The sequence below is a fragment of the Schistocerca gregaria genome, chromosome 1, assembly GCF_023897955.1.
Source record: "Schistocerca gregaria isolate iqSchGreg1 chromosome 1, iqSchGreg1.2, whole genome shotgun sequence".
In the NCBI taxonomy this organism is placed as follows: Eukaryota; Metazoa; Arthropoda; class Insecta; order Orthoptera; family Acrididae; genus Schistocerca; species Schistocerca gregaria.
The window spans coordinates 647370228-647514406 of NC_064920.1; the positions used below are offsets into that span (position 1 = coordinate 647370228).

The following is a 144179-nucleotide window of genomic DNA, read 5'->3' on the forward strand; positions in this document are numbered from 1 at the left end:
CAGTAGGTTGTTGCAGCTACAGTTAATGAAATGGGTTTATTTCTGCAGGTATTATATGAAAATATGTTACACCAAAGTTGTACAAACATTGTACTCGTCATTCTATCCAGACTACCAGTAGGCTCAGAGAATCAATCTATTATCGATGAGATAGAAATAGTTTCAGTTTTTTCAGTCAAATGCTATATCTATAAACGAAAATGAATCACTAGCACTAACCACTATGAACAAGTGTGAAAAATATTATTACCTGGAAAATGTTGCACACACTTTGGAAATCAATAAGTTTCCAAAGATCAGACAGATCAATCATTGTATTTTGAAGGGATATTGTATTGGTAGAATAGTTGAGAGGATATAAGCTGTAGAACATGCATATCTAAATACGTTGCAGATCATCTAATTACAAGTATTCACAAAAGACAAAGGTATTTTAGGAAACAGAAATGTCTGAAGCAGGTGAAAAAACTAGATATTGTAAAAATATGATTAGGTTAGCGAGAGCAAATATAGCAGTTTTGTGATTTTCCAACAGGTAAGAGAGACGAATTTGTGAATTTGGTTAAAATGTATCAGATAATATCCAACAGAATGTGAGATTTGATTATAATAGATGTTTATGGAACTTTCGCCAAATACAAAGAGTTTTATCTTTTGTATCTCTAGTCTTGAATTGCTGGTCTATGTGTGTGCAGGTGTAACTGTTGGGAGCACCTAGTTCACAGAGTGCAGTTAAGTGCTTAGAGAAAAATAATTTTTGAAGCATCAGGTTCTGATCACGAACCAGTAATGAGAATAAATTTATTGGGAAAATTCTAAAGCAATTCGTAATGGAGTAAAATGTTAAATAGATAAGAACTTCTAGCTACTTTCTTTAAGGAAACTTCACAAAGAAAGAGCAATGGAAGGATTAGTTTGGCTAGGTAGTACTTCAATGCAAATCATCATAATGTATGGGTATAAAATCCACATGAATCTGAAACCGTGTTAAATGAACTTCTAGATGTAGGCCCAGGATTGGTATCATTGCAAATTTTGGGGAGAAAGTAATGAGAAGACAGCTACTGTTTCTATTATTCTGGCCTTTGTACTGTGAGAGAAAAGTATGAAACCTTTCCATTTTATTAGAACAGTACGGTTGCTAAACAGAAATCGTAAAAAAACATAATGAACTCCTTCAGATATCATAATTTAATGTGGGAGGCTTGTTGATGATATGATCCCACATGTGTAGTTTCAAACTACTTAAAAGGTCGGAATGGTCTGTTACAGAAGTAATGAACCATGGAAAATCATTGAGAAACCACTACCTAAAGGTGTAGTCCTGAAAAACACTCACACAGGAAAGGTAAAAGGTTTGTTTGGTGTCGAACATATACCTAAATGCCGATTAATTGATATCAGAAACAGGAAAGTGCGTGTAAAACGGTATCACGCAATATATGTCAGCAAAAGAAGAAGAGAATTTAACACAGTACCAGATGTTCAATGTTAGGAAGGAAAATATAAACTCCCAATGTTAACAGCTGATATTGTTGTAGAATATTACACCTTCATAAGAGTAAAGATCATCTTTTGAAAGTTTGGAAGCAGTTTATTGACTTTACTGTTAAGAAGAGAGGATTTTTATAATTTATTAATATGCTACCCACTGTTGTAAAAAATTTCAGTCTTAATCCCTAGTCACAAGCAACTGAACAAACAGTCAGAAAATAAATAGAAAATGAATGTAGTATTGTGAAACTGTGCACCTCCTTTCATGTAAAAGTGACCATTTTAGATCATAGTTTATCCAATTTATCATACAATAGGAGTAACACATTAACACTTAAGAATAAAATAAATAGAATGACATATTGCTATTAACAGGAAAACAGTTAAGTGGCTGTAACAGATAGTCTAAGGAAAACAGTTACGTGGCTGTAACAGATAGTCTAATGTATTGTGTTAAATCCTGTTTTTTTCTTAAAGCGGAGTATATGTTATCTAAATTTAGCGTAAATTAACTCTATTTCTGAGTTTTCTAATAACTGTAATAAATGTCAAAAAGTTTTTAGAAATTAGTGACTTTTACCAGAGGTTTTCTGTTGTCTTAATAGAAATTTCGTTTTGTATATTTGCTCCAATTATTATAAGGAATTAGTAATATTTTAGCTAAACAGCAGGCTTAGCTCAAAGTTATTTGTTCACTTCCTATAGCACATTACACCAACCAAAATGCAGTTCCATTGTGAATGCTTTTCTCGCATACAGTATGAGCTGGTCGACTTTCGTAAGCAGCTGGAAATCGCTATGGCTGGTGTCAAATGATTGACATTTTCTGTGAATCGATGTACTGGAAGAGCTCCAGAAAGTGGTCTACCTATGTTACTGTACCAAAGGTACCTCAAGTACCGTCCTCTTCTGGGAATCCTGTCTTCTCTGCAGAAGGTAAGATCTGTCGTTACTCGTCCAATTGACTGTGAGTGGCGTTTAAGTAGTAGATGTCAGCTTCCTTTACAGTGTAGACGGGGACCAAGGAGGATTCAGGGTGTTATACTGATTCCCCTAAACAACACGTTCGAGGTGTTATCTTTCACTGAAACTGAAACTGAGCCACTGTGTCTCACTTTACCTGTTTATGGCAAACCTGTTTTATCTCGTGTCAATAGGAGGCAAACGAATAAGGGTAGGGCGTCTGTTAATCGGGGTCTGTTAATCGACTGCATTTCAAACTAATTTTGAATGGTGGTAGCCCTTAGGGAGTTGACAGCAAAGGACAGGACAGGATACCTGGTGCACTTAGTGTGTATGCCTGAGAGACTCATCCAAAATGTTGAACAGGCTATTCCAGCAGCCGTTGAGGGATTTGCAGCATTGTCCCCAGAACTACTTGTGCCCCTTATTTCCGAATCGATTGTAAAAACTGAACCAGAGAATTCGAAAGTTTTGCGACAAGCTAGGCAGCGACTTTCCAGACTTGCTCCATAGGGTTGAGGATTGTAGGATGCCCCTAAAAGGATCAGGTGTGCGCTACACATCAGAGGCTGCTACTCATGTAGCTAACTGTGTGTGGAGTGCATGCAAGGTTTTTTTTTAGATTAGGCAACTCTCCATACATTCCAGATAACGATAGCTGTAGGAAACCGAGAAGTATTAGAATTGACAGGGACTGCGATTGCTGTGTTCGGATGAGGGCTGACTTGGCATCCCTTCGCTCACAGCTGTAATCGGCGCTGACTTCGGTCGCGCAGCTTGAGGCTGTTGCCAATGGGCACCACTGTGGGGAGCCGGACTTGGGTATCACGGGGATGTCAACCTCGTCCCGTCTGTCCCCAGATCGGTCTGCCGCTGTGGTTGCCCCGGTTGCTGCCCGCAGTGGGGCTGAGCCCTCGCCTGTGGTTGATTGGGAGGTCGTTCCAAGGCGTGGCAGGCAGCGAAAGGCCTCCCCGGAGGCTGATCAGAAAGCCTCCCCGGTGCGTCTGACAAACCGGTTTCAGGCACTGTCTCTGGCTGAGCCAGATGCAGCTGCCTGCCCTGTTTCGGAGGATCATTCTCAGCCTTCAAGGTCCGGGCAATAGCAGAGGGGGGGTTTACTGGTAGTTGGGAGCTCCAATGTTAGGCGCGTAACGGGGCCCCTTAGGGATACGGCGGCTAAGGAGGGGAAGAAATCCAGTGTGCACTCCGTGTGCATTCCGGGAGGAGTCATTCCTGATGTGGAAAGGGTCCTTCCGGATGCCATGAAGAGCACAGGGTGCAGCCAGCTGCAGGTGGTGGCACATGTCGGCACTAATGACGTGTGTCGCTTTGGATCTGAGGAAATTCTCTCTGGATTCCAGCGGCTATCTGATTTGGTGAAGGCTGCCGGTCTTGCTTACGAGATGAAGGCAGAGCTCACCATCTGCAGCATCGTTGACAGAACCGACTGCGGACCTTTGGTGCAGAGCCGGGTGGAGGGTCTGAATCAGAGGCTCAGACGGTTTTGCGACCGTATTGGCTGCAGATTCCTTGACTTGCGCCATAGGGTGGTGGGGTTTCGGGTTCCGCTGAATAGGTCAGGAGTTCACTACACTCAGCTGGCGGCTACACGGGTAGCGGAGGCTGTGTGGCGTGGACTGCGCGGTTTTTTAGGTTAGAAGGCCTCGGGAAAGTGCGGGATGGGCTGCAATGTCAAAGGGTGCTTGGCAATTACAGGACGTGCTTGGATCAAGGAACAGTCGGAATTATAGTTGTAAGTTGTTGTAGTTGCGCTGGAAAAGTCCCTGAGCTTCAAGCGCTATTAGAAAGCACAGAAGCTGATATCGTTATAGGTACAGAAAGGTGGCTAAAGCCTGAAATAAGTTTTGCAAAAATTTTTACGAAGTCTCAGACGGTGTTCAGGAAAGATAGATTAGGTAGAATTGGTGGTGGTGTGTTTGTGTCTGTCAGTAGTGGTTTATCTTGTAGTGAAGTCGAAGTAGATACTCCGTGCGAATTGGTGTGGGTGGAGGTTATACTTAACAGCCGAATGAAGTTAATAATTGGATCCTTCTACCGACCCCCAGACTCCGATGATACAGTTGCGGAACAGTTCCGAGAAAGTTTGAGTCTCGTAACAAATAAATACCCCACTCATACGGTTATAGTTGGTGGGGACTTCAACCTACCCACGGTATGTTGGCAAAAATACTTGTTCAAAAGCGGTGGTAGGCAGAAAACGTCTTCCGAGATTGTCCTAAACGCTTTCTCCGAAAATTATTTCGAGCAGTTAGTCCACGAACCCACGCTATTTGTAAATGGTTGCGAAAACACACTTGACCTCTTAGCCACAAACAATCCAAAGCTGATAGAGAGCATCATGACTGATACAGGGATTAGTGATCACAAGGTCATTGTAGCTAGGCTCAATACCATTTCTTCCAAATCCATCAGAAACAAACGCAAAATAATTTTATTTAAAAAAGCGGATAAAGTGCCACTAGAAGCCTTCCTAAAAGACAATTTCCATTTCTTCCGAACTGACTATGCGAATGTAGACGAGATGTGGCTCAAATTCAAAGATATAGTAGCAACAGCAATTGAGATATTCATACCTCATAAATTGGTAAGAGATGGAACGGATCCCCCGTGGTACACAAAAAAGGTCCGAACGCTGTTGCAGAGGCAACGGAAAAAGCATCCGAAGTTCAGAAGAACGCGAAATCCCGAAGATGGGCAAAAATTTACAGACGCGTGAAATTTGGCACGTACTTCGATGCGAGATGCCTTTAATAGGTTCCACAACGAAACATTGTCTCAAAATTTGGTAGAAAATCCGAAGAAATTCTGGTCGTATGTAAAGTGCACAAGCGGCAAGACGCAGTCAATACCTTCGCTGCGCAGTGCCGATGGTACTGTTATCGACGACTGTGCCGCTAAAGCGGAGTTATTGAACGCAGTTTTCCGAAATTCCTTCACCAGGGAAGACGAATGGAATATTCCAGAATTTGAAACACGAACATCTGCTAGCATGAGTTTCTTAGAAGTAGATACCTTAGGGGTTGCGAAGCAACTCAAATCGCTTGATACGGGCAAGTCTTCAGGTCCAGATTGTATACCGATTAGGTTCCTTTCAGATTACGCTGATACTATAGCTCCCTACTTAGCACTCATATACAACCGCTCGCTGTACACTATATCATTGACGTCGGTTTGCAGTAGGGTTTTGGAGCATATACTGTATTCAAACATTATGAATCACCTCGAAGGGAACGATCTATTGACACGTAATCAGCATGGCTTCAGAAAACATCGCTCTTGTGCAACGCAGTTAGCTCTTTATTCGTACGAAGTAATGGCCGCTATCGACAGGGGATCTCAAGTTGATTCCGCATTTCTAGATTTCCAGGAAGCTTTTGACACCGTTCCTCACAAGCGACTTCTAATCAAGCTGCGGAGCTATGGGGTATCGTCTCAGTTGTGCGACTGGATTCGTGATTTCCTGTCATGAAGGTCGCAGTTCGTAGTAATAGACGGCAAATCATCGAGTAAAACTGAAGTGATATCAGGTGTTCCCCAGGGAAGCGTCCTGGGACCTCTACTGTTCTTGATCTATATAAATGACCTGGGTGACAATCTGAGCAGTTCTCTTAGGTTGTTCGCAGATGATGCTGTAATTTACCGTCTAGTAAGGTCATCCGAAGACCAGTATCAGCTGCAAAGCGATTTAGAAAAGATTGCTGTATGGTGTGTCAGGTGGCAGTTGACGCTAAATAACGAAAAGTGTGAGATGATCCACATGAGTTCGAAAAGAAATCCGTTGGAATTCGATTACTCGATAAATAGTACAATTCTCAAGGCTGTCAATTCAACTAAGTACCTGGGTGTTAAAATTACGAACAACTTCAGTTGGAAGGACCACATAGATAATATTGTCGGGAAGGCGAGCCAAAGGTTGCGTTTCATTGGCAGGACACTTAGAAGATGCAACAAGTCCACTAAAGAGACAGCTTACACTACACTCGTTCGTCCTCTGTTAGAATATTGCTGCGCCGTGTGGGATCCTTACCAGGTGGGATTGACGGAGGACATCAAAAGGGTGCAAAAAAGGGCAGCTCGTTTTGTATTATCACGTTATAGGGGAGAGAGTGTGGCAGATATGATACACGAGTTGGGATGGAAGTCATTACAGCATAGACGTTTTTCGTCGCGGCGAGACCTTTTTACGAAATTTCAGTCACCAACTTTCTCTTCCGAATGCGAAAATATTTTGTTGAGCCCAACCTACATAGGTAGGAATGATCATCAAAATAAAATAAGAGAAATCAGAGCTCGAACAGAAAGGTTTCAAATGGTTCAAATGGCTCTGAGCACTATGGGACTTAACATCTGTGGTCATCAGTCCCCTAGAACTTAGAACTACTTAAACCTAACTAACCTAAGGACACCACACACATCCATACCCGAGGCAGGATTCGAACCTGCGACCGTAGCAGTCACGCGGTTCCGGACTGAGCGCCTTAACAGAAAGGTTTAGGTGTTCGTTTTTCCCGCTCGCTGTTCGGGAGTGGAATAGTAGAGAGATAGTATGATTGTGGTTCGATGAACCCTCTGCCAAGCACTTAAATGTGAATTGCAGAGTAGTCATGTAGATGTAGATGTAGATGTAAGATCGAACGATATACCTCTCACAGGTGAAGGTATTACAGTTCTAAAGTTTAACTACTGCCCAAGCACTCACAACAAACTTCGAGTGTTCGAAGCGCTCCTGAAAAGCAGCGAAGCTCGCACAATACTAGGTACAGAAAGTTAGTTGTAACCTGAACTCGATCGCAGTGAGATTTTTGGGAAAAATTTAAGTATGTATCAAAAGAACAGGGTAATGGGAAATGGAGGTGATGAAATTGTCGCAATAGATTAATAGATAAGAAACTCACATCAAATAGAAATTGAAGCTGCTTGTGAAACAGTCTGGGGAAGACTCAGTATCAAGGGTGGGCATAAAAGTGTAATTTGGTGCTTCTTTCGCCCACCAGACTTATTTCCAGACTTAACGGAAACTTTTAGAGGAAGCGTCAGTTTGCTTGTATGTAAATTACCCAATCATTCTGTAACCATTGGTGGAGACCTTAATCATCACACAGTCAACTGCGAAAAATAAATATTTCCTAGTCATATGTGTCATAAGATACCGTATAACATTACTAAGCGCGTTCTCTGAAATCTACCTGGAACAGATAGTTCTGAAATGCAGTCATGATGTATGTGCACATCGAAACCGGAATTAGTCATCGTGACGTGGCTGGTGACAAAAATAGCTGCCAAAGTACATAGGACAACTAAAATAATCGGAAAGATATATATGTCCAGTAAACAACATTAAAAAATCAGTAGTGTCATATCTGAATGAGGAATTTGGGACTCTTAACACAGGGAAGGAGCAAGTAGAGGAACAATGGCTCAAGTTCAAAAGAAAGGTTGACCATGTGCTGAATAGATATGTATCCAGTAGAACAGTTCATAATACCATATATATATATATATATATATATATATATATATATATATATATATATATATATGTTGTTGTTGTCTTCAGTCCTGAGACTGGTTTGATGCAGCTCTCCATGCTACTCTATCCTGTGCAAGCTGCTTCATCTCCCAGTACCTACTGCAACCTACATCCTTCTGAATCTGCTTAGTGTACTCATCTCTCGGTCTCCCTCTACGATTTTTACCCTCCACGCTGCCCTCCAATGCTAAATTTGTGATCCCTTGATGCCTCAAAACATGTCCTACCAACCGATCCCTTCTTCTAGTCAAGTTGTGCCACAAACTTCTCTTCTCCCCAATCCTATTCAATACCTCTTCATTAGTTACGTGATCTATCCACCTTATCTTCAGTATTCTTCTGTAGCACCACATTTCGAAAGCTTCTATTCTCTTCTTGTCCAAACTAGTTATCGTCCATGTTTCACTTCCATACATGGCTACACTCCAAACAAATACTTTCAGAAACGACTTCCTGATACATAAATCTATATTCGATGTTAACAAATTTCTCTTCTTCAGAAACGCTTTCCTTGCCATTGCCAGTCTACATTTTATATCCTCTCTACTTCGACCATCATCAGTTATTTTACTTCCAAAATAGCAAAACTCCTTTACTACTTTAAGTGTCTCATTTCCTAATCTAATTCCCTCAGCATCACCCGATTTAATTTGACTACATTCCATTATCCTCGTTTTGCTTTTGTTAATGTTCATCTTATATCCTCCTTTCAAGACACTGTCCATTCCGTTCAACTGCTCTTCCAAGTCCTTTGCCGTCTCTGACAGAATTACCATGTCATCGGCGAACCTCAAAGTTTTTACTTCGTCTCCATGAATTTTAATACCTACTCCAAATTTTTCTTTTGTTTCCTTTACTGCTTGCTCAATATACAGATTGAATAACATCGGGGAGAGGCTACAACCCTGTCTCACTCCTTTCCCAACCACTGCTTCCCTTTCATGCCCCTCGACTCTTATGACTGCCATCTGGTTTCTGTACAAATTATAAATAGCCTTTCGCTCCCTGTATTTTACCCCTGCCCCCTTTAGAATTTGAAAAAGAGTATTCCAGTCAACATTGTCAAAAGCTTTCTCTAAGTCTACAAATGCTAGAAATGTAGGTTTGCCTTTTCTTAATCTTTCTTCTAAGATAAGTCGTAAGGTCAGTATTGCCTCACGTGTTCCAACATTTCGACGGAATCCAAACTGATCCTCCCCGAGGTCTGCATCTACCAGTTTTTCCATTCGTCTGTAAAGAATTCGCGTTAGCATTTTGCAGCTGTGACTTATTAAACTGATAGTTCGGTAATTTTCACATCTGTCAGCACCTGCTTTCTTTGCGATTGGAACTATTATAGTCTTCTTGAAGTCTGAGGGTATTTCGCCTGTCTCATACATCTTGCTCACCAGCTGGTAGAGTTTTCTCAGGACTGGTTGTCCCAAGGCCGTCAGTAGTTCTAATGGAATGTTGTCTACTCCGGGGGCCTTGTTTCGACTCAGGTCTTTCAGTGCTCTGTCAAACTCTTCACGCAGTATCGTATCTCCCATTTCGTCTTCATCTACATCCTCTTCCATTTCCATAATATTGTCCTCAAGTACATCGCCCTTGTATAAACCTTCTATATACTCCTTCCACCTTTCTGCCTTCCCTTCTTTGCTTAGAACTGGGCTGCCATCTGAGCTCTTGATATTCATACACGTGGTTCTCTTCTCTCCAAAGGTCTCTTTAATTTTCCTGTAGGCAGTATCTATCTTACCCCTAGTGAGATAAGCTTCTACATCCTTACATTTGTCCTCTAGCCATCCGTGTTTAGCCATTTTGCACTTCCTGTCGATCTCATTTTTGAGACGTTTGTATTCCTTTTTGCCTGCTTCATTTACTGCATTTTTATATTTTCTCCTTTCATCAATTAAATTCAATATTTCTTCTGTTACCCAAGGATTTCTAGCAGCCCTCGTCTTTGTACCTACTTTATCCTCTGCTGCCTTCACTACTACATCCCTCAGAGCTACCCATTCTTCTTCTACTGTATTTCTTTCCCCTATTCCTGTCAATTGTTCCCTTATGCTCTCCCTGAAACTCTGTACAACCTCTGGTTCTTTCAGTTTATCCAGGTCCCATCTCCTTAATTTCCCACATTTTTGCAGTTTCTTCAGTTTTAATCTACAGGTCATAACCAATAGATTGTGGTCAGAGTCCACATCTGCCCCTGGAAATGTCTTACAACTTAAAACCTGGTTCCTAAATCTCTGTCTTACCATTATATAATCTATCTGATACCTTTTAGTATCTCCAGGGTTCTTCCACGTATACAACCTTCTTTCATGATTCTTAAACCAAGTGTTAGCTATGATTAAGTTGTGCTCTGTGCAAAATTCTACTAGGCGGCTTCCTCTTTCATTTCTTAGCCCCAATCCATATTCACCTACTATGTTTCCTTCTCTCCCTTTTCCTACACTCGAATTCCAGTCACCCATTACTATTAAATTTTCGTCTCCCTTCACTATCTGAATAATTTCTTTTATTTCATCGTACATTTCTTCAATTTCTTCATCATCTGCAGAGCTAGTTGGCATATAAACTTGTACTACTGTAGTAGGTGTGGGCTTCGTATCTATCTTGGCCACAATAATGCGTTCACTATGCTGTTTGTAGTAGCTTACCCGCATTCCTATTTTCCTATTCATTATTAAACCTACTCCTGCATTACCCCTATTTGATTTTGTGTTTATAACCCTGTAGTCACCTGACCAGAAGTCTTGTTCCTCCTGCCACCGAACTTCACTAATTCCCACTATATCTAACTTTAACCTATCCATTTCCCTTTTTAAATTTTCTAACCTACCTGCCCGATTAAGGGATCTGACATTCCACGCTCCGATCCGTCGAACGCCAGTTTTCTTTCTCCTGATAACGACATCCTCCTGAGTAGTCCCCGCCCGGAGATCCGAATGGGGGACTATTTTACCTCCGGAATATTTTACCAAAGAGGATGCCATCATCTTTCAATCATACAGTAAAGCTGCATGTCCTCGGGAAAAATTACGGCTGTAGTTTCCCCTTGCTTTCAGCCGTTCGCAGTACCAGCACAGCAAGGCCGTTTTGGTTAATGTTGCAAGGCCAGATCAGTCAATCATCCAGACTGTTGCCCTGCAACTACTGAAAAGGCTGCTGCCCCTTTTCAGGAACCACACGTTTGTCTGGCCTCTCAACAGATACCCCTCCGTTGTGGTTGCACCTACGGTACGGCCATCTGTATCACTGAGGCACGCAAGCCTCCCCACCAACGGCAAGGTCCATGGTTCATGGGGATATATATATATATATATATATATATATATATATATATATATATATATATATATATATATATAAAGTGTGTGACTCAATGCCAGTATTAGTAATTTGTCACCACATATTCATTCGGACAGTGTAGGTATTCAGTCTTTAGTTAACTTAACTAAAGTCTTATGTAAATGAAGCAAACCTACATCTGTCTCTGTGCTTAGTTTCTCAGTATACCTTTTACTTTTCGACCAGAAAACTAAAACCCCGTTTCTGGGGGTTCTCACTTGTTCTCCACTACTGAAGTCTTTCTCATTCGATTTTGACGAAGCTATTACATAAAAAAAATTATGATCTTTTGCAATTTATTATCTGATATGTCATCTTGATAGTGAAATGGCTCTCACATTGATGCTACTTATAGTTGCTTTAATATATGGGAACTGAGTAAGATGTGTACATATTCGAAAGGTATCTAGTGAAATACGTAGTTGCTGATTGGTTTTTATGTCGTTCATTTTAATTTACATATTTCTGCATACAAAATGCATCGAATTTTCTGTCCTCAGTAAATAATATTACATTTTGACATTTGGCTATGACGAGCTGTGAAGCACCATGCGACGCTATAGCCACGCACTTTTTGGACTTGTGGCTTGTGTTTACCTTTTAAATGTGGTTTATGAAGTCCGTCTCAGCTACAGTTTACTGTAACATTGGAGTAAGTGTTTTCTTTATTTTAAACTAGAGACAAGAAATCACAGATCCAGTGGGAGAGTTAGTTATCTACTATATCCATAAATTTTTATTGTCTACACTAACAGTTCCATTCGTGAAACATTCAGTAAATGTATTTGCTCACATATTGTCGCAATGGCGTGACTTCCAGCGAGCAATGAATATGATCTCGGATTTTGCTATTGATACAACTAAAAGATGTTGCGTTCTGGATGTCATCAACCCAATGACAAACATTTTGCGAAAGTTTTTAAGTCTGCCACAAACTTGAGAAGGAAAGAGCCAGAAAAAAGAAATAGAGATAGAACAGCTAATTATTTTAGAAATGGTACTAGTACGTTGTCTTGGCAGATCTGGAATACTTTTTGCGGTATATGTTTTTCGCTTATCCTGAAAAATTTACTTTTTGGGACGTAATGCGTTTTGAAAAGTAGCTCATCATATGTTCTTTGTTAGTCTAAAGTGACATGCTTAGAAGAAGGGAACAGTTTGCCTACGGTACTAAATAATATTCAGTGAATTATTAGTCACTGACAAATGATTTTGACATTATAATCAGAAGTGGTAAGGTTTTTTTTCAAGGTAATTGAAAATTATGATGGTTAATGTAGGTATTGCGTAGTAAGACAATATCTGATGATATGTGACTCCGATCGTGTAAGTAAACTGAAAGAATGGTTTGAAAACATACATATTTTTGCTGTTGAATGTACAAGATACAGAGCAATTTGTTACTTAGGAATATAGCAATTATTTAACATTTTATCAACTTCTAAATCTAGTCAACGTTTATGAGTCACAACTTGTAAAGAATTTTGGTTTCAGTTGTATATTGCGAGGCTCAGCAGTGTCTTGGAGACATTTCGTCTTTTGGAACCGTACCAATATGGGTCATGTTACATTCGTGATTTATGGTAAGATAAATTATTTCAGTTCCTGGTTTCAATGTAAACAGTTTTACTATATTACGTGTTATTTTCAAAGTACTAACCATATGTCGGCGTTATTTCTATTCATTACATATTCAGTGTGGAATGCTGCAACTTGCCAATGGATTTTCTTCTGCGGTATGCAGAACCTTGATAATTCACTGTAGGTCGCTGATATTGTTGCTGTATTTTCCATTATTGTACCTACCAATCCGTTAGATCAATCTGATTTTGGGTTGACAACCCTGTGTTAATCTGATTAGCAATCCTGTTCTCCCTGTTGCAGCACTTACCTGCCCAGTTAAATGACATGATTTTCCTCGATCCGGCCAGTAGAACTCCAGATTTAATTTTCCTTGTGACAATTTGCTCCTAAGTAGCTCCTGCCTACAGATCAGGCGTGAGGATTGCTTTACCTGCGGGATATTTTATTCAAGAGAACTTCATCATCATTATACGATCGCTAAACCTTTAAACGTGTGGACTACCTTCCCTCCGGGGTATTTAACTAAAGAGGATCACACCATCACTAAACCGTACAATGGCGTTGAATGTAGCATAACGGTTGTAGCTTCACCTGATTTGCAGTCATCTGATGTACCCCCAACAGCAATGCCGTATTGGCTGATGCAACAAGGCTTCCAATTTCCATCACAGTTAAATTTTTGACTCTCAGATTTACTTTCCGAAGTATAAGGACTTTCATCATGGCTATCTGTCTCATTCAGGTAGATATTTCAACAACGAGAAATATTACATTATTAACGAGAAAGTCACATTATTTTAAAATTATTACAAAATAAAATCACTAACGACTGTGGTAATGCAGCATACCATGTAAGAAATTAAATAAATAACTAAATATAGTAATAAATTAAATGGTGGTGTTGACGTCTTCGCATAAATGATAAATATCTGCTGTGTTAAATCAGTTAATTATTACAGCTTAAATATTCTTTTAAAAATGGGTTAAAAAGAGTCTCGTCTGCATAAAATATTTATTTGCAGTGCTACCCAGTTTCAGTCAGAACGTGACCGTCTTCATAACGTTTATACCGTAATGGTTGACGGTGGCTGTGAACGTAACAGGTAGGGTACTCCATGAATATTAACTGCGTGGAGCTATGCCACCATCGTAAAAAATGTCAGAAGATGGTCACATTCTGCCCGAGACTGGTTACTATTACAAATAAATAATTTGTAGCGATAAAGACTTCTTTTAATCCAATTTAAAGTGTTTTAGGTACACCATTGATTTTCTCCACGAGAAATGAACTTAAATACTAATACTAAGATTTGTGATCCGTGTAGAAGACCTCGCGTAGAAACTAACTGCCGGTTCTCTCTAAAAATATCTAAATGACAGTACCTCTGCTGAGAAGCGAGCTTTCTTAGTAGAAGCCGTACTCCGCCTCAGTACGAGTACATGGTACAACATAACATTACACAAGAATACAACATGAGTGGATACTTAACTAATGACCCAGGTTACTAAACTAAGATACGAATACGCTTAAGAAGTGAATAATATCTTTACCACTGCCTTATTACTTCTTTTAAAAATAACAAGTTCATCAACCTGTACCACTTGCCCTGGTAATATATTAGTACGTTCAGTACAATTATACTACTAACAGAGCTAGTCGACTAATGGTATATAATAGCAAGTCGTTTGTTCAATGGCAGACGAGAAAACGAAGAGCAGAGGGCCAAGAAAAAGAGTTAAAATCATCCAAAATATTTGATTGATGAAATTTTATCACAGTGTCTCTTTGTGAGCGTTCTCTGCTAATAACTACAGTGCTCGATGGAAGTATTAGCTGTATTTGATTATAACGCTACAGTAATTACACGTAATGTCAAAGCGATTATTTAGGAAAATTACAAATCTTTCATAAAACCCTCCTGTGGACATTAACATCTACATTGTTATACAGGAAGAAACTGGTTCACTTAAACCCTGCTCTGGAATTCAACATACGCTGTATTTTACACAGCACAGAACTTGCATAACTGATATGAACAGCGATTATACGAGTACTTATTGATTTGTATATAAGGTATCCTATGTGTGTTTCCTTCCACGGATTATTGGTCTACACTGCAAATGATGAGCTTTATTTAGTTTCCATACATCAATAAAGATAATCATAAACAAAGCGATAATTTGGGAAATGGTAAATAATACACAAGAAAACTGACTACTACGTCATTACCTAAGTACTACTGCACGAAACTACACCGTGTACACCGCCTTGCCCTGTAGGTACTAGAGAGAATACTACACGTTTCATAGGAGGATGGTAGCCTACATACTAACGATTTATCTAGAGCCGACATCTTTGTGGTCTAATATACCATATGTTCTGCTAAGCAAAGCTATTGGCGTTTTGACGACGTATGAAACTGGGACGAGGATGGCATAGTGGTTTGCAACATCACTAATTCCGTAGACCGTCACCACACACAGGATGTTGAGATAAAGACTGTGATATGCAGTCCTAAACGACTTTTACTGTTATACATTGCAAGACAAACAATCATACCTTCCCAACTACGTTCTGCTCTAACTGTTGATCTGCAAAGGTGGTACCGTAGCACATTCTGCACAGAAGTGATTGTGCTCGTAAACTGTATGTAGGTAGAGCAAGTGTCTGTTTCGGCCCAGGCGTTATAATAAATACATCATTCCCCTTGTATTGCTAAACCTCATATATTTGACAAAGTGAAATCTAACTGAATCTGAAATTAACCAAGGCTCAGACACATCCTTGAGATCCAGTGCCAATTTAATAAATGTACCCATAGGAATTACTAACACTTTAATTTATTGGCTCTAGCAGTGATTCTGAACGTTGGTAATTGAAATATTATTTTTCGTTTAAAGGAATTGGTTGAGATGATAAACTCAAGATGTAAGTAACACTATGGTTTATTATAAAAGACATATAAATAATAATGCAACAAAACGCAGTTACACGGACAAGAACTTGACGAAGATGTAAATTGCTATAAGAGTTCCAAGCCGACTTTCCGAGTTGGCGCAGTTACTTAAAGAGCTTCAGTTGCACAAAATCTCAGATCTAATTCTGTTAACTAGGTACAGGTGACGACGATCACTGCTTGTCGGGAACCAACACCCTGGAAGCCAAAATATCTCAGGAACTTCTGACGAATATGAGCCAGTGATAGCTATCTTGCAATTGAACTACAATACTCTCTCTTGCCCTAGTATGCGGGAGTTGTAAGCAATGCCTGCCATAATCTTCAGTGCACTTTGAGCACAGTGGAGACGTAGTGACTCCAAGAGTTGAGAGTGCCGCTGCAACTTAACTTCCGTCTCCTCTCTGTGTCTTTTGCCTCAGAACTCCTCCAACTTCCGTGTCTCTTCACCCTCTCTCACCTAATATCAGCATCCATCTGTTTTGCGAATCTCTTCCTAGCAGCTTGCTTCTGTCTGCTTGCCAACAAAACCTGACCACCAATAATATTACAAGTTCATACAGCCCGCAAATGGCGTAACTGTTTCTTTGACAATATTTCGCCCCCAGACACATAAAAATCAACAAGCTAATGAATCTAATTTCCTTCCCTCTTTTCGAAAGAACTTTCTGCCATGTATTACGTCCTTATGAAATCACTGCTACACTCCAATAGGTGCTCATTCAACTACCAGCTAACCTCACATTACAGTTGCTTACTACGAGACTAGCAGCAATCCCTGTTACAGAGCCTATCTGTTAAGTAGGTCAGTGCTATTTTGTCAAGTTTTTAGGAGGGCTAGGAGATGTTAATCTGCCTAAGTATATCACTCAGCAAGCTCCTAGCACCTACTACCCACTGACAATGTTCCATATTCTAGAGTGCATGCTTTTTTATTTAGCCACCTGCAAACTGCCCTATAAATGGACAGTGGCCTGTCCGCCTGGTCCATGCGTGGCAAAGTAGCTTCCATCCACTGGCAAGGAGGTGGGAGCCCTACCTGCTATTTATTCTCCCTCTGTTGCTGCAAAGGCCGGCATGCCCTCAGCCTCTCGTGGCTCGTACTGTTGAGCCTCACAAAGCGTCACCTCTGTTATATATTCTCAGCACTCCTCATTTAGAAAGCTAGCCTTGAAGCAAATGAATGCAACCGTAACTACGTTAGACAACAAGAGTTAAGAAGAAGTGAAATCAGCTCATGCCATCTCCGTGATATCACGATTCCAATAAAACTAAATTAATTACCTTCCATTTGACTAATTAAAGGTAAACAAAAATAGAAAGGAGCAAGTCAAAGGGCTTCTGCATTTCATTATTTATTGAGAAACTGTAAATAATTCCAGTTTTATGGCATTGTATTTAAGAACCAGCAACGGTACAGAGTGCAACAGTAAGTTGCAGCACTGCTGTTGAGCGATGGTATTTAAATTGATTTAGTAAGGTTTCAACTGGCGTTTGTGTACCACGCTGTGAGAAGATGCAAGTAACAGGTTAGTCTGAAGTACGAAATGGTGCAACGAGTTTCCTATCTTCTCTCAAAGATCGCCCCAAGCCCGTTTAGTTCGGCTAAAACCAACGCGCCACTTGCCAAAGTCAGGAAAAATGGTGGCGCCCGCTGCCTGCTTCTTCAGTATTAGTTCATGGCAAGGCAGTGTTTCGTGAAATTTTCACTAACACCTATCCACCGACCTTTGTTATTACAAACGCTTATTCTTTAACAGCTTTCAGAACATTGTGTATTACCTTAATAGTCGTGGGACGTAAATGAGTAATTTAACTATTTTAATGTGTCAGACACCTTCAAGGGTTACCGCAAAATGTGGAAGGAATAAAATAACTCACTGACTTCTTGGTTGGTATTAATAAATTATGCATAGGCAGGTAGCATTCCGAGGGGACACACCGATGTCAAGAAAGGACAGAGATGATACAATTTAAAACTGCGTCTATTCCGTAGAGAGATCAGTCCCATTGATATCAACAAATGAGAAGGGGAGCAGAAAATTGTAATTACTAGCGAGCGGTAGTTCCTGCAAAAAATTGCCAGTTTCACCAACCTATATAGTGGTCATTTCAGGGATGTTTCCACAGGACGTCTCCTTCTGAAGTTGAAAGGAATGTAAATAACTGTGAAGATACTGGGCTTTGTCTCACACATCACTCTGTTGCTGGAAAGAGATTTGTTGGAAATTTGTAAGCTCCATATTTTTGCAATTACTAAAATGAAAAAAAAATGGTACTACAAAGAATGAAGATGTAAGTTCCTTCTTTGCATTATGCCTGACACCAGAGCAACGAACCCATCAGAGTTAACAATGCCACTAAGGCTCTACTCACTTCTTGTTTAGTATTACAGGTTAAAATACAATTCGACGCCGTAATCTTTATGTGATGCAGGATTCTTGTCTTAAATTAAAGCTTACAGCACAAATAATGTCTCTGCTACTGAAAAGCAGCACTTACCGTAGCTAGTTGGACACAGTGTTCTTAGGCCGTTAGGGTGAATCACCAAATGAGAGGACGGCGTGGCTTCAATTTACCTATATAGACCAACATCAGCTCCGGACAGCACGGAAACTAGGAGACAGTGTGACGGTCCAGAGGCCCTGGTCGTGAATTCCCTGCAGCTAGATGTCTTTCTCTAAGGCGAGTCGGCGATGTGGCTAGCTGTCATGGCGTGCTTTAAGAAGAGACACACATACATGGACGGCGAGCGGCGCTGCACTGCAGTGAGTAGCTTCATGCCAGACCTGTTTACACGGGTTATTTTTCCTTGCTTCAAAGCTATTTTGCTGTGGAAATTCTCATCTACATCTGCTGATAGTTGGAACGTTGGGCTATATGTATAACGTCTCTTACGGAAACACACGCATGATAACTTAAACTGAAATTCACACTACGTGTTAGCTTACGCTGTACAGCTAAAGGCACGCAAGTGCAGTTTTCCTTTGGGATAGAACACTGACGGAAAATATCGTAGCATCAAGGAAGAGTTGTGTGACATAAACGAAAGTTGGTGAGCATGTATGTACGTTTGAAAGACGTCTACACACATTTCAAGCCAGTCGCTTAAGAGTGGCGCTAATGGCGCTACTGTGAGTATGGAAATCAGGTTTGCTTTGAGTAAACGCTGTAGCGGCCGTGAGCGTTAGCTATCTTTGAGATTGGACCTGGTGAGCCGAAGTTAGTCAACAAGGCCTTTAAGGTGACGAAGATGCCATTAACAGCTCCTCAATGAGTTTGAACGGGGTCGTGTAACAGGGCTACAAGAAACTGTATGTTCTTCCTGTGATATTGCAGAAAGACTTGGCAGGAATGTAGCTACTGTAAATGATTACTGGTCGCGGTGTTGACGATAATTTACGGTCGCAAGAAGACCGGACATCGGAAGGCCACGTGGCACTACCGAGAGGGAAGACTATCGTGTTCGGCGTATGGCTCTGCCGCATCTTACAGCATTTGCAGAAGCAATCTGAGTAGCAGTTGGCACCACAAAGACATAACGAATTGTTATAAATGGGTTATTTCAAGGACAGGTCTAAGCCAGACGTCCTGTAGCATGCAATCCACTGACCCAAACCACCAACATTTGTGACTTCAATAGTGTCAAGCGAGAGTCAGGGATAGGTTTTTGTAAGAGAGCAGCAGCACACTCATGCTTATCCCATGCACCGTGGCTGCAAGTTTGAACGTCAGTCTGGTGATTCCACTTTTTGTGCTGTCCATGAAAAGCATACCAAGGAGTGTTTTCCAACAGGATAACGCTGGCCCACATAATGCTGTTGTAAGCGAACGACTCTACGGAGTGTCGACATGTTGCCTTGGCCTGCTCAATCCCCAAATCTGTCTCCACCGATGACATATGGGACACCATTAGACGACAGCTCCAGCTTCATCCACAACCAGCATTAACCATCCCTATACTGACAGACCAAGTGCAACAGCCATGTAACTCCATGGCAGAAACTGACATCTGGCACGTGTACGACACAATAGATGCAAGTTTGCATGCCTGCATTCAACATATTGGTGGTTAACGGGTTACTGATGTACACGAATTCCACATTTGCAATGGCTTATCTCGCGTTTACTTTAACCTATGATCCTGTAATCTTAATTACTTAAATATATTACCTAGATAAATGTATTCCCAAAATTTCATTACTCTACATTAATTATTTCTTAGTGTTGGGATTGTTTTCCGTCAGTGTATTACTGTACGATAGTCTTGTTGTTGAAAATCGATCGGTGCATACATTTTGGATCGAAGCAACGATTACCGCGTCTTATTCCTGAAAGCGCAAGGACTGAATTAATTATCGAATGAATAAAGTATCTCTGTACTACACTCCCTATGATACACTGTGGTGTAATTCTGGGTGTACATCCGCGTTTGTATATTCATGTTTGAGAAAATGGAAGTACAACTAGGCTCGACGCCTCAGTACGTCAGCAGTCATTCACGCTGAAGAAACCCGAGGGATTCAAATGGGGAATGAACTGAAACAATTGTTAAGCAAAGGTCCAATGTCGTAGCCGATTTTGCTGTACGATAGCGGTTGTCATTCAAAAACATTGTCACTTTATTCCTCTTTACTCTATCAGGCTGGATTAAACAAGGTGTGCAATGAAAGTATCCTTCTCTTGTGTAAGCTATCATCCCAATCTTATGTCAAGTATATAACAAAAACAAGGAACACCGGAATCTGGACACTAGTCGAGCACTTTGAAATGCAGTCCTTCTGTATATGAGTAGAGTCTATTAACCACTTCACTACCTGACTTTGCAATTTTGCAAAGATATCTCAAGTTTTGATATTAAATGTGTGAAATGTGATCCAAGAGTCTGTTGATGAAAGAAGGATGCTTTAGGAGACCCTGTAATTAGGGTTCAGTACAAGGATGATCCGTGAAAATCAAACCATTCAACGGAATACGCATGTAATAAAACGAAACACCTACAGCCGCACTTTCGATGTTATTTATAATAAAGTAAGGAGTTTAGGTGACTCAATACACCATCGTCAAGCCTTAAATGAAGCCGAGGGGATGAACCGCAACCGTATTCACGATCCCATCGGTGATCATCTATTAAGTGACTCCTGTAGGCTACTGTAACAAGTTGTGTCCGCGGCGTAGCTGTTACAGTAGTCTACGGAAGCCAGTTCATAGTTGTTGGCCACCGCTGGGTTCTTGAATACAATTAGAGTTCACCCCTTCAAGGTCAGTTAAGATCTGAAGATGGTATACAGAATCACCGAAAATGATTGCCATAGTAAATAACATCGAAACGACGGCTGGTGGTGTTTCGTTTCATTACGTGAGTGAACGGCCGCAGTCCGACAAACCTTCAATCAGAAGGATGGACATACAGAACACGCATGTTATGTTGTAATCTGGTCATACGTCACACGAAATAATCTGCAAGACTGCAACGAATTGCTGTTCGGAACATGCATGTATTCTTGACATCCTTCTTATTCATACGCATCCGATTAACGTCTTTCACACAGACAACCAATGCTGGGTCGGAGATTTTCTCCGTTCAGGGACTGGGTTTTGTGTTGTCCTAATCATCATCATTTCATCCCCATCGACGCGCAAGTCGCCGAAGTGGCGTCAGATCGAAAGACTTGCACCAGGCGAACGGTCTACCCGACGGGAGGCCCCAGTCACATGACCTCTCATTGCTGGCGGAGTTCTCCGCCAGTAATGGAGGGTGAAGCTTTGACAAGGCCAACCGCTTGTGCAGGCGAAACACCAGGAAAATCATCGAACAAACATCGACCAAATAACCTGAAACAGAAGGCAAGTGGCAATTCGTAAGAATTTAGCTGATGATGTCAAGGGTCTTCTATTTCGCCCTTGTAGCTTCGATTATTTAGGATACATTACAACGTAATTGACCAAGGTAGCACAACAACAAAAATCTTTATTCGTAATAAATAACAGCTATTTGTAAATAATCAAGTAAGGCAATTAATTAGTGTTCTCAACGGTCCTGTCAAAATAAAAAAAACGGAAATGACGATGAGAAAACGTGCATAAGCCAGTGAAGACCATTTCAGCCAAGAACCAGTCGACTACAGTACACGTAACTAAATACTCACCGTCGAATTACGTTAAAGAAGACACGTGACTCATACACTGTGCTTCTGCTACTTTAACGTCGAGACAGATCACTGTCATGGTAAATTTTTCCATATTCTCTGATAGCGTATCCCAGAAATTCCGGAATTTTGCATAATAGTTTTTGGTATAATTTCGGCATTAAAACCATCACATGATTAAGGACATCCAGCAATAACATCAACCAAATTAACATCTCCTCTATATGATTCTCACGTGTCATGCGAAATACACACTGTTCCCTCAGTGAAAATACATAAAGACTACGTACCAAATCTATCGTCTTCCTCAAAGAATTCTGCATATTACAAAGTACGGCGTACCCTAGCCATCCGATTTAGTGTTTACATGCTTTCTTATTTACGAGAGGCAAACCCCAGTATAATACCTCAGACAACTTCATGACCGATAGTAATTTACATCCTCAAGCAAATCGACGTACTGATAATGCTGATGCAACTTTGTTTACGTGCATCCCGAGAGCATGGTAGACTTATCTTAGATTTGTTAAATTGTCTGTTCAAGCAGATGAATTATATGTTTGTAACGTTGGGAGTTATTTCCCTTCTCCTCTATGCTCGAAATCGTTTGGTGCGATTGTAAAAAAGGAAATTTCGATCAGAACAAAAATACGTGTGCCTTTGAGTAAAGTAATGTCATATGATCTGGCAGAATGTGCAAATGTTTAACACCTGAACGTGAATATGGTTCAGATGACCATTCTTGCAATTCACTGGCCCATTTTCCCTCCCACGTTCACTAAATAGAACAAACTCACTTCTTAGAGAAAGAGCACCGTCATATGGTATGCATAACATCGAATATTACAGAACATAGGCCCATTTCTATCAAATTAATAGTAAAGTTCCCTAACGACTTAGAAACTTGAATGTCAAAAAAATGATATTTTGGAAACGGCAGGACGCATACAAACCCCTGTAAAATTCGCAATTCCACGTCTCTACCCATTACACTATGTAGAACTTCTGAAGCGTGAGACCATGTCTTTCATATTGTTAACTGGCTTTACCCACCGATGGGGGTCGGTATAGGATAGCTAATTATAACAAATCGTATCTAGAACGACGTGTTTTTGATAAACCTCTAATGCGGCATTGCCTTGAAACGATGTGCTTTCGTAAGACGCATGTTATAAAACATAAAAAAAATTACGGAAAATTTTTAGCCATCGATATGATGTTTCTCGTTGTTTAATTACAACGTATTGAACTAATACCGAAGGGCTTTCGGAATATTCTCATTGTGATGATTTTCGGGAGGACGACGGTTTAAATCCTCATTTAGGTTTGCCGTGATTTCCCTCAACTGCTCCTGGCAAATGACGGGATGAGTTCTTCGAAATGGCACGGCGAATTTCGTTCTCTATACACGAAACAATCCGAACTTGTGCTCAGTCGTTAATGACGATCGGTGTCGAACGGACGTTAAACTCTAAACCTACCTTCCTTCCTTTTTTCCTGAGGCAAAACCCTGTTCTTCGTTCATTCCTTCAACGTGTCCGTGATCTGAAACAGTAAATACTCAAAGGATGGCATGCAGCAAAATTGAATCATCACTTAAATATACCTATAATTCATGAACTTGGTGGTACCGATTAAAATAGACTGCAGTTATAGCAGTAGGAGAGAGATGTGTTAGATTGTCCAAATCTAGATCGACACCTTAATACCACTTTAAGTGTTTTTGAAAACTATGGAATTGTTTTGCGGCGTGTGAGTGACTGTGTGTCTGTTTGCGAGAGAGAGAGAGAGACATAACATTAATTCTGCTTTTTTCGTCTGTTTTTAAGCATAACGTGTCCCCTTTTGTTGGCTGTTTAAGTGTTCGTGTGTCAAACAACAGGCACTGCATGGACCACTAAAAGTAGCCAATTTGGAACTGCGCTTACAGGAGTAAGATTCAGTACCATTAGTCTAATATTATGTTTTAACTATAGAAGACAATAGTGGGTAGTCACAATAAGTTAGATTCCCATTGCGAAGCTGTAAAATACTTATCAAAGTAGTCTAACCTTGGTTGCAGTGTGAATGGTTTATTGAAATGAATGCATAATTGGCCAAAATATAAAGATACACTATCGTAAGTAATCACTGATGGTTACAGTGGGTGATTATACAGTGTCAGTATCTTCACATTACAATGTCCTTAGACGTGTATACATGTCTGAAGGAACACAGTATAGCTGTGGTAAATACTACTAAGTTGATTCGCGTTTTGAGAAACCGGACTAGCATCAGCTATTCGTCACAGATGAGGACCGGGACTCCCTTATTGGTCATCATCAGGAAATAAAAATGGGCAAATCAGAGTATTATCTCTCGGCGACAAGAACAGTTTTAACCGTAAAGTTTCATTATCAACTCTTCATCTGAGTGCCAAGAACTTTAAGTTGATACTTGTTGTTGTTGTGATCTTCAGACCAGAGGCTGGTTTGATACAGCTCTCTCCATGCTACTCTATCCTGTGCAAGGTTCTTCATCTCCCAATACCTACTGCAACCTACATCCTTCTGAATCTGTTTAGTGTATTCATCTCTTAGTCTCCCTCTACGATTTTTACCCTCCACTAACCCTCCAATACTAAATTGGTGATCCCTTGATGCCTCAGAATATGCCCTACCAACCGATCCCTTCTTCCAGTCAAGTTGTGCCACGAATTTCTCTTCTCTCCAATTCTATTCAATACCTCACCATTAGTTATGTGATCTACCCATACAATCTTCAGCATTCTTCCGTAGCACCGCATTTCGAAAGCTTCTGTTCTCTTCTTCTCTTGTCTTAAGTTGATATTTAACGCCGGCAATATTCTGTAATCACTACCTCAGAAGTCAAAATGCTTCACTGTGTTACACATAATAGGTATCATTACTTTACTGTCCAAAAATAGCTGCACATTCATGTTAAGTATATTTATCATTTGTAGTACACAATTTGCAATATATGGACCAGAATACGTTATATAGTGCGCAATGATAATTTTCAGGTAATTAGGGTCTGCTTTCCAAATCGACAGAGAAGTATGTCTTGCATAAGCGGAAAAGTGAAATGTAATTCAAGAAAAATACTCAGACTTCCACGAAAATTACATTACTTTCAATTTGTTATTTATACGTGTGTGGTGCCAAATGAAGGAATGGAGGTCGTTGCCGCCGCAGCCGCCGCCGCCACCGCCGCCAGCCGCCAGCAGCTCAGCCCTTGCCGCTCCTGCTCCTGCTGTCGCAGCCACAGGGGTCGCAGGGGTCAAACTTCTCGACGTCGTCGGGGCAGCTAACCTGTGACACGCACCGCACTGATTGTACTACAACCTTAACCAGTCATACCTCAAGTCGTGGCGCAATCGCGCCGAAGCGTCGCTATGAAACGCACACACAATTAAAATCCTACTGGCTCTCATATGTTGGTTCTTACCTTGAATCAAGTGACAGTTTAGTACACAACTTTTGATAAGAAGACGTAATGGTATCAGCATCTGAAGTGAGCCGATGTTGTTATTATGAAGCAGGTGGAGTACACTGCCCCAGATCTTGTTTAGATATTCATAATTTATCAATTCGTAGTATCAGTAAAGTGTCGTAAGTTCTGAAACAATGAACTGAAGGCATCACCATCACGCTAACGAATGGCTGAAACAAAGACTTGGAGTAAATATCAAAATTCAGATACCAGCCCAGTCGTCTTTCGCTAATCATTTTCAAGGTTCCATTCTGCATCATTTATGCAATTAATTTCGTGTATACAAGTCTAGCAACTTGTAATTAGCCACACCGTCGTGTGGACAGCCACCGAGCGAAGTTACGCTATGGTTAGTACAATGGACCCGCATTCGAGAAGATGCGGGTTCAAATCCTCCTCACGCCATCGGACCGAGTGAATTGGCGCAGTGGTTAGCACACTGGAATCGCATTCGGGAGGACGACAGTTCAAACCCGCGTCCGACTACCCAGATTTAGGTTTTCCATGATGTGCTTAGGGGCTTCGTTTGTTCCCGCTGTAGTTCCCCGAGTGTGACGACTCTGAGACAATCAGTCTGCTTCCGGCTCGTCGAGGGTCTGCAGCCGAAGTTGATTTAACAGCGTAGCGCGTTGTCTCATAGCGAGAAGCGAGCTGTTTGTGTTTGGCCTCACGTTTCAGCTTCATAGTTTTACTGGGTCGCAGTTTGATTCCTAATGCATATTTGCTTTTATCTGTAAGAAGAACGTAGCACAAATGTGTTGCAAATTTTGAAGCACCCACGGTTCAGTGTGCATGTATGTGTGTCTGCAACTGCGTGTGTAAACATTCTAATCTTTTCCGACTCTTGGTAATTTTTCCCCTTTGTGAATTTTCTTTGTCTCATTACTCTATGTCCGTTGGAAACCGTCCACGTGGGTTAATATTAGAGTTGTGGGCCCTCTGCCATTATCCTTTGGCTATTCAAATGTGTCCTCTGTAAAATGTTAATTGTTCACGACTGCGTGGTTTGATGTTACTAAAATTGTTCTCCGCGCACAACGTGGGCACACGAGTCTGTTGTGAAACGTATAGCGTTTCACAAGCAATTGTATTTAGTTATCAGGCAACAGCAGTTGTATAGATGCATTACATCAATGTTTTAAGGAATAAATAATTTTACCTCCAATCTTATCCAGTGTACCGATGTTACGTCTTTGTTACCTATGACATTTACCCAGTAGTTTCCTTGTTAGCCCATCCATAGCGATTCCATGCGCACAGATCCAATAATTAGTATTCCCTTTTTATTTAAAACATATGCTTTAGAATAGATCTTGCTTTAAGGATGTTGCTGCAAGCTGCTCTTATGCACAGTGTTCACGCACTCTTTATTTTAATAATTGATTCTCGTGAAGAATGCCTGGATCATATTAATAGTTACAAGCCATTCTTTATGAATGACTTTATAATGAATGTTCTTTTATGAGTTTTTCTTATGAATAAATTAAGTATTTTTCCAACTCAGCTCATCCTCTTATTTGTCGTGTGGCTAGAGTTGGTGGTGACCCAATCTTTTACGTTGACTTCAATGTCGGGTAGCATTTTCTTATTCAAAGTGGGCTTCACGCAACTTACACATAGAGACCCTTTACTCGCGCTACTTACAAGGATACTATTCCAAGTCCTACGAGAAATACGAGTATCCTAATTTACTTAATTGAAAACCAATTATCTTCCTTGCTCCCTGCCGCCGTTGGATAAGCAGCTGCTGCAGCAACTCGTATAACCCTAGCTTACTTATTTGTTAGATAGATTAATTAATTTCTTTGCGTGTTTTTGGGTACTTGCATTGTTTAATTCATATATTTCGGGCGTATTATAGTATTTGACAGTTGTAGCATCGCGCTTTAGTGTTTACTTCGTAGATTCTTACTTAAATTGCGGGTGAGTTTCGTATAGGAGGTGCAATTTCGAGTTTTAGTTACTGTAATCGTAAATTCAGCATATTGTAGCGCAGTCGTTAGGCATTTGTACAGGTTAGTTCATACATTCTTTGTGTGTTCCGCTTGCGTTATCTAGGCACGGACTCGTGTTTCAGTAACTGTTGTTAAACATCAATTAGAATGGACAGGGACTGCGATTGCTGTGTTCGGATGAGGGCTGACTTGGCATCCCTTCGCTCACAGCTGCAATCGGCGCTGACTTCGGTCGCGCAGCTTGAGGCTGTTGCCAATGGGCACCACTGTGGGGAGCCGGACTCGGGTATCACGGGGATGTCAACCTCATCCCGTCTGTCCCCAGATCGGTCTGCCGCTGTGGTTGCCCCGGTTGCTGCCCGCAGTGGGGCTGAGCCCTCGCCTGTGGTTGATTGGGAGGTCGTTCCAAGGCGTGGCAGGCAGCGAAAGGCGTCCCCGGAGGCTGATCAGAAAGCCTCCCCGGTGCGTCTGACAAACCGGTTGCAGGCATTGTCTCTGGCTGAGCCAGATGCAGCTGCCTGCCGTGTTTCAGAGGATCATTCTCAGCCTTCAAGGTCCGGGCAATCGCAGAGGGTGGGCTTATTGGTAGTTGGGAGCTCCAATGTTAGGCGCGTAATGGGGCCCCTTAGGGATATGGCGGCTAAGGAGGGGAAGAAATCCAGTGTGCACTCCGTGTGCATTCCGGGAGGAGACATTCCTGATGTGGAAAGGGTCCTTCCGGATGCCATGAAGAGCACAGGGTGCAGCCAGCTGCAGGTGGTGGCACATGTCGGCACTAATGACGTGTGTCGCTTTGGATCTGAGGAAATTCTCTCTGGATTCCAGCGGCTATCTGATTTGGTGAAGGCTGCCGGTCTTGCTTACGAGATGAAGGCAGAGCTCACCATCTGCAGCATCGTCGACAGAACCGACTGCGGACCTTTGGTGCAGAGCCGGGTGGAGGGTCTGAATCAGAGGCTCAGACGGTTTTGCGACCGTATTGGCTGCAGATTCCTTGACTTGCGCCATAGGGTGGTGGGGTTTCGGGTTCCGCTGAATAGGTCAGGAGTTCACTACACTCAGCTGGCGGCTACACGGGTAGCGGAGGCTGTGTGGCATGGACTGGGCGGTTTTTTTTTAGGTTAGAAGGCCTCGGGAAAGTGCGGGATGGGCTGCAATGTCAAAGGGTGCTTGGCAAATACAGGACGTGCTTGGATCAAGGAACAGTCGGAATTATAGTTGTAAACTGTTGTAGTTGCGCTGGAAAAGTCCCTGAGCTTCAAGCGCTAATAGAAAGCACAGAAGCTGATATCGTTATAGGTACAGAAAGCTGGCTAAAGCCTGAAATAAGTTCTGCAGAAATTTTTACGAAGTCTCAGACGGTGTTCAGGAAAGATAGATTAGGCAGAATTGGTGGTGGAGTGTTGGTGTCTGTCAGTAGTGGGTTATCTTGTAGTGAAGTCGAAGTAGATACTCCGTGCGAATTGGTGTGGGTGGAGGTTATACTCAACAGCCGAATTAAGTTAATAATTGGCTCCTTCTACCGACCCCCAGACTCCGATGATACAGTTGCGGAACAGTTCAGAGAAAGTTTGAGTCTCATAACAAATAAATACCCCACTCATACGGTTATAGTTGGTGGGGACTTCAACCTACCCTCGGTATGTTGGCAAAAATACTTGTTCAAAACCGGTGGTAGGCAGAAAACGTCTTCCGAGATTGTCCTAAATGCATTCTCCGAAAATTATTTCGAGCAGTTAGTCCACGAACCCACGCGAATTGTAAATGGTTGCGAAAACACACTTGACCTCTTGGCCACAAACAATCCAGAGCTGATAGAGAGCATCATGACTGATACAGGGATTAGTGATCACAAGGTCATTGTAGCTAGGCTCAATACCATTTCTTCCAAATCCATCAGAAACAAACGCAAAATAATTTTATTTAAAAAAGCGGATAAAGTGCCACTAGAAGCCTTCCTAAAAGACAATTTCCATTCCTTCCGAACTGACTATGCGAATGTAGACGAGATGTGGCTCAAATTCAAAGATATAGTAGCAACAGCAATTGAGATATTCATACCTCATAAATTGGTAAGAGATGGAACGGATCCCCCGTGGTACACAAAAAAGGTCCGAACGCTGTTGCAGAGGCAACGGAAAAAGCATGCGAAGTTCAGAAGAACGCGAAATCCTGAAGATGGGCTAAAATTTACAGACGCGCGAAATTTGGGACGTACTTCGATGCGAGATGCCTTTAATAGGTTCCACAACGAAACATTGTCTCGAAATTTGGTAGAAAATCCGAAGAAATTCTGGTCGTATGTAAAGTACACAAGCGGCAAGACGCAGTCAATACCTTCGCTGCGCAGTGCCGATGGTACTGTTATCGACGACTGTGCCGCTAAAGCGGAGTTATTGAACGCAGTTTTCCGAAATTCCTTCACCAGGGAAGACGAATGGAATATTCCAGAATTTGAAACACGAACATCTGCTAGCATGAGTTTCTTAGAAGTAGATACCTTAGGGGTTGCGAAGCAACTCAAATCGCTTGATACGGGCAAGTCTTCAGGTCCAGATTGTATACCGATTAGGTTCCTTTCAGATTACGCTGATACTATAGCTCCCTACTTAGCACTCATATACAACCGCTCGCTCACCGATAGATCTGTACCTACAGATTGGAAAATTGCGCAGGTCGCACCAGTGTTCAAGAAGGGTAGTAGGAGTAATCCATTTAACTACAGACCTATATCATTGACGTCGGTTTGCAGTAGGGTTTTGGAGCATATACTGTATTCAAACATTATGAATCACCTCGAAGGGAACGATCTATTGACACATAATCAGCATGGCTTCAGAAAACATCGCTCTTGTGCAACGCAGCTAGCTCTTTATTCGCACGAAGTAATGGCTGCTATCGACAGGGGATCTCAAGTTGATTCCGTATTTCTAGATTTCCGGAAAGCTTTTGCCAGCGTTCCTCACAAGCGACTTCTAATCAAGCTGCGGAGCTATGGGGTATCGTCTCAGTTGTGCGACTGGATTCGTGATTTCCTGTCAGGAAGGTCGCAGTTCGTAGTAATAGACGGCAAATCATCGAGTAAAACTGAAGTGATATCAGGTGTTCCCCAGGGAAGCGTCCTGGGACCTCTACTGTTCCTGATCTATATAAATGACCTGGGTGACAATCTGAGCAGTTCTCTTAGGTTGTTCGCAGATGATGCTGTAATTTACCGTCTAGTAAGGTCATCCGAAGACCAGTATCAGCTGCAAAGCGATTTAGAAAAGATTGCTGTATGGTGTGTCAGGTGGCAGTTGACGCTAAATAACGAAAAGTGTGAGATGATCCACATGAGTTCGAAAAGAAATCCGTTGGAATTCGATTACTCGATAAATAGTACAATTCTCAAGGCTGTCAATTCAACTAAGTACCTGGGTGTTAAAATTACGAACAACTTCAGTTGGAAGGACCACATAGATAATATTGTCGGGAAGGCGAGCCAAAGGTTGCGTTTCATTGGCAGGACACTTAGAAGATGCAACAAGTCCACTAAAGAGACAGCTTACACTACACTCGTTCGTCCTCTGTTAGAATATTGCTGCGCAGTGTGGGATCCTTACCAGGTGGGATTGACGGAGGACATCGAGAGGGTGCAAAGAAGGGCAGCTCGTTTTGTATTATCGCGTTATAGGGGAGAGAGTGTGGCAGATATGATACACGAGTTGGGATGGAAGTCATTACAGCATAGACGTTTTTCGTCGCGGCGAGAGCTTTTTACGAAATTTCAGTCACCAACTTTCTCTTCCGGATGCGAAAATATTTTGTTGAGCCCAACCTACATAGGTAGGAATGATCATCAAAATAAAATAAGAGAAATCAGAGCTCGAACAGAAAGGTTTAGGTGTTCGTTTTTCCCGCTCGCTGTTCGGGAGTGGAATAGTAGAGAGATAGTATGATTGTGGTTCGATGAACCCTCTGCCAAGCACTTAAATGTGAATTGCAGAGTAGTCATGTAGATGTAGATGTAGAAGTAATAAATTTTGTGGAGTTGCAAAGTACATAGTTGTTAATGAGCGTAAGTCACAAATACTCCACATAGTTTTCATAAACGGAACAGATGAAGTTTCATCAAGGTACTATTACTAAAAGAAGATTTTAAGTATTCAGTTCAAAGATTGTTCTTATTGAAATAACAGTGTTCACAATGTCATGTGTCCTGTGGTTAACAGTGTTTAAATTGTGTGTTGTGACTAAAGTGTTCAGCCTCGATCTGAGTCTACCGATAGAATAGTTTCTGGGTCCCCATGATAATAATTGAGCCAGATTTAAACGTCTTATTACAAGAACAGGTCAAGAATAAGCAAATGGAGACAAATATTTAGACTATACTAGATCCAGGTATTACATGTTAGTCTTGAGCTCAGTAATATAAAGTAGTAAATGTTTCTTGAGAATGCAAACAATAATCTGTAAGAAAAATATTACTACTTCATATCTACCTTAATCGTAGTAATTTCCTATAACTAAACTGACAAGAAAACCTTTTGTCCAAGTGAGTAGTGCTCCACCATTAGCAAGCCCTTACGTGCAGTTATCATTACCTTCCTGCTTAATATACAGGTAGTATGTGTTATTGAGAGCCAGTTGTTGCAAAAAATTATTAATATTCCTTCTGTGTAGTTCAATCTCTGGTACTGTCTTGTATCTTACCTGCAAAATAGAAATTCAGTTTTAATTAAAGTCATTCAGAATATTTAACTTCCTTTATGAACCATGCTAGTGCTGGGTACATCTTTGCCTAATTAGGCTCGCGACAATTAGAGTTTACTTGATTACTAATAGAATCTTGATTCGATTCTTGTTCGTCTTCCTACTGCCTCCTTTCAATAGAAGTCTGTAGGGAAACAGAATTAGTTCGACAAATTTCTGTTGCACACAGTCATGGTTACAAAATAAAAATCCTTTCACAAGGGCAACATTATTGGTATATTACTAATTTAATAGTAGAAGGTAGTGTTACACGTGACGACCGCGACAGAACTAGTTATGCTGTTGGGATAAAAGTGTTTGTACACTGACAAGGTGAAATAACCAATTGTCGGAATCAGACGGCCTTTAAAAAAGCTGTGTTTGGTAGACAGTATAGGGTGTAAGACAAAAATTAATTTATGCAGAGTATACAACTGGAAATCTGTTCCATTAGAGACAGTTTGATACCTGGAACAGATTTCACACTATAGTCCATGCTTTAGAAGAAAACATCTAAATTCCTACTAATGCAGCCAAACTAACCTTGTTTATTCCACCTCCACCAACAGAAAAACGCAGGCGTGGCGTCAAACAAAAACCGGAAACAGAGCAACGTCACTATTACATCCTTAAGACAAAAGAGGCGTGCTATTTCTGTATTAATTTGTCCATGGCAATTTGCGTTTATGGCCTAACAGTATTTCAGTAATTAATCATCATTTAGAGACTGCACTTCATCCTCATGTTATGTTTTCTGATAAAGTTGTTACAAACTCGGTCACAGTGTACAGGCCAACGTAACTGTTAGAAATTCTCCGAATAGATGTTGTTGTTGTCTTCAGTCCTGAGACTGGTTTGATGCAGCTCTCCATGCTACTCTATCCTGTGCAAGCTTCTTCATCTCCCAGTACCTACTGCAACCTACATACTTCTGAATCTGCTTAGTGTATTCATCTCTTGGTCTCCCTCTACGATTTTTACCCTCCACGCTGCCCTCCAATGCTAAATTTGTGATCCCTTGATGCCTCAAAACATGTCCTACCAACCGATCACTTCTTCTAGTCAAGTTGTGCCACAAACTTCTCTTCTCCCCAATCCTATTCAATACCTCCTCAATATTTACGTGATCTATCCACCTTATCTTCAGCATTCTTCTGTAGCACCACATTTCGAAAGCTTCTATTCTCTTCTTGTCCAAACTAGTTATCGTCCATGTTTCACTTCCATACATGGCTACACTCCAAACAAATACTTTCAGAAACGACTTCCTGATACATAAATCTTTATTCGATGTTAACAAATTTCTCTTCTTCAGAAACGCTTTCCTTGCCATTGCCAGTCTACATTTTATATCCTCTCTACTTCGACCATCATCAGTTATTTTACTTCCAAAATAGCAAAACTCCTTTACTACTTTAAGTGTCTCATTTCCTAATCTAATTCCCTCAGCATCACCCGATTTAATTTGACTACATTCCATTATCCTCGTTTTGCTTTTGTTGATGTTCATCTTATATCCTCCTTTCAAGACGCTGTCCATTCCGTTCAACTGCTCTTCCAAGTCATTTGCCGTCTCTGACAGAATTACAATGTCATCGGCGAACCTCAAAGTTTTTACTTCTTCTCCATGAATTTTAATACCTACCCCGATATTTTCTTTTGTTTCCTTTACTGCTTGCTCAATATACAGATTGTATAACATCGGGGAGAGGCTACAACCCTGTCTCACTCCTTTCCCAACCACTTCTTCCATTTCATGCCCCTCGACTCTTATGACTGCCATCTGGTTTCTGTACAAATTGTAAATAGCCTTTCGCTCCCTGTATTTTACCCCTGCCACCTTCAGAATTTGAAAGAGAGTATTCCAGTCAACGTTGTCAAAAGCTTTCTCTAAGTCTACAAATGCTACAAACGTAGGTTTGCCTTTCCTTAATCTATTTTCTAAGGTAAGTCGTAAGGTCAGTATTGTCTCACGTGTTCCAACATTTCTACGGAATCCAAACTGCTCCTCCCCGAGGTCCGCATCTACCAGTTTTTCCATTCGCGTTAGTATTTTGCAGCTGTTACTTATTAAACTGATTAAACTGATAGTTCGGTAATTTTCACATCTGTAAGCTCCTGCTATCTTTGGGATTGGAATTATTATATTCTTCTTGAAGTCTGAGGGTATTTCGCCTGTCTCATACATCTTGCTCACGAGCTGGTAGAGTTTTGTCATGACTGGCTCTCCCAAGGCCGTCAGTAGTTCTAATGGAATGTTGTCTACTCCTGGGACCTTGTTTCGACTCAGGTCTTTCAGTGCTCTGTCAAACTCTTCACGCAGTATCTTATCTCTCATTTCGTCCTCATCGACTTCCTCTTCCATTTCCATAATACATCGCCCTTGTATAAACCTTCTGTATACTCCTTCCACCTTTCTGCCTTCCCTTCTTTGCTTAGAACTGGGTTGTTTTCTGAGCTCTTGATATTCATACACGTGGTTCTCTTCACTCCAAAGGTCTCTTTAATTTTCCTGTAGCCAATATCTATCTGACCCCTAGTGAGATAAGATTCTACATACTTACATTTGTCCTGTAGCCACCACTGCTTAGCCATTTTGCACTTCCTGTCGATCTAATTTTTGAGACGTTTGTATCCTTTTTGCCTGCATCGTTTACTGCATTTTTATATTTTCTCCTTTCATCAATTAAATTCAATATTTCTTCTGTTACCCAAGGATTTCTAGCAGCCCTCGTCTTTTTACCTATTTTATCCTCTGCTGCCTTCACTACTTCATCCCTCAAAGCTACCCATTCTTCTTCTAATGTGTTTCTTTCCCCCATTCCTGTCAATTATTCCCTTATGCTCTCCTTGAAACTCTGTACAACCTCTGGTTCTTTCAGCTTATCCAGAACCCATGACCTTAAATTCCCACCTTTTTGCAGTTTCTTCAGTTTTAACCTACAGATCATAACCAGTAGATTGTGGTCAGAGTCCACATCTGCCCCTGGAAATGTCCTACCATTTAAAACCTGATTCCTAAATCTCTGCATTACCATTATATAATATATATGATACCTTTTAGTATCTCCAGGATTCTTCCATGTATACTGCAACTACTGGAAAGGCTGCTGCCCCTCTTCAGGAACCACATGTTTGTCTGGCCTCTCAACAGATACCCCTCCGTTGTGGTTGCACCTACGGTACGGCCATCTGTATCGCTGAGGCACGCAAGACTCCCCACCAACGGCAAGGTCCATGGTTCATGAGAAGGCTCCGAATAGATATGAAATATAAAAATAAATGTACTGCCGTCTTCAAAAGGTTTTGCTTATATGAATGTAGTATAAACTGAACAATATTCACTGGTAACCGATCAGTCGTTATATTGATAAATGACTTGCTTCTTTCATTTTGGCAGTTCGGACATTTTCTTACATTTCATCTTGCACTTCAGAATGTCTGCAAAGCCGAAACTATGACTGTGTGAAATAAATAAATAGTAATTTACAGTTTAATAGCGGAAATTTCTCTCAAAACAGTTGCGTATGTAGCGAAATGTCGCGAGTACGCGGCTATGCTTGCGATCTCGTGTACTCGCTCCTCTTTGTGAGCGTGTCGGGTCCACTTGTAACCGACAACAGACTGCGGCGGAGACTCGCGCGTCCAGTCGGTGAGCACACGGAGACGACAAGATCGGAGACTACGTCACAGGACTCGCTGACGAGCTGGAAATTCTGGAAATTTTTGGTACGTTCCTATGGTACCAAACTGTTGAGGTCATCGGTCCCTAGGCTTACACACTAATTAACCATACCTTAAACTAACTTATGATAAGGACAACACACACACCTGTGCCCGAAGGAGGACTCGAACCTCAGACGGGGAGAGCCACGTGAACCATGGCAAGGCGCCTAGACCACACGGCTACCCAGCACAGCACAGACGAGTTTAAAGCGAGTATACGGAAGTCACTTCTGATCGCTAGCAACAACATCAGGTGACAATGTAGGCGCACCCGTTTGTAAAACTACTAACAAGTCATGATAGAAAAGCAATGTGCAACTATTACTGACTTATACGCTTTTAAATTGTATTCATTTCTTTGTTAAATCCTACAAACACATTGCGAATAAATGGATAATTTGTTAACTTTCACCTTTATTGTAATGACATACGCAGTATTTGATAACCAAAAGAGTGATGCTAGCGTAAACTAATAAATTCGAAGAATGTTATACAACGAGCTCAATTTTAAGCTGTAGAGATTTAAGTCTGTTAGTCCTTGTGCTTAGTGAAGTCACGCCATGTATGACTGACTTTTCATCTCTCGAACAATGAATAACATAACAATCATCCAGTTGCATTCAAATGTTTGTAGATTACCGATGGTTAATTTTGAAACAGTATGTCATGGTAATAAAAGTGGTAACTGCATCCTGGACTTACAAAACATAGTTTTTCATAGTCCACTTCCTGCTAGAAGAGCCATCATCAGTATGAACCTTTAAAGAATGCGTAACTTATCTCTACGAGCAGAATCAAGGCTTAAAGACAGAAATGAAATCTTCATGAAATCAATCTCAGATAAATTTTCACTACTGGTCATTAAAATTGGTACACCAAGAAGAAATGCTGATGATAAACGGGTATTCATTGGAAAAATATATTATACTAGAACTGACATGTGATTAGATTTTCACGCAATTTGGGTGCATAGATTCTGAGAAATCAATACCAAGAAAAACCACGTCTGGCCGTAATAACGACCTTGATACGCCTGGGCATTGAGTCAAACAGAGCTTGGATGGCGTGTACAGGTACAGCTGCCCATGCAGCTGCAACACGATATCCCAGTTCATCAAGAGTAGAAACTGGCGTATTGTGACGAGCCATTGCTCAGCCACCACTGAGCAGACGTTTTCAATTGGTGAGAGATCTGGAGAATGTACTGGCCAGGGAAACAGTCGAACGTTTTCTGTATCCAGAAAGTCCCGTACAGGACCTGCAACATGTGGTTGTGCGTTATCCTGCTGAAATGTAGGGTTTCGCATGGATCGGAGGAACGGTAGAACCACGGTTCGTAACACATCTGAAATGTAACGTCCACTGTTCAAAGTGCCGTCAATATGAACAAGAGGCGACCAAGACGTGTAACCCATGGCATCCCATACCATCACGCCTGGTGATAGCCAGTATGGCGATGACGAATACACGCTTCCAATCTGCGTTCACCGCGATGTCGCCAAACACGGATGCGACCATCATGATGTTGTAAACAGAACCTGGATTTATCCGAAAAAATCACGTTTTGCCACTCGTACACCGAGGTTCGTCGTTGAGTACACCATCGCAGGTGCTCCTGTCTGTGATGCAGCGTCAAAGTTAACCACAGCCATGGTCTCCGAGCTGATAGTCCATGCTGCTGCAAATGTCGTGGAACTGTTCGTGCTGATGGTTGTTGTCTTGCAAACGTCCCCATCTGTTGACTCAGGGATCGAGACGTGGCCATGCGGATAAGGTGCCTGTCATCTCGACTGCTAGTGATACGAGACCGATGGGATCCAGCACGGCGTTCCGTATTACCCTCCTGAACCAACCGATTCCATATTCTGCTAACAGTCATTGGATCTCGACCAACGAGTGCAGCAGTGTCACGATACGATAAACAGCAATCGCGATAGGCTACTATCCGACCTTTATCAAAGTCGGAAACGTGATGGTACGCATTACTCCTTCTTACACGAGGCATCAGAACGACGTTTCACCAGGCAACGCCGGTCAACTGCTGTTTGTGTATGAGAAATCGGTTGGGAAGTTTCTTCATGTGAGCACGTAGTACGTGTGTCCACACCGGCGCCAACCTTGTCTGAATGCTCTGAGAAGCTAATCATTTGCATATCACAGCATCTTCTTCCTGTCGGTTAAATTTCGCGTCTGTAGCACGTCATCTTCGTGGTGTAGCAATTTTAATGGCCAGTAGTGTACTTGTCACTTAGTGACTCCCCAAGTTATATAATTGAGCTGCGATGCCCTACTGAAGAACCTGATTTGCTAGTGATGGCGCCACAGGTCATATCCAGAGTGGCCACAATTGATTGGTGGCACATGTCCGTGCTGCTGGGATGAGCAGTCAATCAGTCGCTTACCCTCGCCTGTAAAGCCCCAGGCGCCTCACCTGTACCACTACGGTTCTGGCCACGTCTCTGTCGTAGTTGTAGTTAGTGATCACAGCTAGGACCTTACGATAAGTAGCAGACTCTGGCACATCGTTCAAACAAAATAGGGTATTCCATTAAAAGTACTTAGTAGTACATCACTAGTGCTGTCGTTGTTTTATAAAAATCAACCGGTCTGATGACATCGACTCTAAAAGGCTTACATCTGCACCACACACTCAACAAAAAATGCCTGCTCTTACCACCGGCAACTACCTGGATTACTTCGCAGCTTATAGTTCCTTTCATTCACCACTGCAGGACAGCGCAAAAAGGGAGGATATACGAATCCACGGTGATCTCCACTCCTCCAGACGTCCCTCAAGATAGTTCATAATCTGTTTGACACCCTGTTAGATTTAAACTTCGGCACAAATAACAGCAAGTTCGAGTGCACCATGCGATATTTGATCTCGTCTGTTGCTGGATGCAGAAGACACCACGTAAATAGTTGGAAATTATGACACAATGCGGTCCACGTTCATACGAGCGAAGTACAGAAATGGTTATAATTAAACTTTCGCTACTTGAGACGGCCCAGAGACAAACGACTGATCGTAGGACAATGAGTCTGTGAAAATATTCGTAAAGACATACGGAAGATAAATAACGCGAAACACTTGAAACACTTGAAAGAAATTCACTTTAATTTCTTCATCATAGGGTAAAATTTTTCTACTGGATACCACGTTTACGTTCCAGGTTACATACGTTGTTGTATTTGGCGACTATCTGCGTCTACAATATTGTGCAACCGCACTATAGTTTGCTTTATTACTGTCCTAAACAACGACAGACCATGGAATGTTAAGTTGCCGTTGGCCATCGGCCTCACGCAGGAGCAATTACCAGATAGCCAGTTAAGTCGAACTTTCGCATCACGTTGCGAAATGAGTGCTTCAACGCATTCCTTTAAAGTGTCGATGCTCTAAAAGAGCAGCAGCGTTATTGCCGTTGTTTTGATAAAACAGTTTTACGAGTAAAGCCCTGCTCTCCTTTTCCAGACCCATATCGACTGGCTGCAACTGTAACGTGCACAGATGCTTGTGTTTCAACCCTACGTGCCGTATCAGCATCGGCGCCTGAATACAAGTCACGAGCTAACATTACTAACAGCGCAAATTCCGCAGCAAATCAGTTTGAACACCATTACTAAAACGTTGGGTACCCCTACAGCAAATAGCGTTTAGTCTACATATTCTCCATAAAGTTTAATTATATCAACTCTGAACAATACGACTTGTCGAAGACACGTATAGCACTAGGAATTATTAGACGAGATGGGTAAGAGTACATCAGCTGTGAATCTATAATTTTAATTAAATATCATGTATGTGATTCATGTTTTCAGTTATCTAAAAAGAACTGAATCTGCTTTTTGCTTAAAATATCTAGAATTTGTATTAGAGAGAGACTACTATTCCAAGATGGGACTGAATAACACGAACACAGTGTTGCTCCTCCACCGGCTGGCATCAACTTCTCTTTGTCGCTAGTGAATTGTTAGGCCTATTTGTCTCAGATCTTTCTGGATGCCATCATCCCATCTTGTTCTGCGGAATGGTCTCCTCCAATGTGGCACCAAACCCAATGTTTCTAAATGCAAAATGAAAGGCATTCATTCAGAGGAAAAGTCTTTCCCATGGTGTTTGCTCCTTTTTAGTAACATGATGATTGATATATCACAAAATATCTCTAGTTCATGATTGGGCCAGATCCATCAGTCAGATACAGCCAAATTCTGTAATGAATCAAATAATTTCCTTAAATCCTTCCGTTCAAAACGAATAGATGGCCTTTATCCGTTGTTCAGACTCTTACGTCCATGTAACGCTATGTAACTGGGTTCGGAAGTTTATTAAGATTGTAAAAACTATAGTTGCAGACTTGGAATCCTTGTTCCTGGATCCGTTACACAAGATGCATCATACCTGAAAATCGTTCCAATTGTTTAATTCTTTGTATTTTATATACAACCGTTTCCAAACTGCTTATGTATGGAGTTTTCCCATATCTTTGTCACTTCTGTGGGTGATTAGTAGGCATTACAAAAATATCTTTTGTAAACATGGACATCATTTATATGGGAGCTCATATGCATAACATGGGAATGAGGCCGGCTGGCACAATTCAGAGAGAGAAGTATCTGTGGGTCAGTTCTCGCTTGCTGGTTGCCATAATAGAATGACATAAATCTTATCGTTGCTCAACGTGAAGATTGGCCATGCAAGTGTTAGCTAAAATCGTATTATGAGACGCAGTGATCAGGTAAGCCCGATCACTCCTCCATTAATAAGATAAGCCAGATTCCCAGAACAACGGTATTGACCTCTACACCTAATATAAATTCAATGGCAGCAGATAAGTGGCTATTTAAAATTGCGAATATTTACGAATCAATTCAATAGAGATTTCACAGTCGCAGAGTTATAAAAGCTGCACATTTATTGGAGTATTCATTATCCCTATTACATTTCCACTTCCTGTGTAATAATAAGATTTCTTAGAAGTAATTCATACAGGTTTTCTAAATTGTAACGAATGAACTTCCATAATTTCTCGCGGCGGTTGTTAGATTACGTAAATTTGTACTAAGTCGAGATTGTTTGAAACACAACACTGCTTGTCTCATTTTGTGAGTTCTGAGTTTCTGTGTTGATTGGAACTATTGAAACAATTGTGCTTAAACAATTGCATTGACACGGAGGAGTGTATGGATGCATATATTTACTCAGCACTTGTGCGACAGGATTGTATGGTCTTTACACTGCGTTGAACAGACGGCATTTCGCATCAGTGTTAGTAAAGCTCTCTCCTATTACATCTGCGTATGAAATACGGAGAAATGGCTACAGATACGACAAGATATTACTCCTGATTTCTTTTAGCCTACGGGAGATATATGATAGGGGCAACATAGTTATTGGCCTATTTTCTTCGATTAACTGCTCCCCAATACAGGTTTGCGAGAATAACTTAGCTTTTATTCCAAAAATGTACGGTTATTTTTATCTGGGGATCTCCTTTACACTTTCGTTGCACCATACAGACCTTTTACGGTCCTAACAGTGTCTCTCAAAATTCATCCGATATCTGCTGTGACACCCACCTCATAATAAATTCGAACAGTGGAGCAGTACTGTTGAATAGGCAGTGTGATTTGGATGACAATAATGGAGGGTGAGAGAAATCGCTAAATAATACGTAGCCCTGGCTCTGAAAGCCGTAGCATTCAGTCCCGAGACTCACTTCGTCACTAAGAAAGGATAATGTTAGCTCATGTGAGACGTATGAGGCACAGTGAGGTACAGATATTTTTCATTTATTAACGTATCTTCGAGACACGTAATGCAGATCTGATTGAGATACCCTCAACAGTAATCTATCATACGGTGCGTTCAGATTCTTTTATTACCAGTTTTCTCCAAAAACTTCGGCATTGTGATGCAATGAATGAGAGCCACATCTTTCTCTTTCGGCACGCTAACAATGAGAGGCGTGCGAAGTCTTAGTTGAAAATTGCGCCCAGTGAAATTTGCAGCCAACTTGAATCCTATGAAACTTCCAGCCACTTTGCCTGGAAGCCACTTGTTCACTACGTAACAGTCTCCACGAAACCAGAGTCTTCACTCACCACCTCCCTGCACCCGCAGGGAAATGCTGTGGGGCCCTGTCTGAGATGCGTCGACACCGCCATGCAAATTAACAACGTAAACAAAATATCCTCCTGGGGAAGCAGAGCAATTGTCTACATAAATATCTACGATAATCAATCTTTCATACGCATGTGGCACTGCTTATACTTGTTATAAAGTTTCTATCCTACTTTTTCTTCTTTCAAGATGCATATCAACATCTACAACTACATCATCTACATCTACACAACTGCTCTGCAATTTACAAGTAAGCGCTTGGCAGAGGGTTCATCGACCAACTTTCAGGCTATTTCTCTACTGTTCCACTCTCGAAGAATGCGTGGGAAAACGCACATCTAAATCCGTCCGCGTGAGCTCTGATTGCCTTTACTCTATGATGACGATTATTCTTCCCTATGTGGGTTGGCGCCAACAAAATATTTTCGGAATTGGGGGAGAAAGTTGGAAACTGAAAATTCGTGTCAAGATCGGTCTGCTATGAAGAACGTCTCTGTTTTAATGATTGCCATTCCAACTCGTGTGTCATATCAGTGACACTCTCTCCCCTATTTCACGGTAACACAAATCGAATTGCCCTTCTTTGAACTTTTGCGAAGTCCTCCATCAATCCTGTCTAGTAACGACCCCATAACGCACAGTAATACTCTAACAGAGGACGGAAAAGCGAAGTGTAGGCAGTCTCCTTCGTGGATCAGTTGCATCTTCCAAGTGTTTTACAAATTAAACACGGTCTTTGGTTACCTTCCCCACAACATTAACAATGTAATCGTTACAATTAAAGTTGTTCGTCACTCTTACTCCTAGATATTTAGTGGAATTGACAGACTTTAAATTTGTGTGATTTACGGTGTAACCGAAACTTAACGGATTCGTTTCAATACTCACGTGGATGACTTTACACTTTTCATTATTTAGGGTCAAAACTGACACTTTTTGCACCATATAGATACACTCCTGGAAATGGAAAAAAGAACACATTGACACCGGTGTGTCAGACCCACCATACTTGCTCCGGACACTGCGAGAGGTCTGTACAAGCAATGATCACACGCACGGCACAGCGGACACACCAGGAACCGTGGTGTTGGCCGTCGAATGGCGCTAGCTGCGCAGCATTTGTGCACCGCCGCCGTCAGTGTCAGCCAGTTTGCCGTGGCATACGGAGCTCCATCGCAGTCTTTAACACTGGTAGCATGCCGCGACAGCGTGGACGTGAACCGTATGTACAGCTGACGGACTTTGAGCGAGGGCGTATAGTGGGCATGCGGGAGGCCGGGTGGACGTACCGCCGAATTGCTCAACACGTGGGGCGTGAGGTCTCCACAGTACATCGATGTTGTCGCCAGTGGTCGGCGGAAGGTGCACGTGCCCGTCGACCTGGGACCGGACCGCAGCGACGCACGGATGCACGCCAAGACCGTAGGATCCTACGCAGTGCCGTAGGGGACCGCACCGCCACTTCCCAGCAAATTAGGCACATTGTTGCTCCTGGGGTATCGGCGAGGACCATTCGCAACCGTCTCCATGAAGCTGGGCTACGGCCCCCACACCGTTAGGCCGTCTTCCGCTCACGCCCCAACATCGTGCAGACCGCCTCCAGTGGTGTCGCGACAGGCGTGAATGGAGGGACGAATGGACACGTGTCTTCTTCAGCGATGAGAGTCGCTTCTGCCTTGGTGCCAATGATGGTCGTATGCGTGTTTGGCGCCGTGCAGGTGAGCGCCACAATCAGGACTTCATACGACAGAGGCACACAGGGCCAACACCCGGCATCATGGTGTGGGGAGCGATCTTCTACACTGGCCGTACACCTCTGGTGATCGTCGAGGGGACACTGAATAGTGCACGGTACATCCAAACAGTCATCGAACGCATCGTTCTACCATTCCTAGACCGGCAAGGGAATTTGCTGTTCCAACAGGACAATGCACGTCCACATGTATCCCATGCCACCCAACGTGCTCTAGAAGGTGTAAGCCAAGTACCCTGGCCAGCAAGATCTCCGGATCTGTCCCCCATTGAGCATGTTTGGGACTGGATGAAGCGTCGTCTCACGCGGTCTGCACGTCCAGCACGAACGCTGGTCCAACTGAGGCGCCAGGTGGAAATGGCATGGCAAGCCGTTCCACAGGACTACATCCAGCATCTCTACGATCGTCTCCATGGGAGAATAGCAGCCTGCATTGCTGCGAAAGGTGGATATACACAGTACTAGTGCCGACATTGTGCATGCTCTGTTGCCTGTGTCTATGTGCCTGTGGTTCTGTCAGTGTGATCATGTGATGTATCTGACCCCAGGAATGTGTCAATAAAGTTTCCCCTTCCTGGGACAATGAATTCACGGTGTTCTTATTTCAATTTCCAGGAGTGTATTTCGTTTAAATCATTTTGCAACTGATTTTGATATTTTGATGACTTTTCTAGACGGTAAATGACAGCGTCATCTCCAGTAAATCTAAGGTCGATACTCAGAATGTCACATAACTAATTTTTGTAGATTAGGAACAACAGAGGGCCTATAACACTCCTTGGGGAACACCAGATATCAAGTCTGTTTTACTTTACGACTCTCCGTCAATACCTATGAACTGTGACCTTCTGACAGGAAATAACGAATCCAGTCGTAGAGCTGAGATGATACTCCATAGCCCTGCGATATTCATTTGAGGTTGCTTGTGCGGAACGCTGTAGAAAGTCTTCTGGAAATCTAGAAATATGGAATTAATTTTACTCCCCTGTCAATAGCACTTGTTACTCCATGAGAATAAAGAGCTAATTATGTTTCACAAGAACGATTATTCTGAACCTGCGGTGACTATATGGCAACAGAATGTTTTCTTGGAGATAAATAATAAGTTCGAACGAGGAATATGCTCCAAAATCCTACTGCAAATTGAGTGTGTAATATAGGTCTGTAAATCAACGGATTACTCATCTTTCCTTTCTTCAATACTGATGTGACCTGTGCAACCTTCTAGTCCTTAGATGAATGTCCTTCGTAGAGCGAGCGGCTGTACACTATAAATAACTATGGAGAGATTACATGAGCATTCTCTGGAGGGAACCTGATTGGTATGCAGTCTGAACCGGAAGACTTGCCTTTATTAAGTGATGCGAGTTACTTCGCTACACTGAGAATAGCTACTTCTAAGTTACTCATGATGACAGCAGTTCTTGATTCGAATTCTGGAATATTTACTTAGTTTCGAAAACCATATTCAGTAACTTTAGTGGTTCTCTAATCAGTAACATTACCATGTACTCTCTGTCCTAATATGAAAAATCGTTACTCTTTGTCCATGCAAATAAAAGTTGTTGTTTTGTTATCTAAGTTAAGATGTTAAATAAGTTGTAAAGAATACTATGTTCTTTTAAAGTGTATCTTACTTAATATATATCATAATACTCTCGTATCTTCCACTTCACAATAACGACAATGATATGCAGAATTATATGGGGTTGTTGCTCTCACATAATTCTCGCAACACTGCAAAGAGAAAAGATACGGATATCCGTGTCAGTGGTGTTAAGAAAGAGCTGTTATCGCTAACATTTAGCAAAGCTTCAGCAGCGGATGGAGTTCCTATGAGATTCTTTACCAGGTTTCCTTTTGAGTTTAGCTCATTTTATCCATAATCTATCATATATCTCTCGAATAAAAAACGGTGCCCACTAGTTTGAAGAGTACACAGGTCACACCCATCTACAAGAAGACTATCAGAAGTGAACCTCATAACTAACGTCCGATATCCTTGAGATGCGTTTGTTATCGAGTCTTAGAACATATTCTGATTTCAAAAGTAATGCTTTACAGTATGGATCTGATAACATCGACCATGTGAAAACCAACTCTGAGTGCTCATCCGAGATCGAAGAGAACACTTGCTGAAATGTAGCTGTAGAAGATACTAAAGCCAGGTCAATGCAAAAAGCTGCAGGGAGAGATGTCGCTGATTTAGAGGAGACTACAGAGGCTGAGGCGAACTTAAAGTTTTCAGCCATCACTGCAGTCGTCTCCTACAATCACACAGCTTAGGAGTGGTAAGCAGGTGGCACTTTTGCAGCCACTGAGACGAGGAGAGTGTAAAGCTAATTAATTTCCATTCGGATTACATTTCGCAAATCAAATTTTCACTGCCTGTTTGTTTCATCCCATTGTGCTTAGCCAAGCTTATTGGTGTTCATTGATATTTTTCCAGGGACTTTAATCACTAACCCTTTTTACAACCATTGGCCATATTCATTACATGGTTTCAAATTGTTCTCTTATGTATACAACGATCTGTGCCATATTTGCAATCCCTTGTACCACTTGTTAAACTTCCGTTTTCTTCAGTTCATAAATCATTTTTATGTCGTCTGGTACTAAACGAGGTTGTTAAAGTGAACATTAGTGTACTGTCATACTGTAATGGATCTCTTCACTAAAACAGCTGTGTGAGGCGTGGACCCATACTTCCATGCTTGTTTGGTCCATCAGTAGTAATTTTCACTTAATAGGACATTATCATCTACATCTACATCTACATCTACATGTACATCCATACACCGCAAGCTACCTCACGGCGTGTGGCGGAGCGTACTTTAACTACCTCTGTCGGTTCTCCCTTCTATTCCAGTCTCGTATTGTTCGTGGAAAGAAAGAGTGTCGGTACGCCTCTGTGTGGTCTCTAATCTCTCTGATTTTATCCTTATGGTCTCTTCCCGAGATAAACGTAGGAGGGAGCAATATACTGCTTGACTTCTTGGTGAAGGTATGTTCTCTAAACTTCAACAAAATCCCGTACCGAGCTACTGAGGGTTTCTCCTTCAGAGTCTTCCACTGGAGTTTGTCTATCATCTCCATAACGCTGTCGCGATTACTAAATGATCCTGTCACGAAGCGCGCTGCTCTCCGTTGGATCTTGTATGTCTCTTGTATCAAACCTATCTGGTACGGATCCCACACTGGTGAGCAATATTCAAGCAGTGGGCGAACAAGTGTACTATAACCTACCTCCATTATTTTCGGATTGCACTTCCTTAGGATTCTTCCAATGAATCTTAGTCTGGCACCTGCCTTACCGACGATCGACTTTATATGATCATTCCATTTTAAATCTCTGCTAATGCCTACGCCCAGATAATTCATGGAATTAACTGCTTCCAGTTGCTGACCTGCTATATTGTAGCTAAATGATAAAGGATCTTTATTTCTGTGTATTCGTAGCACAATACACTAGTCTACATTGAGATTCAATTGCCATTCCCTGCACCATGTGTCAATCCGTTGCAGATTATCCTGCATTTCAGTACAATTTTCCATTGTTACAACCTCTCGATATACTACAGCATCATCCGCAAAAAGCCTCAGTGAACTTCCGATGTTATCGACAAGGTCAATTATGTATATTGTGAATAGCAACGGTCCTACGACACTCCCCTGCGGCACACCTTAAATCACTCTTACTTCGGAAGACTTCTCTCCATTGAGAATAAAATGCTGTGTTCTGTTATGTAGGAACTCTTCAATCCAATCACACAACTGGCCTGATAGTCCATATGCTCTTACTTTGTTCATTAAACGACTGTGTGGAACTGTATCAAACGCCTTGAAGAAGTCAAGAAACACGGCATCTACCTAGGAACCCGAGCTTATGGCCCTCCGAGTCTCGTGGACGAATAGCGCGAGCAGGGCTTCACACGATTTGCTGCACAACCTTGTTTCTTTTCAAATCGGATAATTATAAGAGAGCTTCCCATCTGCATAGGTCACCGGGGATAGCATCTTGAGGGTATACTAAACAGCTTAACTGACACCTCATACCCTCGCCCCATGTGCCTGCTCGGACCCTGACGTAGGAGCGGCCACCTGTCCACTCACAGAGTGAATGAACGAGTACTGAGGGCCAACCTCCTCACTAACTGCCACCTCTAACTTACAGAGAGTGCCGACGCACTGCGTACGTTGGAAAGTGGCTTTGCAGCCAAGCCCCTGGGAAAAACAAGCGACACCTGAGGTGTCCCATGCGGCGCGGGATATCCTCCGCCGCTACTATGGTCCCACCCAGCCTCCTGCAGAAAGCAGACTGCAGGCAAACTGTCTTCAGCCGCTAGCAATGTGCTGCTCCTCCTGCATCCACACACAACAGGCAAACGGCTTATCCATCCGATTATTGGTAATTTAGGAGTTAACTATACGGACACACAGAAAAATCTAACTATGTATCTTTCTATCTACTAATGTGGCAGATACGGAGACTATTACCTGACTGAACTGTCTCCAACTGCCGCTACAAATGACAACTGCAGTAGAGACTGCGTCAATTTACGCTAAAAAGTTGCTAAAACGCGAGACTACATCTCATAAATACTTAAACACACAAGGAATTTAAGAATTAACTATTGAAGCACACAGCAAAACATGATTCTGTAACCTGATACTCTACTTATATGTCACAGACGGAGGTTGGCACCTGACTGAGCTATCTGCAGTGGTAGCTTGCTGTTAAAATCAAACGATATCTCCGCTGCAGCCTGCGTAAATCTTCCCTGCAAAGTGAGTTTACCTTTCTTTAATCGAAGAGTTCTAAGGTCGTCTTCCTTCGTAACTATATAGGGCTCTCGTATTGCACAAACTTTTTGTATAGTTACTATGTGAGTGACAAGATCATTGACGAAACTGTCAATCGTACAGCAATGACCTGACATGCGGATGCATGCAACATCGATTATAAAAGCTTAACTGCCTGAAGATAAAATCTTAGTCGTTCAAGCAAATTGCAAAAGCCAGTGATAGCGGACAAAATAATAAATAATTTCCATGTTCCAAAATGAAAAACTAAAATCGTTAACTCCGCATCCTACAAGACGCCAACGTGCGCTCTCTACCTCTCGATTAGCCATGAGTGCGCCTCTACATTTTCCCGCCTCCAGGCCCCCACCACCATCACTCAAACACCTTGAGGGCATTGCAACTCGAACAAATCACTTTAACATTTATCCTTGTAAATACACCCACCCAGGCTACAGACTGAGGACAGCATCCGCACATAGTCCTCCATCACCCCCCCCCCCCCCCCCCCCTCCCAGCCACCACACTGCAACACTAGAAAATCGCTTTCACGTTTATTCTTGGAAATACACTCCTGGAAATGGAAAAAAGAACACATTGACACCGGTGTGTCAGACCCACCATACTTGCTCCGGACACTGCGAGAGGGCTGTACAAGCAATGATCACACGCACGGCACAGCGGACACACCAGGAACCCCGGTGTTGGCCGTCGAATGGCGCTAGCTGCGCAGCATTTGTGCACCGCCGCCGTCAGTGTCAGCCAGTTTGCCGTGGCATACGGAGCTCCATCGCAGTCTTTAACACTGGTAGCATGCCGCGACAGCGTGGACGTGAACCGTATGTGCAGTTGACGGACTTTGAGCGAGGGCGTATAGTGGGCATGCGGGAGGCCGGGTGGACGTACCGCCGAATTGCTCAACGCGTGGGGCGTGAGGTCTCCACAGTACATCGATGTTGTCGCCAGTGGTCGGCGGAAGGTGCACGTGCCCGTCGACCTGGGACCGGTCCGCAGCGACGCACGGATGCACGCCAAGACCGTAGGATCCTACGCACTGCCGTAGGGGACCACACCGCCACTTCCCAGCAAATTAGGGACACTGTTGCGCCTGGGGTAACGGCGAGGACCATTCGCAACCGTCTCCATGAAGCTGGGCTACGGTCCCGCACACCGTTAGGCCGTCTTCCGCTCACGCCCCAACATCGTGCAGACCGCCTCCCGTGGTGTCGCGACAGGCGTGAATGGAGGGACGAATGGAGACGTATCGTCTTCAGCGATGAGAGTCGCTTCTGCCTTGGTGCCAATGATGGTCGTATGCGTGTTTGGCGCCGTGCAGGTGAGCGCCACAATCAGGACTGCATACGACCGAGGCACACATGGCCAACACCCGGCATCATGGTGTGGGGAGCGATCTCCTACACTGGCCGTACACCTCTGGTGATCGTCGAGGGGACACTGAATAGTGCACGGTACATCCAAACCGTCATCGAACCCATCGTTCTACCATTCCTAGACCGGCAAGGGAACTTGCTGTTCCAACAGGACAATGCACGTCCGCATGTATCCCGTGCCACCCAACGTGCTCTAGAAGGTGTAAGTCAAGTACCCTGGCCAGCAAGATCTCCGGATTTGTCCCCCATTGAGCATGTTTGGGACTGGATGAAGCGTCGTCTCACGCGGTCTGCACGTCCAGCACGAACGCTGGTCCAACTGAGGCGCCAGGTGGAAATGGGATGGCAAGCCGTTCCACAGGACTACATCCAGCATCTCTACGATCGTCTCCATGGGAGAATAGCAGCCTGCATTGCTGCGAAAGGTGGATATACACTGTACTAGTGCCGAAATTGTGCATGCTCTGTTGCCTGTGTCTCTGTGCCTGTGGTTCTGTCATTATGATCATGTGATGTATCTGACCCCAGGAATGTGTCAATAAAGTTTCCCCTTCCTGGGACAATGAATTCACGGTGTTCTTATTTCAATTTCCAGGAGTGTATAACCGACAAGGCTACAGCAGCCTCCTCAGTAACAGATATTTTCAAGAGTTTCTCCCTTTTTCTATTAACTGCACTGATCTCTTCAGTGGACTAATCTCGTAAGTGGACGACTCAGTCGAGTTATTGCCGTGAGGTTAGAGGCGCCTTGCCACGGTTTGCCTCTCCCCCCTCCCCTCCCCCCCCCCCCCCATCCTGCCCCGTCGGAGGTTCGAGTTCTCCCTCGGGCATGGGTGTGTGTGAGTTGTCTTTAGCGTCAGTTAGTTTAACTTAGATTAAGTACTGTGGAAGTCTAGGGATCGATGACTTCAGCAGCTTGGTCACATAGGAAATTATCATAAATTCCCAAAATTAGTGTTATATATGTCCTAATGTCCAGAAAAGTAGCTATTGGCCTCATAGAGAGCCCCCAGATTGGTAGAGAAGATTTAACAGAATATTGTGCGAGTTCTAAATATCTAAATATCTAGGAAAGCCAACACTATACGAATTTATGACAATTCAGCCCTTTAATATATGGTTCATCGGAAGAACCTCACGTGGGAATTTCAGAACGTCTGTAATGATCTTTGGTGACAGAATAATTTATCTAGTGATGCAGCAGTCTACCACTCCACTTAATGCACAGATAGCCCATCTAGTCACAGATGACAGTGTAAGGACGGTTTGAAAAGTTGTCGCCCTCGGTCACGGCACACTGGGTCCATGACTTCCTCCACATATGTTATTGCTACTTACAAGAGGCTTCGCTTGAAGATGCAAGTCATTACGTCCTGTAGTTGGTTGTACGCAGCTGCTGGAACGTGGCACGGTGCGTAAACTCTAGGAATGTGAAAAAATCGAGTATCGTGTAATGATAAAGTTTTTTGTAAGAGATGGTTTGACGCTACCCGAAACCATTTGAGATCAATAGGTGCGTATGGTGACTCTTTTACTGTAATATTTCAATAGCGAATGAATGCGCTGCCATGAGTGTCTAAGACGGTCCCGTGAAGGATGTCCGGAAAGTGTAACCAAAAAATCACAGCAGAAATCTTGGAATATGTGCACTGTATGATCTTGGAAGGTCAACGTACGAATGTGCGCGAAATTTACAATATTGGCGGAATTTCAAAATAAATTGTCTGCCGTATTCTGCGTGAAGAACAGTGAATGAGGAAACTTAGTCGAGATGAACGAATTCGCGTAATTTCAGAGCAATGTGTTTCCTGAAGAGGGGCAGCAGCCTTTCCAGTAAAAAAAAAAAAAAAAATGGTTCAAATGGCTCTGAGCACTATGGGACTTAACATCTAAGGTCATCAGTCCCCTAGACGAAGAACTACTTAAATCTAACTAACCTAAGGACATCAAACGCATCCATGCCCGAGGCAGGATAAGAACCTCCGACCGTAGCAGTCGTGCGGTTCCAGACTGTAGCGCCTAGAAGCGCTCGGCCACCGCGGCCGGCTCCGTGAAAAACAACGGTGATTTATGTGTTAGCGACAATGTGCGAAATCTGAAACAACCACTATGCAAGCAGTTCTTAGTTACGAAAAAGAGCAGGATGTCATCAGTGGTAAATACTGTGGGACAGGGATACGAAAGAAAATCTGCGAACTGAATATCTTGAAATACGTAAAACATATCTAGATGTAAAATTTCAAGAAAAGGAAGTTCAATTGTAAAAGAAACAAATTTCTTTCATCAAGACGGTACCCCTAAGAACTCAAGTATTTCAACGGTGGCAAAATTGAGGCACCTGCTTATGAATCCACCCTAATAGTCCCCTAAGACTTCCATTTCTTCGGAATAGTCAAAGACTTCCTTGTTGGTCCGCAGTTTTTATCCAGTCGATAATCCACTGCTGCTGTCGATCAGTCTTTTGCATCGCAACAGAAACTGAATAATGTTTGTGGACCACTGGTCGATGAAGTGTATTAAAGTTAGATCCGATTATGTTAGAAAAGTAAAAATTTTTTAAAACTCGAATTCTGTTCAGTCCTCTAACCGACTGCGACAAGGAACAGGTACCTCAGGCTCCTTGCCGCCGCCGAGGTTTCTCGCAGCGAAGGCCGCGAGGCCAATGACGGCGGCGCCCCCCAAGGCGGCGATGACCCACTTGGCGTAGGGGCTGGCGCCGCCGTCGCCCGGCCCGCGGTGGTGCTCGGGCTTGGCGCAGATGGGCGCGGGCGCCTTCGGCGGCTTGCAGTCGCTGCAGCCCCTGGGCTGCGGCTCCACAGCGTGCGGGCACACGCAGCAGGGCGGCGGCGGCGGCTCCTTGCAGCAGTGGTCGCGCACCGGCTCCGGGTCGCCCGGGCAGCCGCGAGGGCCCGGCGGGCAGCGCACCGGGCACAGGCTGCGCAGGTTCTCCTCCTCCTGCGGCTGCAACACGATCTTCACTAGTGATGTGGCCTCTGGGCAGCGGACGGTGAGAAGTGCAAGTAGGTGGACTCGTCTAATGCTCGGTGGGAGCAGAAGACTTCTTCACGTGGACCACCTAATCCTAGGAAAACGCTTGAAGACATTGCTGCGTAAATGGAAAAATGTGATAGTTCTTCGACAGCTAAATTGGTAAGGTAGCGCACCCTTACTGGATGACTTAGTCTCCAGATCCGCATCCGACCATCGCAATTTACGATTTCCTCACTTTCAGACCAACTTAGCGACAGTTTTTTAAGACTTGATAACAAACTTATCTCAGTGCGTTATCATCAGCGAATAAATACATTACTGGCCATTAAAACTGCTGCACCAAGAAGAAATGCAGATGATAAACGGGTATTCATTCGACAAATATATTATACTAGAACTGACATGTGATTACATTTTCACGCAGTTTGGGTGCATAGATCCTGAGAAATCAGAAACTAGAACAACCACCTCTGGCTCTAATAACGTCCTTGATACGCCTTGGCATTGAGTCAAACTGAGCTTGGATGGCGTGTACAGGTACAACTGCCCATGCAGCTTCAACACGATATTACAGTTCTGCAAGAATAGTGACCGGCGTGGCCAGACGTTTTCAGTTGGTGACAGATCTGGAGAATGTGCCGGCCAGGGCAGCAGTCAAACATTTTCTGTATCCAGAAAGGTCCGCAGCATGCGCTCGTGCATTACCCTGCTGAAATGTAGGGTTTCGCAAGGGATCGAATGAAGGTTAGAGCCACGGGTCGTAACACATCTGAAATGTAACGTCCACCGTTCAACGTGCCGTCAATGCGAACAAGAGGTGACCGAGACGTGTCACCAATGGCACCCCATACCTTCACGCCGGGTGATACGACAGTATGGCGATGACGAATACACGCTTCCAATGCGCGTTCACCGCGATGTCGCCAAACACGGATACGACCATCATGATTCTGTAAACAGAACCAGGATTCATCTGAAAAAACGACGTTTTGCCATTCGTGCGACCAAGTTCGTCGTTGAGTACACCATCGCAGGTGCTCCTGTCTGTGATTTCAAGGGTAACCGCTACCATGGTCTTCGAGCTGACAGTCCATGCTGCTGAAAACGCCGTCGAACTGCTCGTGCAGATGGTTCTTGTCTTCCACACCTCCCCATCTGTTGACTCAGGGATCGAGACGTGGCTGCACGATCAATTACAGCCATGCAGATAAGATACCTGTCATCTCGACTGGAATCCAGCACGGCGTTCCGTATTACCCTTGGTTCCTTATTCTGCTAATATTCAATGGATCTCGACCAACGCGAGCAGCAGTGTCGCGATACGATAGACCACAATCGCGATAGGCTACAATCTAATCTTTATGAAAGTCAGAAATGTGATGGTACGCATTTCTCCTCCTTACACGAGGCATTACAACAACGTTTCACCAGGCAACGCCGGTCAACTGTTGTTTGTGTATGAGAAATCAGTTGGAAAGTTTCCAGCACGGCGTTCCGTATTACCCTTGGTTCCTTATTCTGCTAATATTCAATGGATCTCGACCAACGCGAGCAGCGGTGTCGCGATACGATAGACCACAATCGCGATAGGCTACAATCTAATCTTTATGAAAGTCAGAAACGTGATGGTACGCATTTCTCCTCCTTACACGAGGCATTACAACAACGTTTCACCAGGCAACGCCGGTCAACTGCTGTTTGTGTATGAGAAATCAGTTGGAAAGTTTCCAGCACGGCGTTCCGTATTACCCTTGGTTCCTTATTCTGCTAATATTCAATGGATCTCGACCAACGCGAGCAGCAGTGTCGCGATACGATAGACCACAATCGCGATAGGCTACAATCTAATCTTTATGAAAGTCAGAAATGTGATGGTACGCATTTCTCCTCCTTACACGAGGCATTACAACAACGTTTCACCAGGCAACGCCGGTCAACTGCTGTTTGTGTATGAGAAATCAGTTGGAAAGTTTCCAGCACGGCGTTCCGTATTACCCTTGGTTCCTTATTCTGCTAATATTCAATGGATCTCGACCAACGCGAGCAGCAGTGTCGCGATACGATAGACCACAATCGCGATAGGCTACAATCTAATCTTTATGAAAGTCAGAAATGTGATGGTACGCATTTCTCCTCCTTACACGAGGCATTACAACAACGTTTCACCAGGCAACGCCGGTCAACTGCTGTTTGTGTATCAGAAATCAGTTGGAAAGTTTTCTCATGTCAGCACGCTGAAGGTGTCGCCATTGTGTGAATGCTCTGAAAAGCTAATCATTTGTATATCACAGCATCTTCTTCCTGTCGGCTCAATTTCGCGTCTGTAGCACGTCATCTTCGTGGTGTAGGAATTTTTATGGCCCGTAGTGTATAACTTTTAAAAACACAAAGCGCACCCCGATGGGATATAACAGAGCAGTTTCTGTCCACGAAATACACGGAGATAGTAAGTAAAAATAAGTTAGGTAGTAGGGTCAGAATAGGGTAGGACACGACTAGGAAAGAAAATGCACCATTCAAGAGCTACTTCTACATATAGACCCATGCTTCGCAAGCAACATTGTAGATTACGTCGTGGGTAATTTATGAACCACTGTTCTTCCCTTTCCTGTTCAAGTTGCAATTGGTGCCCAGCTAAAACGATTGTTGGCAAGCCTCTCTTTGAACTCTAATTTCTTTAGTTTTACCTTCAAGATCTTTTCGCGTGATACACATATGAGAAAGCAAGGAAGGAATTTTAACAGTAACACACTCTAGGATTCGCAGACGCTTGTCTTGTAACGTATGCAGTACAGTTGGAGCCTAACCTCAGTGGTGATTTCGCACTTACTAAAAGAAATTGTTACAAAACGTGCACCCGGCCGGTGTGGCCGAGTAGAGTCCTGCGTGACCGAGTAAAAGAGCATAAAATACGAGATGGGGCGAGTACACTCTAAATGGATAGGCTGCCCGTACGTGACCTTGTGACCGAGCATAGATGCCGTGACCGAATACGTAGCACGTAACTTCAAACACATTACACGTGTCGTTATCGGTGTGAGACTGCAGCCGGTACGGGCTTCTCATTTGTGGTGTGTCTCGATAAAGCCAGTGCAGTAAGACGTAGAACTGAAACCAATGTTTACACACTGAAGAAACTGCAAGGTCTAAAAAGCCAAGTATGGAGAACATTTCTGTTGGTTGTAGACGAAAACAGTGCGTCTACTGGGTACTTATCTTGCAAAAACTGCGCCACATTTTTGTGTTTCCAGTCGGGATCCACTCATTTAGAGAAACATAGTTGCAAGAAACCTCACAAAGATACAGCTCCTTCAGGGATACCGCCAGGAATAAAAATAGTATTACAGCAAAGTGTGTTGCAATATGTGCTAAAAGCATGAGACCTTTTAATGCTGTTTCCTGTGACGGTTTCAGAGAACTAGACCCAGAGTTAATACATCTAGATGCGCGTTACGAAGAATTCAATGTGGCAGATGTCATGCCATATCAAAATGGTTCAAATGGCTCTGAGCACTATGCGACTTAACTTCTGAGGTCATCAGTCGCCTAGAACTTAGAACCAATTAAACCTACCTAACCTAAGGATATCACACACATCCATGCCCGAGGCAGGATTCGAACCTGCGACCGAAGCGGTCGCTCGGTTCCAGACTGTAGCGCCTAGAAGCGCACGGCTACCCCGGTCGGCATGTCATATCCCTCTACTATAAGCAGACATGTTAGAGAACAAGTTGATGCAATACTTAACAGCGTAATGCCTTCTGTTATTGCGGAAGTTATTAATAAAACATGTGCTGCGACAGTTGATATGTGGACTGATTCGCATAATCAGGTGCACTATTTGACGCTTACAACACATTACATCAACACAGACTGGTCTCATGTAAACAATGGTTTATTTACAACAAAATTCCCGGCCGTTAGGAAGACTGGAGTAGATATTATGAAACAAAATGAAGAAAGGATGGCTGATTGGGACATTTCGCTGGACATGTTGCACAGTTTTGTTTTTTGTCTCCGACGAGGGTGCCAATGTAATAAAGGCTTTGGAAAATCACGAAAGGATTCCTTGTGTTGATCATTGGATAAACACAGCACTTAGCCATACTTTCCACGAAGATAACTTCTTGTTAAATCATGCCCCGAACATCGCACCAACAATAAATACTGCAAAATGCATTGTAAGATACATTAAGAAAAGTTCCCTTTGCTTGTCTTTGAAATCATTGTTGAAACAAGAGGTCTGCACACGCTGGAACAGCTTCTACGTTATGCTGGAATACTTACACACTCAGTGTAACCAAGTTGATGCTTTGCTGACGGAAAAGGACTCCGCTTACAGATTGCGAGTATATGATAATGAACTTGCAGGAAAAATTGCGCATCTTCTGAGATCATTTAAAAAGGCCACAGAATAATTAGAAGGCGAAAAAGACTCGACATTCCAGTTAGTTCTTCTTTGGTTTCACAAATTGCATCAAATTTGCAGTGTTAATGACACTGACTGTCAGGTGAGTAATTACTGCAGTTAAAAGCACTGTTTCAACATGATACGCGTTAGATTTATAATTAAGTAGCTTAATTGATGTGTACTAACAGATATGTATTTTTTAACAGGAGGTACAGAGGATTAAAAATTGAGCCTTGACTTTCGTTTGTGAGAAGATTGTGATCACCTCCAGAGATAAAATTGCTACCTTTCCTTGGCCGTCTTTCCGTGATCTTAATAAGGTTGAAATAAATGAAAAGCAGGAAATTCTTAAGAATGTGCGACAAATGTGTGCTACTTACGCGGCTACAACTTACAATCATTAACATAATCGTTTTTGCTTAGTTAGTTGATAGTGTATTATAAAGAAACGGGAATGTTATAATTCGTGTAATATTTCATTAACGTAAAAAACCTCGTTTTACGGGAACGTTTCGATGGTTTCCACGTCAGTTCTTTATTACTTGTCTCTTTTGTTTATCATAGATCCTTCAAGTACTGTGTCATCACCACCCAGAAAGATAGATCGTTTCAAGGAATGGAGGAACAACAGATCATCTGCAGCAGATGAAGTAGATCTGTACATTTTAATGCACGCCGGAGATGATGATGACACCTTAAAGTGGTGGAGCAGACATGAAACAGATCTGCCAGGCCTGGCTGCAGTTGCAAGACTTATTTTATGTATCCCAGCAACAAGCGCACCTAGTGAAAGATGCTTTAGTAAAGGCGGCATGTTACTAACAAATCGCCGCAGCCAATTAAATCCGGAACGCGTTGGTGATTTACTGCTGATCAACAATAACTATAATTTTGTTTCTGTTGCAAACAAGTGGAAAGTATGACAAGTTACGTCTGTAAATGTTTAATGTTCTTTGCAGGCTTTCTTTATGAAGATGGTTGTCTTTTAGATTACAGGGACAGCACTTATTTAATGTTTCCTATTAATGAAAGGAAAAATATATCTTCTGTTTGAAAATGAGACTCGTCTTCTATCCGCAATTGTACTGAAATATCATTTTACTTTCCAAGTGCTTTACGAACTTAACTGTGTCACGTACCAGTTCTTGGAAACGTTACTTTTATATTAAAAGAGAGAGACAGCGGCAGAGATAAATACATTGTGTGTGTGTGTGTGTGTGTGTGTGTGTGTGTGAGAGAGAGAGAGAGAGAGAGAGAGAGAGAGAGAGAGAGAGAGAGAGAGAGAGAGAGAAGCTTTGGATTTGTACATTACTGTGCAGCGAGCCGGGGCGAGGCGACGTGAGAAGTCAGCGGTGATCGGGTTATGCTCGGTTATCCGCGTGTCCGGAATCCGGACATCAGACATGGGGCGAGTACGTGAGCGAGCCGAGTCGTGTGGGGCCAGACACGGGCGGCTCGGTCCCCCCGTCAACAGGCGAGCCGTGACCGGTCAAACATTGAGCGTTGCAGCAATCTATGGCTCTGAGCACTAAGGTCATCAGTCCCTTATAAATTAGAAATACTTAAACGTATCTAACCTAAGGACATCACACACATCCACGCCCGAGGTAGAATTCGAACCTGCGACCGTAGCAGCAGCGTGGTTCCGGACTGAAGTGCCGAGAACCGCTCGTCCACAGCGGTCGGCAAACTGTTATTATTATTAGTGGCCGGCCTCTGTGGCCAAGCGGCTCTAGGCGCTTCAGTCTGGAACCGCGCGACCACTACGGTTCGAATCGTGACCGGGCATAGATGTGCGTGATGTCCTTAGGTTAGTTACGTTTAATTATTTGTAAGTTCTAAGGGACTGACGACCTCTGATGTGAAGTCCTATAGTGCTCAGAGCCATTTGAACCATTATGAACAAAACGTGCTGCTCTTCTTTGGATAATCTCTATTTCCTCTATCAATCCTACCTCATCAGGTCTAAGGCCTCCTTCCTGACAACGAATACTCAAGTAAAGGTCGAGCTAGTAATCTGTAAGCTACCTCCTTCGTTGGTGAACTACACTGCCGAAGCATTCATCCAATGAATGACAGTTTTGCATCTGCCTTTCATACGACTGATTTTCTGTTGTACACCACTTTAAGTGACTTCCTACGCAGGTATGCAATGGATGTGACTCCTTTCAGTGCTTCTGCAATTGCATAATTATATAATACCGGACCTTTCTGGGTATTTGCGCACAATACGTTATATCTTTTTATGTTAGTAGTTAACGTTTAATTTTCTGTCGCCCTTCCAATCAAGCGAGAAGTGAAACAAACGTCGTGGAAATCCATGAATGCTCGCCCATTTTTTGACAGAATTATATTTCTAACATAATTCAGTGTGTGAAAACAATTATTTTCGTAAGGGTAGTGGATATCCGTTATGGCCTACGAAACTGTTGTTTCCTGTACTCAAGTATCCAGCGAACAAGACAACTTTTGAAAGCAGGAGAATCAGGGAGTTATATTGCTTAGAATGTTTTCCTCTTTTTGAAGAGGCATTGGTTTTTTTAAAATTCAGTTGCTATGGAACCCAGTTTACTATTAGTAGTAAGAAAACAATACCTTCCCGTAAAGATTTCGATTAGGTTCATCTCGTGCTTGTTTAAGAAACCTGAAAAGCCTGTACGTTCTTAGATGCTCAAGTTTCCCAGACAATCATTGAACTTATTTGAAACGTTTCCTTTCACAGCTGCAATCCTGATCTGTGTGATCAACAACAGACGAAGCGAAGACCTCATCTGTCGCCTATGCTGCTACCTGGTTTCACCACAAGACCTGTTAGTTTCTTCACCGTGTGTGTAAATTCCTCTGGGTATGACTTCAGTCTTTTATGATTATCATACTGTATTCTAACTTGACAATCATTCGCCATGATCGGCTGTATAATGCTTATTATTCGTAATTCGCTGTGTGTGACTCAGAGAATGTGTTCAAGCAGTGCTTAAGACGGTATGCGCCACCGTCGTATCTTTGCATTGATTCATTAGCTTGGGTGCTGAAGGTTGCACTTATTTTGTCTCTATTCTTCTTTGTTCTCTTTCTAGAGAAGACGAAATTTAATGATCCTGGACAGGCATTTCGTGCCGAACCATTTATAATAATTCTGCATGAAAAAAACATTAGAAAAATATAAGCACAGTCATTACGACGAAAATTTCTAAGTTCTCTACGAATTTTAAATTCTACTACTTGCTTAGTGAAAGATTTAATTATTTTTAAGGCACCAAATAATGCGGACAATTAGCTGAAGATAATCGATATGCATAGCACTACGGTGTACATTCGAACAGCAATTGACGTGTCGCTATCTTTAAGCTCAATAATGAATCTCCACTTGCATCATATTTAACTTCATTGAAAATAGCATTAAAAAATAACATACGAGAAGTACATTCCAATCATAAATATCTTTCTAAAATAACAACAGTAATAACATCAGTTCTTAAAATCTCACAAATTCTGGTCGACATTCGATCAGAATATGTGAGTTTTTAAAAACCACTGTTTCCAACTGAAGAATTATTATTTAGAGTTGATTCTGACACATTAAACATTCTATTAACAATTTTAATAGCATTTTCTGAGTTTATCAAGTTCTTTAATTTATTAGGGATCATACATCTGAGTATGTTCAGATTCACTCAAATATGTATAATGCTGGAATGAGATATTCACTCTGCAGCGGAGTGTACGCTGATACGAAACTTCCTGGCAGATTAAAACTGTGTGCCGGACCGAGATACGAACTCGGGACCGTTGATTTCGCCGGCAAGTGCTCTACCAACTGAGCTACCCAAGCATGACACACGACAACTCCTCACAGCTTTACTTCTGCCAGTACCTCGTCTCCTACCTTCCAAACCTTACAGAAGCTCTCCTACGAACCTTGCAGAACTAGCAGTCCTGAAAGAAAGGACATTGCGGAGACATGGCTTTGCCACAGCCTGCGGGATGTTTGCCGAATGAGATTTTCACTCTGCAGCGGACTGTAACCTGGTATGAAACTTCCTGGAAGATTAAAACTGTGTGCCATACCGAGACGCTGTTTGCAATTTTTCTTGTTTATTAGAAAGTCTGCGCTAATTTTCCTTCCTGCTCTGCTACTCTGCATCAAACACGCATCCAGAATTTAATATTATTTTCGCTCCTTTTTTCATGGCACATGAGATGCTATTAAACTTCTCTTCCTACTCTACTTACCTGCATACAGAACTTTACGATTGGCAACTTATTGTTCCTAGCACACCAGTTGCGTATCTGAGGCAAAAGCTCCAGTTTGTGCTATTAACATCCGACAAGCCAGTGTAGCGGCTGGGCGTATCCCTGTGCATTAAGCTACTGCTTGAGTTGTTTCGATCAACTGGCACCTGAGACACATCCAGTTACATATTTACACTCAACCGTCCGTGAATAGTATGCAATGATTTTGACTTTTGACTGTGTGATGAATTTTCACGCAGACTATGAAAGCAAATTTTTTTCATTTCCTTTTTTTAAAATTTTATCACCCCAAAGAAATGCTGAATAAGATGATTTGTAGAGATTTCAGTCTCCAGTGTCGCAGCCAGCATGCTACTTCATGACAGTCCTTTTTACTTCATCTTTCACTTTTATTTAAGATATATTCCACCGCCTGTAGCTAATATTATCGTGTCAGAGATTTTTTATGTATTCCATTACCTCCCACTAAACTGTTTGTTTCGTTATGTCGGTTCTCATTCTCTTCTCCTCTAATAGCTTTTCTTATGCTTTCTGGTATGTTCGTACCTATATTTTTGGGTAAGTTAGCGGTTCCACTTCGACTTGTGTGTAGTTTCGTGATTTAAATTTAACTGTTGCACGACCCTGATGTTATTTTGACGTGAACGGTTCTTGTGTTACGCTATCTGAGCTGCCATCCAGTTTAAATGTGTGCTTCTTGGCCACAGGTGCCGTGTGGTTAACCCAGTGCTGCAACACTGATTTTGATAAATTATTGAGGTGTTGCAGAGATGCAAAACTGACAACATTTTATATAACTGTTTTCGGATATTATGGTGTCGTGTTGACATTGTTGTTTTTTTATATTAGAGCTATGTAATTCACTTGTCTTGTTACATCTTTAAATACGTTGGGAGATTATTCTGTGTCAAATCAGTAAGTGCTACAACCTGACCCACTTACAAGAGAATATTCCTATGTGTCAATAAACGATCCTGGTAAAGATTGGCAGGTATGTAGATAGGGCAAAGTAGTGCAATACGTATTGTTTTGTTTGTGCTCAGTTTCACCTTCAACGCGTAAAACAACCACCGAAGGATAATTTGGCATTTTTGATTTTGATATTTTTCATATAAAAGTTGCTATGTAATTAACGTTCATGAAAACTGTATAATCAACTTTTGTAATAATTGGATATTTGCAAAATACTTCTCCATCATTACTTTATTTTGAAGAAAGATAATATTTATTACAACATGAATTAAAGAAGTTTTCAAGTCACATACATTCCTATCTAACAAAGCTAATTTCTGAAATACTACTTTTGGAAAATAAGCTTTAAGAGCATTTTCAACATATATAACTAAAATATCTAAACGTTAATTAATATTCCAATGATTTAATTCGTTTATATTTGTTTTATGATTAAAACTGTTATTTACATTTTACATTAAAAGTTGTTTTGTTACTTAGTTTACTTTTTCTCAGAGGTGTAATTTATTAGTTGAAAATAACAAGTTACTAATTATTTTGATAGAAAATAATTGCACTAATGACAGGCCGTAAGGAAATGCTTAAAAAATTTTTTAACGCCATGTGCATAAAATGGATGAAATATCTCCGCAAAATATACACAAATGAGAAGACAATATACAACAAAAACCAGCAGGATTTCAAATAGTCACGGGCGATTACCTGAATATTCTAATTTGCATCAGGCATATTTTAATACAGTGGTAAGCTCTGGTCAAGTCATTCTATTGTGTACTAGTGATTGCATCTTGATTATGTAGTGTTTTTCCAGTACACACTGACATCAAAATCATTAAACAGAACTAGATTTGAAAATCTTCTCACTAAATTCTTCCAGCCTCAACAGACATATATGTTCCATGGCTCTATCTGTCTCATCCAGCCCTTTTGGATCACAACATGTTTCTTGTCCTCAGGTATGACACTGAATAGGTTTTTTTCACAATAACCATCCACATTCACACAATTGTAAAATGGACTAATGGTGAGTTTAGACCGAGAATTGCAGAATATCCTTCTGAAGCCCCAAACGTGATTATGGCAATATCTACATCTGGTAAACAAATGTCTCAAACATCTGACTATGTCAAAAGATATTTGAAAATGTTTTCTTTCCAATTGAGGGAGATATCTGTATTATTGTTAGATTCCTATGGTGGTTAATCTGAAAGAAGCAGTTAGAGCATCATATCAGAGGACAAGGAACTTGTTCATCTGGTGATCTCAAAGGGCTTGACGACACAGGTACAGAAGTTGGAAGAAGTGTGTGAGAGGATTTTGGGATTTAGTTCTAGTGAATGATTTTGATGTCAATCCCCATTTGAGAAACAATATAATTAAGCTGCAGTCACTGGTACATAATCAATGCTCGTCAGTAAGGCTTACCAATGCCTTATACAAATCAGGACATTTATGGGATCACCTGTGACACTTTGAATTCCTGCTGAACTTTTTTTATATTATCTTCTCATTCACGAGTGTTTCTTGAGGAAATTTCGTTCATTTTGTATTCATGGTATAAAAAGCGTTGTGTTTTACTTTTTCCCTCACAGATTGTCATTATTGTAATTATTTTCTATCATAATAATAAGTTACTTACTATTTTAAATCAACAAACTAAATATACATTAAATGGTAAAAAATAATAATACAAAAAATAACAATTTAAAGTATGAAACAAATATAAATAAAATAAATAATTAGTATAACAATGAATGTTTAGGTACTTTAATTAGGAATGTTGAAAATATTCCTACAGCACAATGTGTACAGCTTATTAAAAAAAAAATTTCAGATATCAGCTTCATTACACAGGGAGGTAGGAGTAGGAGGCTTGACTGCTTCTTTATTCTCTATTTTAACAAAAGTTTTCATTATTCAAAATTAATTAATTGTGGTTGGGTATTTTGTAAAATTTCGACTGCCTATAAAAACTGATTATATAGTTTTCAAAAACATTAATTACATATCAATTTTGATGTGAAAAACATTTTTATATCACATCATTTCTAAGATATTCCCTTTGAACCTAAAATGCGAAATTATTTTTCAGGGTGAATTTTACCCCTTCAAAGAGAAATTGGACACAAAAATATACATATGCGCTATTTTGCCCTCTTTATACACCCACCAAGTTTCATGAAGACCTTTTTTGGACACTTGTGAATGTTCCCTTGCCAGAGTTATTTTAAATTGAGAATGTATGAGTATTCATAAATAGTAGCACAAAACAACATTTTTCACATTTTAATGACAGAAGATTAGTGACTAATGGGTGCCCAAAAATGTAAAAAATTGAATTTTTGACTTGCGTAGCAATATTGAGTTGTTACAAGTGGTGTTACATTAATCTATAACAGTGAAATTGAATTCACACCACCTACAATTCGTCCCTTTGTAGTCTATTAAAATGATGGCGAAAATCTGAGCACACAAATCCTTTCATCACACCATAATTTGTTTTAAGTATTCCTTTGATATGCTGGTCATAAATATTCAAGGTTGTACCTACTATCAAATCAAGCAGTGAGAGTAATTAGTGACACTAATAAATCAACACCACTTCCATGCTTGCTGTTATTTAATGACATCACCATCAAATAGACGAGAAGCAGCAGCTATGGGAAAGTTCCAAACGTGTGCTACTCATCAGAACTCACTTCTGTACGACCAGCCACGATATGTACCTGCCAGAAGTCTTAAATGCAGAACAGCTTTGGACAATCCTAGATGCGCCTCTTACATATGACGTTTGTTCAAAATGGAGGGAGGTTTCGCAGAAGTTTCCTCCAGCAAATTCTTGCCTTATTACTCATACTACAAAACGTGTGAGTGGATTTGGCCTTCCCAGGATAATATGGACAGCTCTGAATCGATTTTGTGCACAGCATGGAAGCCTTCCTATACAACTAACTGATTCAAGGATGGCGTTGTGGTGTCGCTGAGGAAGATACAGTGCATCTGATCGATTTATTGCGAAAATTTCCTGGTGCACTCAGTGAACTGATTTGGTGACACAAAGATCTGTAGTCGGGTTAAGAGACCTAGATATTTAATTATAAAAGTTTTAAGTGTTTGTTTACTCTGTTTACTACGTTTTTTATACAAATTTAGATATCTACATAACAATATAAAATGACTAAGTAAGCAATATGATCAATAATAACAATAATAACAATAATAATAATGTTCTGCCAGTCGTAAAAGGCGACGAAAAGAAAAAACCACTAATAAGACTAACCCTATTTAGTGTGATTAGTTGGTTCAGGACAGAACTAATGAAGCCTCGGACAAGTGCTGTCATGGCTGGGGACGACGCTTCAACCCTATGCCCATCCACAATGGTACCGACACTGCTAGCCACATGGAAAATAATTTAAATCCATATAGAGGTGTTTTACAGGATCTGCTTCCTGCAACCACTCTAGAAGGAAAACAGAGACTGAGGATGAGATGGTCAGATGAAGTTAACCGACACCTCATGTTATTACCAAGCAACAAACTTAAGAAACAACACAACTGCATACAGATCACAAGTACACACAACTTTTATTACCAGATACCCAGAACTAAAGTTTTCAACAGAACAACGACAAGCTGATCAGATCCATGTAACAATCAAAAATAACAGGGTACCCCAGTCAAAGTTAGAAAACATCAAACAAGAAGTACAACAAATACTGGAACAAAATAATGTGCAATCAGAAGACGAAGAAAATACAGTAATGGACTCAAACATCCAAGAGCAAACAAACAAAGGCAGAGATATACGAAATCTTAAGACAGCCACCAGAACAAGCACAAAGAGAACATGAAGTGACACACATTACATATAGAAGAAAAGTTTCAGTTGACATATATAGAATACAAATACACAAATACAGACATTAGACCATTCTTCCATAGACTCCCAAATAACCCACACATCGAAACAACAATAACAACTATCAACACAATCATACACAACAAAATACATATAATACAACTATGGAAGAGTTACAACTACTGATTATATAGGAGCACTCACTACACTAAACATACACAATAGGCAGAGATCAGAACCAACCAACACACAGAAGAAACCCACAAAACCAGCATGGCAACACAGGCTACGGATCAGAATAGAAAAACTGAGAAAAGGCATCGGACAGCTAACGCAAATTATAAGAATTGAAATATCAGACAAAAAACGAAAAAGGTTAGGTATAATCTCACAACAAGAAGTGATAGAGCAATTAGATGAAAAGAAGCAGAAATTACAACCATTGGCCAAACGACTTAAAGGATGCAAAAAAAAGTGAAAATAGAAGGAAACAAATCCAAACATTCAACACAAGCCAAAAGAAATTTTATAAGACAATAGATAACACAGACATTAAAATAGACAATCCACCAAACATAACAGACATGGAACACTTGTTGAGCAATATATGGTCAAACCTGGTACAACATAATAGACATGAACGATGGATACAAGCAGAAACAGACACATACAAGATGATGCCACAAATGCCTGAAGTGATAATTTGGCAACATGAAGTCACTGGTGCAATTATTTCTATGCACAATTGGAAAGCTCCTGGAAAAGATAAAATAGCAAATTTCTTGCTAAAGAAGTTCACCTTAACACATTCACATCTAACTAAATTATTTTAGAGTTACATTGCAGACCCATACACAATCCCTGATACACTTACACAAGGAATAACTTATCTGGAACCTAAAGATCAAGCAGGCGCAGCAAACCCAGCAAAATATCGCCCCATAACATGCCTACCAACAACTTCAGTAATTACACAGAAATTAATGACACATACAACACAGAGCAAAATGATAAATGAAGACCAACTGATAATAGATGCCGAGGTGACATATCAAGCTAAAACTAAACAAAGGTCACTACACTACACATACATTGATTACCAAAAAGCTTTTGATAGTGTACCCTACTCATGGTTACTCTAGACATTGGAAATATACAAAGTAGATCCTAAATTGATACAGTTCCTAAGCATACTAATGATAAATTGGAAAACCACACTTAATATCCTAACAAATTCAAATAATATCACAGTACAGCCAATACACATTAAGCGTGGAATATACCAAGGAGACTCATTAAGCCCTTTCTGGTTCTGCCTTGCTCTGAACCCACTATCCAACATGCTAAATAATACAAATGATGGATATAATATTACTGGAACATACCAACACAAAATCATACATTTGCTATACATGGATGATCTAAAACTACTGGCTTTCAGAACAGACAAGTGTAAGAAAAATAACATATTCAAGAGAAAACACAATAAACAATAAGATTAATTATTGGATAACCACAACGGCTGCATGGAAGCGATGGAAAAAACAGATGCCTATAAATATCTAGGATACAGGCAAAAAATAGGAATAGATAATACAAATATTAAAGAAGAACTAAAAGAAAAATATAGACAAAGACTAACAAAAATACTGAAAACAGAATTGACAGCAAGAAACAAGACGAAAGCTATAAATACTTATACTATACCAATATTGACCTATTCATTTGGAGCAGTGAAATGGAGTAACACAGAACTACAAGCACTCAATGCCACAAATATAGAATACATCACATACATTCAGCAACAGAAAGATTCATATTAAGCAGAAAGGTAGGAGGAAGGGGATTTATCGACATAAAAAAACCTACATTATGTAGAGGTAGACAATTTAAGAAAATGCTTTATAGAACGAGCAGAAACTAGCAAAATACATAAAGCAAGCACTCATATAAATACATCGGCTACACCATTCCAATTTCATAACCACTTCTACAACCCTTTAGATCACATAACATCAAGAGATACGAAGAAAGTAAATTGGAAAAAGAAAACACTACATGGCAAGCACCTGTATCATCTAACACAGCCACAAATCGATCAAGATGCATTCAACACATGGCTAAGAAAAGGCAATATATACAGTGAGACGGAAGGATTCATAATTGCAATAAAGGATCAAACGATAAACAACAAATATTACAGCAAGCATATTATTAAAGATCCCAATACCACAACAGATAAATGGAGACTTTGAAAACAACAAATAAAAACTGTAGATCACATCACAAGCGGATGTACAATACTAGCAAAAAAATAGTATACCAGAAGACATGACAAAGTAGCAAAAATAATACATCAACAACTTGCCACACAACATAAACTAATAAAACAACAATTCCCCATATACAAGTATGCACCACAAAATGTACTGGAGAATGATGAATACAAATTATACTGTAACAGAACCATTACAACAGATATAACAACACCACATAACAAACTTCACATCATACTCACCAATAAAAAGAAGAAATTAACAAATCTAATAGAAATATCTATACCCAATGCAACAAATATACAGAAGAAAACAGGAGAAAATATTGAAAAATACATCCAACTGGCTGAGGAAGTCAAGGACATCTGGCATCAGGATAAACTTGACATTATACCAATTATACTATCAACTACAGGACTCATACAACACAATATCCACCAGTACATCAACGCAATACAGCTACATCCAAACGTATATATACAACTACAGAAATCTGTAATTATTGATACATGTTCAATTACCCAAAAGTTCCTAAATGCAATGTAACGTATACTGTACAGTTAAAAGGAAGTCACGCTTGATCAATGTCTGGGTCACTTTCCATTTTTAGCCAGACATAACGTCTGAGAAAGGAAAGAAGTAATAATAATAATAATAATAATAATAATAATAATAATAATATCAGAATGCCTCACACCTTATACTGTTGCTGTGCATCATTTCCAGTCACATTTGAGTAACGGGATGGCCAAAAAATTTAATAAAAGGTAAGTAAAGTATATGATTATTTCTCTGACGGAGTGGCAGCTCAGTATAACAGAAATAACTCTATCAGCTTGTCCTATCATGTGGGAAATTTCTGTACTGAAACATAGTTGCATTTTTCAGCAAGTTTTCATTGTAAAGATTCTCTAGCAAGAGTGCAACGCCCATGCACTGATCAAATCATGACACCGAAAAATCTTTGTGCCTTTACCAAGGATAATGTAGAAGAGATCAGTTTCAAGTGTCCTACTTCATAAGATCATGAAAATGAAGAATTGACACTTTCAAAGATATTGGAGAAATGCTGCACAACTGTAGGGACACAGAAACTTGACGCTTTTATTCCCATAAGCAAGAACGAAATAATAACAAAAGTGTAGCTGGAGTCTAATGAAAACAAAATTAAACTGGTGACAACTGTTGATAGTGATTCCATATCGTTCCATTGCGTAAAAGAATATATTGCTTCTGAATATAATTAAAATTGGTGGTTAGCATGCGTGTCATGGAAAGAATGAAATCACTGTTATCTTCTTACGTGCACACCCCAGTCGTGCAGACATTCTTTCTGTAAGTAGCAGGAAAGTAAAAGCAATCTAGAAACCTCAAGTCGCTACAGTGTAAAATTATACAGGGTGGTCCATCTGAAGTTTCGGATGAGATTATCTCGAAAACTATACATCGGGTAAAAATAGTTGGTAAGACAAGTTCGTAAGCTCAAAGGGGGACATCAAATGATACTACACGTGACCCCCAGCACCGGCCCCCTTGGGTGGGGCGGGGGGCAACGTTTAAATCTTAAATGGAAACACCCATTTTTATTGCAGATTCGGATTCTCCATAAAAAAGTAATCAAGTTTTGTCTGAAACATTTTTAAACCATTGGCAGATGACGCTGAAATCGATAAAAATGTAAAATTGGGGAAGAACTGATTTATTTAGAATTATAAGAGGAAGACGCATCGAATCGATAAAAAATTTACACTAATTCTTTCGTTACGCCAAATTAAGCTATTTTTGTACAAAATGTAATGTGGCCTACTTTTATCGTTACCCAGGAACAACGACAAGGGCGTAGTAGGATGACGTTCCCATTGGGTACCTCATTAGTGTGAGTCCCCTTGCCTCTCACCTGTTGGGTGCTCCATTATTGTGAGTCCCGTTGCCTCTCACAATTTCGAGTGCTTAATTCATGAAATTAGCCACGAAGAAATCATTCGAAATTATCCCCATTTGCTTCAATGCATAAAGTCAATCGTCTGCGAAAGTAGTCCACATTTTTTAGCAGCACATCCTGTAGTATGGCTGCACACGCTCTTCGAATGCGTTGTTCCATATCGTTTCTGGTTGTGGGCTGTCTTTTAAATAGTCCCACAATAAAAAATCAGGAGATGTTAGGTCTGGTGAACGTGGAGGCCACTGAATTGGTCCGCCGCGTCCTATCCACCGACCAGGGTACCGTAAATTTAAAACATTCCGCACAGTTTTAGCATAATGGGGAACTGCTCCGTCCTGTTAGAACCACATTCGTTGCCCAGTTTCTAAATCAACATCTTCCATTAGCTCTAACAAATCATCGTGGAGAAGTTGTAAATAAGATTCCTCAGTAACATTTCGGTCAAAAAAATACGGTCCTTTCAAGCAACGGTTTAAAATTCCACACCGGACCATTAACGACCATTTGTGTTGATTGTGAACAGGTCTGTGCCAGTGTGGATTGATAGGAGACCAATAATGACAATCATGACGATTTAATTCGCCTTTGTTTTTGAATGTGGCTTCATCGGTGAACATAACGTATCTAAAAAAAATCAATGTCACCTCATTATCATTACCAAGGCCCATTGGCAGAAATGCAAGCCTATTTGCATATATTTCGGCATTAATGCCTGTGTCAGTGTGATATGATACGCATGATATTTATGCGCCTTCAAAATCCTCAAAACGATTTCGGTATTCCAGTTTGTCTCTGAATCCCAATACTACTAATTTCGGGATCCAGTTAAACACTGGCGAGAACGGTATTGTATTCGTGATGACGAGGTGGACGGTGCATGTATCCATTTCGAGCTCGTTGAGTGCAATTTCGAATAATGTTTAGCTTGGATGCCGTCTGTTTGGGAAACTATCCGCATACAATTGCGCAGCTGCAGCGTAATTGTTGTTACTCCAGTCAAATTGCAGAAATACCTTGCAAAAGGTGGGGCAGAACAGTTTATATTTTCAACTCGTTCATATGGTTGGAAACATTAGAAAACAGAGTTTTGCCAACAAAATTTCGCTTGGGAAAACTTTCTGCTGTCAAAAAACTCGGAAAATTTCGGCATTTTTCAAAATATCTTAGTTTCATTTGCTCCTATCGCTTTAACGTCTAATTTCTTTTTTAAAGAGAACAAAATGTTCTACAAATTTGATTCTTGCCATTTTTTCTACTCCCAATATCTAAGGCACTGCAGCGCCTCAAACAATACCAATTTTTCAAATTTTGAGCATAGTGGCAAGATACCTTATTTTTGAACACTATTTTTTCAGTTTCTGTTGATGTAGTATAAATACATTATACATCATGTTATATGTTGGAATTTACCACCTCACTTTCAAGTATTCAATTTCTCTGTATGCAACATGAGGATTGCTGGGCACCCAACTATTGTGATTCTTCCATCACTATCTGAAGTTCACTATGGGCCACCTCTGCCCTGGTATTTGTAAAACTATAAATATAAAAATACATCATTAACAGACACATACATACACACACACACACACACACACACACACACACACACACACACACACACACGTGGGCGCGCGCGCCCGTGAGCTCTCACTCGCTCACACACACTCAAAATAAATTGTCTAAGGAAAATGAACTATTATTAGGTGCAATAAGCAATCTAATTAGGTAGGTAATTATTCTTGTGTATAAAAGCCACACAGTTGACATTAAAAATAAGTAGCTTTATTACAATTAAAATGCATTGTCAGTTACTAAAAAATGTTGACAGTTCTGGGTGTGTAATACTTGTAATATCGCACATTAGCGCACTTGTGACAGATATGAGCATCACTACCAACGTTTTCATGGGCCAGGTTCTTCAGTGTCACCAGAAATACCTTGAGTAACGGATTCAGGGTCTGTACCTAGAGTTGATTCCTGTTTGATCTCTTCTTTAAACAGCGAGTCAGCCTCAGCAAGTTCGTTGATTTCGTCAGCGGTTTCCTCAATATCCTCCATAACATATTCTTCACTGTCTTCATATAAAAATTTTGGCACGTTTTCACAGTTTACCCCAATACATTTCTTGCAAATTGAAGAACATTTCAAACCCGCTTTTCTGCAGGAGCACGCTCCGCCACAGTTCAGCTTGCAGGAGCATGAAACAATGTGAAGAAGTGCTTCAGGTGCTGCATCTTGGCTCATTATAACGGGTATTGGACTGTGGTCACTGTGATTCCAGCCCCATTTCTCAGGAGGTTTCCAGTTTCCCATCCAACTTTGGACTTGTTGGTAAGTCCGCAACGAATGATGTTGCGCAGCATCTTGTGTAGGTGGCAACCGTGCAAGATTAAGTTTGCTTTTTGTGGCAGACTTGGCGAATAACTGGTACCGCAAAAGGTCTAGTGTGTGAGAACTGCTGACACCTCCACTATACAATGCGATAGTAACCTGTTCTGTTGCTGTTATTATTTATTCACGGGTAGCATGTGGTCTATTGAACGTGCAAAGCACTGAGGTTAGGTGTTCATTTTTTGCAACAATATTGCAGCACTTAATTTTTCCTTGACCAAAAAAAGCGGATGTTGTATCACATCCGTTAAAGGTGTGAGAGAACAAAATATATTCACTGTCAAACTTGTAAGATGCAGTGGAAAACCACTTGTCTTCTGCATTTCCTCTTCCTGGCTTTAAGAAAAATAAGTTTTCAAAGCCTTGCCCCAAACCAGTCTTGAGCACAAACAGGTCAACATCTTCTCCTATAATGACAACACATCCAAAACCTTTGGTTCTTGAAATGACAAATGTTACAATCATAACGTCAGCATCTTTTTCTGCCTGGTGCATTTCAACGCTACGCTCTAGAAATTCTTTTGTAAGAAGTGCGATCAAACATATCTTGTTTCGTTCGTTGTACAAAAACTTGTCCTGAGGGACTTGGTTCACCATCTCTGATTCAACCACAACGTCAACAGAAGAATGTTTTTTGGACCTACAAATCCTCTCAGCACTCTTTGTGCTACATTCTTCTCCTTCACATGGATACCCATCAAATACAATAGCAAGTTGAGATCCAAATTGACGTTGCAGGTAAGAAACATAGCTTTGGGCTATTGACTTGAAGCAAACGTTTCGAGTCCAAGTCACTTTGTAGATAAGGTACCCTCCATCTAAATTTCGTTTGGCATATGGCAGTCTTAGCTGCTTGGTTAAAAAGTCATCAGAATTCCCTTTTTCTCATAAGAAGCATTTCTCTTTGAACTTGAACTGACCTTTTTCCTGCGACCGACGTAGCACGCCTGTTAGTTCCTGAGGATGTCGAAGGCTAGCTGCTTTCATTCTCTCATTAATGTACTTCTTGTAGCATGCTTCATGCACCATCACTTCACTGAGCGCTTTCAAAAAACAGGTGTGAGCAGACTCTCTTCGTTTAGCAATACAATCGATAAGTGTGCTCAGTCCTTTCTTTTTCACATTGCATCCACCACTCACCACAGTTTTTTCGCAAATGAAACACAAATTCATGTCAGACATACTCATTTTCAGCACCACAACATATACTGAATGGAAGCGACTCCAAACTGTAGGACCCTTATTGTTGTGTGCTAATAGCTGTCAGCGCACTATGAACAATCACTAGAGGTAATTGCCTTCCGCCCGCCAAACAATAAATACGCTTTTGTCCGCTAAAGAACAATTCCTACATAATTTTTCTTATAACTAATCATTAACGTCAATCAACTGTAGAAAATGTACGGCACCTGCATGCAGTTGTATTACATATTGTAACACAAATAAACTTCATGCAATCCGACGTGAATGTGTTCGTAGTTACTGAATATGATGTTGTTTGTCCTGACCCTGCAGCAGAGTGAGATGGTAAATTCCAGTGAATAACATGATGAATAATGTGTTTATACCACACAAATAGAAAGTGAAATAACAGTGTTCAAAAATTGGTAATTTGCCACTTTTCTCGAAATTTGAAAAACTGGTATTTTTTGACTCGCTGTAGCGCCTTAGATATTGGAAGTAGAAAAAAATGGTAAAAACCAAATTTGTAGAGAATTTTGTGCTCTTTAAAAAAGAAACTAGACATCAAAGTGGTAGGAGCAAATGAAACTGAGATATTTTGAAAAAACTGAAAAAAATCAAAAATTTTTCGAAGTTTTTTGACTGCAGAAAGTTTTCCCAAGAGAAATTTTGTTGCCAAAACTTTGTTTTCTAACCTTTCCAACAAAATGAAGGATTTTAAAAAAATCAAATCTTCTGCCCCACCTTTTGCAAGGTACAGGCTTTTTTTCTGACAGTTTTACTGGACTATATGGGATTCACCTAAAATTAACATAATACCAACAATCTCTGTAGGAGGATAGTGGGCCACGTTTCGCGAAACAATAATTTACTTTCGTCAGTTGATATTTACGGTTCACATTCTGAAAGTGAAGTGACGTCTGATGGCATTGTACCGACATTTATACTGAGCCATAGTACGCAGTTTGGCCACGGTAGGACCATAGTCGGTTGAGTAATGCAGTTGTGAGGAACCCCTAATGAGATTTCAATACCATTCCGCCTCCCTCCATAAAAAACTGTGGCAGGTAGGACATATTGTAAAAAATAGCTTCACTTGGCGTAATGAAAGAATTGGTGCACATTTTGTATCAATTTGAGGCGTGCTTCTCGGATCATTCTAAATACACTGGAGTTCTTCCCTAATTTTAATTTTCCTCGATTTCAGCGCCATCTATCCATGGCTTAGAAAAACGCTTCAGAAAAAACTTGATTACTTTTTTATAGAGAATCCGAATCTGCAATAAAAATGTGTGTTTCCATTTAAGATTTAAAAGTTGCTCGCCGCCCCACCCAATGGGGCAGGGGCTGGGGGTCACATGTAGTATAACTTGATGTCCCCATTTGAGCTTACGAACTTGTCTTACCCACTGTTTTTACCTGATGTATAGTTTCGAGATAATCTCATCCGAAACTGCACATGGCCCACCCTGTATATTGTCGTGGGCAGAAATGGTGTTGTGCAACAAATTGTTTGGCTTGAAGTATGATGAACTGGGATGATGTGCTCATCTCGTGATTAATTCTCTAGTATTAGGCTGTTTTGATTTTTTACATGTTTGCAGCTGTTTGTAACATATTTTTTAATTCAAAATTGATAACTCAAATACTGTTCTTGTGTGCTATCTATTACAACCTACTTTATTTTGATGCCTACATTTAGCTATACAATAACACACTACTGACGAGAAGTAGGCATAATTAATTGTTGAAGGTGTATTATAGCACGGTCTCAAACATTTACTGTTGATGTCATGATCATCCCAAGTTTAAAGTTTCATAATACGTAGAGAGAAAAAACAGTATCTTTCCAATGCGTTTTCTCTTAGGATTTTAAAAATAAAGATTCAGAAAATTCAGTAAATTCAATAATGTATTCTTATAAATAAACGTACTGGTATATACACTCCTGGAAATTGAAATAAGAACACCGTGAATTCATTGTCCCAGGAAGGGGAAACTTTATTGACACATTCCTGGGGTCAGATTCATCACATGAAAACACTGACAGAACCACAGGCACATAGACACAAGCAACAGAGTATGCACAATGTCGGCACTAGTACAGTGTATATCCACCTTTCGCAGCAATGCAGGCTGCTATTCTCCCATGGAGACGATCATAGAGATGCTGGATGTAGTCCTGTGGAACGGCTTCCATGCCATTTCCACCTGGCGCCTCAGTTGGACCAGCGTTCGTGCTGGACGTGCAGATCGCGTGAGACGACGCTTCATCCAGTCCCAAACATGCTCAATGGGGGACAGATCCGGAGATCTTGCTGGCCAGGGTAGTTGACTTACACCTTCTAGAGCACGTTGGGTGGCACGGGATACATGCGGACGTGCATTGTTCTGTTGGAACAGCAAGTTCCCTTGCCGGTCTAGGAATGGTAGAACGATGGGTTCGATGACGGTTTGGATGTACCGTGCACTATTCAGTGTCCCCTCGACGATCACCAGAGGTGTACGGCCAGTGTAGGAGATCGCTCCCCACACCATGATGCCGGGTGTTGGCCCTGTGTGCCTCGGTCGTATGCAGTCCTGATTGTGGCGCTCACCTGCACGGCGCCAAACACGCATACGACCTTCATTGGCACCAAGGCAGAAGCGACTCTCATCGCTGAAGACGATACGTCTCCGTTCGTCCCTCCATTCATGCCTGTCGTGACACCACTGGAGGCGGGCTGCACGATGTTGGGGCGTGAGCGGAAGACGGCCTAACGGTGTGCAGGACCGTAGCCCAGCTTCATGGAGACGGTTTCGAATGGTCCTCGCCGATACCCCAGGAGTAACAGTGTCCCTAATTTGCTGGGAAGTGGCGGTGCGGTCCCCTACGGCACTGCGAAGGATCCTACGGTCTTGGCGTGCATCCGTGCGTCGCTGCGGTCCGGTCCCAGGTCGACGGGCACGTGCATCTTCCGCCGACCACTGGCGACAACTTCGATGTACTGTGGAGACCTCACGCCCCACGTGTTGAGCAATTCGGCGGTACGTCCACCTGGCCTCCCGCATGCCCACTATACGCCCTCGCTCAAAGTCCGTCAGCTGCACATACGGTTCACGTCCACGCTGTCGCGGCATGCTACCAGTGTTAAAGACTGCGATGGAGCTCCGTATGTCACGGCAAACTGGCTGACACTGACGGCGGCGGTGCACAAATGCTGCGCAGCTAGCGCCATTCGACGGCCAACACCGCGGTTCCTGGTGTGTCCGCTGTGCCGTGCGTGTGATCATTGCTTGTACAGCCCTCTCGCAGTGTCCGGAGCAAGTATGGTGGGTCTGACACACCGTTGTCAATGTGTTCTTTTTTCCATTTCCAGGAGTGTATTTTTTGAACTAGTTATGTTTTATATCATGTGAAAGCCCTTTAAGAGAAGTTTCAAACGAATCAAATTTTATTGTTCTAGTATAATTAGAACAGAAATAGCAAACAATACTCTTCAGCAAGTCAAAAATTTAATCTTTTTACGTTTTTGAGCACTTGTTGTTCAGAAACCTTTCGTCCGCCAAATGTAACAAAAATGTTTTGCGTTACTACTTTTGAGCATAACGTACACACTTAATTTCGAATAAAGAGGGCCAGGTAGAAAATGATATTTTCATATGTTGGTTTGACATGGAACGACCCTGGGACGGCCTCCTGAAACCTGCACCGAATGTAAATATGTTTCTAAAAATATTTTGTGACATGAGAATCGGATGTCAATCGCTGGTATCTGATCGGCTGTTTTGGTATAAATTACGAGTTGCAATTCGATCGGTGTGCTGCAATTCTGTCCTTATGAAGAGTTTATTATTCTGATTATTGGCTCCTATAAACTATTTTGTTAATAGCGACTTCTAAACCAGTAATTTGTTCTTTTAAATAATTTTGAAGTTGAATTGTATAGCTTAATGATGATGAGCTCTATACTGTTTAACGGTCATTTACAAGTGCTTAACCAAATAATTAAATATGCTCATTTTATGATTGTGTGCCTCATGTAAATTATTTGTGTTAAATAAATTTGTGTAATGTATCTCCTTACAGTGAGCTCATCGCTTAATGCTACCAGATCCTCGCTTCACTACCTCTTCAGTTTATACTCTGTTTACTTTGTTATTAAATCATTGCTTACATGGTTTCCAATCAGTTCTCCCCTAATCTACACTTCAGTTTCATGCAGTAATGGACTGCAGATGTACAGAAACGTGCACATAGTATCGGTAGTTATTTTAGTAAAACCTCATCTGTTGAGAAAACATCTATTCGTACTTGCCAACTTTGATCTGATCTAGGACGTGTAGTGGACCACAGACAATGGTACCGGAAGAGAAGCAGATCGAAGGGTTTGTGAGGTGGTGCTAAAGAAGTGTGGGAACCTGTCCCTAAAAGCCGGAGGCATAAGCAATGAACAACGGCATAAGAATGCAGAAGGTAGTACAAACAGCAATATAAAATACACAAAATATGTCTCCACAGGACATGCGGCCTGCAACTGAAGAAGAGTCTTCATTATCTCTCCAGCGCAAAAGATTGCGTATTAGTCTGCAATCGGATCTCCGAAAGCGCACTGCCGAGCCGCAGGTAACCACGAGAAAAAGATGGAATAACCAACGAAGGGGTAACATTCTACATGTGGGAGCATGGAATACCAGAAGTTTGATCTTAGTAAAAAAGATAGCAAATCTGAAAACGGAAAGTCAAAGGCTCAATCTAGATATACTGGGTGACAGTGAAATGAAATGGAAATAAGGTAAGGACTTCTGGTCAGACGAATAGAGGGTAATATCAACAGCAGCAGAAAATGGTATAATTGGAGAGGATGCTTAACGAATAGAAAAGCAGGGTAGACAGTGAGTTGCTGTGAAAGTTCAGTGACAGGACTGCTCTCATCAGATTCAGCAGGAAAGAAACGTCGACACCGATAGTTCACGTATACATCGCAAGTAGAAGTGGAAGATATAGAGAAAGTATATGAGGATGGTGAACGGGTATTTCAGTATGTAAATGGACTTGAAAATCTAACAATCATGGGTGCCTGAAATGTAGTTGTAGGGGACGGAGTAGAAGAACGGGTTGCAGGAGAATATGAGCCTGGTAGTGGAAATAAGAGAGAAGAAACACCTCTTAAGCTAGTAATAGCGAATAATTTGTTCAGGAAACATAAGACAAGGAAGTAAATTTGAAAAAAAAAAAAACGTAACACGGGACGATTCCAGGTCGGTAACATCTTGGGCAGAAAGAGATTCCGATATCAGATATATGATTGTATGATGCACCCAGGAGAAGAAAAAGACTCATACCGCTATTTAGTAATGACAAAGAGTAGAGTTCAGTTTAGAGAATCGACCGGAAGAAATAATGTAAAAGGAAGGAAAATGATGAGACGTGTTTGAGATTCGCTAACGATGTGCATAATGTGTGAAGGAATAGCACAAAAGGCAGTTCCATTGAAGAGGAACAGAAGGCAAACATATATGTTGCATAATCAAATGTAGGTACAAGGAAGGTAACTCCGAAAACCCGTGGGTAATACAACAAATACTTCAATTTTTCGAAGCAGATAGGAAGTAGAGCAATGTTCAGTGAAAGCCTGCAATACAGCTATAGAATCCACTTAGAAATGAAATGAATAGGAAATGCTCGGCAGCCTAGGCGAAATGGCTGCAAGAAAAATGTGAAGAAATTGAAAAAGAAATGATTGTCGGAAGGACTGACTCAGCATATAGAAAAGTCAAAACAACTTTCGGTGAAATACCCGCAAGAGTGTTAACATAAGACTGCAAGAGAAACTCCAATGTGAAACACGGAGGAGAGAGTAGGTAGATGGAAAGAGTACATTGAAGGCTTCTACGGTGGAAAGGACTTGCCGATGAGGTGATACAGAAAGAAACAGGAGTCGATATAGATAAGATATAGGATCCAGTATTGGAGTCAGAATTTAAAAGATCTGTGGAAGACTTGATATCAAAGAGCGCCTGAGGGACAGTTAACATTGCGTTGGAATTTAAGAAATGATTGGATTAAACGGCAACCGAACCACTATTGAAAATGGTAGACAGAATCAATGAGACTGATGATGTACCATCAGACATTCGGAAAAATGCCTTTCTCAAAATTCACAAGACACAAGGGTCAGGTAAATGCGAAAACTATGGCAAAATCAGGTCAAGAATTCATGCATCCAAGAGAAGAACGGAAAAGAAAATTTAGGTTCTACAAGAGGTGATGAGGAGTTTCGCTTTACGGAAGGTAAGGGCGGAAATGAGAAGTAGCAGAAACGAGAATAGTGAAAAATTGGTGACCGCGGGCTAGACAAAGTGAAGGAATTATGCTATCTTGGAAACAAAATAACACACGTCGAACAAAGCAAGTAGGACATAAAAAGCAGACTAGAATAGGTAAAGAGGGCATTTCTGGCCAAGAGAGGTATACTGGTGTCAAACATTGGCCTTGAGGAAGAAATTTCTGAGAATGTACTTTGGAGCATGACATTGTATCGTAGTGGACCACAGACAATGGTAAAACCGGAAGAGAAGCAGATCGAAGGGTTTGTGAGGTGGTGCTAAAGAAGAATGTTGAAAATTAGATGGGCTGATAAAGAATGAGGAGATTATCCTCAGAATCGGCGAAGAAACTAACATACGGCAAACACTGACAGCGATGATAGGACATGCGTTAAGTCATCAGGGAATAACTCCCATGGTACTAAAGGGAAATGCAAAGATTAAGAATAGTAGGGGAAGACAGACTGGAAGATATCCAGCAAATAACTGAGAACGCAGATTACAGATGTTACTCTGATGTGAAGAGGTTGACGCAGGAGAGAAATTCATGGCAAGCCGTATCAAATCAGTCAGACGACTGATAAATAAGAAAAAGGTGATTAAACCCTTCTAATGTTCAGCCACTGCAGATTTGTTGGGTTGGTCTTTGTATTTGCATTGCCCGTTTTACGGATAACGGGAAAGCCACGACACTGGTCTTCATGGCCTCAGTCTATTGGGATTCAGTGGGCAACGAAGCTGTGGAAAAACTGTTAGCAGACAGTTTTCTCGTCGCAGACGAGTGCTTGCAGCTTGAACAATCGTGGATACTCCACATTTCATGTCAGCATTCTCATAGGAATTATTATTCTGTACCTTCACGCCTGGAATTCCAACACCTGTCACTGATTTCAGTGGTTAAACATGTTACAGTAAGCATTAGAGATCTTCTTACTCCGCCTTTGCCATGTTTTACTCTTACAAAGACACTCTCGTTGCCGATCTATCTCTGAAATCTGACGCACGCGCATTTGCGTAATAATATGGCAGTACACTTACCACTCAAAATACTGGAAGAGGAAATGATACCAGCCATGATGCATGAGCGAAAGGTGGAGTAATTAGGATGGTAATGTTACAAAAGTTTTTGGCAAGATGGTCAAACGGTGAATACCTGTTTCTACAGAAGCTCCATGTAGCTAAAGAAGTAATTTCTGTGAAATGTAAACATCACCAAAACTTATCTAGAGCCACACTCCTCATTTATCCCTCGTTGCCTCAGTAAGTTACACAATTCCGTGCAATATTCACGTAATGGCAGAAAGGCAGTACTTGAGTCATTTAAAAATCAGCAATATCTCCACCTGGACGGTATAAAGCAACAGTCACGTGAACCTCTGCTCCATATCCCCATTCCGTGCTATTTTCTTCGAACAGTTTGCTCATTAAGTAACTGCAAAGTGCCAGCGTTGGGCAAATTACAGCATTTAATTCACTGTAGCGAAAAGATTTCTATTAACGAGAGTGACACTGTCTGTCTAAGAGCCTTATAGATTATGTGATACAAATATGTTGTCAGTTAATTGTGGAGAGGGATGTAATGCTTTGCCCCCATACAGTAAAGAAACGATAGATTTTCGAAATGTGTCACTTCCTTCATAGGATAATCTTAGACAGTTCCTAACGCAATAGCCCTCTCGGCATTTTTCTTATCTTGTCTTTATCTCATGGATAAATTTATACAAGCCCTTTTTCGAAAAAGCCTACAACAGTTCTGATGTTTCAATTGTACATCATACAGATGAGCCCTGAAGAGAAGATGACAAAAATTGTGGCACGTGCCGACAATACAGTCATTTCTGTCATTCGGTATTCCCGTAGAATAGGATAAAATGATTCTGAGGACACGACGCCATGCACCGTACAGTGTAGTGTGTGGTATAGATGCGGAATCAAATCTCTTAACCACTGAAATAATTAGAAAATAACGTCGTTATCTGGCTGAGAGACTACGCGAAGATGATTGCTTTGTTACCCTCTGCAAATGGCGTCATGTGGATACGCTATGTAGATGCATTGTGTCAATTCATCCTACTCCCAAATGTTGTCAGCATTCAAGACATTTGAATGGTCGTTTCTCATTCAAGTAACTACTTATTTGGTCCCACAAGACTAACAGCAAAATAAATGGTTATGAGCACATCTGAGGTCATCAGTCCCATAGACTTTGAATTACTTAAACCTAACTAACCTAAGGACATCACACATATCCATGCCCGAGGCAGGATTCGAACCTGCGACCGTTGCAGCAGCGCGGTTTCAAACTGAAGATCCTAGAACCGCTCGGCCACAGCGGCTGGCGACTGAGAGCACCACGTTTCGGTCCTCCCACCAAGGAAAATGTTCGCTACACGTTTACTTTAAAAACATGCATTATATGGAATAAATTCTAGCAGCGGGCGAGGCTCTTTTAAATTAAAGTGGTGGTATAATCAGACAACAGCATTCTCTATATACTAGTATCGACCCTGCGCCATTATCAGTTCACTAATACGTAGCAAAACCTCATGTGAAATGCAAAATGTATAGTAGATGTACGCAATAAGCGGAACATTAATTCACTATACTTAATATACAGCTGCAAAGTTGTAATATATTCAAAATACCATACATTATGACGTTAACAAATTGTAGCTTCCTGAAGGAATATCAGTAAAGTATATTGTATCAACCGAACTCGACACTGCCACGTTGCTTGTTACATATTCCAAACATGTAAATCAGAATCAGATGTCGGTTACTGGACACAATGTCACAATGTCACTACAAAGATTAAAATTTACAACAACTAAATTTTAAAGGTACAACAGCAACACTAAATATGGATACATCAGATGACAATGCGTCAAACTGGCAGCATGCTTTAAACGTACAGAATTGTAGAATCTGTACTTGGACAAGCAGAAAGTTAGTGTCTTATGTCTTCAATGTCAATGACTCACAACTGGTATCAGCCAGATAACAAATGAAATACTAACTACCAGCACCAAGAAATGAATCTAGAAATATACTACAAAGCCATACGTATCGCTCCCGTAGCCACCGAAAGATGAGATTAGACTAACCTCGGCGCGCAAACAGGTATTTAAGCAGTCATTCTTCCTGGTATCCATAGGTGTCAGGAACGGGAAGAAACCCTATCATATGGTATAGTGCTAATTATCCCCTGCTATGAAATTCTAGTGGTTTCTAGAATATGAATATGGATGTAGATGTCGAAGTAGATGAGGGATGGAGGAAAACAGCGAACTTCCAAATTTTTAAAGGTATGGAAGATAAGTTAACTGAAGCCACGTCAGTTTGGGACTATAGTGTTACCTTATCACAGCATTCTTCATTTGAGTCTTGGTCCTGTGCTGAGAAGCTCCTGGCGCTGCTTTCCGCGGCTTTCTTGCGGCCAGCAGCAAGGTGTACAGCCAGGAGACGTCTCGCGCTGCCCGCCGTCCCCGATAGCATTCTGCCCTCACCGCTTGCGACAACGACCGTTGTGTAGTAGTATTGCTGACATTATATGTATTCCTTGATGTGAAATACTAGATATTGCATGCTCTTTGAATGTCAACATTTTGTTTCTTCCTATGTTGATAATCAAGTAGCTACGAATGTGTCAATTGTATGTCTAGATCTGTAATCGCAGATTACTTCACTCTTTATTTTCAAATAATTATCAATCATATTTTCTTAAATACAGAGCACGTGCAGGTACTCCGTTTCGATGTTAATGAAATTCAAGATGGCGGCTGCTATATTCGTTCATCTGTGGTCTAAGATTCGTTGTGAGTAGACGCAGAGCAGGAGTATCTATGGTGTGCGCATAACGTGCTGCGCATATCGTTAACATCAAATCCAAATAGTCACCTTACGTCCAGGTAACACATTTGTTTACATTTTGCGCTGAGACTGAAACTGAAATATTTCACGCTTTTGCCCATGTTTCACTCATTTAATTGTTAGTAACAGTAATGATACTGAATTTTCGCTATTACGGATGCAAATCGGAATTTGGTAAAACAGGAAAAGTTAATTTTCAGTGGAAAGAGCTACACAGGCCTAATTACAATTATCAAATTAATAAGATGTGCTCTACATGTTGAAAAATATCGAGACGCTTTGTGATAAAGAGTTAATATCGTAGGGCAAGTTTATCTGAGTGTATGGCCAGATATTTACAACGCATGTGCTAGGTTAATTCGGTGGTATGGGAGCGTCATCCAGTTAAATGAGTACACAGTGACTGTAGTGACACCGGACCATAGGAACCAACATACACCCTAACAAACAGAAATAAACACCCTGATCTATTAGACATAATAACAATCAAATGTTTGCTAATGGGCTACAAACTGAGAACTCTAAATGATCTTACGTCGGATATTATTCCGGTCCTCGGTAGATTATTCAACTCATGCGAGCCACCAATCCCGCCACAGAAAACAAATAAAAGTTGAGAACAGCTCGAGAGTTCTACATCTTCTCAAAATTATAACATTAGACACACTACGATATTTTTATCAAACATAGAAAGGACTGACACAGCAAAAGACCTATTGACTGACAAGATTAGGAAAGCGAACAAAGAAGCGTCAGTTTACAACCTCATTCCTAACTAGCATTACGCAGATTTTTCACCATTAATCCAGGACCTCAAGATATTAAAAACCCGGGCTACAACTCGTTGACAGAGGTACAGAAATCTCGCGCACTGCCGTGAAATGAAGAGACTATCGAGAGATATGCACAGAAAGCCGTAGAGTGGAAAACAGAAATCTGGAAGGATAGGCTGTAAGATTTCCCACTACAAGCAGAAGAAGAATGTAAGCTTTTCAGGTTCCTACAGGAGAGAACGGCGTAAGACTGCTTCTCTACGAGCAGTAGGATTAATTCATGATCCACTTCATCGAGCAGAAATTTTTGCAAACAACTAAGTGTAGAGAACGGAATCGAATAGACCTACAGATTTAGACAAATGGCTCACGACAGCCGACATAATACCAGTAATATCAATCCGCAACTCACAAGAGTAGCGAGAATTATGAAAATTATTAGGGGCTTGGGATGCAATGTAGCACCTGCTCCAGACAATGTGACGAACAAATAACGAAAACAGGTTCCTCGGAAAACATTAGTGTTACTCGCTGGACTAAGAAACTGCTGTCTCATGCTGGACTACTTTCCAGCAAAATGGAAAATATTGAAAAATTGTCCGGGACTCAAACTGGACAAGGACTTACGAATACCAAATAATCATCGTTAATCTTCTTCCAACGACGTCTAAGGTAACTGAAGGGATAGTATTGAAATGAGTACGAAAACCTCTAATCGACGATTATTAGACCAGAGCAGTTTGCCTTGTAGACGAAACTTTCGGCGGAACTCCAGCTGTTACCAATCTCGGAGTACGTAGCGTTTAATACGAGTACGAATTGTTTCAACTTGAAGGACCAGCTGATTACAAAGCTACAAACGCTACAAATCATATCGGTCTATGGTATAAAGATAACTGACGATTTCCTTAATGAACGAAGACTTTTTTTAACCAGAAGGTCAACGTTCTAGCACAAAACAGCTACTGGAAGAAATACCGCAAGTTTTAGTATTATCCCCAATTTTATTCATATTCCATTTGAACAACTTACCGATATTTCAAGTAGCCTTAGCACAGTCTGTCGATAGAACAACCTTACTAACGATTAGCCGAAGCGTAAATGTAACAATCCACAGACTGCAACGACAATAGATAGAAACAGTTAGGTGGACCAATGATAATATCATTAAATTAAACGCAGATAAGACAGCAGCGATCTTATTCACTAGACGAAGACCAAATATAAGGGATAGACTCATGATAAATGACATAGCAATAAATTAGACTGATCAGTCCGATATCTAGTTGTAATTTTAGACGAGGAGTCACTATTCAGTCCACATGTTAAAACTGAAAGAGAGGAGATCACAGGACTTACACATCAACTACGCCCTACGTCGTGCGGCTCACAAATGAATGTCCGAACAATATTACGTCTGCAAAGCAACAATTCTCTTAGAAGTTTTCAGAACAGGTGCTTTAATATTAAAGACCCTTACGTAGGCGAGAGCTATAGATATGCACTGAGAACTAGACATGGAATCACTATGTAAACGAATGAAAAGACACACCAGAAAATCGTTAGAAAGAATAGAGGTACTACAATCAACCTCAAGACATTTAGATTACACCAGAACTGTAAATCCAGAGCGATGGGTTTGAGTCGAAGTTCCGTAAGCAATTATAAAAGGCTCGATTCAACCAAACATGACGACTGAAAACTCCAGTGTGGGTAGGGCGAAACGATTACAATCGAAACTGTCCTGCCACTGACATAAAGTATGAATAAAAATTATCAAGGAACGAAGTTTATTTCTGACAGCTTCTTGGTGGTTCTCCGAAGATTCTTTGAATTTTTGCTTGTTTCTTCGTTGTGCTATAGAAGGCAGAACTTATTCTCAGTTTGGAGATCCGAGGGGAAAACTCCTTTCATAATTTGGAAGTCTGTAGTTGTGCCGCTATAAGTCCCATAACAACATAGTAGTTTACCTTGGCAGTAATTTCCTCGCCGCAGCAGCGAGTAGACTAGTCGTAATCTTTGTTTTCAAACTCTGGCCCGTAGATAGAATATTGCAGTTAAATCAATTATTGGTGTAGTCTAATCATTGAGGGGACAGAGGAACCATCTATATCCCCTTTACATGAATTTTATTCGTGAAGCCAATAACTGTGTATTAAATGTGGGTTTGGAATGTCAAGCGTTCACAAAGACAGACGCCTAATTTCACACCGTCTTATTTGTTTTAACCAGTCCTCCTTTAAGTAATATTCTAGTTGATTTTTGTGACCAAATGGCGATTCACATCTGCGCGCACCATGATCAGTACGAGGTGTTCAAAAAATTTGTCGAATACTTTGGCAGGCGGTAATAAGGCCGGGGGGGTGGGGGGGCACATCTGCGCCTGCTCGTTTCCCAGACATCAGCCCCCAAGACTTTTTCTGATGGGGGCACTTGAAGAAATTGGTCTACGCCACGCCAATCACCGATGTGTGGATACTACAGGGTCACGTCATCCTTACGTGCCAGCAGGTACAACAGGTACGACAACAATTGGATGCGTCATTCCTTATCCCGGAAGGCAGAGGGGTGCTTTGTCATGAATGGACGCCACGTTGAACACCTCTTGTAAACACGTGTTTATCGCAGAAAATATGCATTTCCGGACGAATATTTATTGGTCTTACCTCAGAAAGTATGCATTTCCGGACCCATGTTTACAGGACTTCATTTTCTTGTTTCGATGAGTACAAAATTATTATGAGTGATGTCCACGGTGATGTTGAGTACCATCTGTCTGAGTTGTGGTCACTTGAACTGTACGGATAGTATAGAGGGTGCGTTTTTTAAAACTTGGAGCAACTTATGAAAAACATGTTCCACACGAAGAGCCAATGTTTGCGAGGCCCACATCTATACTAAAAGAAACCATCCTCTAAAGCACCCTCCCACCCATCAACCCCTCGCTTTCTCAAATGGGAACCCCCTTTCTATTGCATATTTGGATTCTACACCAAAAAATACCTGTGGTTTATCCGAAGCGACTTTTTCTTTTGTGGTGGATGGCGTTACAACCGGTACGAGACTTACGGCTACTGGACGGAAGAACACACTGAAATCCACCCGACGATCAGATTCGAGGTGATTCCACGAAATCAACCTTCTTGATGGTCAGGAGACTCGCCGATAGCTTAGTTGCCAGACTTTTAAATAAGCTTTGCGATCAAATCTGTAAAACTAAATTAAATATTTAACACTAATACGAACCGTTTATAAAAAAAACGTTTGTATTTCTCTTTATTTTAAGTTATGGTTTTCACCCTAGGTTCATTTAATATTTTTATTAGGACTAGTTTCGAACATTTTCGTTCATTCTCATACCATTACTAACTTTAAAAGGTACAATGTTATTAACAAAATGTTTATTCTACATTACTTTCTTATCTAAAACGTTTCAGATAAAAAAGTAATGTAGAATCAAATAAGTCGGTTCTTAATTGCAAAAACTGAAGAAATTGAATTTTGTCGACTACAGTTCATCTACGACGAATGGAAGAAAACGTTATGACAAAACTCAAGCTATGTTTTAGTATAGAATCCAAATCTACAATAAACATGTGGTTCCCATTATCAGAAATTAAGTTGACCCCTCATGGGGGCTCGGGACGGGGAGGGGGTTAAGAGATGGTTTGCTTTAGCATAGACAGATATCCTCTCCGAAAATATCGTTTCATTTGGAACGCTTTTCATTAGATGCCGTTATTTTTTCAGATATTTAGTCGTTCCTAGTTAAACCAAACACCCGATATAAGTGGAGGAGAAACGAATGGGGAATCGTCCTAGCGACGATACGGACAATGGGGAAATCCACTGATTTAGCGACTTTGATAAAGGAGATCGTTATAGCCCGTCGCTTGGGAACGAGTTCTCTGAAAGGGCGAAGCTGGTCGGCAGATCGCGTGGTACTATCTTCAGCATCTGTGGAATAACACTGAAAGACGGTGAAACTTTCAGTAAGCGACAACGTAGTGTTGGACATCCACGCCTCATCACGGAATGTGGATGTCGGAGAGTTGACCGCATTCTAGAGTAGACGGGGATCTGTGGCAGATCTGATACTGTTGGACACGATACACCGCACCGGACGACTGCTACGTGTTCCCATATTGACCAAACCTTAACCGTATCTACGATGTCAGTGGACGTTGTATCGAAGTGATCAGACAGTGAATAAAAGAAAACGTGTCAAGTAGTCGGATGAATCACAACCGTGTTACAACTTGCTGATCGTTTCAGGAGTCATGTCACGGACTGCGCGGTCCCTTCCGCCTGAGGTTCGAGTCCTCCCTCGGGCACGGGTGTGTGTGTTGTTCTTAGCATCAGTTAGTTTAAGTAGCCCGTCCGGTTAGTCGTGCGGTCTAACGTACGGCTTCCCGGAGTGAGAAGGAGCGCCTCTTTCCCGGCAAGAACCCGCCAGGCGGACTTGGGTCGAGGTCTGGTGAGCCGGCCAGTCCGTGGACGATTTTTTGGCTGTTTTTCATCTGCCTCAGCGAATGCGTGGTGGTTCCCCTTATTCCGCCTCAGCTACACTATGTCGGCGACTGCTTCGCAAACAAGTTCTCCACGTACGCGTACACCACCATTGCTCTACCATGCATAGGGGTTACCCTCGTCTGGGGGGGGGGGGGTGTTGGAGGAGGGTTTTCACCGGGGACCCAATAACTCGGGACGAGTGGTTCGGTGTGGGGCGGCGGTGAGGTTGAAGTGGACTGCGGTAGTCGTCGCGTGGTTGTGGACCACTGTGGCTGCAGCGAGGACGAAGCCTCTCCGTCGTTTCTAGGCCCCCAGTTAACATACAATACAATACAGTACATTAGCTTAAGTAGTGTGTAAGTCTTGGGACCGATGACCTAAGCAGTTTGGTCCCTTAGGAATTCACAATGGCTGCGGCTACCCTTGAAGCTGCATCACTCACAGGAGCGCCTGCGATAGTGTACTCAACGACGAACCTGGGTGCACGAATGGCAAACGTCATTTTTTTTTGGATGAATCCAGGTTCTGTTTACAGCATCATGATGGTCACATTCGCATTTGGTGACATCGCGGTGAACGCACATTGGAAGCGTGTATTCGTCATCGCCATACTGACTTATCACCAGCCGTGTTGGTATGGGGTGCCAATGGTTACACGTCTCCGTCACCTCTTGTTCGCATTGACGGCACTTTGAACAGTGGACATTACATTTCAGATGCGTTACGACCCCTGTCTCTGCCCTTCATTCGATCCCTACGAAACCCTACATTTGAGCAGGATAATTCACGACCGCATTTTGCAGGTCCTGTACGGGCCTTTCTGGATACAGAAAATGTTCGACTGCTGTCCTGTACAGCACATTCTTCAGATCTCTCACCAACTGAAAACATCTGGTCAATGGTGGCCGAGCAACTGGCTCGTCACATTACGCCAGTCACTACTCTTGATAAACTGTGGTATCGTCTTGAAGCTGAATGGACAGCTGTATCTGTACACGCCATCCAAGCTATGTTTGACTCAATGCCCAGGCGTATCAAAGCCGTTATTACGGCCAGAGGTGGTTGTTCTGGGTATTGATTTCTCAGGATCTATGCACTAAAATTGCGTGAAAATGTAATCACATGTCAGTTCTAGTATAATATATTTGTCCAATGATTACCCGTTTATCATCTGCATTTCTTCTTGGTGTAGCAATTTTAATGGCCTGTAGTGTACATAATGAAACTACCATGTCCGATCCAGAACTTGGTGAAACCACAGCTATAATATTGTCTTGTGTGACAATGAGAAGTGCTTCATGATACTGGAAATATGCAGAAATCATTGTACGTAGAGAACGAAATGTCCAATGAATGTTCAAATAATATATCTCATAAAAATATACTCTATGATAGAAACACAAAAAAACGATGCACCACGGAGGAATCATCCGAGTGGAAAGGAAACTAGTAAATGTGATGTATATACGATTGTAATGTCAGAAAATAACTGGATGATTTATTAAAGAGAAAGACCTTCAGAAGGTGAGTAGGTGAGTGACGCGTTGGTCCACCTTTTGCCCTTATGCAAGAACTTATTCGGCTTGGCTTTGATTGACAGAGTCGTTGGATGTCGTCTTGAGGGTCATCCTGCCGAATTCTGTCCTAATTGCTCGCTAGATTTTCAAATTACGGAGCTGGTTGGAGGGCCCTGCCCGTGATGCTCCAAACGTTCTCAATTGGGGAGAGATCCTGTGACCTTTCTGGCCAGGATAGGGTCTGCCAAGCTCGAATACAAGCAGTAGAAACGCTCGCCATGTGAGGTGAGTATTATCCTGCTGAAAAGTAAGACCAGTATTGCTTGCCATGAAGGGCAACAAAATGGTGCGTTTAATATGGTCGACGTGCCGGTGTTCCGTTAGGGTGTTGCTTATGACAACCATAGAGGTGTGCTACGAAATGAAATGGCATCCGAGACCATCAGTCCTGATTGTCGGGCCATAAGGCGGGCGACAGTCCGGTTGGTAACTCACCGTTCTCGTGTGCGTCTCCCGATACTTCTTCGGCCTGGAGTCTCACTGACTGAAGTAGAATTGTCTTTACTGATGAGTGCCACAGGAACTGAGCTCCAATGACCATCCCCAGACAGCATCTAACATTCTGCGTGGTGTCTGTTTGTTCTATATCGTGTCTTCCTACCGCTTTCGCGCTACGACGCTCTGAGCGTGTTTTTTTAGTGAATTGGCTAGTTTGAACCTGGAACCTGTTGCTGGTAAGGAGACGCCAGACCACACATGACATGTAGAATTCAGAAGAGTTCAGTGAGACGAGCGATTACATAACCAAATATTTAATGATCTCAGCGTCAGCTCCACTGCACTCCCTCTAAAAGAATCTTAATACTAACTAAGTTTCGTGGAAGGGGTTCAAGGTTTTCCTATTTTTAGTTAACTGGGGAAATAACGTCGAAAAAGCAGTTAAGTTTACCATTGGAAATTTTATTCTACTCACGAAACATCGTTTATAAATTGCACTATTGATAAAAGGAAATGTTTTAATACAGGATGGTAAAAACCAACTGCGTTCAACAAAAATGTGAACGAATATTCCCTGGATGGGTTTCCAAGTTCTACAATGGATCGAAGTATCACTTATGCCATATCACATCTATAATCTACGTTTAAATTAAGTTTCACAAAAGAGAAAACTATCAAAATGGTCTACAGTGACCCTCAATTATCTTTAATTACTCATCTAGCTTGTCGTAAATTACTGTGGCTGATGTGGCTTCTCAATAACTATATAACAGAAAAATCATCGCGTTTCATATTTTTACTTCAAGTGGCAAATGTTAACACTATGAGCTTTAATTTACGATCGACACTAGTATTACGCAAAAAGGGGATGTAACAGATGACACTTCTGCAGTTCTGAGTTAAGCCTTATGCGCTCAAAAATGCGGCATCGCGTGCGTTCATTACCTTGTCGGTGTTCGTCAGGAGGCGGCGACCGGCGCAGCTCCGCTCACCTCGCCGTCTCGTAAGCAACTCTCTCCTAACTTCTCCTTACTACAATTTACCGAAGTTGGTTTTAAAAAAAACTATCTGGCTGTGTTTTCATCTGACCAATCAGGGTCTCAATGTTAACTTTGAGCTCCGCCTACAAAAATTCTGTCTATCCAATGAGAAACGTTATACTTTACGTGGTGGGGCAATGTTTTTAAAGTTTGCAACGTAACAGAGACGCGAAAAAGCCTCACGCTAAAACTTGCAGCTGGTGTGGTCCTTTTAGCGTTATCGTAAGATCTATACTGTTCTTCTGGAGGGCTCTAGCTTTTAACATGGGCTGGGGGGTGGTCCTGACATAACAGAGACACGAAAAAGTCTCACGCTAAGAACTTGTAGCTGGGATTGGCCTAGTGGTTATTTGGCGACGTGGGTGTCCAGTCCGTCCCTTATCGTAGGGCCTTCTAGCTTAACACGGTTCTGCTCTCTGCTTCTGTTCTCGTTTCTCCCCTCGGAACTGTGTCTGTCTCACGGTGGGAAGGTATGACATGCATTTAGGCATTCTTGTGTTAGTCTGTGCTATTCATTTGCTCACTCGTTACTCGTATTACTTTGGTTAATGTAATATCACGATTTGTTCTTAGCTATGTGACACACTACTGGATTTGCTTATCATGTCAGAGTTTTCTTCGAAGGTGTTGGATTTGCCTGACACCTTACAAGCAGTAGGACTCTAACCTGACTGTCGCTTGTTGTACAAACCGACAAGGAGGTATGAGGGTGGGGCAATATTTCATTTCATAGCAAAAGCCTGTGCTTACATTTTAGTAAGATAAAATCCGCCCTCACATGGAGAGTGTCTACATTTAGTCTTCGTGCTTGCTAAACCCTACCTTGGCCACCGAGGTTGCTGGTTCCCTTGTCAACTGAGAACTTTAGGGCATTATGGCTAGGGCTCTACAACCACCTCGGGATTCTGACCATATAACATGCCAGTTGTACAGAATTTGACACTGTATCTCTCAGCAGAACATCCAACAACTCTGTCAATTAGTGCCAAGCCGAGTAAGTGCTTCCATAAGGGTCAGAGGATGGACCATCATGTTACTTTCTCAATTTCTGAAGCTCTTTTTATTGAATAAATTATCAAGTTTTTTCTTAAGTTGTAATCATTTGTTTTTCTGTACATGTACATCACATCTGCCGATGGCAGTCCAATTCCTTCGTGGTCCGTCGGTTTCTTTTTCTTCTGTGTATCTTAGAGCGCATAACAAATGGCGGGGCGATTTAACGTATTACAATTGAGGTGCGCAACTCACAGGTAGCAAAAGGCATTTGGTAACGTATTTCCAGTGGTTTGCTTCTGTTATCCCGTGAGGGTCAATCAAAATGCAACAACGTAAGGGAATTGCAACAAATGTCAAACTGGTATCGGGCGTACTATACGTTTGGATATGAAAGTTATTGCCCTTTCTGTACACCCGTACAGCTTAAGCGAAAGTAATGCCATGTAAGTTTCGCAGCGGATTTATGATTCTGATATCGCACTGGAATGTTGTCTCTTGGTGACGACAATGTATTACGCCTTGTGTAAGTATGAGCAAAGCCCAACAGTCCGCGTCGGAAGTCGCCGACAGCCGTAGGATCGTGGCCTATCCGGGGCTGGAATCCGTGGTTTGGCTGCTCGGATGCCGTGATTGTCACAAAAGCATCTATGGATTCAGGAGGGCCATATCAAACGCCACTCCTTATCTCCTAAATCAAACGTGACTACACTTCACAAACTGGACATCGTCGACATTCAAGAAACGTTCAAAACACGTCATTAACTTGCTTTATGAACACCGAATGAAAAATGGTGCGCGATAGTGACCACAAAGAGTCACACCACCATGATCGAGCCGGCCGGTGTGGCCGAGCGGTTCTAGGCGCTACAGTCTGGAACCGCGCGACCGCTATGGTAGCAGGTTCAAATCCTGCCTCGGGCATAGATGTGTGTGATGTCCTTAGGTTAGTTAGGTTTAAGTAGTTGTAAGTTCTAGGAGACTGATGACCTCAGAAGTTGTCCCATAGTGCTCAGAGCCAAGATCGAAGGTAAACTCCTTGGAAGTTACAGATAGTACAGGACGTTCAGCTAGGTATCCACTCTTAAAGAATGCATGTAGAATCATCATACTGGTGTAACGGGATGATGACAACGGACGGAATGTGAAGGAATGCAACTGAATGCGAAACAGTCTGTAGTGTAGGCTATAGTGAAACTTTCTACCCCTTTAGACGTCGCTGCAGATAGTGTGATAATATGTTTTGTAGGCACGGTAAAAACAAACATCCAGAGGCTGATTTTGTCCAGTTGAATCAGGTGGTATTCCTTTCAATGTCAGGCAATTTTCAGGAGGGATAATTCGCTATAAAGGATCACGATTTTCATACGCAGACCAGGAATCAGGCAAAAGCAAGTTATTTCGATCAGCTACTAGCCAAAAGCAATACTCATACCATAGTTGTAATTCTCTTACGCCCATTTTCCAACTCTAGCTTGCACCTCCAACTTGTCGCAGCACAATAAATAACGTTCCAGCCAATTTACCATCTATTTTAGCAGTCGACATATTTGTAGACCTCTAATTTCCGGGTTTCCGTTCGTATGCATTTCCTCTTAAAATCCCGATTGGTCGGAGTTGAAAACAAATTCCTTAGTGAACAATGGAATCAGTTTGTTTAACTCATTTTCGGGCCGAGTCCGCTCTTTGCTGTCCATTGTCAAGTTAACATTCTGTTTAAAATTTCGTTACCTTACGTTTTCCTATGCTGTAGCAGTGTTTGATGTTATGCTTCCCTTGAAACTACTGTAATCTATGTAGCGTGTAATCTCATGTGCGTAACGTAGTAAGTCACTATCATGCACCTCCTGTAAACTTTGACATGCATCCTTAAATCCCGCAAACGCCGGTTTTTATAACAGATGTGCCTTGTCCTAACTTGAATATCTGCACTTTTCTTATGTACTACACAGTCATAATGATGTGGACGTATTCGAAATCTGATCACAGTTGTTTTTAAAGCAAGCTGCGGGTTATCTTCCATGCACGTAATTATGTTCAGCACCCTGTCCTTGGACAACTATTATCCTTTACACCTTTCACTGGACACAGGATTTGTGGCTCCCTATTCGACAAGTATGATGACCTACTTGGCTGGACAACTGTTTCAATAGCACTTTCAATTGTTAAGCACGGGAGGAGGAGGATATTATTACTGACTAGGGAAGGATGGAGAAGGAAAGCGGCCGTGCGCTTTCGGAAGAACCATTCCAGCGTTTGCCTTAAGTGATTTATGCAAATCACGGACACCTAAATCAGGATGGCCAGACGCGACTCTGAACCGTCATTCTCCCGAATGCGAGTCGAGTATGCTAACCAGTGAGCCACTCCGCTCGATTGTAAGCACATATCGTCATCATTGTACATCTATGAACATTGTCCTCACAGTCAAGCGTATACGACGCCACACATTTCGTCGACTCATCTTGCAGAAGTGGTAATACTTCATCTGCTACTTCTTCCTCACTCTGCAATATTTCTTGGGTTCCTCTCTGACGAAATAGCTACTTCGGCAACTGTTGTTGTAGATATAGTGCAATGTTTGCTTTATATTTGCCATTACTCTGCTTTATATCAACACGACTAGGACTATAGCGCTGTTGTGAGTTACTTGTCGACTAAGCAGTTCAACTGCGCTCTGCAGCCGCATGCCTTGCCCAACACTGGATACCTCCGATCCCGCTCCCTGTTGTCATTAGCAGCCAATATTGTGGTTGTGTGGTAGACAACATGTGCGCCGTCGAATGCCATAAACATGCGGCCTCACACTCAAGATGTTCCTTATGAGCCGCGCGGGGTAGCCGAGCGATCAGGGCCGTCTTGTCACGGTTCGCGCAGCTTCCCCGTCGGAGGTTCGAGTCCTCCCTCGGGCTTCGGTGTGTGTTTTGTCATTAGCGTAAGTTAGTTTAAGTTAGATTGAGTAGTGTGTAAGCTTAGGGACCGATGACCGAAGATGTTTGGCCCCATAGGATCTGACCACACATTTTTGTTCCTTGTCAGGCGCACTGCAAGTATTTTTTTAACAAAATGTTGGAAATACCCCAGCGCTCCAGCCGTCTGGAGACATGTACATGTCTGTTACAGATGCAGCGGACTGCGCATGCGCAACATAGCAGGCGCATATCCTTGGTTGATAGCGCATCGATAAACAGACGACAACGTTCGGCGCGATGGTAATTTGGAAAGCAACTTTCACTTTTCATTGACAGTTCCTCTGAAAAAAAAAAAATTGTCCACGGTTAATGTTCACTCCAATCTGCTACTCATTTAATGTGATAATTACCAGTTGGTTTTGCGGTCGCGTAATTTCTAATAATGGAGATAATATCCATTTTGTTTAGCGCTTAACGTTATTCAGTGTGAAAAGTCGGTTTAACTTGGTTAAATATAATTGTCAAGTTTATAACGGAAGTAATAAATATGCACCAAAATTAAAATCGCAGAACTGTGAAGAAAACATATCCAGATCATACCGTACAGGATGGCCAAGAAGTCCCCATTATAGAGGATGGCCATGAAGTTCCATTACTCCCATTAATAACCAAAATGAACACTAAATTGGAATAAATGATATGAACAATAGTTACTTAGGACTGTTCTCTTGCGATATTAACCATGTAGAGCTGCTTGTTAGATGCAGAGCTCTATTACCAACAGAGGTCTATGAGCGTGGGACATCCAAATCGCAGTAGAGACGAACATTGCTTATCTCAAGTCTTGTTCGATCTGGTTAAGCATTTTGAAGAAATCATACATGATAGGAAGCCACGAAATAACAAAATTTACTTCAAGTAAAAACTTAGAGGAGGTGCCATTAATTCATAGCTGATGTGAAGAGAAAGCTTGTTGTCATCCCCACATCTGCCGTATCTAACACAGCTGAGGCAGGTTTCGCGAAAGAACTGCGAACAAACTGCATTTTACCGTTTCAGGCGAAAAAAAAGTCTGTTCTGCAGTCGATTATTGCTTCGATAGATACGACAATGACAGTGACAAGCATGAGCGAATTGCTGTATCCACAGCTTTGTATCTGACTCCAGGCACCTCAAGGCGTGATTTCCCTAAATCACTCCAGGCAAATGCCGGGATGGTTCCTCTGAAAGGGCACTGCCGACTTCCTTCCCCAACCTTCCCCAATCCGATGAGACCGATGACCACGCTGTCTGGTCTCCTTCCACGAACAACCAAACCACCACAAGGCATGTTAGGACCAAAAATAAAAAAGGATGTGTAGTGGCAAAAATTTTATAATCAGTCTACCAAAATCAAGAAACATATTTTTTAATATTTCAATTAAAATGGTTTATAACTAGTTGCAGAAATTAATTCGTTGCTTTCGTTGGGCTCTTGGCCTGGAAATAAAGATACTTCTGTCTTTCAGGGGAACAATGAGAAGGCTGTTGACATAATTAAGATTCCAACCGTTGCAAGCGGTGTGACTCTCGATAAAGAACTTTTTTGACTGTGAGAAGTATTTTTAAGGATATTCTTGAACGATATAATATCTGATAGATCCGTGTCATTTAAGGTCTGTCGGAAGGACAGTAATCTTAAATTTCAGTCATTTCTGCGTTATCAGTTTGTACAGGCACATTTTGCGAATTGCCTTTAAGTATGTACGGTATGCAGAACAATAAGCAGATAAACAGCCAGAACCATTTCTTACACCACCGATATTCTGTGTAAATAAAACTAACAATTACTGTGACATGCCTGAAAGCATTAATTATTCTTTCGTCAGGGTTGCCTAGTATAAGGGAAATTTTAGTTTTCGCCATTCAAACGACACTCCGCATTATTGTGAGAACTATGGACAACTAGGATGGGTGACCATCCGGTCTGTCGAGAGCTGTTGGCAAGCGGTGTACACTCAGCCCTTGTGAGGTAAACTGAGGAGCTACTAGATTGAGAAGTAGCGGCTTCAGTCTGGGAAACAGACATACGGCCGGAAGAGCAGTGTGCTGACCACATACGTCTCCATATCCGCATCCAGTAACGCGTGTGGGCGGACGATGACACAGCAGCTGATCCGTACCGTTGGGCCTTTATGACCTTTTAGGGAGGAGTTTGGTTTATGGAGATTAAACAAGGATGTCTTTCATTGTTACTAAAATACTCATTATTCAAAAATTACCACAAGAACTATGCTACATGAACTGTTATAGTGTATATGAAAGAAATACTTCATTTCAAGAAATTAAAGCTACGGTTGATGAAAATTGTCTGTAATATAACATTCAACGCTGCCTTGATTTACTTTCTTCTGCTAGTAGTCACCTTGTAAGTATTACATAAACGGCATCTTAGATGTCAATACGAACTGTATCTTATTCAGATCATTAATGATAGTGCCATTTTTTGTAAGGTTTAAATGCTTCACTTCGAGGCCGCGCGGGGTAGCCACGTGGTTTAGGGCGCCTTGCCACGGTTCGCGCGGTTCGCCCCCCCCCCCCCCCCCCCCGGAGGTTCGACTCCTCCCTCTGGCCTGGGTGTGTGTGTTGTCAGCGTGAGTTAGTTAAGTTAGATAAAGTTGTGTATAAGCCTAGGCACCGATGACCTCAGCAGTTTGGTCCCATAGGAAATTTCCAAATTGTCACTCCGGGTAGCGGCTGTACTAACAGCTGTCATCGGTGCGACAGAAATGAGTAATTTCTATTTTTTTAAAAACATTTGCAATACGTCTTAGCAGAAAAAACTTTTACTATTAAATTCTTTCGCTGTATTCTTCCTGCAAAAAAAATTTCCGGGTGGGTTTCCATATGTTGGATTGGACCATTCGCTTGTGGGAAGTATACCACTTGCAGAGTATATTAATTTGGTATTCGGACGTCATCCCAAATAAGACATTCAACATTCATATATTACTTATGACTATTAACTGGAAGAAAATCGCAACCAGTCGCTCTGAGCATTAATTTTATTTATTTATTTATTTTTAAATTTACTTTTCTGATTCAGGTTCTGAGCTTATTTCACTGATCTGCGTAATGTTAAACTATTGATATTGTTGAAATAGGGATTTCATGTCACTTCTCATCGTGAAAGGAAACCTAGCGCAAAAGGAAAATACACTATACTCCAAGGACATACTCCTTACGTTCTTTCTTAACATTTTTAAAACGTACAGACAGAAAAATCTGACATGATTGTCAAATGTTATCGAAATAGGCCCTTTGATTCTACAGCCCACAACACTATAAGCGCCGTTGTAAACAATGTACTGCGTAGAAGGCCTCAACAGACTACTACACACCGGTTATGTGTAATTTACTGTGCAAAGTGGAACATGCTTAAGTCTGCAAACGACTTCGTGGTCTTAATAAAGCTGTTTGTATAAGGAGATCATTGTCTGTGTGCTTATGGAATTAAAGCGGTAATTTTCTGATATTAATTTCATGAGAGGATAGACTTACAAAATCAAATCTATTTACAAAAAGCTGCTATTAACAACCTTAGTATAAAATCATCGTTTTTCTACGTACCTGCACATAACAGTATGTAACGTAATTTGAAGAAAACTGGTTTCTGACAGAGCCACCGGCCTTGCCGCAGTGATCACACCGGTTCCCGACGGATCACCGAAGTTAAGCGCTTTCGGGCTAGGCTGTGGAGTGAGTGACCATATGGGTCTGTCGCGTGTTGTTGGCAAGTGGGATGAATTCGACCTTGTGAGGCAAACCGAGGAGCTAGTTGATTGAGAAGTAGCGGCTCCCGTCACGCAAACTGACAACGGCCACGAGAGGGGCGTGCGGACAAGATGAACATCCAGATCTGCATCCACTGACGCCTATCGGCTGCGGACACGGCTATCGGCCAGTACAGTGGTGCTTTCCGAAGCCTGTTCGAACTGAGATTCAGAAAGAGATGCAGTATAATGTTTCTAGAATGAAATTTTCACTCTACAGCGGAGTGTGCGCTGATATGAAATTTCCTGGCAGATTAAGACTGTGTGCCGGACCGAGACTCGAACTCGGGACCTTTGCCTTTCGCGGGCAAGTACTCTGCCAACTGAGCAACCCAAGCACGACTCACGCCCCATCCTCACAGCTTTACTTCTGCCAGTACCTCGTCTCCTACCTTCCAAACTTTACAGAAGCTCTGCTGCCCGCGAAAGGCAAACGTCCCCAGTTCGAGTCTCGGTCCGGCACACAGTTTTAATCTGCCAGGAAGTTTCAGTATAATGTTTGTTTAACAAGTCGAAAGGATAGGCAACGTTGCATATCCACACTTTATGTTTCACTTCTATAAACATTTTATTCCCCCCTTCTTTGCTTATTATATATCTGATGTGAGAACTATGTATTGTGAATTGAATACATTCTTAATAAAATTACCGACCTTAGCTCATAAGAGCATTGCGAGATCGGCTGTATCTGTAAATGAGACTTAGTTTGCGTCCAGGCTTGTTACAAACATGGATACTTTGCGGTTCTGGAGCCTTCAAGCTTTAACAAGATTTTAAAATATAATTTCAAATGTTTTCAACATTGGAAATAAGAACATTAGTTTATTTCAATTTTTATGTATTGTTGATACATGTATATACGATTTTACATGATAACATAAAATATGCTGGTAAGAATAAATATTAAAGTTATATCTGTACGTATGAAGCGCTAATAGATAATAATGTACTGGAAAGTTAAATCACGAGGTTATGCATACAAATGAACTTATACGAATGGTGAAAAAACTCACAACATGAAATAATAATAAATATAATGAAACTTCCAAAAAAAAGTGTGTGAAATCTTATGGGACTTAACTGCTAAGGTCATCAGTCCCTAGGCTTACACACTACTTAACCTAAATTATCCTAAGGACATAAACACACACCCATGCCCGAGGGAGGACTCGAACCTCCGCCGGGTCCAGCCGCACAGTCCATGACTGCAGCGCACTAGACCGCGCCGCTAATCCCGCGCGGCAATGAAATTTCAGGAATACGTTTGTCTAGGTAACATATTTAAGTGATTAACATTGCAAGTTCACAGATTATGTAAGCGTCGGATAAACCATTGGCAATATAAAATGCTGGTACATTTTGGAAATTTGTGGCAAGGACTATGGGACCAAACTGCTGCGGTCATCGTTCCCTAGGCTTACACACTACTTAATCTAACTTTAACTCACGCTAAGGACAACAGACATACCCATGCCCGGCCGGCCGGGGTGGCAGAGTGGTTCTAGGCGCTACAGCCTGGAACGACGCGACCGCTACGGTCAGCGACCGCTACGGTAGCAGGTTCGAATCCTGCCTCGGGCATGGATGTGTGTGATGTCCTTAGGTCAGGTTTAATTAGTTCTAAGCTCTAAGCTACTGATCACCTCAGAAGTTAAGTCGCGTAGTGCTCAGAGCCATTTGAACCATTTGAACGCCCACGCCCGAGGGAGGACTGGAACCGACGGGGGAAGCCCCGCAAGCCGTGACAAGGCGCCCTAGGCCGCATGGCTACCCCGCGCGGCACTGGTACATTAATATCCAATGTTAGCGCCAGAATGTTGAACGCAAACGAGCATGCATTGTGTTGTACAGGAGTCGTATGTCAGTTTGTGGGTTGGAGATCCATGAATGTTGCTTTTGGAACTTCAACTCAGGAACGCCAATGCTGTATGTGGATAGCGCTGGAGTTGTAATTCGATGATGTCTCACATGTGTTCGATTGGAGACAGACCTGGTAACTGAGCAGAGAAAAGCAGGATGTCGACAATATGGGTTACAACACCTGTATGTGGGCGAGCATTGTCGGAAAACATTCGCTGGATTGCTGTTCGTGAATGGCAGTACAACAGGTCAAACCACCAGACTGACGAACAAATTTGTAGTCAAGGCGCGTGGGACAACCACGAGAGTGCTGCTGCTGCCATACGAAATCGCACACCAGACCGTAACGTCGTGTGTGTCCCGCACGCAGGAAGGTTGGATGCCGGCTCTCAGCTGGCCTCCTACTAACCAGCAACCGTCCATCACTGACACCAAGGCAGACCAGATTTCATCATAAAACACAAAAGACCTCCATCCTACCCTCCAATGAGCTCCTGGATGACAACCGCTGAAGCTGCGAATTGCGGTGGTTAGGGGACAGTGAAAAGAACGCTTCAGGGCGTCCAACTCTGGGCTCTCCTTGAAGTAACCGATTTGAAACAGTTGGTTGTGTCACAGTGGTGCAAACTGCTCGTTAGATTGCTGCTGCAGATACAGTACGATGCACCAGAGCAATACGCCGAACGCGTTGGTGTTACCGCTCGGATCACTTGGTCATCCAGAGTCTTCTTGCTAACATACATTCTTGTGATCACCGCTGCAAGCAAGCATGTACAGCAGCAACATACCTGCCAAATCTTTCTGCAATAAGGCAGATGGTACATTCACATTAACGTAGCTCTATTACGCGACCTCGTTCAAACTCATTGAAGTGTTCGTAATGGCCGACCGGAGTGGCCGAGCGGTTGTAGGCGCTACAGTCTGGAACCGAGCGCCCGCTACGGTGACAGGTTCGAATCTTGCCTCGGGTACGGATGTGTGTGATGGCCTTAGGTTGGTTAGGTTTAAGTAGTTCTAAGTTCTAGGGGACTAATGACCACAGCTGTTAAGTCCCATAGTGCTCAGAGCTATTTGAACCATATTTGTTGGTAATGGGGTCTTTGTCAACTTAAAGGCATTCTGGACTAACATCAACTCACCACGTCAAATCTTAAAGGTAACTTAGGATCAAGACAGCTTCAGCGAATATTTAAAGCAAAACTGGTGTCCATTCTCGTAGTGTCATTGTTAGCGCCGCTGTAATGCGATAGACGTGCAATTTGACTAGACATCGCCTTTAAGATGTAGAAAGAAGCCCACAAACTTTCGTTTATGTCACAAAACTTTTTTGATGTTGCGATTTTTTTCCATCAGTGTATTTAGCCTCTAGGTGTCCCGATAATAGCAAAATAAGATTGTCTCACACATTGGTTCAGAGGAAATACATATCCTTTACTTATTCATTTATATATTTATTAATTTTTCATTACATTGTGTTATAAGTATTCTTTCCGAGGCTTCCGTTGGGAGGAATACTTGTCCAGTTTAACGCTGTTTACCTCTTCGCACCTCACTGCACGATCGACTTAAACAAAAAAAAAAAAAAAATCGGATAAATGGTAGTCGGTTTTCTCACGAGTTCCGTTTAAAAAAACAAGGGCAGTTTTAAAAAAAACCACAAAAGATACATGCTTTCCTCCTCAAAACTCTTCTGTCCAGTTTTAAACAATTTGTGCTATACCTTTTGACAATAGCGTTGCCCCTGTGAACGGAGACACAAATGGTCCTCTTCCCTCGCAGCGCTAATTCCTACATGAAGCTTCTTGTTACGTTACTGAAACAGGCAGGCCTGCTCATTAGTGACAAGTGAGTGAGCCGCGCTGCTCTCTGCAAACTCTTCTTCCCGACCCAATTCTTAAAAAAGAGAAATGTAGTATGCTCCGATTTTCCTCCTTTCAGTGAAATTATTACTGAATGGAGCGAAGTTGAGGATTTCTACAGACGCTTAGCGGACGTCTGTGTGGACCGAGCCTTTGTCGCGAAGTGCTTTATTTGGCGAGAGAAACCGAGCGGACGGTTTCAACGGGAGGTTCGTTAATGAGATGGGTGGCACTCGCAGAGAGGGGGCCCGCCAGAGGCAGTTTACGTGCAAAATAACACGCGTCAATTAAATTCGTCTCCAGCAGAAGCGCTATACGCTCATTAAAGGACAGTGCACTCGCGCTCGAATCCGCCCTTTGCAAAGGGACGGCTGCTGGGCGCCATATATTCTGTTGTCTCATCGGCGCAGCGCCACTGCGTCGCGCAAACACACAAAACTCACACGCGCCTACACTCCCCCCCTCCCCGCCCCTCCCCCTTCCCATAGCGGACCGAAAGCAGCTCAGCAGAGATTGCGTCGAGAGAGCTGCGGCAAACGATGTGGTATCCGTGTTGACACGGCGAACTGTTGTCCAGTTTTTTGGGAACCGCTTTGTCGTTTGAAGAGGAACGCACACAAAAAACTCAGTGTTTCATATTTCGGTGTATAGTTTTAAACTTTTAAAGAGAGACGGACTGACAGAGAGAGAGGGGGGGGGGGGGGGAGGCGGAGCTGGTTAAAAGCAATTCGTATCGCCATATTCAGGAGTGCGGCTACTTCTGGCTAGAAATGAATGCTGCTTTTAGAGAAAATGTTTATGTACGAGAGGCACAAACAGCTTTGTTTCCGCTTTCTCTCAACCACTTGTGCTCATTGTATTTTGAAAAAAGTGTGCGCGAAATAAGATCACTGTTACACCTCACTCATCAGGAAGCGCAGTGGCCGAGCGGTTCTAGGAGCTACAGTCTTGAACCGCGCGACCGCAACGGTAGCAGGTTTGAATGCTGCCTCGGGCATGGATGTGTGTGATGTCGTTAGGTTAGTTAGGTTTAAGTAGTTCTAAGTTCTAGGGGACTGATGACCTCAGAAGTTAAGTCCCATAGTGCTCAGAGCCATTTGAACCATGATGACGAAAGATCGTATAGTAAACAGCCTTTCCCAAAACCAGTGACTTCATTTGACTGAGAAGATTTTTTTCCAACTGCTAGCGCTATTGTAAATCTTTTACCTTTAAAATCATTACACAGTAACTTTTGCAATAACTGTTCATATGCTACAGTCTCAATAAATTTCCTTTCGTTCTATTATGTACGTGTATGTTGCACACGATCAAAGTCGAGAGCCATATAAAAAATTAAAACAATATATGCGATTTAATGCAACAGTTATGCCCAGGCATAGTAGAATTTTTTAACCCTGCTGATTTTCTTATACGAGGTTGAGTCAAATGAAAACCTTAAATTTGTAATAACAAATCGAAACTTCGCGCCGTTATCCTGTAATTTGGTAAGCGCGCTACAAACAGTGTGTAGAATGGCCTGTAGGTGGCAGCATAGTGCAGATCCGCACATACCGTCGCAGTATCAGTATAAAGATGGCCGCCTCACTTGCGACTTGCGCCAGGGAAGAACAACGCTCTGTTATTCGGTTTTTGCGTAGTTACTGTGTGATACCTATTGAAATTCATCGGCGAATGAAGGTTCCGTACGGTAATGCATGTTTGTCACAGCAGCAAGTCTACGAATGGAGTAGGAAGTTCCCAAATGGTGTGAATTCAGTGGAAGATGCTCCTCTCCCAGGTCAGGCACAACGAATTGTGAATCCACAGAACATTGCAGCAGTTGAAGCCATAGTGAAGAAAAACCGCCGAGTGACACCGAATGACATTGCAGCCTGTTTACAGATCAGTCATCGGTCAGCACACCACATTGTACATGATGTGCTCCAGTTTCACAAAGTGTCTGTAAGATGGATGCCATGGTAGCTGACTCCTGAAATGAGAGAACGACGTGTTGATGCTTATGAAGAACTTTGAACGAGAAGGTGGTGGCTTCCTTGCAAGAATCGTTACTGGGCACGAAACCTGAGTTCACTTCCACCAACCGGAAACGAAGAGAGCAAGCAAGGAATTGTGCTATTTATCATCACCAAAACCAAAGAAGTTTCGAACAGAACCATCAGCAAGGAAGGTTTTGCTGACTCTCTTTTGGGACGAAAAAGACGTCATTTTTTAGTATTACATGCCTAGAGGGACCACTGTCACCAGTGGATCATACACAGATGTCCTAAAAAATCATCTGCGGACTGCAATTAAATCAAAGCGACGTGGATTGCTGTCAGCAGGTGTCCTCTTGCAACATGGAAATGCAATGCCCCCCACTGCCCTTACAACAGTTGCAACAATCCCAGACCTGCGTTTTGAGTGTCTTCCTCATCCACCATACTCACCAGACCTTTCCCCAAGCGATTTCCATATGCTTGGACCACTCAAAGACGCAATGGGAGAAAAGAAGTTCTGTTCTGATGAAGAGATACGCCACGTGGTGCATGAGTGGTTGCGCGGACTACCAAAGGATTTTTTTTTTGTAAAGGAATTTATGTACTTCGTAAGCGCCGGAGGAGTTGCATTGAGCGTTGGGGAGACTATGTTGAAAAGTGATACAGCTTTGTACCACTTATGTACAATAAACAATTTTAAAAAAGTATTTAATGTTTCCATTTGACTCACCCTCGTAATTACCATACGGAAAATACTTACATAATATCTCTACATTCTACATGTAAGCTCTTCACTACCTGTGATAGGCACATATTAATAATAAAAAGAACTTTCTTCTTAATTTTTGAGTATCCTATATTTAATTTATAGAAAAATAAGTATAGCTAGTAACGAACAGAAGCTATTGAAAAAAATATTGCACAATTGCTTCAAGTTACTGAAATCTGCAACTGCATCGCTCTTGCTTATACTTTTGATAGAAATATACCCCAGGATAGTGGTTGCAGAAGACGGAAAATCCTGTTCAGGCCAAATAAACCAAATTTCGTAACTGTCTATAATATTTTAAGTTTTCTCGTAGACTTGCTACAGTTGCAGACTTATTTTATCTTCCTAAGATTTCCATTTGCAGTATGTCCTCTGCTGCTGAAAATGCCTTCGGGAATCCGGAGAGGACTTGTGTCCCTGGACTGCTCTGCAACAGGTGGGAGAGGAAATCCAAGGGGGCATCTGAAGTGGTAACTTCTGCTATTGCCCCAACTCGTATCCTCTACAAAACGCAACCCAACACACGTTTAAGTTGTAACCTTCTATAACATTCTGTCGAGAATTAAGAATTATTTTTGGTAACAAGAACTCGTCTGTATCGAGTGGCTATTTGAGGACGGTGGTAATATCACAATTCGTATCTGCTTCCGCCCAACTACTGTATCGGAATGACTGACATGAGAAACGTTGCCAATGTTAAACAAGATAAAATTAAGGTCGATATCGCAGATAGGCGTTTATTGTGCGTAGCGGTAACAGCCCTAGACACACTCTTAGATAACGCTGTAACTCTTGAGTCAAAATCAAGTATACTGCAACTGGGAACTTTTCTGGAAGAACGGTTTCTGTATAATAAGATGCACCAAGCTAAAAAGGTTTTTTTCAATATTGAATCTACTGTGTCCACTCATTCGCACATTATGCAGCACAGCATCTGTGCTCCGGTCACACTCGACACGGCCTGCCCTCATCGGCACAGGATGTTGTTGATGACGGCCGAGTGCTCCATATACTCTTCTAAAGGAGAGATTCAGGATTCTCATTGCTACTCAAACATTTAGATTCTAGACTCTTAATGTCCTCTGAACTGGCGGAACCTTCTCTCGCTGAATGCAAAATGTACACTGAGGTAACAAAAGTTGTAGGATACCTCCCTTTGCTTGCCTAGTACAGCAAATGATTAGGGAAATTCAGGAATACAGAAATACACGTCGCTGAGGAATCAAATAACTAGCAAGTAAAGGGAACCAAACACGAAATGCAGACACAAAAATGTGAAGAAATCGAAAAGTAAATTATTGTCGGACTCAGCATATAGGAAACACAAAGCAATATTTGGTGAAATTAAAAGCAAGGGTGGTTACATTAAAAGTGCAACCGGAATTCCAATGTTAAATGCAGAGGACAGAACGTATAGGTGGAAAGCGTACATTGAAGGCCTCTGTGTGGGAAAAGACTTGTCTGATGTGATACAAGACTAAAACAGGAATCGATTTAGAAGAACTAGAGGACCCAGTATTTGAATCATAATTTGAGAGAGCTCTGGAGCACTTAAGATTAAATAAGGCAGAAGGGACAAATAACATTCCATGAATTTCTGAAATCATCACTGGAAATGGCTACAAAACGATTATTCACATTGGTGTGTAGAATGTATGGGTCTCGCAATATACCGTCTGACTTTCGGAAAGATATCACAGCTCCGAAGGCTGCAAGAGCTGACAGGTGCGAGAATTATCGCACAATCAGCTTAACAACTCATACATCCAAGTTGCTGACAAGAATAATACGCAGAAGAATCGAAAAGAAGATTGAGAAAGTGTTAGATGACGATCAATTTGGCTTTATGAAAGGTAAAAGCACCAGAGAGGCAATTTTGACGTTGCGATTAATAATAAAAGCAAGACTAAAGAAAAATCAGAACAGATTCATAGGATTCGTCGACCTAGAAGAAGCGTTCGGCAACGTAAAATTGTGCAAGACGTTCGAAATTCTGAGGAGAATTAGTGGCAATTTATAGGGAAAGTGGGATAATGTACAATAAGTACAAGAGCCAAAAGGGAATAATAAGAGTGGAGTGGGCGATCAAGGACGAAATGCTCGGATTAAAGAGGTTGTAAGACAGGGATGTAGTCTTTCTTCCCTACTGTTCAATCTGCACAGCGAATAAGCACTGACGGAAATAAAAGAAAGGTTCGGGGATGGAATTAAAATTCAAGGTAAAAGGATATCATTAAGATTCGTTGATGACATTGCTATCCTCAGTAAAAGTGAAGAAAAAGTATTTGATCTGCCGAATGGGATGGACAGTCTAATGAGTGCAGAATATGGACTGAGAGTAAATCGAAGAAAGCCAAAAGTAATGAGAAGTAGCAGAAATGAGAACAGCAAGAAACTTAACAACAGGATTGATTATCACCAAGTAGATGAAATTAAGGAATCCTGCTGCCTAGGGAGCAAAATAACCAATGACAGACGTAGCAAGGAGGACTTCAAAAGCAGACTAGCATTAGCATAAAGGGCATTCCTGTCCCAGAGAAGTCAACTAATATCAAACATAGGCGTTAATTTGACGAAGAAATTTATGAGTAAATACGTTTGAAGCCCAGCATTGTACGTTAGTCAAACATGGACTGTAGGAAAACCCGGAACAGAAGAGAATCGAAGAATTTGAGATGTGGTGATACAGAAGTGTGTTGAAAATTAGGTGGACTGATATGGTTAGGAATGAGGAGATTCCGCGCAGAATCATAGAGGAAAGGAATATCTAGGAAATGACAAGAAGATGGGATAGGGTGATAGGACATCTGTTAAGACATTAGATAATGACTTCCATGGCACTGAAAGGAGCTGTAGCGGGTGAAAAATGTAGAGGAAGATACAGATTGGAATATATTCAGCAAACAACTGAGGACGTAGGTTGCTAGATTCTAGTGCTACTCTGAAATGAAGAGAGAGGCACAGGACAAGAATTCGTGGCGGAACGCGTCAAGTCAGTCAGAAGACAGATGACGCAAAAAACAAAAACAAAACAAAAAAATTTGCGCTGCAAGTCGACGTGACATGGACTCAACAAGTAACTGTAAAAGTTTCTGCAACAGTATTGAGTCATGCTGCCTCTATAATCGTCAACAATCGCGAAAGCGTTGCCGGTGCAGAATTTTGTGCACCACCTGACATCCCAATTATGCCCCATAAATGTTAGAAGGAATTCGTGTCGGGCGATTTAGGTGGCCACATCATTCTGAAGAACTGTCCAGAGTATTCTTCAAACCGATAACGGACAACTGTGGCCGGTGACATGGCGCATTAATGTCCAGAAACATTACATCGTTGTTTTGGAACATGAAGTCCATGGCCGGCCGGGTTGGCCGAGTGGTTCTAGGCGCTACAGTCTGGAACCGCGCGACCGCTACGGTCGCAGGTTCAAATCCTGCCTCGGGCATGGATGTGTGTGATGTCGTTAGGTAAGTTAGGTTTAAGTAGTTCTAAGTGCTAGGGGACTGATGACCTCAGAAGTTAAATCCCATAGTGCTCCGAGCCATTTGAACCATTTTTTTGAAGTCCATGGCTACCTGAAAGTTTTAGTTTTGGAAGTGGTTTAGCTGTTGCTACATGCACAATGCTGAATCCACCACAGGTATACACAAAGTAACTATTGTTTATAAGCAGATGTATTGAAGACAAAAGATTATCAGCAGATGTTTCAAGTATCCTCTAATAAAGCGAATGCTCATGGAACTATCATTGTCCAGGCGTACCGCAACGCTTAGCCAGTTCCACTGTTATATACAGCTAGCGTTGTCATCTACGTCCCACCCAGTAGTATTCAGATTTTTCACTATACCATAGTAATTAAAGTAATTTGTAATTTTTAATAAACTATAAGCCTTGTTTGCACATTTGCAAGGGATTGGTATTCATCCAATGACGTCTAATATATTCTTCTTCATGGAAGATGATTCCCCCAAATACTCCAGTTTGAATTTCTTGATTTCACCCTGTTCCATTTACAGCTCTGTTTTGTGTACAAGTGAGACATTAACTTCTCTTCAAGAAATAATTTCTGCAATAGCGACTGCTTTAAGTCTGTTGACCAGTCACTGGTGAAACCTATTGTACTCAACTGCCGTATCTGGTATTACACTGATTCCGGTAGTGAGCAGGGAGGGTCCTGTTGCTATATATGCTGTGTCCTGATCATCAGTGTACGGTAGGTGTGTAGGGTTCAACAGAACTATGACTTTTTGTCAGACTAATACAAACAATTAAGGTATGAGAATAACAATATGATACTTGACAGTCGATTGTGTATTGTACCAAGGGGAAATCAAGTACAAACTACTGTCATCATGTCTCCGCACAGGGCAAAATAATCATTATATATTTTTGGTATATAATACTGACAATTTTTGGTTTCTTCAAAGTGTTATTTTACTTTGACACATGGATCAAACTATACTCATTGTCAGGTGTACCTAAACCTGTAACTTACATCAGCAATGCCAATAAATTAGCCACATGTCATTAATACTGTTTTAGAAGAAACATTAGCGTGTTGATAAGTTCAATTACTGTTGCAGAAGGGGCTCCATAAGGCGCCCATTAGTGTCCAGAAGTGTCTGATGCGATCGGCTGACACTTCGATCGTTTCGAAGAAACAGGTGAACTTCGCCAGCGATGTGCGGTGGGGCCCCATCTTGTATGAAAACTGTTAAGTTCAACGCGTCTGTGTCCTGTAGGGCGGGTATGACATGGTGGCGCAGCGTATCGGAGTAACGCTGGCCAGTCACACAGCACGTCTTTGGACCTCGAGCACAAACCCTTTGAAGAAAGAATGGGCCAATGATGAACGTGGCCGTGAAGCCACACCATACTTTGACATGTTCACCATACAGAGGAACTTGTTGCACAGTGAATGGAGGTGAAGATCCCCACACTCGACAATTGTGTGTGTTCACCTCACCCGTCACAGAAAAATGAGCTTCGACTGTCCATACGATGGTCCAGGGCCAGATCTCGTCAACTTGAGACCGTGATTGAAAGTGGAAATCGAAGTCAACACGTCGTTGCGCGTCGTGTGATGCAAGCTGCTGTACGATATGGATCTTGCACGGATACCATTTGAAAATGATTCGAAGCACCTTCCATACAGTGGACCACGGGAAGTTCAACTGTCGCGACATAGCACACACACTGCCTGAGGATCGAGAATTGGGCGCAGCGTTGTCTGCCATAGCAACGGTGATCCACCTGTGATAACATGATAACAGTCAGTCGTCGGCCTCTTCTCGGAGCGACGTCCAATTCTCCAGATGATTCGAACTACTTCATCATGCTCCGCACAGCAGGTGGAGAAAGAGGACCTTTCTGTAATCCTTTCAACCGGCGATATTCTGTAGCTGCCACATTACTGTTGTTTTGATAATAGAGCTTCACCAATAATGCTCTGCTCCTTTTGTCCAAGCTCGTGTTGACACTTCAACAAGTGCACTGCGGCTGGTCAGGGGTGTGAGACTGTGACTCACGGCACATCGTGGTCACATTTGGAGCCGGACAGTGGGACTGTGTCGCATGGAAATGATGCACCCTTTGCTCCGTACATTAATGCAACTAAGTTTGGAACTCGCACGGTATTTAGTTTCCGTGTTATAATATGTTATATAGCGTAAGTTTAATTATAACCACTTGCAACATTCTATAGGATCTCAGTAATATTTAGTAGTTGGTTATTGAGAGGCTGAACATAGCAGTTCTGATCAGTAGATGCCCTTGCTTTGCTCGAATATTCGTTTTTGTACTACAAGTGAAACATATCCATAAGCAGCCCTACGATTGAAAATAATAAAAAAGCTATATTCACGTCAATAATATTTTTCTATGTAGAACGTAATGCATTATTATCTTCCTTTCCTAAAATGATACCTGGGAATGGGATAAAACTTCGGTTTTCTACAACCAGCTGAACAAAACTTCAAATAGGCCTAAGATCGAAACTAAAATAACTAGACGCATTTTGATCATTATTACAGACAATTTAGAAGTGTAAATACCATTGTGACACTTATATTGGGGGCACACAGTCGTATTTCAGCCGCCAATCGTGCCTTAACCTGTACGCTACACCAATCTACACGTATTGTTTACTGTTGTAGAACAATAATACAATCTTGATGTGTAAATAACACTGTAATATTTAAGTTGAGGGATCTGTAATCATCACTAAGATAGCTATACAGATACTATGGGGTATATACTGACTCACTGTTTCATTTCAATGGTTAGTAAACTGTGGTCAGTGATTGGCTGTTTCATTTTACTGGATGGTAAAATACTGGATCATGATCAGGAGATCAGAATGTGCGTGCGTATGTGTGTGTGTCTGTATATGTGCATGTGCATGTATGTGTGTGTGTGTGTGTGTGTGTGTGTGTGTGTGTGTGTGTGTGTGTGTGTGAGAGAGAGAGAGAGAGAGAGAGAGAGAGAGAGAGAGAGAGAGAGAGAGAGAGTTATGATTTCGATAGCTCAAATGGCTCTGAGAACTATGCGACTTAACTTCTGAGGTTATCAGTCACCTAGAACTTAGAACTTATTCAACCTAACTAACCTAAGGACACCACACACATCCATGCCCGAGGCAGGATTCGAACCTGCGACCGTAGCGGTCGCTCGGCTCCAGACTGTAGTGCCTAGAACCGCACGGCCACTCCGGCCGGCTATGATTTAGATTTTTAGTACATACTGACTGGCTGTTTCATTATAATGGCCGGTGAAATAGTTGGCTGTAATTAGATGTGAAAAAACATGCATGTGTTGTTTTAGAATGTGTCTGGTTATGCTATTTCCAAGAATGTGGGGTGGTTTGAGAAAGGGTTGAAAAATGTGATTGGTCAGTAAAATACTTGGCTCTGATTTGGAGGTCTAAATATGTGTCAATTTAGAGGTTCTGTAATTAGGGTATTTCGAAGAAATGTGAGTGGCTTGGAACAGGTGAGTAGAAAGTGTTGGGGACTGATGACATCATGTTGCCGCCATACGGCTGCCCTTGCTTCCATCTGTCACAGTCTGAGGAACAAGTGGTGTACATGTTTGGGCCCAAATGCCTGTTGTGTTCCTCCTGCCAGTCATATAATTTAAAGTTTAAGAAGTTTATTAGTTTAAACTGAAAGAAACATTATGGCCGAATTACCGTCTAATTTCGTTGGATAAAGCAAAGAGGACTATCAATAACATGCCCAATTATAGGAGTCATTGTACACAAAATTTGTGTTTGATGTAATTAGTCATTAAATCATTAATTAAAATCCACGCTGCTCATTTGAACGGGGCTACTTCGCTGACTCTTCACTGCCCCACTCACTGTGGGTACCAAAAGAATGTGGTGTCAATGACATCTTCTTCAGTACGTCAATGACTACAGAAGAGTGCCCTCGCGTGACTCTCACTCTGTGTCTGAGCATTGCCGGAGCTGGACCCTGGTGCAGACGAGTCGTCCTGTAAAGAACACGGAAAAACGACCGACGTTAGAAGGCCCCTATTGGCCTGGTTTTCTATGGAGACAGATACGTAAATTCAGCAAGTGTCGGGTAGCAGAGGAACTCAGGCTTTCCTCCTCACATTAAACCGTTACTTACGGAAAATTACTTTCATCAATCACGTAACGTTATTTTTAGTAACTCACCGTTGCCAAAGCGCTGCAACTCTCCATGCTGCCACCTATTCTCCAGATTTCGCAGGAAAGCCAGATAAATAACTTACATCGTTTCAGTTTTTTCTATGAATCCTCGTCTTCGTTACTCATTGTCATGTTCCTTCCAACAACTTATCAATACTGTGGCTTAAAGTGCGTTTAAATATTTTTCAAGTTAGTGGTAGATGTGCGCAGAAACAATGGTTCTTGTAGTAACTTCCTTTAGCGAGCGAAACAGGCCTTATTTTCAGGTTACGACTGAGTTTTCTGTTAAACGAATCACATGAACCTTTTACATGCAGGAAATGCTCTGTAGAATAAACAGTAACATAGTTTTTCCGTGTTTCCCTTTGTGGATCAGTCTCACTGTTTATTACGGGATACAGCCGTGTTATTTTTCATACGTCTAAAAACGTTATACGCTATTTTGTTGAACATGCTAGCTGGCGGTTGAGTCCGAGCGGTCCTAGGCGCTACAGTCTGGAACCGCGCGACCGCTACAGCCGCAGGTTCGAATCCTGCCTCTGGCATGGACGTGTGTGATGTCCTTAGGTTAGTTAGGTTTAAGTAGATCTAAGTTCTAGGGGTTTGATGACCTCAGAAGATAAGTACCATAGTGCTCTGAGCCATTTGAACCATTTTTAGGACACGCTATCTAAGCCGTCCCTTCTTTCCTGTTGTTAATTTATCCCAGCTACAGTCATAAGTTGCGTCGAAGCTTTCTTGTCTGTAGGTTAGTGATGTATGTGGTATCCAGCCGTCAGTAGTTTCAGCAAACAGTTACACTATTCCCTGTTTGAGAGTTGTAGTAGGTGCAGAGAAACACAAAGAAAGGGACTGCCTTTGGCAGGCCATGACCGCGAAAGCGACCACCTGCTCGCCTTCCCTTCACGAGGAAAATCAAACGTCTCCTCAAGAGAGGCAAAATCATTGGCTCTACAGACGTCAGGCGATCAAGCGCGTATTTAGTGAAGAAAAAGTACCTCACCTGGCAGTCTGATAGCGATTCCTCATGCCAGTTCAAGACAAAAGTGTATGGATCAAAACCTAGGTTCGCTGAAAGCTTCAATAGAAATGCGATAAAAAAAAAACGGCGTATAACAATGCTGTAACTGCGTGTAGCCTGGCCAAGAGCAGGTAGTATAAACTCGACACTCTGACGGAGCTGGCTCATTAGTTCAGTGAGACGATGCTGGCACTGTAGCTCCGCGTGTTCGATCAGAGCGTTAACTGCCCTCTCTGATAAAGAAACGGAGTAAATGGCTTAACGGTGAACTTCAATAGGTGTCATGGGACATCCGCCCCGAACAAACGCAGCGAACAATACTCAACAAAATAAGTTAAAAAAAAGAAAGTGAGACGAGGCAGTGGTGTGGGAAACGATAGATAGACTCGCCGGTGTCCGAGACGCATTCACGCCGAGCTTTTTATTCAATAAAGGTATCAAACTGTACTCAATTTACACCTCCACAACGCAGTCCCTTCCGAATTTCTTTTTGTTGTTATTGCCGTTATTCAAACATCAAGATATAATCTGAATTTCTTACAGACTTAAATGACCACTTCGTTTCGTAAACGACACAAATAAAGGTAACAGAAAATAATAGAGGATATAATAACATCGTCGGTATCCAGTGGGGTATAAAAAAAAGTAGGTATGCTATAGTAGACTGCACGTTATGCAGCACACAATACTGCCTTTTTCTGTATTTGTTGGCGTCCAGGTTTATCTTCACAGAATCGGTACATGCATGAATGAGCAATGTTCACTGTAGAGAAGTACCGTTTGCCTCTGGCCAGGTCGTACGCTGGACCCATGCAACACATCTGCTTCCACCCTTGCCGAAGTGGTTTGCACCTGACGTGTTAAGTCAAGTACGCCCATGGATGCTGAAACCATCATGCTGAAAGCACAACTGTCTCTGAACAGCAAGTGGATCGTTTCTTAATGCGTCAGGCACTGTATTGCAAAGAAATGTACGATACAAAGGCGCATTCAACTTTTCCGGCAGTGGAAAGGGTCCAAAAGCAGACCTCCCACGATTCCAATCCACAAGTATATCACAGTGAGACTGAAACCCACGTTCACAGGTGACATGTGGGTTGCGTTCTGAACAGTAACGGCTGTTGTGGATGTTGAAAAGATCTTCACAGGTGAAGCTGATTAGTCTGTCCGTATCACTTTGTTTATAAAATGTTCGTTATCGTCCACTTAGTGGAAAAGCCACTGACAGAACAGTACGCGTCGAGTGCGGTATTCTGGCCTCTGGTGTTCAAATAAGGTATAATGATATAGATGGCGTTCTTCATCCTGCACCATCTGAACAACTAATCTTTGAGGTATCTGGAACTATCTTGTAATATCATGGACATTTCACCGAGGAGACTGGTTAACGGTCTGAAGAACAGCGTCATACGCTCGTGGAGTACGTGTAATCCTTAGACAACCTGTGTCCACTACTTCTGGACGAAGACTGCCAGTTTCCCGAAGACGATGCTCCAGGCGACCAAAAAAACATTCCTATCGGGATGACGCCTTTGACAGTTTGGTGTACCATATGCACGAGCAGCAGCAGCCTGGTTATCGGATGCACCCAGCACAAAAAGCGTATCGACGTATTCATCGATCGTGTACTACATCAGGAAGCCGCCCTACACGACAGGGCCACTTCTGGTTGTGCACTGCACTCGTTAGTAGCCCCATGAATGCAGTTTATTGGATCCCACTGTCATGTGATAGGTTATTGTCGCGTAGCAAAATGATGTCACACTTATAAACGACGAGGATTGGGGAACGGGCGTCTACAAACTAAAAAAAAAGACGAGCTTGATAAGGAATCGAAGCATAGTTCCATGGTGAATCTGGGTTTGATTTCCCAGTAGTCTACACTGGAGTTTCGACGGTGATTGCAGTAGCATGGGATGATACATATTTCTGTGGTACGTTCCAATGCACTGCACGATGCTAAACTGTGGCCAGCTGCTCGGTTTCGTACATGTGTTTTCAGTATGCATCCGATCTCATTTAGATAGATAAAGTTTTTTATTGAATCTGGATGAGGAATGGCATCAGACCAGCGAGTACGGCATTTTTTCTTCATTCTGTATAATAATACGTCGTGATTCATTAATTGCAATTCAACATCTGGAATAAAAGTGATAAGAATTATCTTGCCCTGTGGCGATGGTGACAGTGAGTTCACTGTCGACGAGACGTGCAACTACAGCTTTGGAGAGGGGACAGGACGCAACCGAGTGAAGGCACGGGCTCGGGCAGAGCGCTGTCCGTGGCAGCAGCGTTGGTGGCGCACCTCAATCTGCGCGCCGGGCCGCGCCCGCATCCATTTTTGCGCGCAGCCGCTAATTGAGTGGCACCTCCCACAGGAGCCATAAGGGCGGCCGGAGCGGTCGCTGTGGATTCAGTGCTGCCAGTACACGCCACGGCGGCAGTGCTGTATCAGGGGCAAACTCGCGAGCACTGGCACAGGCCATCACTTTCCCCGAAAAGGGACAACAGTGTTTAGCACGCCTTAGACCACTGGTTCCCCCACCTTCCTGAGACCGTTACCGCTATGTGTATATTGATTAGTACTCCTCCCCTCGTTCCCAAACTCCCACAAACATCATCAACTTCAGCACCTAACTAAACTTTAGAATGAAAATGAATTTTCTTTCGTCATCTTTATTTTCAAAATTATGGAACACTAATGATGCCTAGTTCTGCAGTTTTTTTTATTAAATCACGAACTAATGAGACAATTGATTTTCCTTATTGCTAAGAACCTTTTTTGTAGACTGATGCAATTCTCAGGGCATCGCCATGCTACGTGCAACACCTTCTACCAAAACAAAGCTAGCCATCCACTTGTTACTAAATATGCTTCCTATGCGGCACTTCTCTCGCTAGTGACACCTGCTTCACCCATATCCTGCACTCTCATTAAAAATCAACAAAGTTAAAATATGTGCACTAAATCACTTGTCTGCTGGACCCCTGAAATGGCAATGCTTTGTGTCTGACAACAGCCACCAGTAATAACAATACAAAGACGAGGGTTATTCGCAAAGAAAGAAACGATCGGCCGCGAAATGGAAAATACACTGAAAATCTGACGAGGCTTTGGACAGATGCGTTGGGCACTGAGTATAGTACGCCCGTCGATCGCCTCATGTCGCTCTTAATAGTTCTGAGCTCACAGTGAGAACGTAGAAATGGCTATAAATTAGCGTCTCTGGGCAAGTATGAAGGCCTGACGAAAGATTTCGCCTGAAGCTGCGCAATCCACGTAACATAACTGTCAAGCGGTTAGTTCCATATGACAATTCTCGTCCTCACTCTGCAGGGGCAATGAAGACGTTCCTGCAGCGTTTACGATAGGAAGTGTTTGATCAACCACGATACAGCCTGTAATTGGCTACCCCTGAGGTTCAGCTCAACTTAAATGAACTGCTGGCTATCAAGACAATGTTTTCACACAGACAACGAGCTGCAGTCCAGAGCAGAAAATTGTCGAAAAGCACTGGCGGCTGCCTTCTATACCGAGGGAACTGGAAAGTTGGTACAACGCTACGACAGATGACTAAGCCTGAGCGGCGACTGTGGAGAGAAGTAGCAGGAAGATGCAGCTAACCGTTGCAAATAAAACAGTTTTGATTTTCACTATGATTTCCACTTCGCGACCTATCGTTCCTTACTTTCTGAATAGCTCTCGTAACAATGCTATGTAGCTACCCCACCAATGTAGTGGCCAATTGCTGTGGTGTAAATTACATCGTTTATCTGTTGCGAAGTCAACAATGAAACAATTTATGATCTAAAGCCGGAGCTACCTACATCTCCGACACAGCAATTTCGTGAGATATTTAGGCATATATTATGTGCACATCTCAATTCTTTTTCATCAGCGATGGATTGTACAAAGTATGTGTGCAGCGGATGACCTATGTGAGGAAGATGTTCACTCATTCGCTTCACCAACTGTAACCTTCGCTACCCATTAACGCTCTAATTTGAAAAAAAGTCTAATTGTTGGTAGCTTATGTAATCAACATTCTCACTGAGAGTGATAATGATGCTTAACTTTTAGTAATATTTAGTTTGGTGAGCGAAACAAATCGAAGCCTTTTATTTTTATCTCTCAAAAAATTTTATTTCCCTCACAGGGAGTTTTTACCCCAGGTTGAGAACCACTGTCTTGGCCGATGGGTAGATTACAGACTGGGTGCTAGCTCACTCTGACATACATGTGGTTGTAGGTCTTAGGTGATCCTTCTAATGATACTGAAAAAATCTTTTCTCGAAGTTTATTTTGGTATTTTCCATAGTTTAAAATTATGTAGATGACTATTTACCTATTTTATCACAAATTTGTGCGTTATTAGCTAACTGTGGCGGTTCCCATTGCCTAAAGTTTCAAATAAGTAAGAGCCACGTACATTTCACAACCACTGGACTCTCATGAGAGTGCCTAAAAATGGCGCCATCTACAAGTGCTAGTTCTTCCTTACACTTCCATATTATTCTCCAGGCGGCAAAATGGTAAATGGAGCTTTACATTTTCAAGCACTTGAACTATGGGCATGCCCTGAAATAGAATGATACTGCATAAGTGAACAAAGAAATAAACATTTAGATTTTGGTTTTCCGTCATAGTCGATCGGGAATTGAAATTATAAATAAATTAACTTCTGGCTGAGAGGATGGTTTCTAATTTCTATAGCGCATAACCAAGAAATTTAACATCAAAGAAACTTAAATCAAAATTGGTGATCACAAAGCAGACGACCTTTAAGACAAGGTGGAACACACGAATTTAATTCCTAAAACATTCTGAGGTTATTATGAGGTAGAGAGGTGTAGAATTTAGTTGTGTAGGGAAGTCTGCAACTTGGTTGCACAGGTGCTCATTACGTTTTCAGCTGTGAAGATGCAACAGAAATTTTGAGACAATTTTATACACTTCTGGGACATGTTGATAAAGGCTGAGGAGTGATTTCACACACTTTTGGAGCAAGTTGTTAAAGTATGAAGATAATTTACTACACTTTTGGGCAAACTGATCTACTTTTGGGACAACTTGGTATAGTTTGAGGGACAACTGAGAACTGTTTGAGAGTAAATTTGATACCACTGTAGGGAAAAATGACACACTTGTGTGGCATGTTGATACAGTTTGACGATTATTTGATATATTTTCGTTGCTAATTGACATACTTCTGGTGTAAGTTGATACAGTACGACTGGTAATTTCACACACTCTAGGGGTAAGTTGAAGCAGTTTACTAGTGCATACAATCTCAAAAATTACATAAAATATGCCTCATAAGCATCTCTCTGATTTATACATCACAGTAAATTTCTTCTGGCACTTTGTAATACTTATTTTAATGAAGCAACAAACTACAATGTCTTGGTAACTCTCAACTAGGTAGCACATGTCACAGCTTGCAGGAGCATATCTCAACTCGCTTAGTCAACATCATGCTGACATCTGCACAAGCGCATTAATCCCCGTGAGAAAGGTGAGGTATAGGCAATATCTCTTGTTGCGATTTGCTGTGAAGGTAACATGAGAAACTACAAAAGGAAGACCAATAGAGGAAGGACACCAATAGAAACATACTGGAAAGCAGTACAAAAGTGCAAGCTGCTTCTTCACTGAAGAAAACCGCTATAGAAATACGTTTCATGACACTTCATCAGTTTTATTGAAAAATGGAAACTCATTCTTCTGGTATAACATTATACGTATATCAAATAATGAATATTTTAACATCCATTCACTCACAAGAAACACAGAGAATCAGTAACTTAAGTACAATATTTATGGATTCTCTTAGCATCAATCAATCGAAATAAATTAATCTCAAGCTATAAAATATCCGCCGGTTTTCTAGAAGGAAAAACGAAATTGTGAGCACCTCAAGTTCCCCACAGACTCAGTGAGTGAAAATATGAAATAACAATATTTATGTAGTCTCTCATCACTACTTAACAGAGGTGTTGACGAGACATTACTCTCCATTTCAGACCATAATTCGGCTGTGTCTAAAAAGTACTGTTAAGTTTTGTCATGGAAGAGGAAGATGTGCTTCAACTTCCACTCGCAACTGCTTCGCAGATACTGGGACAATTATTCTGAAACCAGACAGGCAAAGACTGAATTTATGAAGGAAGAGGATTAATGTAATGGAAATGTAGGTGAAATAGAGGCTAACGGTCAACTGTCACCATCTTTTTTGTTGAACCAGTCGAAAAAAATGTTTGATGCTACATACATCAAAACAACTGAATCAACAGCAAGAGTATGGCTGACTGGTGTTCATCAGCAAACGTCGACAGGGATGATGTAATAGTTCGCGATTTAAGATACCTAGGATTTATAGGATTATATAATCTATTATTTAAAATACAAGATTTTCAAAATTATGGTAATATTCTCAAGGTTTTTGATGAACTTGCAGGGATCTATATTCAAACAGAGGTTGCAAATATGTGCATAATATTAAGGCTACATTAGAAAAAAACTAGTGTATCGTTATTGAGAGATAATGATAACGTACATATCAGTATGGGAGAAGAAGCAGTTGCAACTGTGCTTCAGAAGTCTCACTAGATTTTGTCAAATGATAAGAAGAAGATGCATGTACTTCAGATTTCCGTTTGAACCACTTCTTAGACATTGGGACATCTTTGCCGAAAGCAGACAGGTGAAGATCTTTAAAGCAAGGTATTTATGAAATCGAAACCTGGAGAACAAGAAAAGGAGGATGGGTGTGATGAGGAAGATAAAGATTATGATGGAGAAGAAGGAGGAGGAGGAGGAAAAGAGGATGTGATGAGATTCAGGACTAGGAGACAGTCTCCAACAAATTTTTAGCAAATGTCAACCTAAATGAAGTGATACAGCGTTCAGTATTCTTGGTGGCTCAGAAGCGGGAGTGAAGAAGAACTTCCTCGAGTAGCATCGGTATTCATACGCAATTACGGCGAAAAATGTGAAGCTGCGTTATGTGAAAAGTAAGTCGTGCCTAGGCTGTGTAGGTCGGTAAGGGAAACGTTTACTGTGAGTCAGAATCCTGTTTCAGCTGCAGTAAGAGTATATTTGTCACAATAAATTCAGTTCCAACAAACTATTCTAATACAGAAAATGGTTTCCTAACATACATTTTGTACTTTAACTGTGCAAAGTAAATCACTATTGTTAACAAAATGTAATTCGGTTTTTCGTTTTTTTTATGTACATAGTAGCAGACTTACAATTAACACATTTGAGTAACATTTAAGAATGTTGTTAACCTAATGTTCTTGTCAGTAGTGGCAATAAGGAGGCTGTGACTTTTTTGATAAGCAATATAGACAGTTTAGATATGGAAATATTTAATTTGATGCTTCATTGTGCTTGTAACATGTGTGAAATCTCACAAATAATACAACTGCTAATCTCGAATTTTCGTACTATCTACCATATTGTGGTAAGCGTGGAAAATGTGTGGGTATTTTTATGAGTTAGCGAGATACTTTAGAAGCAGAAATTCACTGAAGGGACAAAGAAACTGGTATAGGTACGCGTATCCAAATACGGGTATATGTAAGCAGCATACAGCGCTGCGGTCGGCAACTCCTATATAAGACAACAAGTTGAACGGTTACCTTCCCCGTTGTCATCTTTTTTTTTCTCAATCATTCAATCTACGTTAAAGCGTGTCAGTTGCGTGTGTTCAAGGCATCTCATATACACGATGCTTACCCGCTTGGTTCAATTCTCTGAATGATTCACTGAATGGGGACTGGCCCGAAGTTAGTATCTGATTGATAAGCTGATTATTACATTAATATTTCACATCGGAGAACGCGGGGGACGGCTCAAGGAACCAAGTGGGCAAGTAATTAATTTCCACGCTCTAACATGGACTGTTTTCTCTATCCTGGTTAATTTTCCTTCCCACCAAGTTATTTAGTGCCAATATTGTTCATTACACAGGATGTGGATGTTATGATCAGTTACTGAATCCATGAAACTAAATACATATGATTTTGTTTTATTATTTACCCAGAAACATATCAAATGTTTTAACCATCTCTTTTACGCGCTACTCAAGCGATCTCATAATTACAATTAACAAAGCAAAGACGAATAAATTCTACTTTTAGCACCGAATGTGCCCATATTATCAGAAATGTATTCAACAATCTCTCGCACCCTCACCTTAACTATTTTCAAGAACGAACTGATAGATCGCTGGCGGTGCAATTCGACACGACGTAGGTGATTGACACCAATGGCTAATTTTTTGTACTCACCCCGCTGTTCATGGTTGTTTTTCAATCTATGCAATTAGTTACTCACACAACCTATTATTTACCAGTTAGTTAGGATGTGGAGCATCGGCTAGATTGCTGCTTGCAAATGGGGGTTAATCATGAATCAAGAGATCAATACCCAAAATTTATGAATTTGGTAAAAAAATTACGTCACACGCTTAGAGCCTTAAGTAAATCATACAAACACACGCATATCCTAGCAGATTTCACGCGGAATCATCATTTACATTTCTCATAAGCAGTTACGACCACATGTTAAGCTAACTAGGTTGGGTGAGGCCCCATGCTCCTTTAGGAAGACCAGTATGAAATTTAAAATTGCAAAATGCTACTGCTAAAAGTGGAACTTCACGATTTTTGATACTATTGCTGCTGTCGTATGCTGAAGGTACTAACTGATTGCATTACTAGAAATGGATAACGTGAGGCCTGCATGCTCACCTCTGGAAAAGAAAGCCTAACTGAAAATTCTGATTTTTACAGGTAAAATTTCTCAATAAAAATGAATACTCGTAACGACATGCTAAGTACTTCTATCCTGAAAAAGAGCGTACTAATAACAACAGAATAAATTATACCTCATCCCCGAAAGAAATTGGCGGCACAGACGGAGATCGCCCCCGATTTCGACCCCTCAGTTCATCAGTTTCCCCCAGAATGACTCTGACATGGCGGCCCTCTTCGACCGTTCTCTTACGCCCTGGAGAGGGGGGGAACCTGTTACCAAACCCGAACTGCACCTGGCAAACATGTGTATCACCGCTGCTTTTAACCCAAGTTTATGTTGGCACTGACCAACCTACAGAGTGACCACATCTCTGCCTTGCCACTACTAGCTGACCAACTCTTAATACAAACTTAAATTTAATTAACCTAAGGCAATGTAGAGGATTAAGGAAAGAAAGTCATTTATGTAATTATAAATTAAATAAACAGGTAGTCCATTTCTTTTCTCGAGTTATAACACGTCCTAAATTTAGAAAAAACCTCAAACATCTATAGCATTCAATAAAATGCGACGGAACAAGCTCATTATACGTAATGAGATGGAACAAGCTGTTCCCTCTCAAAGCATCTGGCGCAGTTGTTAAAAATGGTCACTGCTGCTACAATGGCAGGCTATCAAGATTTAAGTGAGTTATAGTCGACGCACTATATATGGGACACAGCATCTCCGAGGTCACGACGTTGTGGGGATTTTCTCTTACGACCACTTCGAGGGAGTGTCGTGCTTATCAGAAACCCGGTGAAACATCAAACCTCCGACATCACTGCGGCAGGGAAAAGATCCTGCAAGAACGGGACCAACGACGACTGAAGAGAATTGTCCATCGTGACAGAAGAGCAACCATTCCATAAACTGCTGCAGATTTCATTGCTGGGCTATCAAGTGTGAGCGAGGGAAACATTCAACGAAACATCATCGATATGGCGTTTCGGAGCCTAATGCTCACTCGTGTATCCTTGATGACTGCACGACACAAAGCCTTACTCCTCGCCTGGACCCGCCAACATCGGCATTGGACTGTTGATGACTGGAAACATGTTGCCAGGTCCTACGAGTCTCGTTTCAAACGGTATCGAGCGGATGGAAGTGTACGGGTATGAAGACTCATAGGACCTGAATGTCAGCAGGGGTCTGTTCAAGCTCTTGGAGGCTCTGTAATGTTGTGGGCTGTGTGCAATTGCAGTGGTATGTGACCCCTCGTACGTCTAGATACGGCTCTGACAGGTGACACATACGTAAGAATCCTGTATGATCACCTGCATCCATTCATGCCCATTGTGCACACCGACGGACTTGGGAAATTCCTGCAGGACAATGTGACACCCCACAGGTTGATAATTGCTACAGCGAGGAATCAGCAAAGCTCTTATGAGTTTAAACACTTCCGCTGGCTACCAGACTCCCCAGTCATGAATATAATTTAGCAAATCTCGGAAGCTTTGCAACGTACTTTTCAGAAGAACACTCCAATCCCTAGTACGGATTTGTATACAGCCCTGCATGATTTATGGCGTCAATTCCTGCCAGCATCACTTCAGATATTAGTCGAGACCAGGCCACATCGCGCTGCGGCACTTCTGCTAGCTCGCGGGGGCCCTACACGGTATTAGGTAGGTGTACCAGTTCCTTTGAGCCTTTAGTGTATATTTAGTTTAAAGGTCCATAGAGTTAGCAGGTGTTGTACGTGTTGTGGTTGGCAGGAGTACCAACTGTATTGCTAAAGGAGGCCGAAATGCACGCGTTTTAGCTCACGCAGGCTGGCGTGAGGTCTGGAACATGACAAGGGAATTAGAATTGAGAAAAACGGACGTAGCTGGTGGAATACTTAACTTTAATCCATTAATGACGAACGTCGCTCAGGACATTACATGACTCACAGTATCAATAGTAACAGATAATGGCGCCTTGCTAGGTCGTAGCAAATAACGTAGCTGAAGGTTATGCTAACTATCGTCTCGGCAAATGAGAGCGTAGAAGTCAGTGAACCATCGCTACCAAAGTCGGCTGTACAACTGGGGCGAGTGCTAGGAAGTCTCCCTAGACCTGCCGTGTGGCGGCGCTCGGTCTGCAATCACTGATAGTGGCGACACGCGGGTCCGACGTATACTACCGGACCGCTGCCGATTTAAAGGCTACCACCTAGCAAGTGTGGTGTCTGGCGGTGACACCACAGTACGCATATCGAAGTTTCGTCGTGAACGATTGCTGCTTAACATAAGCGCTCTTATCCATAGTGAGAAAATGAATGCTGTAAGTATTTTTATAATACAGGAAATTTAGACATATCAATACTTAGTTCGAAGATACATTGCACTTGCAACCTGTGAGAAACGATACATTGAATGCAATATAATTTTGCTCGTATTTCCATAGAGTTCTTGCATATACTCGTATTACGATAAGCATGCGAGCTATATGCATTTTAATAAGTAGTACAGACAGATTAGGTAGTTAAGTATTTAATTTATAGCTTAACTATGCATGCAAAGAGTGAGGAATCTCACATATAATACCATAAATGCCAAATTGTTCCGGCCGCGGTGGTCTCGCGGTTCTACGCGCGCAGTCCGGAACCGCGTGACTGCTACGGTCGCAGGTTCGAATCCTGCCTCCAGCATGGATGTGTGTGATGTCCTTAGGTTAGTTAGGTTTAACTAGTTCTAAGTTCTAGGGGACTGATGACCTAAGATGTTAAGTCCCACAGTGCTCAGAGCCATTTTTTTCTAAATTGTTTTATTTATTTTCAAGACATTGATTCTGAAATGGTGTTTTGTGGTGTTACATGTACCATTGCTACTACGTTTAGTCGTGTCTCAAGAGTGTGTGTATAAACAATCCACGTTGTTCTACATTTTAAATGACTTATTGCAATAAAACAGCTTATTCCTTCTCTCGATAAAGAAGCAGTGTTGTGCATGCTGCTTCTACTGCTTATTGGTGTAGCTGATCACAGGGTTTTTAGCGAGCCTTAGTTCCGCATGCAGCATTTTTTTTTTGTAATGCTTCTCAACAATTGTACTTTTTCTTGTGATGCATAATCTCCGCTTCCCCTCTTAAGCTGGTGACGGAAAAGAATTTAAGCGATAACTGCACAAACGTGACTGGACTAAATACAGTTTTCGTTTGTAAGTGCTGTTGAAATAATTACATTACATTTTCTGACACCTTTTCGTAACAATATGCTATTTTTACAGGCATCATAGCTGTAGTAAAATAACTGAGGCTTAAAGCGTTTTTTGTACCTAATCTCAAGTAGATCCGAATTGTTTGCAGTACTTGTCGTCGATTTAATATTTCTACTGATATATTATCTTTACTCTCCCCACTCCTGACATATACTGTAAATTTCTCAATCATGGGAGATATGTGTGCAACATGTAACTTGATGTAAAAACTAGAATAACCCACCAAAATTTTAAAAAAAAAGGCCAAACTTACATAGACGTTTGTCATTATTAAATGGTGACTAGTTTCAGACCTTTTTAGTCCACATTCAAATCATCCTGTGGAACAGAATATTTGGAGTTACAGTTTGCACAATATGTAAGGCAATTCCAAAGTACACAGAAGTTTGAGAGAAAGTTATATACCATGTAAGTCATACAACAACATCCACTATGTGTGAATGCTGGCCACGAAGCGTGCGCGCGCGCGCGCTTGTGTGTGTGTGTGTGTGTGTGTGTGTGTGTGTGTGTGTGTGTGTGTGTGTGCGTTATGATAGTGGGGCACTGAAGACAGTGAAAGGGTTACTTATGATTTCGAATAATAAAAATCAAAGTTACATATGGCATAAATTAAACGAATCTTACGTGAACTGTAAAAGTAACATCAGAACGCATAGCTGCGACAACCAACAGCGCTACAAACGGCATATTCACTAGAAATAACTAAGAATACCAGATTGACACACATTTAAAAGCTTTAAACAAAGGATATAAAACGCAAAAGAAAATGTCCTTAAGGGCGTAATTGAGCTCAATATCACACATTACAATGCATACATAAAAACATAAATCAAATTAAAAATCATAGTGAAGTACAATTAATGTATCATTTGTTGCATGACAGCATCATCATGTCCTTACTGGAATTTGTGTGAACAGCTTTACATGTCTTTGACGACAAAGACGTTTCCACTCTTTGCCTTGCCGTTTTCGCTTGGGCTGGAAATGGCGGCACCACGTAAGGTCGTGTGTCCTTCGACTGCAGGGGCCCTGTGTTCGTCGAGTGCCTCGAGCGTGGAACCATAATCGATGCGCAGATCCGTGAAGACACTTTTTAGAAACTGCAACGCACCATAAAGTCAAACGCCCAAGAGTCATCCCGCTGCACGGGAACGCAAGCCCCACGACTACCGATCGGGCTAAGGCTACTCTTCAGCGATTTGGGTGGGAAACACTGCAACATCGTTCAGTGTATGATTTTCACATCTTTGGCGACCTGAAGAAAGTACTGAGCATATGTCGGTTTCATCCGGACGAGGAAGTGGGAAAGTGGGTGCGACTGCAGATCCGTCAGTGGCCGACCGCTTTCTTCAATATCTTCCAGTGGGATAAGTGTCTTAGCAAGTGTGGTAATTACTTTTGAAAGGAACCATTCCATGGCCAAGTTGTGGCGGGTGTTGGTTTCCATTTTACTGCCCCTCATAATTGTCTCTCCTGGTTTTGCAGGTGTTTTAATAATTTGTTTTGGTATTATTATCTGTGTTCCCACTCCGTTGTTCCGATGTTTGGCAGAAATACAGTAAAGAGATGAATTATGGTGTGATTAATGTTGATCAAGACTACCGCACAGCAAACAACTAATCAATTATTCTCTTCATCCCCGTTATAAATTCCTGCTTATTACGTTTCAGCGTCGAATGTGGGGCTCTATGTCACGCGAGTGCATCATAATATGGAGATTTTCGGGGGGGGGGGGGGGGGGTCTTGCCATACGGTACCACCAGGAATGGTATACGAGTGCTGGATCTACATAAGAGGATCATATTCATTTCATGACACGGTAATAAGGTTCGCTTTGTGGTCTTTTACGAACATCCCTTAATAATAAGACCCATCGATTCACTCTATGGCCACTGCATTTTGATTCGAGGACTGGCTTGTGTGGCTTTGTCCGGTTGGTGTGCTGAAACACGGTGCAGAGGAGGAAGCCCCATGGGGCACCGCCAGAGGTTCGTTGTACGCATTGGAATTGAGGAATATACAAGAAACTGAAAATGCGGCCGAAGATCGTCAGGTGACCGTCGCGAAGTAGTAGACACCGGCACTGAGCCACCATTACCTTTGCAGGCTGGATAATATTTTCAGGATAAATAAATCCTATTTGTCAACAAATGATGAAATTTTATCGGCTCTTGTACCTACCAGATGAACATGATTCACTCTTACATCGATGATCTATGGATGAGTGAACTTTACATAAATAGTCGAGGAAAACATGGAGCTTGAGATGAGGGTTGTTGTACTTTTGGTGTTTTATTGCAGTCTGAAATGTCTACCCTTAGCACAGTAATAATTTTGTCTTAGTGGTGTAACAACACATCGACTGCGCTCGATAGGTTACACAGTATGTCTTTATAGTAAGGCTGCGTTTTGTTCCATACTTCATCTATCGTACTGAAAAATATTTTCTAATTATTTCCCAAGCAGTATTTTAAGAGTGTATCCTAAAGCTATTATCATATGCCATGTGACAAAATTATTGTATGGCTATAGACTGAAGCAAATAACTTTTTCTGACTGCGTTGGTCGCTGCTCTAACCGACAGCATGTCATAAATACGTGATACTGTGCATAATCTTTCTAATGAATATTCAAATGAAAATTTTTAAAATGATTCTCACATGGCATTTTACATCACTCAGCCTGCCGGACTGAACTGTTACCACTGTAACGTGAGCTACAATGCTCCGAAATCGACATGCAAAACAAATATAATTGTCAGCTGCATACTTAAATACTTCAACTTATACAATATATGAAGAGTGAAACTGTCAGATGCTTTGTCAATTTTTTCACAAAAAAATATTCTCATTGCTATTGTGCTCTTGATAATAGTTCGCATGTCCCTCGACTTTTCCAAGTGGAAAATCGTGGAGAAAACGTTTCAGAGATTCGTTAGTGGATGGCTCAACGACTTGGGTCTCAAGCAGAGCTTTCACCTAGATATCTAAGTTCCAAGCGTCATGGTATTCATTTACCTGATGGAAATTTGTGGTAAATTCTACGGGACCAAACTGCTCAGGCCTTCGGTCCTTAGGCTTAGACACTACTGAATCTAACTTAAACTATCTTACACTAAGGACAACACACACACACACACACATGCCCATGCGCAAAGAAGGTCACGAACCTTCGACGGGGAGGAGAGGAGGGGGGGGCCTCAAGTACCGTGGCAAGGCGCCCTAGACCACACGGATACCCCGCGCGGCCTACCTGATGTGCAGTTTGTGTGGTAATCAGAGTGCAAGCAAGCTTTTGTTTGTGTCAGAAGATCAGAAGAGAAGGAGATCTTCTGGCTGTCATAAATATTTAAACACGTCAGAGAAGCGATCAGAAAAAACAACATGTGTCTGGCATATTTTATGAAAAGCCATTTCTTCTGCAAATGCACGGGGATCTCTACAGTCAACTTGGCAACACTTGCTCCCAGGAAAGGAATTTTGCAAGAAACCGAAGTCAGTAGTGAAACATTTATTTCTGTACGTTTGTTAGTTTCTTAAAAAAACTTAAAAGATATGAGAAATTGCTTTTATTAACTACAGTTCTACTACTTAAAACTTTACTGTTATATTTCTGTACTTGTATAATCACAAATAAAACGTAGTGCCAAATTTTAAAAAATCTTGGCCCTTAGAATGAGTCTGTAGTGTGGCAACTTGAACATATTTAATAAAGATAACGAAACAATCAGCAACCAGTTGCATAAAAGAAATTTAATTTCTTAACGAGTTTCAGGCACTTAGTGTGAAGTCATCATGGGGATGGAACCAGTGGCTCCACCTTCTGAAGAAGGGCCCTAACTGCCTTAAAGCGTTTAAGAAATTAAATTTCTTTTGTACAACTGGTTGCTGATTGCTTCTATATTTGTAGTTACAGTTGCCAAAGATAGATAAAATATTGCACTTAATAAACTATTTATTTTTTGCAGTGATATGAGGTGACGCTAATTCTGTGGTATCAGGCTAACTTCTCAATTTTAGCCTTGTCTCCCTACAAACGTCACATGTGGCACTTAACAGCATCTGATTTTTCCACTCGTCATGTATTCTCATCTAATTCCCACTTTACTTCAACTTCATGTGTGCTTGAGAACAAATTATTAATTGATTTAAGAATGTAACCATTATTTTATGTTGCCTGTATATTTCAGCACAGTTACAATTAACTTGGTTAATAATTAATAAATTTAAAAACGAAATGGATGTATTTGTCTGATCCTATGTATTTCACAAGCCCTGGAGCGGCTATTTATCTTCAAGCAACACCTTAAACTTCTTAATAGAAGTAGTCGTAACCTGTGTCTAACAGAAGTCAGGTTTTGATTATTTTGCTGTTGTCCTTTCAAGCAGAAAATATGTAAGGACAATATGCCTGAAGTCACCCTGGCAAGGTTAGTGAAATCCAGCTGGGCTATGGCAAGTTAGGACGTTGTGACATTGGAAGCGTCAGAAACGCAATACTTCACAAGAGCTCCCGTTTAAACGCTTCATCTGCACAATACACGCAAAGCTGTCAGCTCAGGAGTGCGTTGCAGTACCTGTTAGCTGAGAAGCGGCGGCGCCGCCCGCTCGCATTCATAGCCATAAAAAGGCCGTCTCCCATAAACGCATTCGGTGCAGTAAAATATTTGACGGCGTAAATCAAACATAAAAAATTACGCGCCTTGCGCCCGCTGTGTAAATCTGCGTGTTGCGGGATCGGCCGTCGGGCTGACGCAAAAAACCGCTCCGCACTCAATAACTCATCGGCGTTGTGAAGAGGGGCGGCCATTCAATGAGGATTTAGTATTCAATCAGCACACGCGGCCCGAAGAGCCACAGCTGGCAATAAATACGCATTTTATTAGCTCCAATTTAAATTAATTCCATTCTCCTCGCCGTAATTTTCACGTCGTCCGAGCGCAACTTAGTTTCAACTTTTATTTTCTCGCCCATTGCGCCCAACGAGCCGGACGCCCATTGTGCGGCAATTGTTCGCCTGTTTATGTTTATCGCGTCGCACCGGCCCGCCGGCTGCAGCCGCTAGGTTTCCAGGCGCGTGCCGCGGCGGCGGCTGCGGCCTTAAACGGCTCCAAATTACCGGACAACCTGGCGGCAGGCCCGCAGTTGGGGGACAATTAACATCGGCGGATGGCAGCCGGCAGCGCCGGAGCGGCTGCAGTGGGTACAAGCAGTGCTTTCAAAACCACTTTGGCCTACTTTGACAGTTCTTTTATAAATACTGTTCTCTACGTCTCACATTTTGAAATAATTTCTCAGAGAAATACTTACACTTATCAGATATCTTCTCTTCATCGTATTGCAGCTAGTGTTGGCCCACATTTTGTGTAAGATGATCGTAGTGAATTTCAATGTTATTTCTATTAATTACAGTTGCAGAGAGCATTTCAATGACCCGCAAGGGTAGCCGACACGCCGGCACGTTAGCTCAGCGTGTTCGGTCAGAGGGGCAGCTGCCCGCTGTAATTAAAAAAAAAAAAAACCAACTGAGTTAATGGATCAACAACGAACTGAAACGGGTGTATTTCGACGTCCACCTAGAGCAGATACAACGAACGAAAACGAACAAAATGACATAAAAAAAGCGCTAATGTGCTGCTTCCTGGCCTCGGGTAGGCGTCCGGCCCCGGATCGAATCCGCCCGGCGGATTAACGACGTGGGGACGGTGTGCCGGCCAGCCTGGATGTGGGTTTTAGGCGGTTTTCCACATCCCCCTAGGTTGAAACGTCCCCTTAGAAAAAATAATGAATTATTGTCCTGATAAACCTCTTACACTATTTGATTTTCAAAGAGATGAGCAAAACTGAACGTACTCAGACATTTCCCTCTTTACTTATTCTGATAAATACTAAACTGACACACAATATTTTTAGCGCAACGCAATCTGACTTTTAATAACCCCTACAAGAGAATGGCCCTGACTGACAATAACCTATACCTTTCATGCATCACTTACCTCACAAAAATCTTCGTTACCCAAAATACTGCAATACAGCGTGAGCCAATACTGCCAGCTAAATAAAAGATTCTACTGAAGGCTCTAACTACTGATAGGCATTGTTAGCAAACGAAAGATTTTGATAGAGAACAAACAATGTATTTACCTTAATAGTGTTGAATATATATATATATATATATATATATATATATATATATATATATATATATATATATCAGTCCATGATATCCAATATTACAAATTTACTCTTCCTGATGAACACACGTCCAGATCGTCCGCTCTCAAAACTCCGCCATCTCTCTCGCCACATCCACCACTGCTGGCGGCTCACCACTAACTGCGCAACGCTACGCACTGTTCACATCTAACTGCCCAACACCACAATAGCGACTGTTCCAACAATGCCACCCAGCCACAGACTGCACACAGCACCGCCAGTGATTTTCATACAGAGCGCTACGTGGCGTTACCTGTATAAAAACCTAAACAGCCTACTTACAAGGTGAATCCCGGGCTGGTCCCCACGTTCCGCCTCAGTTACACGACTCGCAGACATTTGCAAAACATTCGCACTGTTCCATGGCTTACATTCGACACAGACAGTTGGGGTACACGAACTCCTTCATGGGGGGTACGGGTTGGCGGCAGGAAGGGCATCTGGCCACCTCTTAAACTTACCATGCCACATCCGATTAACCATGGCCGACCCTGCGTAACTGCGGGACAAGGCTCAGACAAGGAGAGGAAGAAGGAGCATTTCAGTGAATGCTGCACTTAAGCAGATCGAATATCGGTCTCCAAAATTACGTTTCTTACAAACAGCCTCAACGTGCGGAAAGCCGGCTGGAGTGGCCGTTTGGTTCTAGGGGCTGCAGCCTGGAGCCGAGCGACCGCTACGGTCGCAGTTTCGAATCGTGCCCCGCGCATGGATGCGTGTGATGTCCTTAGGTTAGTTACGTCTAATTAGTTCTAAGTCTTAGGCGACTGATGACCTCAGAAGTTAAGTCGCATAGTGCTCAGAGCCATTTGAACAATTTTGAATGTACGAAAATCTTTGTGGAAACTAATACAGGATGAGGTAGCGTAAGTGGCTTCCCTTTTATTCTTTGTTTTGTCCTCCTTCTCCTCCTCTTCCTCCTTCTTCTGACTATGGTTGTCCCTGTTTGCCTCTTTGCATGGAAGCACTGGACCAACTACTGTCCCGTCTCTTTATTTGGTCGTCTGTGCAGTCGTTTTCCCTGGCAGTCGTTCATGTTTACAAATTTTAATTAGTCATGTGGGATTCATCCTTTCCCACTTGATGCTTCCAAGTCTTTTTTTCTTGTCTTCAGACTTTTATTTATATTTTGTACTCCATACTGTTCCTGTATCGACACATCTGTTACATTGTCCCGCATGGTTACTCATTGGATCTGTCTCAATACCTTCATTTCCACTCTCTTTAACTTTTGTTCCTCCTCTAGTTTCTCCTTCATATGTCATCAAAATAGGACGTACATACGTTTTAGATATTTTAATTTTTCCCCTCAGTTCTCATAGATTTGTTTCTCTATACAGTGTTTTGCAGGCATCCAGATACCCTTACTGCCTTTGTCACTTAATTTTTCACCTCCATGGTTAACTCTTTATAGATGGTGATAACTGTCCCTAGATAATTACAGCCCATCACTTGTTCAGGTGGCATACCGTATATTTCTAATTTACATCTTACGGCTGCTTTTGGTATTATCACATTCTTAGTACTTTTAGATAAGATTTCCATGTTATGTTGCTTATCTGTTTTATTAAATTGGCGATATTAAGTTTCATAATTATCCTCATTATTTACTATCAGTACAGCTTCTGGCTACATATTTTGGGAGTGCTTTTTTCTTCCGAATAGCTAATTCTTTAACATATTGGTTAAACCAAGCTGTCCTGTATGCAGTGGTACATCCTATCACATTCACACTTTTCGATCCTAAAAATTCTCCTTTTGGTTCTTGTATACTCGATCTGAGAGCAGTTCATCTAGCTTCTACCTTTTGTTCGTCCAGACATGTGATATTAAGCATATTTTCCATTAGTTTACTTTCATACAACACCTTAGTAATCTCATCCTCTATGACTACGATTTTAATTGTTTCCTCAGTCATCCTATCAAATTTTTATTGGTCTAAGTTTCCGGTTCAATTTACACATCACCAGCCCATACGCCAATAGTACAACGGCTGATGTTAACGTCCTCACATCAAATATTGAACTTTAATGAACGGTTGGTTATGATGCAATCAGTAACTGAGCACTGATTTATTACTCCAGATGTATTTATGCTGCGGCTTATGGTCGAAGAATGTGTTATTAATAGGAAATTATTTCAATGCACAGAAATAGAGTAGGTCTTCTCCATGTAGTCTTACTAGAGCCCTGCAACCGCATGACCTATCCGCGTGGCTGGCAGGCGCCTGTGATGTGCGAGTGAGAGTGCTAATGTGATTCGCGAACGTTGGCGGAAGTTGCCGTAGTTTACCGACGCTAACGACAGCCAGCGTGGCCACATATGCACCCGGCTGGCACAGCGTGAGCCACCCAAATTTCTCACCCCTGCACTCACTTCCAGACAGGCTGCGAATTTAAGTGTGCGAATGCGCGATGCGCTTTGCTTAGCAATAGGCTTGGCCGAAATTTATGCATATGGCGAATAACGAATACAGATAAAAATTATTATTCCTTATTCATCAATAACAAATATTGTCCGACACATTATTCAGTTACACAAATAAAAACACTAATTCGTCATCTTTGAATCAAAAGTGTTAAGGGTAATAGATAAATCTGAAATCCAATTGCGTGTATAGTTCGAATTCTTTACCGTTCATTAAACGAAGTACTTTTCGTTTCTTTTAAATTAGTTCTCAGAACAATTCTTTTTTTGAAACATCTTGTCAGGAAGTTTCATTTAAAGAGATTTACCATTATAACAGGTTCTACACATGAAATGCACTCCTGAATTCGTCTTCAATCATAGCTTCGATGTATGACTTTCAGCTTATAATCTTCTTCAGTAAAAATTGAGAAATCATCAAATCTGCTGTAACTTTTCGCAAATGATTCGTTATGATTCGACTTTAGTTTCACCTCTCAAAACACATTTCTAATAAAATCTTCTTTTTATCTTGTAATGTAATTCGGAACTCGTGACCCGATTTCTTTGACATTTCTCTGGCTGTTATAAGGCTGAAGTTTGTTGAAACCCTACCTTGGACATGGATAGCAAATAAAGTGGGCTGATTTCTGTGAAGTCATGGTTAAGACTTTACTGTAACAATTGCAGTTTATATAAAAAGGTGAAAAACGTCTTACAGTCGCATCTTGACACTTTCACGATTCACAAGTGTGCTGAAATTTTAAGAACACCTTTATATAATCGAACTCAGTGTCTCTTCCGAAATTTTTTAATCTCAAAATGCACGTAATAGCATAGACGGGTGTCGCATCGAAAAAATATTTCATATTTTATCAAGGTTATTCAGACATAATTCTAAAACACCTTAGATGACTCTGGACGTCTATCAGAATTCCATATGCGTTTTAGACGACTATAAATTTAAAGTTTGGTGATTTTAAACGTTAGGAACCACTAAATTCTTTCTTGGTTCACTAATTATGTGGCATTACAAAATGGTTCAAATGGCTCTGAGCACTATGGGACTCAACTGCTGTGGTCATTAGTCCCCTAGAACTTAGAACTACTTAAACCTAACTAACCTAAAGACATCACACACATCCATGCCCGAGGCAGGATTCGAACCTGCGACCGTAGCAGTCGCACGGTTCCGGACTGCGCGCCTAGAACCGCGAGACCACCGCGGCCGGCTGTGGCATTACAGCGCACATATCCGATAGTGTTAGCAGTCTAATGAAGTTTTCCAAGACTGAATTTCTGTCGGCTGCATTCCCAGAGTTCCTGCGCCATGTTAGCAGTGGGAGCGGAAGACGTATTGTCAGATGCAGGGACAGATGGAGGGGGCCGAGGCGGCATGGAGGTAAACACGGCTGCCTTCAGGGTCCGTGCACTTTTCGAAGCAGCCCGACCTACCTTGCATCCTGAAATAAATTTCGTAATGACTTTCGATAACTTGTTGGATTTGGGAGAACTTCCATTTCTGGAGGGAAGTACAACATGACTTCAAATTTATAGCTATCTTTCTGACATATTATTTTGTAAAACGCAGCATGCATTTATTACGGTAATCGCAAATTCATCTCGGACATCCAGTCGGCAATGAAAAATTCTCCTATCTCCATTTCTTTGCAACACTGTATTCAATAAATCACCTAGTCCGAGACAGCCGGTGTTTAATGATTCTTTTATTGTTGGTTAAATTCTTTCATCCTTAAGGAAGCATTAAATATTTGGATATACGAAATGCTTCGTCTCCGACAATGACGCACAGTATTGGCACTCCCTTATTTGATATGGGATTCTTGAATGACGTTTGTAAATTTTATTAACAAGGTTTTAGTGCAAAACTGTTTGCACAAAAGCAGATGAGTCACTATATTTTACGTAAGCTCCAACATCTATGTAAGAAAACTCATAATCCGCAGCGCAACAAAGCAAGTAAAACTATGGGAAAATAATTTTTATAATTATAGTAAAGTACGTTTCCTATGAGACAAAAAGGCGTAACATATTCCATGTTCATCTCGCTCAGCTGATGGGTCGCGACTGACCGTCAGCTGGCTGACAAAAGTGGCTCCTTAACATTGCGACTGTCTTGTGCTTTATAGCCCAAACTGCTCAGGCCGTTCACCTACAAGTGCTTTTATCTTATCTTTAATATATTACGCTGTAAATCAAGTAAGGGTATACTGAACTTGAAGGATGGTTTCAGCACTATAGTGCTTTAGTAGCATGATGGTGTGACCTTCACTTCTCCCACCTCTGAACAGATACAGCCAGTTAGAGGGGTATCTACAGTTGAATATGTACCCAAGAATACGGTGCAATTTCACATGGCATTATTCTCATTGTTGCAGGTGAAAGGAGCGATAATAACAGAAAATCGCTGGACGGACAAGAGATCGATCCCTAAACCTAAGTGTAGTATGGAACATAAGCCACTGAGCCACAAACGCAAATTTCTGGACAAACCATTAATAAGTTATCTATAAATCAGAAACTGCAATGAACCGAGAAAAAGTACTAATTTTGTACAATGAATTAGCAAATAAAATATAGTGGCATTATATGTTAGTGACCATTTAATTTACAGATAATGTGTAGGCGAATAAATTTGTTTGAATGACCTGACGACTCGAAAAATTACCAAGATTGAAATCCGTTGAAATAATATCCATCTCTTATCCACACTACACAATTCTCTTCCTTTTTCTTTCTGTTCATATTATTAAATGTAACGAGTCCTAGTTCCCTTGCTCGATTTATTCAGGAAAGCCTAGATATGGACTGAAATTTATTAGTTAATTATAAACTAATTTTCTGTTGTCACACTCTCAACATAAGTAAGTATTTTTAATTTATTCTGATCAAAATATGTCTAAATGTCAGTGCAATTTTACCAGCTGACTAAATGTGAGCATTAATTTATCAGCTATTATTTTACAAGAATATGCGGTTTCACAACTGAAACAATTACATTCAATGACATCCATATTCGGTTATCACCTTACTTTCCGTTGTACTGTGGCACCACTAAGTGAATCTCAGGCATACAGCGCACACTTTCTCCACAGGGAAAATCCACAGCTAAAAAGAAATTCTAATTCTAAAAGCATTCGAACGCTTGCTGGGATTATTAGTGATGCTTTACTGAAAGTTGTCTGAATATATAAAAATATGACTAATTGTCGTAATGAAAAGGGAAGTCTTTCATACTGTAAAAGTTAGCAATCTGACTGTAAGAATTTTTAACAGTACAAACTGCCTGAGTAATTAACTTGGACATGAAACCTAGAGTAACTGGCTTTGCTTAGTTTGATCACAAAAACTGTCTCCGAATAACATAAGTTGGCCCCGATTCAATAAAATAAATCATAATACTTTCTACTTACCTCTATTCTGGATAACGCATTGCAGTACTGCTCTGTACTGCGCGCCTTAATTCGAAAGCTGCAGTTTACTGTATCTACACAGAACACTCGACAAGTGGAAAGAGTTCTCTGTTAATTGCAAATCAAACAGTTTATCGAACATACTTGGCTGGATGCTCCATTAAAAAGAATTGTCAGAAAAAGTTTAATAAGAAAATGAAATAAGCACAAAAACGACAATACATTCTTGTATATTGAGAATAAGTGCTTAAGGTAGACTTTAAATCTAATTAATTTCTCAACATCCAAACAATACAGTTAATAACTCTCAGTACAATAACCACGTTAGTTCGGTGGGGTGTCAATAGTGAAAAAAAGTAACATCATTATTGTATTTACCTGACATTCCATTGGATTTCTTCCTTCACAAATCAGTTTCATAATCATGTTGATTGAACAAAATTATAATTTTAGACATTAAATTTAAATCATAATGTTGCCATAACTTCCTCACTTGCCTAACTCTAACACAGCTGAACAAATATAGTACTTGCTAACTCACTGTATTGCACCCTGCATTACATGTGTAGCCCCTGAAACTTCTGGGATTATGTATACTGAAATAACTGAGGAGGTGAACTACCATGTGTTTATTCAAACTGCTGAGTGAAACTGAACTTACTGTCTCGTTCCTTATTTTTATCATTTGAACACTGACCTACGGAATTTTCCCTGACAATGACAACTCAAACTTAACCTATTCATTTATTACCCACAAGCTACAAGCGCAACGCAATCTGCGTGATCCGCAGTGAGAACATGACTTCAAATAATTAACCTAAAAGAATAGCCCAGAATTGGAATAAATCCTAACAGTAACCCACACTTTTTCATAAGTTACTTACCTCATAAGAAATCTTCATAACACGAACTACAGAAATCGCAGCAAGCAGCAACTACAGCCACCTAAATAAAAATATTGTAACTACTGTAGTCTGTAGCTACTAGGAGGCACATGGTTAGTAAAATAAAGACTTTTGTTGAAGAGCAAACAATGTATTTAGCAGATTTTTACCTTATTCGTGTGACATTCAGTTCCAAAAATTACATAATCGTCAATAAATCCACTACCCAAACATCTCCGGCATGGGTGGCCGAGCGGTTCTAGGCGCTACAATCTGTAACAGCGCGACCGCTACTGTCGCAGGTTCGAATCCTGCCTCGGGCATGGATGCGTGTGATGTCCTGAGGTTAGTTACGTTTAAGTAGTTCTAAGCTCTGTGGGACTGATGACCTCAGAAATTAAGTCCCATAATGCTCAGAGCCATTTCAACCAGTTTTTTTACCCAAACATCAACCACTACATCCATCTTAATTTTACAAAGCATGTCCTACCAACTCTGAGTCTCCACGAATGACACATGTCCAAGCCGTCCGCTCGCTAACTGTTAACTGCTGGTCCGCCAAACCACAGAGTCTCTTACAGAGGGCGCAGAGCGCTGTCACCGATATTAATTACAGTCTATAGTGCTGCCAACATACAAACACATAAACAGGCTACTTACTTAGCCTTCCTGCTCCCCTCATAATATTTTAGAAGTTGTTTTGGGCAGTGGCCAAGACCAAGTTGTTAATTTTTTTTATATTAACAGTATCAAATAGCGCAGTTGGTAGAGCACTTGCCCGCGAAAGGCAAAGGTCCCGAATTCGAGTCTCGGTCCGGCACACAGTTTTAATTAGCTCAGTTGGTAGAGCACTTGGCCGCGAAAGGCAAACGTCCCAAGTTTGAGTCTCGGTCCGGCACACAGTTTTAATCTGCCAGGAAGTTTCAGTATCAAATAGATCAGATGCACAAAAGCCGAAGAAATGATCAAACCCAAAGAAAGTTTCCGAAACTGATAAACGCCGAAACAGAGGAAAGCCGTGTATTTTCTACATTATCGCTGAAGTTCAATTTGATTAAAGCTAGTTCCGAGATCAATAGAAGACAACACTTTTATGCCATTGAAATTCAGAAGAAGTTTTTCGAACGTTAGCGGCCTGTCTATTTCAGGAAAGATTATGCTATTTGTTTGTCTTGAACCTAGGACAAGCCTGATCGATCAGTTTTTGTTCTCAAGGACATGTAATGGATTATTGTGTGAGCTTACCTCTGGATCAATAATGCCCTCGTCAAGCATAGATTCTACTAGTATTCTAACACAGTCCCTATAATGTGCCAGAATTATGCATGGCCTGACCCAAAATTTAGTACGCTCACATACACGAAATTTGTGTTGAAATCCTTTAATTGTTCCTGTTTTGTGAGTAAAAACTCTGGAATGTGATTGTAAGATGTCAAAAAGGTCCTGCCTATCAGTGTAGTTACAGTTCTCAATTGTTTGAATTCTTTCTGAATTAAAACGTTAGTATCTAATATGTCATCAATATCAACCCCGTCATTACTTGCAATGTGATTATTACTGTCAAATTCCGTAGAAAGTTCCACACTGTGAAATGAGAAAAAGTAAAGCAGATTGATTTCCTCATCATGTTTCGAAAGCCAGTCTTCAAATTTCAAAGCTATTAACATACCTACTTCCTCCAGACTCATTTCAGCGTCTTGAAAGTTTCAAATTGCTGTACACTCATTCAAAAAGTCTAAACCTAATATAATCTCCGTCTGCAATAATGGAACAATAAGAGAAATCATAATAAATGTGTTGCTTTGACAATAGAATTCTAAGTTAGTTTGTTGGCATAAATCTACATGTTTTCCAAAAATTGCACCATGTAATTTAATCTTTCGGAAAGGAAGTGTGGGGAAAGCGTTCGATTTGTTGCATTTACTGAAAGCTGTTTCACTAATTACGGAAATAGGACTGCCAGAGTCAAGTACTGTCTTAAATTTTATGTCATTTGTCATTTTATGTCATTATGTCATTACAGGACATGGAGTATTGTTCTGCTTCATATCATGTTCCTGGAGTAAAATGCCCCTAATGTCTTCCATTTCCACGTAATTGATAGTCATGGTAGCAACTTCGTCAGCTTCATAAGTACATTTTGTAGCTACCTGCGGAGTGAGTCATTGTCTATTATCTCCTTGTTGTCGCGCATCGTTACTGTGATTCGGAGGTCTAATTTCTACAATCATCTTGTCGGGAGGGCCCTGCCCTATTTGAATCACGACAGTTCTGATTAAAATCAGGTTTGTTTTCAAGGCTATAGCATCTATCGTCGGTAATCTCTGTAATTTCTTTCTTGTCGATTAAGTGTTGGAGAATTTCTCCTGGAGTCGTAATTACAAGGTGGACTGTTGCGTCTGAAGTCATTTTTTCTCCCTTGATAATATGTAATTATCCTGGTTCCGATATTGTCTATTTCTTTGGTTGTCTCTGTCATAGTCATTACCACAGACATGTGATCTTTCTCTGTTACAATTGCTGTTCTACCAAAGGTTCAGAATTTGAAAGAGAGTATTCCAGTCAACATTGATAAAGCCTTCTTACAGTCTACAAATGCTAGAACGTAGATTTGCCTTTCCTTAATCTATCTTCTAACATAAGTCGAGGGTCAGTATTGCCTCATGTGTTTCGACATTTCTATTGAATCCAAATGATCTTCCTCAAGGTCGGCTTCTGTTAGTTTTTCCATTCGTCTGTAAAGAATTCGCGTTAGTATTTTGGAGCCGTGACTTATTAAACTGATAGTTCGGCATTTTCACATTCTGTCAGCATCTGCTTTCTTTGGGACTGGAATTATTATGCTCTTCTTGAAGTCTGAGGGTATTTCGCGAGTCTCAAGCATCTTGCTCTCCAGATGGGAGAGTTTTATCAGGGCTGGCTCCTAACAAGGCTGTCAGTAGTTCCAATGGAATGTTGTGTATTCCCGGGGCCTTGTTTCGACAGGTCTTTCGGTGCTCTCTCAAACTCTTCACGCAGTATCATATATTCCATTTCATCTTCACCTACATCCTCCTCCATTTCTTTAATATTGTCTTCAAGAACATCGCCCTTGTATAGCCTCTCTATAAACTCCTCCCACTTTTCTGTTTCCCCTTATTTGCTTAGAGCTGGGTCTCCATTTGAGCTCCTTATATTCATAAAAGTGGTTCTCTTTCCTCCAAAGGACTCTTTAATTTTCCTGCAGACAGTATATATCTTACGGCTAGTGAGATATGCCTCTACATCCTTACATTTGTCCTCTAGCCATCCCTGCTTCGCCGTTTTGCACTTCCTGTCGATCTCATTTTTGAGACGTTTGTATTCCTCTTTGCCTGCTTCATTTACTGCATTTTTATATTTTCTCGTTTCATAAACTAAATTCAGTATTTCCGCTGTTACCCAAGGATTCCTGTTAGCCCTCGTCTTGATCATCTACTGCCTTAACTATTTCATTCCTCAAAGCTATCAATTCTTCTTCCACTATGTTTATTTCCCCCATTCTTGTCAATTGTTCC

General features: G+C 41.6%; 1 protein-coding gene across 1 annotated transcript; it reads right to left on the reverse strand.

Moving 5' to 3' along the window:
- Positions 1-24941: 24941 nt before the first annotated feature.
- Positions 24942-84173, reverse strand: LOC126361110 (uncharacterized). The gene is made up of 3 exons (XM_050007766.1): positions 83960-84173; positions 52620-52970; positions 24942-25345 (listed from the first exon to the last, which is right to left on the reverse strand). Exons 1-3 carry the CDS (start codon positions 84095-84097, stop codon positions 25262-25264), a joined length of 573 nt encoding a protein of 190 aa, XP_049863723.1. The 5' UTR covers positions 84098-84173; the 3' UTR covers positions 24942-25261.
- Positions 84174-144179: the final 60006 nt, after the last annotated feature.

Coding starts and splice junctions, on each gene's coding strand:
- LOC126361110 (XM_050007766.1), bottom strand. CDS start 84,097: ATGCTATCGGGGACGGCGGGCAGCGCGAGACGTCTCCTGGCTGTACAC. Junction 52,971..83,959: donor ATGAAGAATGCTGTGATAAG/GTAACACTATAG, acceptor ATCGTGTTGCAG/CCGCAGGAGGAGGAGAACCT. Junction 25,346..52,619: donor GCGGCGGCAAGGAGCCTGAG/GTACCTGTTCCT, acceptor TGCGTGTCACAG/GTTAGCTGCCCCGACGACGT.